Below are 143,769 nucleotides of genomic sequence, written 5' to 3' on the forward strand. Positions count from 1 at the left end.
CCGTTTATTCAGGTAGACCTGGAGGATAGACCCCTTACAGACCACAGCCCCGTTCTCAGGCAAGGCTAGGGCTGGGTTTGTTTTCCAGTTAGTTTATTCAGTATTGAGGCCATTTTAGCCACCTCGTCGGACTCTGAGTAGTTGGATGAGAACAGAAAAGAAGCCTAGAATAAGGGGTACACATGTGAGGGTCCCCAACAAACACGGGTTCTATCTGCAAAGGGCCAAGGCAGGCCTCTGGTCACCCCCCCCCCCCCCCAGCTGCCCTGGGTCCCCACCCACCCCTGTCCTCATAGCTGTTTACAGAATGTTCTACAGCTCATTCACTTCCTACAGCTCAGAGCGCCCCCGCGGGTGCAGCCCGTCCAGGGGGCAGCCCGTGGTCACACTGCCTCGCAGGACTGACCGCACGCATGAGTGACGCCCGGCTCTGTGCCAGGAGGGAGTGTTTACAGCCCAGGTAACAGAAACCCGGTTCAGATGGTCTGAACAATGAGAGGAGGGTTTTGGCTCCTGAAACTGGAAAGTCCAGAGGTGGGGTGAGTTTCGGACTTGGTTTGATCTGAGTGGCTCGGTGACGCCAGCAGGATCTGGTTTCCCATCTGCTGTGCCTTCCACGGTGTCCCTATCGCCCCGGGCAGAGGGGAGCCCTCTGCGGACAGCCTCTGGCTGTGGGGGGCATGTGGTGCGACCCCGTGCGTATCCGCCCACTGAGCCAGGTGGCAGGGCCGGGTGCCAGGAGGCCGCCAGCCCCTGTTCTGCTTCAGTGGGTGGATGTTTTAGTCGGCGCCGTGTTTTGCTCTTTCCAGCAGTTATAAAAACCCTATAGGCCCAGCCAGTGTTGCTCAGTGGTTGAGCGTCCATCTATGAATTTAGGAGGTCACTCGTTGGATTCCTGGTCAGGGCACATGCACGGGTTGCAGTCTCGATCCCTGGTTGGGGGTGTGCAGGAGGCAGCCGATTGGTGATTCTCTCATCATTTATGTTTCTATCTCTCTCTCCCTCTCTGTTCCTCTCTGAAATCAATAAAAATATGAAAAAAAACCACCACAAAACCCAATAGTATTTTACTATTGAAATTACTTTTTAGGAGGGTTTGTAAGAAAAACATATTATTATTTTGTTAATCCTCATCCGAGGATATTTTTCCCATTGATCTTTTTTTTTTTTCTTAGAGTGGAAGGGAGGGAGAGAGGGGAAGAGGGAGGGAGGGAGGGAGGAGGGAGGGAGGGAGAGAGAGAGAGAGAGAGAGAGAGAGAGAGAGATATCAGTGTGAGAGAGACATATCTATTGGTTGCTTCCTGCACACGCCTGACCGGTAAGTGCCCTTGACTGGGAATTGAATCTGCTACCCTTCTGTGTGCAGGCTGGCGCTCTAACCACTGAGAACACTGGCCAGGGCAGGAAAACATGTTTTTAAAGGCGTTCTCCTGGAAGGTGGGCTTATATTATAATGAATGGGTACTCAGGGCTGGGCCATAGTTGGTCTGTGGTGAGGTTGCCCTGAGCATCTTTGATATACAGGCTAATTCTGGGCCTAGGGCAGGGGTGGGCAAACTTTTTGACTCAAGGGCCACAATGGGTTCTTAAACTGGACTGGAGAGCCGGAACAAAAGCATGGATGGAGTGTTTGTGTGAACTAATACAAATTCAAAGTAAACATCATTACATAAAAGGGTACGGTCTTTTTTTTTTTTTTTAGTTTTATTCATTTCAAACAGGCCGGATCCGGCCTGCGGGCTGTAGTTTGCCCACGGATGGCCTAGGGGGGTGGTATGGAGGGGGTGAGGTCTCTTTAACCACCCCTCCCCTACCTCCCGTGACCTACAGCAGCACAGACTCCACAGGGAGGCTGAGCCAGACGGCCCGGAGCTCTCTGCCTTTGCCTTGGGAGATGGCTGGTCACGAGCACAGTGGTGTAGATGCATCCTCTGTGTAGTGAGGACACGACTCAAGTGCAGAGCAGCCCTGAGGTTGTAAAGGGAGTGAGCTGCAGAGCCTGAGCAGGCACAAGCCTGGCACCTACCTGCTAGCCAGGCTGTAGTTCTAGGGTGTGATGACCGTGTCCTCGAGAAGCCTCATGGCACTGATGCCCTAGTGCCCTGCGATGGGCCTTCGGAGGCCAGACAGCTCTTTGCCTGCCCCTGGCCGGTTGCTCCTGCTCTTGGGGAAGGTGGGCGCCGCCTGCCTGCGTGGCCACTTCCCCGGAGAGCCAGGTGCACGGCACACATCAGGGAGACCCAGGTGCGGGGAAGGGAGCGGGAGGGCCTGGCGCTGGGCGTGCCTCCCAGGGGAGATGGGTGAGGCCATGGAGGACCTTCCATTTGCTCCGGCTCCAGGTGCATCCTTTGGGTTAGGGCCTGTGCTGGGGGAGCTGGGGCCCTAACAGAGCCTCCAAACACTTTCGTGCTTCAGTTTCTTCCTGGTAAATGGAGAGCATTCTCTTGACTTCACAAGGGCTCCAGGAGTGTCAGTGAGTGTGAATGACAGAGTGCCGATCCTCGGTCACCTTACTCACCAGCCCTGTGGCCGGCGGCAAGGTATTTCACCTCTGAGCCGTTTTCATAAAACGGGGTAATGATACCCCACGTGGGGTTGTTTCGAGGATTAAATGAGATGAGGTGGGTAAGCGTTTACCACAGGACCAGGTTGTTCCGTGCACATCCCAGCGTTATTGCTGATGCCACTGTTGAAGAGACTTAATCGGTAGATACCGCTCCCCCCGCATTCCCCCTCCGGGGCTGGGCACCTGGGTTCCATGTGACACAGCTGGGCTCCCAGCCAGGCTGAAATAAACAACCCTTCCCTGTCCTTGCAGGAACAAGGCTTTGAGGCCTGCGGGAGCCTCCACAGGCATCTGGTCTTCAGGATCTGTTTGCTTTCCCACGTGGGAGGCGGAGAAGGGTTGCTTCTTGCCTGGAGTGGATCCTGCAGGAAACCAGCACAACAGGAAGTTGACCCTGGAGCCTTCAGAGGGAGCAGGGCCCTCACCTGCCCAGGGGCTCTGGGCATCTGGAGGCTGGACAAGGGAGCCAGCCAGCGGGGGAGCCACAGCCTGCCTTGGGAGGAGGAGGGGTGGTTGGTAGGAGAAAGGGGTTCGGTTAGAGTAGCTTTGAATGGGAAAGAGAAAAGGGCCTGGAAGCAGGCACTGCACATGCTCTGAAATGGCAGAACACGTGTGTGTGTGTGTGTGTGTGTGTGTGTGTGTGTGTGTGTGTCTCACACACCCATAGGCCCTGCAGTGCTTGCCCACACCTCCCTCCACCTTCCTGGGAAAAATCTTTATGCCTAGAACATGCTGGAAGTCCCCCAAGGTCAGGAAGTCACCCAAGTAAACAGTCTCCGTCCAGGCTCTGTTCTAAGGCAGCGTGAGCCCAGCATCTCCCCTTGGTGGCCCGTCCCGCCCAGCCCAGCCCTCTTCTCCCGGGCCTTGGCAGGAGCCCAGGGTTGCTGCCCTGTTTGTGGCTCCTTCGGGCACAAGCAACCTTTCACCTGCAGTGTTGGTGGGGGGAGTGTTGTGTTTCCTTTCAGTTTTATCTCTCTCTGTTTTTCTTTTGTTTTTTAAGATCCACACAGCTGTGGTCCAACATGGGAAGAAGTGGCGGCCCCTGACACTCCTGTTTCATGGGTGGGGCTGGGAGCAGCTGCTCTGCAGGGGCCACGGCAGTTCTTTTCTTCCCTGAGTCAGTAGTCCTTCCTGTGCTCTCTGTTAGAGGTAATTTTCCAAAAAAGAGGCAGCACTCGTATAAATATTACGTATGCACACGTCAAATAGTTCATTTAGCCCATTAACTAAATGAGGGAGCTGGCAGGATTAACCTTAGAGGAGGACTCACAGAGAGTCTATGTGGAGTAAAGGAAGGTTGAGACTGCCTTTTTGGGGGGTGGGGGAGAGGGGCAACTGAGTCTCATTGGGACGTACTATGTGTGTGTCCATAGACAAGAAGCATGAACTCTATAACTTAGAGCGGGGGTGGGGAACCTCTTTTCTGCCAGGGATCATTTGGATATTTCAAACATCATTTGTGGGCCATGCAAAATTATCAGCTTAAAAATTAGCCTGCTATATTTGGCCAAACATTTAATTAACTCACCCCTAATGCCTTGACAGGGCCAGGCCAAATGATTTTGGGTGCCGCATATGGCCCACCGGCCAGACATTCCCCGCTCCTGGCTTAGAGACTTGTAGATGAGGGCAGTGAAAGTATAGAGTCAGAATCAGATAAGTAGAAGGGTGTGCTCTAAACAGTGCAGTTTTCCACCAGACGCCACAATCTTTTTGCTTTTCCAAATTCCCCTCCACTCCTGCCACCTGGCAGAGCCCACTTTTCAAAAAAGGACCCAGGCATCGAATCCAGAGTTGCCAGTCTCTCACTGCAAAACAAAGTGGAGCCTGGGGGCTCAGGGACCTGCCAGGTGCCCTAGGTCGGGACCATTATGGGAGGCGTCCTGGGGGCACTGGCTGCCCTCTCAGTAATGAGTGGCTGGGCGACTCAGGCTGTCTGCTGCCCAGAGATCCCGGTGGCAGCAAAGCTGCTTTAGACTGTCCCTGTCCACTCCTGTAGACAGTCCCTGGATCCATCTTCCCTTCCCAACCCCCAATGTCACCCATACCCCAACCTGCTCTTTCCGTCTTCCCCGTCTCGGCCAAATCCAGGAGTGTGAGTATCACCTGGGCTCCGAGGATGAAGTCAACTCCATCATCAACAGCACTAAGTCACCGGTTCTAAAAGTTAAACCTTTTGCCTAACCAAGAGATTAATCCTGACATTCACTCCTGGCACAACTGTCGCGATTTTCCTTCTGAGCGATTCCCAGGACTCATATTGTTCGCAGCGTGTGCATTCGAATCTCTTTTCAAGCATAACTGCATTTTGAAGTGAGCTTACCTCCCTTCTGTGGCTCTCTAAGCGATTCCAGGGAGCTGCGGGGAGTGGGGACTTGGTGGCATTCCCATGTGAAAGAACCTGTATGGAGGTTCTAAGAAGCTGGGCTGTGGGGTGCCCAGCCTCTGGTTGGTGAACTCCCCCCTCCTTCCTCCCTGAAACACAATTCTTACACCTGGCAAAGGTATGCATTTACCTTTTGTGATTGTGGTCTTTTTTTTTTTTTCCTACCCCGCCCACTTCCTTCCTCCCCAAGGCTGCCCCAGCTACTGGCCTTGCAGCAGTATGGGCGAGTGCCCTCTGTGGCTCTCGTGTGCCAGGCTGAAACAGGGGCATCTAGGACCAGAGTTCTCTTCTTCGATCCCAGGTAGCTGCTACTAAAGTGTGATAGTCCTGTATCCTCATTAAAAGCTCCTTGGGCCCGGCACTGCTGGCTGGTGGGGTATGTGTGGGATTGAGGTGAGAGGAGAGAAGTAACCCTGTTTTCTCCATTTTACATGAGTACAGACTGCACTTGCCCCGGATCGGAACACAACTTGCCTTGCCAGGACAGCCGCCGAGTGGCAGGGCTGGATTTACAGCCCACGATTTCCATTCCAAGGAATATCATCCCTCCCTCTGATGACAGTAACTCACAGGACACTGTGAGCAAGAAAGTGGGCAGGTGCGGGGCACACACTGACATAGCAGCATGAAGGCAGCACAGTGCAAATGAAAACCAGGAACTGGCACCGTTTCCTCGTGAAATGGAGATAACAATCCCAGCCCTGCAGCTCAGGCAGCGGGGTGGTGGTTCTCAAAGTGTGGTCTCTAGACCAGCAGCCTGGGAACTTGTTAAACATGCAAATTCTGTGGCCCCACTCCAGGTCTATGGAGTCAGAAACTCTGGGATGCAGCCCGCACTCTATGTTTAATGCTCAAGCGTGAGGACCATTGCATAAGGACAGGGTCAGGATAGACTAACCACTGTAGCAATACCCCTAAACTTGGGTGGCTTTGAAAAATAAACGTTTTGTTTCTTGCTCATGTCACAGTTGCTGGTGGGTTGTGATGCTCTGCTCCACACAGTCTTTCAGGGACCCAGGCTCCTTCCATCGTGTGACTCCTTCCATCTTGTGGCTCCAAACTCCTATAGGTTTTTGGAATTGGCTCTCGTCAGCTGGTGGTTGGGTAAGAGAGTGAGGCCTGCATGGCCCGCACACCACTTGTGTTCACATTCATTGGCCAGGAATCCGAAGCCACACTGAACTGGCAAGTGTCTAGCTGTGTGCCTAGGAAGAAGAGGAGAGGTCAGGTATAGGAGGACACCAGTGGTCTATGTCCCAAATCCCACAGCTTAGGGAAGTGAAGACTGGAACTGGATTTCCTGACTTCTGGAATCTTCCTTTGTAGCAAAACTGAGGGCCCAGTCTGCAGTGGGCTGGTCTGCCAGCCCGCAGCCTCTGCTGAGCCTTCTCCTGGCTCCAGAGTGCCCTGGAGGCGGTGGGCACCTCATCTGCTGGGCGGAGGTATGAGCTCTCACTAGGCCAGAGCTATGGTCTGAGCAGTGGGGGGCAGATGGCACACTAATTCCTGTCAGTGCCCTCAGGTTTGACATGGGAAGTGTGGGCAAACTGTGTGACCCTAGGATGACTGTCCAGCCCAGAACAAGAGCCCGGGTGGAGGGGAGGGCAGAAACCTGTTAGGGCTCAACAAGACCTGGGTTTAAGTCCTGGATTCAGTAGCAGCTCTGTGACCTCGACAAGAAAATTGACCTTGGGATAGTTCAAATGCCTGCTTCATAATCTTGTTCTGAGAATTAAATGAGATACAGAAACCCAGCCCTTGGCACGGTGCCTGCTGCCACACAGCAGGTGTGTAGGGAATATTAGCTGTTCTTCCCTGGCTGCTCCCCTGAGGAGGGTGTGGGGGCGGGGACAGGGCTCCGCTGGGGTAGGGACCTGCTCTGGAGCCATGCTCACGCTGGGTCTCAGCTGCCTGCAGGGCAGGGCACCGCTGCGTGTTTGGTCCTATTGGTCGGGCGGGCGGCCTGGGGCCTGGCTGGGCCGGGCCTGTGGTTAGCTGTGACTCTCAGCTGAGGGACAGTTGGCAGGGCTGACAAGTTGTCTTTAGTCGGAGCCAGGGGAACTTGGGAGGGCTTCGTGGGTGGCTGCCCTGCCTGCCAGGGACGCTGCCCAGAGTGTAAGCCTGCTTGCCACCCAGGACCCCAGATTGCCTCCTGCCCTTTAGTTAATAAGAACCAGTCCTGGACTGAGGCAGTCAATCTGTTAGACTTTGCTGAGCCGCCCCATCCAGGGAATTCAGGTGGAGTAGAGTGTTTTTTAATTAGCAGGACTGGGGCTCCCGGAGAGGTTCATGGGGCAGAAGGTGTGGGCAAGGGCAAGCCATCTGTCTGTGTAGATGGCTGGGAGAGAGACGACCACCAGCTCAGGACTGCCTCCCCACCTCCAGCCCCCCCCCCCCCCCCCGTCCCCCGCTCCCCTCCCCCCACTCCCACCCCACTCCCTGGCAGGACCAGGGCTTCCTACCCCCGCTAGCTGTGTACAGGCACAAGGGACTCCGCATCCTCGGAGCAGGGCACTCCCCTTCTAGAAAATCCTTTCTTCACTGCGTCCCCGGCTTTCCCGAGTGAGGCTAAGAAAGGGGGGCTGGGACGGTGAGGAAGTGGGTCGGCTGCATTCAGAGATGGGGGCCTGGGAGGACTGCCTGGAGGGGCGTGGAGGTGGTCTGGCCTGGGTGCCTGAGCTTCTTAGTGTCCATCCTGTCCATCTCTGCTGCATCCTTGGCAAGACAGGGAGAGCCAGGCCACTGGGGTGGTCAGGACATGGGGGTCACAATGATCTTAACACAAGGTGAAGCAAAAAGGGGTTTACCTGCCGCGGTGGCAGGGAGGGCCAGTGATGTTCACACAGAGAAGCCAGGCCTGGGGCTAGAATGGACTTGACACCACCACTGGCGGCTCCCCGCCCCCCAACCCCCCATCCCGCCCCAACCTCCGCCCTCCCTCCTGCCCACAGACCCTGCCTCCTGCAGGAAAAAGAGTGCCAGCAGCCCCAAGTTAGCAGCCGAGGTAGAATATTAGCCTATTTCTCCCAGGGTTTCTCTGTCAAACACAGGCTCAAGTCCTGGCTGGGACTGAAGACTTTCCCCTTTAAACCAGGGGAGTCTAGGGGAGCCTGCTGGGCAGACAGAACTGGCTACCACAGCCCAGCACCCCCACCTAATATTTTGATTCACCAGGTTAGTGAGGAACCAGGTCCCAGATTAAGGAGCAGGAAAACAGAACTCACCTTGTCGCTGACTGTCACCCCCTGAATGCTGACGGGCCTGCACAGTACCCAGATGACAGGCAGACACACCGGGAAAGGAGTGGTGGAGACTCCCAGCGGCCAGGCCGGGCTGGCTGCACCCCTGGGCTCAGAAGCTACCACCGCAAATGCGCACGTCTGTGCTGTTGTCTTTTGTTTGCAGATGTCAGCGCGGGTGCCCTTGCTCTTTACAGGTGCTCCGATCCCACCGATTCCTTGGGGTGAAAGCCCTGGGCCCTCTCCATGGATTCTGCTAACTCCAGGGACTCATGCCCTTGCAGCCCACGTGCCTCCCACTCCTGCGCCCCTAGAGGTCTCTGTCCCTCAGAGGAGGGACAGGGAACTGGATAAAGTTCTTTTGTCCCCCTAAATAAGAAATCTACTCACAGCAAGTGTTTTGTGTGTTATGCCATGTTGGTGAAGATTTGGTGGGAATATAAATTAGTGCAGCCACATTGGAAAATAGTATGGAGATTCCTCAAAAAATTAAGAATGCGTGGCTCAGTGGTTGAGCATTGACTATGAACCAGGAGATCACAGTTTGATTCCCGGTCGGGGCATATGCCCAGGTTGCGGGCTCGATTCCCAGTGTGGGGTGTGCAGGAGGCAATCAATGATTCTCTCTCATCACTGATATTTCTATCTCCCTCTCCCTCTCCCATCCTCTCTGAAATCAATGAAAATAAATAAATTAAAAATAAATTAATTGTCCTAATACATTAAAAAATAATTAAGATTAGAACTACCACATGACCCCACAATTCCACTTCTGGGTACGTATCCAAAGGATATATGAAAACACTAATTTGAAAAGATATCTGCACCCCTGTGTTCACTGCAGCGTTATTGACAGTAGCCACGATACGGAAGCAGCCCAAGTGTCCGTTGCGGGATGAATAAATAAAGAAGGTGTGCGTTTATGGGGTGTCCCAGAAAAAGGTATTCATCCTTTCCAGTTGATGTTTCTTTCTTTTCAGACTTAACCCATTGGAATTAATAATCATTGAAAGTGTGTATATATTTTGGGGGGACACCCCATATACAATGGAATATTATACTCCAAGTCATACTTTTGGAATTTCACTCGTATGACTAATGTTGTACTAATGAACCTTATCCATGCCACAGAACCCCTAGAGGGCATAACCACTGAGGGAGGTCCTGGCAGGGTCACAGGTCACAGGTCACAGGTCACAGGTGAGGATCTGGTTCATTATCTCTGCTCTGCTAATGGAATGAGCATTCTACCCCCCCCCCCCCCCCGCCATCAACCGCCATTTTGATCAGATACTAAATAATTGCACATAGAGTATTTGGATCTGTGTCTGGGCTTTCTCACTTCCATCCTCCTGTTCTTGTGTCAGAACTGAAATGTTTGATTTTACACATTTGAATACTGACAGTAGAGTTCAACATCCCTCATTATTTTCTGGGCTGTTCTCATGTTAATTCTCTTGGCTAACTGGGGGATTATTTTATCACGTCTCTTCCCCACTTTACAGTTGATTTTCAGATTTGGCTTGAAATTGTATTAAATGTATAAATTAATTTAATATTTTATTACTTATGTGTTGATGCTTAACGAGTTGCCTGGAAGTTTAGCAATACATATATTGAGGGTTATAGGAACAGCCTTGCTGGGTGACTCTGGCTCAGTCCCTTGTGGTGTTTCAGTGAAACTGTTGGCCAGGACTGCAGCCTCACCTGCCCAGAGCCTCTGCCACCCTCACCCACCTGACTGTTGGCAGGAGCTTCAGTTCCCTGCCACGGGGGCCTCATGACATGGTTTCCCCAGAGAGAGTGATGGGAGGAGAGAGAACCCAAAGGAGACGCCCACGTGTCTTTATTGCCTAATCGCAAAGGGGACAGGTCATAGTCTATTGATCACACAGACCAACCCTGATGGGAGTGGGAGGGGCCCCAGAAGGCCATGATGCCAGGAGGCAGGGCTCTCGGAGCCTCTCGGAGGCCCCCTAACAGAGATGAACCGGACACTTCACAGCGTTAGGTCTTTCTGAAGGTTCCGTGTTCCTGTACCCACTGAAACCCGACGTGTGTTCTCAGGGAAGATTTCCACTTTTCTTTACACAGCTCCCCACTTTATTAAACTCATTCTCAGTATTTCATATCGATTTGGCTGCTACTTTGAACGGGGTCTTTCCCACGTTGTATCTTCTAAGAAATTGTGCTCACACAGGGACACTATTGATTTTTATGGCCATAATTTTTCAGTAGAGCTTAACTGGTGACAAGGTGAAAACCACTGGCCTTTCACTGAGCCTGGGATTGCGAAACTGAGAGCAGGTGAGATGCCAAATGTGCTCTAGGGAGCAGCTTCCCTGCGTGACTCAGTGCAGGGGAGGTGGGCAAAGTAAGGAGAGCCTCCCTGTAGCGGATCCCCGCGTGGTGGCTGTGTCCAGGGGTTTCCAAGCCGAGGTGATGGGGTTCTCTGGCCAACCCTTGACCCTGCCTTGGAGGGAGCCTGTGGTAGGGTGAGAGGACAGCCGTGGCCGGCAGCCTAGGGCTCGCCTAGAGCCCACGGATTCAGCCCATCTGCCCATGACTTCCAGGTCCCCGTCTCCAGCAACCTCTGTCCAGGATCCTGTTCTGGATGCCTCCCCGGTGTATGCTCAGCTCTAATGAACTCCGCCTTGAAAGTTCCTTCATCCATTCTCTCTTCTAATAGGCATTTATCTGGCACCTGCTGCAGACCAGGCAGCGTTCCAGGCAGAGGGCATTAGTGGGGCACCTGCCCTGCGGTGCTTGTCATCTCCTCAGGGAAGAGAGACAAAAACACAAATAAGTAAGATGATATTTTACAAAGTAAGGGGTGAGGGGAAAACTGAGCAGGAGGGTCAGGAGTATAGAGGAGCTAAAGGTTTGAGCAAAGACTTGAAGGGGGTGATTGAACCATGTGGGTTCCAGGCAGAGGGAACAGCCAGTGTAAGGCCCTGGGGAGGCAGGGTGCCTGGGGTCTGCAGAAAGCCAAGGACACCAGCGGATGGAGCCAGGGAGGGCGGGAGGGAGGGAGAGTGCTGGTGGTGGGAGGAGCTGCCTGAGGAGGTGAGCAGAGGGAGGCAGATCATGGGCCCATGAAAGGACTTGGCTTTGACTCAATAAAATGAGCCACTGGAAGGATTTTAACAGAGATCTGATCTGATTTTAGTTTTAAGAGGATTTTAGGTGGAAGCAGAGATGCCTGATAGGAGGCCTGGGGTGAGGACTCTCTCCCCAGTCGGCCCTCCATGATTCCCACTGGCAAGGCCAGCACGGACTTAGCGCCTCTCTCATAGGCTTGGGCCGCGGTCACAGGCTTGGGCCAACGTTTGCCACCATTCTCCTGCCTCCTGCTCTTCAGTCTCTGCTCCTATCACCAGAGCTGTCTGCGCAATGCCTCCAGGCCCTGCTTCAGCTTCCAGCCTCCGATGACATGAACTGGGACGGACAAGGTGGGGCCTGCACAACCGCCCCCGCCCCCCGCCTGCCCCCCTGAACTTTCAGAGGCCAGTATTTGGGAGTCACTTTTTTTTTTTTTTAATATATTTTATTGATTTTTTACAGAGAGAAAGGGAGAGAGATAGAGAGTTAGAAACATCGATGAGAGAGAAACATCGATCAGCTGCCTCCTGCACATCTCCCACTGGGGATATGCCCGCAACCCAGGTACATGCCCTTGACCGGAATCGAACCTGGGACCCTTCAGTCCGCAGGCCGACGCTCTATCCACTGAGCCAAACCGGTTTCGGCAGGGAGTCACATTTTTAAAGGACTTTTGAAATATGTTTTATTTCAGTCATATGAATGATGAAGCTTACTCATGGCATTAAACAATATGGACTTGTCTAAAGGTGGTCTCCCTCCCTCTTCCCAAAAGAAAGCAAAGAACCATGTGTGTTCTCCGTATTTTTTCCTTTGTCTACACAAAATAAACACAGACTTTAAAAAATGGATTACACTGTGCACAATATTATGCATGTCGCCTTTTCATTTTATCTGCCCTGGACATTTCTCCTCGCTACACCTTTGTGAAGTGGCGAAATGTCCCCCACCGAGGGGACATTTCAGGTTGGTTTCCAGTGTGCGCACCGCAGCCACAGAAGAAACCGCGTTAGCATGCAAAATCCAACGTACACATCGGCCAGCAAAAAATGAAAGCAACATAAACCCAGTTGAAAGGCGGCAGAAACCCATGTCTGAATACCCCAGGTGCCCGGCCCCATTTCAGTCGCCAGGTGTTCCCCCAAAGGAACCGCCGCAGGCTCCTTTCGTGCGCGGCCCCAGCCACTGCGGTCCGGGCCATACCAGCTGCTGTGTCCCCCTCGCTTGGCTGGCTAGGGGTTCCCCTCTCCTCAGGTCCTGGCACTGCGTCCCTGGGCGCTTGGCCAAGTCTCCCCACATAGGCTGTCCCGCTCCTCGAGGCCGCCAGGAGGCGCCCCCGCCTGGGGCCCAGCGGCCCGCAGCTCCGGGGAGGGCGGATCGGCTGGCGGCCGCCCAGCGGGAGGTGGCGCCACGCGGGCGGAGCAGCTCCCGGCCGCGCCCGCTGGAAATCAGACCCCGCCGCGCCCCGCTGCCCTCCATGCCCCGGCCTCCTGCCCCACTGACCTGGGATTGCCAGGCAGCACCCCGCCCCTGCGGCACGAAACGGGGTGCTTCCCGTCTGACCACTGCCCACCTTCTCCGAACGGGGACACCGCCGCAAGAGTGACACCGTCCCCCTCCGCGCTCACCGGGACCTCCGCCCGCAAGCGGCCTGCCGGTGCTCTCTGCGCCCTCTTCGTGCAGGAGCCTGGGGGACCCAGGAAAAGGGAGACGGCAGCCAGCGCTTTCTGCGCGTCCTCTCTCCCCTTCTATTCTCTGGACTCCGGCCCCACCCGCCACAGCTCGCGCGCTAGCCACTAGCGAGAAGCGTGTGTAGGAGGCAGGAGGAGGCTGGAGGAGGAGGTTCTGGGTGCGAGAACCTCAGGAGGCCAGCACTTGGAGGTGGGAGGACAGAGGAGAGGGCGCGGGCCAGGGCCCAGGGCCGTCGCTGTGTGGCAGGAGCCTCTGTGTGGGAGCTCCAAGGTCTGGGTCATACGGGGACAAGCCCGCTAGACCTCGGGAGGGCAGCCTGGCCTCCACGCTTCGTTGCGATGCGGTGGCTTGAAGCTCATCTGAACCCCCGTAATTCTTCTTCCTGTTCCCTGTGGTCCATCACTCTTGGGTGCCTGATCCACCTCCATCCTCACAGGGAGGAAAGGGACACGAGATCACCGATGCCACCAGGCCACAGTGCCGAGTCCTGTTCATTTTCTCCTCCTTGCGTTACATTTTTTTAAACCATCAAAAGTCATAGTTGCCAGTGGGTGTTAAATTTGAAATCTGGGTGGGGGCCCAGTGTGGCAGCTCATTGATTGGGTAGCCATAGGCAAGTCACTTACCCACCCTGCACCCCAGCTTCCTATGGGAGTACAAGGGCAGCTGTGAGCGGCTCTGAGCACCTGCTAGGCGGGTCCCGTCTCAGTGGCAGTGGCTCCTGCCCACCTGACAGCTGGCGACATCTGCTCTGTCCGTGTGCGCCAGATTCCGGGCTCCCGGACGCGCAGTTCCGTTCTTTGTGGTCACCTTCAGACACCTGCAACAAACAGCAAAAAGATCAGCGACAGCCACCAAACCTGCGGGTTCACCTGTCAGCCCATGCCCAGCTCAGAAGCTCACTGTCGGGAAAGGGAGAGGCAGTCTGCCTCCGTCTGTCCTTGAACTCCACGGAGAAGCCCCTTCTGTGGTCCCTCCCGATTCCATGTTGTTTTCTTTCTTGGCTCTAACACAGAGGAAGCTCTCCCCTCAGGCAGAGTTTAAATGCATTACCTCAGGATGCCAGATGTCCTGGAGAAGGTTGGAAATGTGGAGCCGTGGTGAGAAGGCTGGGGAGCCCAGAGGCTGCTGGCTGGCTGCTCTGGCCTGTTTGAAATTGGCTCAAAAGACGTGGAATTAGTAGGCAAAGTTGCCTCCGCCTCCTCCTCTTACCTGCGGAGGAGAGATCGGTTCCTGGCTGGCCGGGGCAGTGTCATCGATACAGCTGGTGTCATCGTTACCTTCCACTAACAGATCACTCGACACCCGTGGCCCCGGCAGGGCTGTGCCTGGTGCTGTCCCGGGAGCTGGAGCTTTGACCCTCCCATTGCCCTGAACCCCAGGCCAGCCGGCGAGGCGCTGCTGCGATGCGGCGCTTGGAGACCCAGCAGGACTAGATTGTTCCTGGTGCCTGCCTCCCCTTAGGGTCCCAGCCGCCTCTCGGCTTCCTGCTGCCTGGCTGGCCCGGCCCGTTGCTGTCCAGGCAGAGGAGATGAGTTTGCTGCTTGCTGGGAGCTGAGGCAGTGACATGCTGCTCGGAGAAGGGGCTCTTGGGGAGGCCCTGGAGTGAGGAGCCGGGTGGGGAGCAGCCTGGGGTGCCCGGCCGTCCGGGCTTTGCTGGTGTGGGCACCCGGGTGGCACCATGCTGCAGCAGATCCTGCACGACATGTACATCGACCCCGAGCTCCTGGCCGAGCTCAGCGACGTGCAGAAGCACATCCTCTTCTACAAGATGCGCGAGGAGCAGCTGCGGCGCTGGCGGGAGCGCGAGGCCTGGGAGGCCCTGGCCCAGGCGGAGGGCCTCAGGCCCCCGAAGGTCAAGCGAGGTATGTGCCAGGGAGTTACTGAGGGGCTCCTTATTGATGCCAGGCTAGGTTCTGCTTTAAGGCGGGCACTGGCGGGATGCCAGGTTGGAGCTTGAAACCCTTGTTCTGTGAGCGTCTGGTCCCAGGAGCACGGGCTTTGGTTTTTTGTCCAGGTCGGCAGGGCCCCAGGGCGGCAGAGGGGGCTGTCCAGGGACATGATGGTGCTGGGGAACGGGACGTGCTTTGTCTTGTGGCAGCTCAGGTCCTGGGAGGGCACCGTCGGGACCCCAGATGGTCTTCGACACCGTTGGTGACTGCCTGGCGAAGGTGCCGGTGCAACCAAGCTGTGCAGTTGCTCCCTTTCTCGTGTGGGAGGCACACTGGTTCTGGGCGAGGCCAGCTCTGGGCACTGGCACCCTCTGCCCTGCCCTCGTGTGAGAGGCCCCTCCATGGGCATCTGGAGGGGGTGCTGGGGAACGTCCTGCACAGAGTCCCAGCCCCAAATGGCAGCAGCAACTGCAAACGGCAGGCAGGACCCGGCCCACATTTCAGGTGTTTGCTGCTGTCATGTGCGGTCAAGCCCAGGGACGGTGCCCGTGTGAAGGAAGGCACCTTGAGGCGGGCGGCTGCTAGGCGGGGCGGGACTCAGGATCTGGGGGTGGCCCTCCGTGCATGCTGCCCACAGAGTGCACAGCACCATTCATTCCTCTTCCCTGTTCTCCCCACCAGCCTAAAATGGCCTCCATCTGTTCTCCGGAGTGAAGTGCAGACTTGATCTGTTTAAAGTTTTCAATCAGGACGAAGTCCTGTTTCTGTGCTGGGCATGCTGGCCCCGTGGGCCCTTGGCTCCTGCTCTCTACCCCGGGCTCACTGGACAGTCCCTGCTGGGTGCCACAGGCCACCCTCGCACCACCCGGGCAGCTCGCTCCAGCCTCTGGCTTTGCACGAGTAGTTCTTCCTATTGGAATGTCCCCCTGCCTTCATCCTCCTGACAAACTCTTTCAGGACCGGTCCCCTCCCTTGGAATCTTTTGGGGATGCTCCTGGCACAGGGAAGTACTTACTCCTCTGCAGCAGCTTGGCATGGGGACCCACCCTCCCTACACTTGCCCCACTGTCATCTGCTTGCTTGGCTCCCCCGGGGACTCAAAGAGTGGGAGGCCTTACTCCATTGTCTTCCATCCCGGGTCCAGCCCAGAGCTGGCACAGAGCGTTCTGCACAAGATGGAGCAGGACCCTGGGTGCAGAGCTGTGACTTGGCTGCGCATGGCTGGTGCCAAGGCTGGGCGGATGGCCGGGCTGCGCTGGCAGTTAGCTGCATCTCTAGCCCCACCCGGCCTGGCCCTGGGGCCTCACATCGGCTGTGCAGTGACTCCTTGGGGAAGAAGACAGATGCCTGAAAATTAACTGCAAAAATATTTTTATGGCGATTTGTCACACGCTGACATCTACATTCTCGTGTATAAATTATACATTAAACTCATTTGGGTTTCTGGTGCAGATGACTTTTTTCCGGGTAATTAATTTTCTGATTTATAAAGAATGGAAAAAGAGGAGAAAACACAGAGGAATGTGTGTGTTCCAGGTCAGGATCCCATTCAGATCTCAGCTCTTTGCTTCGGTCCTGCCTGTGGAGCTGTCGGGGCAGATAAGGGGGAGCTTTGGGGCCAGCTGTGCCCCAAAGGCCACCAGCTTCCTGCTGCCGGTCCAGGAGGCACAGTGCCTGCTTCCTGCTTCCTGCTTCCTGCCCTCGGGTCATGACGCAAGTTTCAGGAACCTCTCACCTCCTCAGTGAACTTCACGTTTACCGGATGCCTGCCCCCACGGAACACTCCCATAGCCCAGGGACCCCGTTTCAATGAAACCATGGCTCACAGAAGTCCATCATGTAGATACTAAGAAATGGAGTTGAGACACATATCCCCTGACTTTGACTGTGGGTGCAGTTACTGATGTTTTTCTCTTCATTCACTTTTGAATTACGACTCAAGTTCAACAGATCATCCGTGCACTCATTCATTTTTTTCATTCACTCTCTTATCCAACATAACTAAGTGCTGACTTTGGTCAACTGGACAGAGCTTTGCAGATCCCAGGAGACACAGCCAGGAGCAAGGCTTGGTGCAAAGCAGCCACATGGTGGCTCAGGGTGGGAGTGTGTGGGGACAGGCCCCGTGGGCTGGACCTTTTCCTCTGCCTTACCTTCGTAGGCACTCCCTCCACCACGTTTGTCTGAAGGTCGCATCTGCTGTGGCCTGTTGGGCTGTGTGCACAACTTAGTCCGGTAAACCTGGAAGGACGCTTCGCCTCCTCCTGTCCATTGGCCCCAGTGCGGCTTGTCCCCTAAGGCCTCCACCCTACCCTCTCTTTTCTGGGGACATTTCCCAGCTCCTAGCAGGCCTTACTGGCTGTTTCTAGGGCTCAGGTGCTGAGGGCCGGGTGGGGCCAGGCACACCTGTCGCTGTGGTGTCTGCTCTCCAGTGGAGCCAGGAGAGGGTAGGAGCAAACACTGGTGATGCAGACTGTGCCAGGTCACAGAACTGATCCTGGGGCGCACATTTGGGGCCGCACAGACATCGCTGGGGTGAAAGGTGACAGTTATGACGGGAAGCATCACTCCCCTGATGACACAGCCTGTCTCTTCTTTTCGCTTTATATTTGGTGAGGATCTTTGGGCGTCCTACACGCTGTGGAAGACACTCATCTCAGCGTAGGCGCTCTCGCACCTGCCGTCACTTTTGCTACTTTGCCACATTCCCGACACCATTTGATGTCCCACAGGAACCGGTGTGGTTAGGCTGAGTCAGGAAGGCAGCAACATTACGTTCCTGCTGGATTTTAGCCAAGCCCCAGCATGGTCACGACTTTGGCGACCTCTTCCCTCCTGTGCTCTTTCACCCGCACAGGAACCCACACCCCTGTCAGGGGCAGCAGCCTTCACAAGCTCCAGCCTCTCTGCTTGCTCAGCTGTCCCCGTGTCCTGGGGCTGAGCCGGTGTTGCCTGGGACACAGGACTCGGGACACGTGTGTTCGAACGGCTGTCGTGACCAAGAAAGCTCCTCCCGCTGCCCCCCCCCCCCTTCCCCAGCCTGTCAGTCCTTCCTTTGTGATTGGCAGTTTCTGTCGGTGTCAGATCGGTTGCTCTGTGACCACCTCCCTATCCGTCCCTACATCCTTTGCCTGGGACCAGACACCTTCCCCACCCTCTTTCCCACTTCCTCCTTTAGCGTGCTCACCACAGCCACACTGCGACTCAGGCCTGCACACAGGGAGCTGGTGGCTTATGTCCTCTGTGCTTCTTGCTCACACAGCCACCCCCGTGTTAGCATCTCCACGTGCCTCCATGCTGGCCCCTGGCCTGGCCCTTGCTCCAGCCTACGGAGCGGAGCGCTCTCGGTGCAGCTGGGTCCCAGCCCACTGCCTCTGTTCCCCACAGCTGGGGTCAAGAGGTGGCTTCCTCCCTCCTAGCGCCCCCTCTACCCTGCCGGCTCAGCCTGTGCGGCTCCCAGACGCAGCCCTGACCTGGGCCTGAGGGAGACACCTCCTCAGCATCCACTCTGTCGAAGCATTAAGCCGCTCCTGCTGCATACCTGCCCAGGCTTTGGTGCCTCATGTGGGCCTGGTCCGTGCCCTGACAAAGCCGTGGGACACAGTCCTAGCTGTGCAGCTGCTTTCATTCAGTAACCAGGGCAACCTTCCCTGGGGCCTGAGCCCTCAGCCTCAGTGTGTTCCCTTTCCCAGCGTGGAAGTCCTGACCGTACTTGGCTGCAGGCCTCCCTAACTCAGCGCTGTTCTCACACTGATGCTGTAGGACCCTTTCTCCCAGTGCCCTTTCAACATGCCAATTAGCTCACGCACGTTCCTTCCTCAGTGGCAAAGAAAATGCAAATGCCTTTCACTGGCTCTGCCCACTCTCCAGCCCATTTCCACCCACTGGGGTCCCTCTGCTCTTTCCCGAGCCCTCTGGAGGCCAGTTCCTTCCAGCATTCATTTCTCATTACATGGTGAGCTTTTCACTGACTACCTTCCCAACGAGCCCCATCCCAATCTCTTTTCACGGCACTCTGCCCAGTTTTCTTCACAGTGAGATGCGATTTTAAGCTGTTGGGTTCGTTGTCTCGAGAAATTGTGGAATGAATTCACGGATAAGGGAGGGGTAAGCAAAAGGGAGAGAAATTTATTAAAGCGAAAGTAACAAGACTCTTGCCATGTGAGAGGGTCCCTCCCAAAAAGGGTTGCCACAGAAGCTCACCAGTCTAGGGGTTACTATTTCCTGCACTTGTCTTCTATTGGCTCTTTCAAAAATTTCCTTCCTTATCACCAGCCAATCTCCTCTTGCCCTCGCCTTCCTGCTTTTAGCTCCTGCTCTTGGGTTGGGTGAAGGAGTGGGAAGGGCAGCCCTACAGTTGGCTGGTACATTCTGCCAATCTTGCTCACATCCTGACCATCCTCTTGATCTGCTATCTTCCTTCCCTGATGCCCTTACCCTAACCTGCCTGATCCTAACTCAACAGCAGAAACTTTTTAATAAAAGAATATCCTTTTTTTAAACAACAAAAAAATTATGCTACAATCCACACCACATATAATTCACCATTTTAACCATGAAAGGCTGTGCAATCTAGTGATATTTAGTATGTTCAAAACTTTGTGTAACCACCACCTCCATCTTGTTCCAGAACATTTCTGCATCCATGAATCAGTCACTCCCCATCCCCTCCTCCCCTCAGGCCCTGGCACCACTGACTCCTTTCTGTCTCTATAGATTCCTCCTTTTCCCCCTCCTCCCCTTCCCTTCCTTCTCCTCTCTCTCTCTCTCTTGCCTCTTCCCGCTTCTGAATCTGTTCACTCAGTTGAGGCCAGTCTCCTCCATGAACCTGAAAGTACCGTGAGACCATGGGTGTTGCTTGCATCGTTTCTACCCGGACTGTGACCACAGCCTAGGGCTTTGGTGGGTGTGTGGGCAGGCGGGTGAGGAGCTGCTAAGACCCTTGCAGCCTCATATGTCATTGGGGCTCAGCTGGAGGGACAGGCGTTACCGATTTCTTCTTGAGTGAAAGACTGGGTGCTGTGCTGTGTGACTCCTCCCTAGACCTTGAAAATCTTTAGTGAAAGAATAAAAATCACAATATGCACGTGTATGGGGATACATTGTAGAAGCCAAAACACAGCCTGTAATATACAAGTCATGGGCATTCTGTCACCTCTCCCCTCATACTTCTAACTCATTTCATTTTCATTTCTTGTTCTAGGATTTTGACTTGGATTTTAGTTCCATGAGTCCTGCTTTTCGTCTTTGCACCTGCTTAGTGTATATTGCCTAAATCCTTTCTTTCTCTCCGCCTTTTGTCCCTGTTTTGTTTTTAGGAGAATCTATTGGAAAATGTATGGCATATGCTATTTTACAACTTTTTAAAAGAAAGGCACTCCAATTTATTTTCTCCATAGTTATCAAGATTGAAACAAAATTTACTATGGATGAAAAGGATAAAGGTACTTTTCAGTTCTTCTCCATTATTTTGTTGGTATAATCAAGGATTTTTAAAAAATATTTTTATTGACTTCAGAGAGGAAGGAAGAGGGAGAAAGAGATAGAAACATCAATAATGAGAGAGAATCATTGATTGAATGCGCCCCCCACAGGGGATCGAGGCCGGAACCCGGGCATGGGCCCTGACCTGGAATTGAACCATGACCTCCTGGTTTATAGGTCAATGCTCAACCATTGAGCCACGCCAGCTGGGCTAATCAAGGATTTTCAATAGATTTTGTTTATTTATATCATCTTTCAAGATTTGTTAAAATCAGTAATTATTTGGACATTAACTCTACTTTGCATTGGTTTCATTGCTCCCTGCATTTTTTCCCTCTGAGGGGAAAGTGATGCTGCACCAGGGACTTGGCCAACCCACCAGCACCCCCTCCCTGTTAGGATTTTCAGCGCATCAAGTAGAAGCCATTCACAAGCAAGAGAAACCCAGGCTTGAAGCTGTCTTCCGCCCACCCCTTGTTGCCAGACGTGGTGTGGTCTCCGTTGATCTCGGCATACTGATTTTCTTCAAGCTCCTGCATGAAATTGTCTGTTGGTTCCAACAGTTTTCTAGTAAATGCACTTGGATCACCAAGTTGCCAATGAACACTGGGGTGTCAGGGGTGGGGGTGCCCAGATTTCTGGAGTTGTTGCTCAGACCCCTTTCCTGGGTACTGGGGGCAGTGCTTCTAGGACAGTACCTTGGGGGGCGGGGCTTGGAGAGACCACTGACAGAATCTCCCCAGTGCCTGGCAGGCGTGGGTGTCCCCAGGGAGGAGGGTGCAGCTGTTTTGGCTGTGGTGAGAGATCAACCTTTCTCGGAGCCCTTACTTGTCAGCTCTGAGCATTGTCTCTAGGAGAGAATGGAAAGCGTGGCCTCGTCCAGCGTCCAGTGGAAGGCTTTGGGAGGGGAGCCCCAGGGAGTTCCCCAAGAGGGGCCGAGTTCTGGATGCTAAGGAGGAAGGGGCAGGCAGCAGGCAGAGCGAGGTGGAACACCTTGCATGGGGCCTTCCTGGGTCCCTTCAGTGCCTTCTTTTAACTCTCCCCCTAGGGACCTGGGAGTTGGGTCCTTTATGTTTCATAAAATCTAAGACATCATAGCTAGAAAGACAACTATTTTTATATGCTGCAAAAAAAAAAAAAAAAAAAAGCTGTAGCCCTAGCTGGTTTGGCTCAGTGGATGGAGAGTTGGCCTTCGGACTAAAGGGTCCCGGGTTAGATTCTGGTCAAGAGCACATGCCTGGGTTGCAGGCTCGATCCCCAGTAGGGTGTGTGCAGGAGGCAGCCAATCAATGATTCTCTTCATGCTTCTATCTTCCTCTCCCTCTCCCTTCCTCTCCGCAGTCAATAAAAAAAGCTGTAAATTAAACCAGATCCGCCATTGTTTTGTCAAACGAACTCAAAGAGTCTGGAGGCATTGACTAGAATTAAGTGACACAAATTATTCATGGTTCTTAGAGTTTGCAAACTGGACACATATCCAGGAATAAAGCCAGGAATGATCCAAGGAACAAGGGAAAACATTCATTTGTAAAATGAGACTGAATCACATGAAAGAAACAGCTCTGCATTCTTGGCCCATTGCTGTGAGTTCACTAGTACCGATAATTACGCTGATGAATTTCAGGGGGTTGTCAAGTGGTCCCGCAGACTCCTCTGAGGAGGTCTCCCGCTGGGCTGGGCCGAGTCTAGCACCGGGCATTCCGTGCCAATGAGCAGCCATAGCCATGAGTAGCCGTGCTGTCTGATGCAGGGCTGGGAGCTACAGGGAAGTTCACAAGTTGAAATGTCAAGATAAATTTATTGTTTTTCCACAGGCTTTACGTTCTGTTAATAATGTAGGAGTAAGGCTGGGAAGAGAACCCATTACTTTTCCCTAACTTCACTCTTTCCTCATTTACAAGGCGTACCCTGATTTCAGAAATGTTAAAATGTGTCCTCACACCAGTGAAATAAGTTGTTATTCCTGTTTGCATTGAAAGAGAAATATGACTAGATTTTTAAAAATCTTCATGATAAAGATATGAAACTGAGTTTTAAAAAAGAAGAAAACAGGAGATAAAAGAAGAAAAAAATATTTGCAAAGTATGAACAGACAAAGGATTAGTGTCCGGGGAACTTGGAGATGCTCCAAATCAGTTAGCAAAAGGTAAACAACAGAAAAATGGGAAAAGAGATGAAGGAGGAGTTCACAGGAGTGAAATTTCAAATCACAATGACCACGTGGAAAGGAGTTCGACCTCACTAGTAAATGGCATCAATGCAAATTAAACAGCGAGATTGGCAAAAGTTTAAAAGGTTTCGCCCTAACCGGTTTGGCTCAGTGGATAGAGCGTCCGCCTGCGGACTCAAGGGTCCCAGGTTCGATTCCGGTCAAGGGCATGTACCTGGGTTGCGGGCACATCCCCAGTGGGAGATGTGCAGGAGGCAGCTGGTCGATGTTTCTCTCTCATCGATGTTTCTAACTCTCTATCCCTCTCCCTTCCTCTCTGTAAAAAATCAATAAAATATATTAAAAAAAAAAATAACACAAACCAAAAACGTATAAAAAAAAAAAGAAAAAAAGAAAAGGTTTAATAGTAGTAACGTTGATGAGGAACGTAAGAGCTTGGGCACAGGGATGGGGTAGACACAGGCCAGTGCCTGGGGCCATATGCCTGTTCAGTGGCCAGTGGCCTGCAGAGAACTTGAGTTTCAGTGTATACAGTGCCCTCTCCTTCTCCTGCCCCCCTCCCCCACTTTCTCCTGGCAGCTGGGCTGCCAAAAGCTCCGGGACTGAACAGAGTGAGTTTTGCTCAGCTCTGGATGGAGGGAAGCCACTCTTCTGCTTGGTGCAGGGCCCCAGGGGGGATGCTGGGCTGAGCAGGCCAGGGTTCATTTCTCTCCCCTGCCTCAGGGGCTGATGGCTGCCACCTCCCTGCTTCCCCTTCCTGCTGGGAGTGTGCAGGGCAGTTTCTGAGAAAGGCTACCTGCTGGTTATCTCCTGACTCCCTGTAACCTGACCCCAGGTTCCAGTCCAGCTGCTGCTCAGAGTAGCTGGGCTGAGAAGTAGCAGGTTACCGACCGCTGCCTGTCCCTAGGCTGTCCCTCCCAGTGGCCAGCATGACTGCTTTCCAGGTTTTTCTCGCGTAAAAATTAGCAAAGCTTCTTAGGATTTTCCCAATTGGAACCAGATTTTGTATTAGACCTGGGGTTCTAAAGTCTTTGGGTGCATTTTCACACTTATTACCCCCGTCCTTACAAAATTACACGTCTTTAGGTCTCGGGGTTTTTTTTATGTTTATCCTCTCATTGGCCACCCTGGTTGGGTTCTCACACCCAGACTCTGAAATGCTAAAGAATTAGGAGGTCTGGTCCCTGTCCCCAGTACATGTGCAGCCCTTTCATTTTATTGACTAAGTTGTGAGACGTTGTTCCAGAGGAGAAAACTGAGCTGGGAAGGATAGCAGTAAGCCTGGGTCCAGAGACTCTCACCGGACATTGATTCCGCGGTGTCTCAGGACTGAAGGGAGCTGGGCTGGAGGCAGGGCACTCGGGATTTCCCAGTGATCACTGCAGTGAGTGCCAGCGCACATGGGGCACATGGCCTGGTGGAAGATCTTGGGTTTGCCCCTTGTTCTACATGTAAGAGAGGCAAGGCTTCTGCAAGAGACATGGCCTTGAACTTGGGGAGCTATTTCAGGAGCCATTGTACAGTCACAAGGTTGGAGGGAGTGAGGGGAGGATGGTTAACGTCACTGACCGACCCCGTGTCTGTGTTGCTGACTCTCAGCGAGTGGTTCTGAGTACAACAGGAAATAGCCTGGCGTTCTTGACAATGACTCTTACGCCCACACCGTGCTGGCCGTCACATCCTTTGTGCAAGAGGCAGTTGTGCAGTGGTCAGAGCGCCTGAGTTCACATGTTGGCTCTGCCCGCTTCCTATTTTCCATTAGTTGATGTGAGGTTAGCAAGTTACTCAAGCCTCCCTGAGCCTGTTTCCTCTTATGTAGATTGGAGATGATGAGAGACCTTATCTCAGATTTGTGGGGAAGATGGAATGAGGTGGTCTCGGTTAAACCTGGTATGTTGAAGGAATCCGATAAACATAAGCACATTTATCACGTGCCTAGTTGAGTTCTTCCCCTCCCCACCCCCAGAAGGTTAAGGCTCACCACTTAAAACAAAAGGCACCTAGCTAAGAGAACACAGCAGCTGCTGGGCAGCCACTCCCTGCAGGATTCACTGGAAGGCACCATTACATTGGAAGTGGCTGGTCCCTTAGGAGATTCTATCTATCTATCTATCTATCTATCTATCTATCTATCTATCTATCTATCTATCTACCTACCTACCTACCTACCTACCTATCTATTATCTATTATCTATCTATCTATTTATCTATCTATCATCTATCTATCTATCTATCTATCTATCTATCTATCTATCTATCTATCTATTTTCTATCTATCTACCTATTATCTATCTATTATCTATCTATCATCATCATCATCATCTATTATCTATCATCTATCTATCTATCTATCTATTATCTATCTATCTATTATCTATCTACCTACCTACCTATTATCTATCTATTATCAATCTATCATCTCTCTATTTTAAGGAATTGGCTCACATAATTGTAGAGACTGGGAACCTCAGCTGCATTAATATGTTTTCACTTTCAGCAAGTGTTTTTGCGATGAGACAACACATTTTGTTAAATTTGTCTCTTTCATCTTTTAAAAAATATATTATTATTGATTCAGAGAGGAAGGGAGAGAGAGAAAGATAGAAACAACAATGATGAGAGAAAATCATCGATCAGTTGCCTTCTGCACGCCCCACACTGGGGATCAAGCCCGCAGCCTAGGTATGTGCCCTGGCCAAGAATTGAACCGTGACCTCCTGGTTCATAGGTTGATGCTCAGCCACCGAGCTATGCCAGCCGGGCTCAAATTGTTTTATAGGGCTTATTTCTCTCACAGGACCCCATAGAGAAAGATTGTTCTAGACATTAATAAGTTGATACATATAAAATGTGTTGAACCGTGATTAGCAGATAAGCCCTCTGTAATTGTAAGCTGTTATTATTGCTTTTATTAATTGTTACAATCACTTGACAGTTATGTGTATTCAAATAGCTTCTCTCATTTGCTGAATTTTAATTGTCTCCATGGTGTGTTTTTTTGTATAGAAATTTTAAACTTTAATCTGTATTCAAATTTATCAACAGTCTCTTGCAGTTTATTCTTTTTATGTCTTGCAAAAGAAATTCTTCCCTTCCACAAAGTTATAGTGATATGCTTTTATATTTTCTTCTAAAAGTTTCCAGTTTCCAAGCATCCCTTTCCACAAACTCACGAACCTACTCTTATCAAGATCACCATGACCTCCACGTTGCTGAATCAGTGGTCAGTTCTCAGTCTTACCCATCCACCGCCAGCAGCCTGTGACACAGCTGGTCTCTCCTAATTCCTGAATTCTGTCGCCCCCTGGCTTCTGGGGTAGCGTTTTCTGTTGGCTGTTCTGCCTCACAGGCTGCTTTGTCCTTGCTTCGATGTCCCAGCAAACACGTCTACCATTTGTCTTTAGACATGTTTCACAGGTTGTCTGTACTTCTTTGCCTCTTCACCTCTATGCCTCTCCCTTTCAACTAGAGCAGCGGTCGCTAACTGGTGGTCCGTGGACCACTGGTTGTCCGTGAGGTCCGAAAGGTTGGCAGCCGCTGAACTAGAGTACCTGTCTTAGGCTCTTTGTAAAAATAAGTGTGAGAAGATGGCATTTTCTTTTAAAAAAATGTTTCTTTATTGTTCAAAGTATTACACATCTCCGCGCGCCCCCCTCCTCCCCCCGACCCCTTCTTAATGTGCTCATGTTAGCCTGGCTCCTCCGCAGAGCAGAGACAAGGATGGGATTAAACACTCAGGGATTTTACTGAGGAAATGCTTGTGAGTGAGGAAGGGCTGGGAGCTGGAGGAGGTTGGTTGAGTGAAGGAGATGGAGAGTCAGATTGGGTGGAGGTGTTCTGGGCAGATGTGCAATCCAAGGAAGGTCTGTCAAGGCCTCATGGGAGTTGCCCACCAGAGGAGTCTGCTGCCTCCCAGGAATAAGCCTGCCGAGCTCAGTCAAAGGCTGGGTGCTGCCTCTGTGAGCCTGGCCTTGGGCAGATGTGAGAGCACAGGAACTGGAGTGCTGGCTGCATTGTGCCCCCTGGTTGGGTGTCTGGGTGCATTCTCATGGCTGCCACAGGCTCTGTGCCCAGCTCGCTTTATTCACCTGACAGGTTTTACGGGGCTGTCACGCAAGACCTTTAAAAGCCCATCTCTTGCAATTCGGGCCCTAGAAAGAGGTGGTTTTCCCCATCTTACAAAGTCCCAAATTTCTGTATTCTCTCTATTTCCTTTCATTTTCACTTGCAAAGCATTCAATTCTTTCTCAAACCAGTTTCTTTCTCTTAACACCTTCCCACTGGCAACCAACACACACTACCGATTTCCTATTCTCCAGTCTCTCCCTTCAGAGGCAGGAGGGTCTGCCTTTTACATTACAGTGCCCACCAACTTCACCCAATGTTTTGCTCCTGCATAATGTGGATCGCCAGCCATTTAGCCTGCTAAACATCACTGGACACCCAACTGCTTAGTTAGTGACCCGTAGTTTCTGTTTCTGTCTCAGGTGTACCCAGTTTTGGGATAGATTTCCATTTTAGTCGTGGTAATCAATAGGATCTGTTGCAATAGGAAAACTGAAAAATCTCAGTAGCTTAATGAGACATAGGTTTTGTTCTTGCTCATGTTACCGGTGGATGTGGGTCAGGGAGACCCAAGGCTTAGCTGCTTCACCTTGCAACTCCACCATCTCCAATTCCTTTTTTTCAGCCAGTGGACAGGAGTGCTGCTGGGAGAGAGAGGGGGGAGAGGACAGAGGAGAAGGCCACTGGCCCCTAACTGCCTTGGTCCACGGGTGGCACAGTCACTTCCTTCAGGGGGTGCTGCACTGTCGCTGATGTTCTCTCTGCTGAAGATGTCAGGGTGCTCAGCCTCAGACACAGTCTTAGACTTAGACACCCTCTTCAGCAGGCTGACTTGGCTGCTGTGTTGCTCCCCAGAGGGAGTGGGAGGGAGAGATGGCCATGGACCTGCACTCAGGCCCGTGTCTCTCTGGAATCCTCTTTGTTGATGACAGTACTGTAGAGTGGTTATGTACCATTGGCGAAACTAGGCCCTTTCTTACTACTTAGAACCCAGATCCGTTCTTCTTCCTTTCTTGCTCCTCCTTATGTTGTGAAGCAGCGAGTGACAAGCACATCCAGTGGCTGCTGGGGGAAGACGGCGAGGTCTGGGTCTGGATCATGGGAGAAGGCCCTGGCGACAAGCCCTATGAAGAGATCTCTGAGGAGCTGATTGCAGAGAAGGCACGGCTTCAGGCACAGAGGGAGGCCGAGGAGCTCTGGTGAGAGGTGCCAATGGGTGTCGTGTGAGGCCTGAACTCAGAGCCTTGGGGTGGGTCCCAGATAAGGACAAGTGGTTATGGGTCAGAGGAAGGAGGTGCCAGGCAGTTGGCTGGCTGTTAGGTGACCAAACCATCAAAGTCTTGCTTCAGACAGACCTTATGGATTCAAATCCTGGCCCCACCGATTAGAAGTGAGCTATTTGGGGCCTCAGTTTTCACACTGAGGTATGGGTATAACAACACTGCTTCTATTTGGATTCAGTGAGACAATGCGTACGACATGCTTTTGCTTTTCCTCTCACTGAGTGGTTCCTGGGACAGTAGGCAGTTTGGATTCACTTTTGTTATCTGCTTGTTTTTCTTTCATGGACATTTGAGTCCCCAGTGAGATTTGGAATCAGAATTCTTTTATAAACAACTTTTAACATCTTTTTGCCAAACTTGGATGCCAGCATCCTCTCCCCCCACCACCCAATTGTTAGTGACATTGTTTTTTGTTTTTAACCTTTTTATGCTTCAGTTTCCTCATCTTTATTTTATTTCATTTTTTTAAAATATGTTTTTTTAAAAATTTTTTAGAGAGAGAGGAAGGGAGAGGGATCGAGAGACAGAAACATTGATTGAGAGAGAAACATCATTAATCGGCTGCCTCCTGCACCTCCCCCATAGGGAATTGAACCAGCAACCCGGGCATGTGCCCTGACCATTGAATCGAACCTGGGTTGCTCAACTGCTGAGCTACACCGGTTGGGCATAGTGACAGAGTTTTAACTGTAAAACTGTTAACAACAACCCAGCACCTGCCACCTAAGTTAACCACAGTGAGCATGTAAGCAACAGGTGCTCCTTGACTTACAATGGGGTTTTGTCCTGATGTACCCATCGTGAATGGAAAATATCGTAAGTTGAAAATGCCTTTGCTGCACCGAATGTACTGAACATCACAGCTTAGCCTAGCCCACCTTAAACATACTCAGAACACTTACATTAGCCCACAGTTGGCAAAGTCACCTAACACAATGAATACACTAGTGTGGGTTGTTGACCCTTGTGATCTGAGAGCTGTGGCTCTCCAGAGAGTATCTTACAGCATATCAACAGCCCAGGAAAATAGCAAAATTCAAAATTCAAGGTACTGTTTCTACTGAATGTGTATTGCTTTGGCACCATTGTAAAAACAAAAAATCATCATCAAACCACCAGTAGTTGGGGACTGTCTGTACATGCTCTGTAAATGGCTTTATTAACACACAGATAAATTGATAAGTATAGATTCACAACATTATTTAAGACTAGAGGTCCAGTGCACAAAATTTGTGCACTTGGTGGTGGTGGGGTGTCCTTCAGCCGGGCCTGCGCCCCCAGCAGTCGGGGAATGTCTGACTGCTGTGAAGGCAGGAGAGGCTCCCACCACTGCCACTACGCTTGCCAGCCATGAACCCGGCTTCTGGATGAGTGGCTCTCCCGCTGTGGGAGCACACTGACCACCAGGGGGCAGCTCCTGCATTGAGCGTCTGCCTCCTGGTGGTTAGTGCACATCATAGTGACTGATCATTCTGCCATTCAGACGATTTGCATATTAGCCTTTTATTATATAGAAGATTACTATAGAGTGTTCTCACTACATGGGAAACCCAACTTACTGGTCCTGTTGATGGACATTTAGGTTGTTCACAATTTTTATGCTCAGAACTGTTACGGCCAAAGGTGATCCTGAGTGGGGGGTGTGAAAGGATTGAGAAAAGACAGACAAGAAAATGAAAGCTGGGTCTCGGTGGGACGCTGCTCCCTGATGAGGAGACAGCGCCAGCGCCCACAAGCCGTGTCTTTATTTTATAGCAGATGCCACGAGGCAAAGTAGGGGCTTGATCAAGTTGTTTACAGCATTCTCGTGAGTTTCAACCTCACTCAACTACATGCACCCGAACTCTATCACAAGGCATGTGGGGCCACGTGTTCAGACCACAGGTTCAAGCTTACATCCACAGCCATTGGCTATAATTGTTCTGGGAGGGCCCTGCCCTCCAGCTGGGACTTGCACATGGCAATGAGAGGACCCTGTCCTTTCATTAGTCTGAGGCTTGAACCTGGCCAAAACACTGCAGCCGCGCCCCACACAGAACACATAAAGTGGGCTAATTCAGGACCAGATTGTTTCAGCAACAATCTTCCCATGATGGTAGGCAGTATTGGGAAAAGGAGAATGGACTGTATTTGGATGTTAACTCCCATGTCCCGGGGCGTACAACTCCCAGCCAGGTTAGAATGCACTTTCTTTAATCAGAACAGAACACAGCTAACAGAGCATGATTAATATTTCTTATAACTATAGCTAGTCCCACTATTCTATTTCTGCCTCTAACATTGTTATGTAGATCTTCAGTTTCCCACACAAGCTTATACCTTCTGGTGTTCTCTTGGAAGGAGACAGAAGGAGGCAGAGATCACCAAGAAGTTCCGGGATGCTCTGGCCAATGAGAAAGCCCGGATCATGGCGGAGAAGTGGAAAGTGGAGATGGAGGACCGCAAGGCTGCCAAGGTCCTGGAGGAGCGCATTCACGAGGAATTCAAGGTGAGCCCGTGTGTGGGGCATCTGTGAGTGGCCACCTGCTTTAGCCCCCAGGCCACTGATCCTTGGTTTAGATCAGTCCTTGGCCGTTGGTCATTTCTGCTTTATGAGAACAGAAATCGGCCCTGTCTCTGAGAAGGAAGGAACTTGACATACCGGTTGGGCCAACTCACTTCTCATTGTACAGTGGAGAAAACTGAGGGTCAATAGGGAAGAGGTTTGCCAAGGCCATGTGTAGTTAAGGACAGAGCCAGGATCAGGACTCAGGCCTTCCGCCTCCCAAACCGAGATTCCTGAAATGAGGTCAGGAAAGAGGCAAGTTTGTGGTCCGGTCAACCTGGGATTCAGTTCTAACTCTACTGCTCACTGCTGTGTGACCTGGGGAAGCTTGCTAAACCCCTCTGAGCCTTCACTCCCTTGTTTGTAATACTAGGTAATAGCATCACCCAGCTGTGGTTTTTGGAGGATTCAAGGAAATGAAAGAAGTATATTTCTGGCCTGGATAGGAAGCTGTTGGTAGGGCTGCAGGCCCGCTCATTCTGGGAGAGCTTGGAGCCGATAGAGGAGCTTTAGTCCTCTATAAGAAGCTTAGGTAGTGTGAAGATATTTTTTTTTTTTCTACAGGAATTATACATTTTAGGGGGCAGTAAAAAAACTCAGAAAATACATATAAGCAAAAAGGAGAAAATCATAATCATTCTGAATCCCAACAATTATACTATTTTGTGAAGTGTAGATTAATGGCATTTGGCCATTAAAAACAAAACAAAACAAACAAATAAACAAACAAACAAACAAACAAAACCCTCCTCAGAATGATTCCATAGTGAGGACATTGCCCCCACAAGATCATTTATGTTGTAAATATTTTTCTTAGTGTTGTGTTGTTTTTTTTCTTAAATTTGACTATAGTCCTTTTAGATGTACAGAAGATTGAAATTTTTACTAGCTAACTATATCAATCTTTTTCTTTTTACTATTTGTTTTATGCTTAGAAAGACCTGTGCCACCACAAGCTTCTCAAATACTGATATACATTATTTTCTATCGCTTTCATGAATTTGTTTCTTTGCACTTAATTTTCCTTCACTTGGAGTGTGCTTTGATATAGGGCTCTAACTTCATTTTCTCCCAAGTGGTGAGCCATTGTCCCAGCCTTGTATAATAGGCAACCCACCCTCTCTCCTCTCATGGACTTGCTGCCTTGATTCTTACTTCTTGTACATCTCTTCCCGGATTGTTCTTCTTTGATTATTCCTGAGCCAGATTTACTTACTTAGTTGTTGTAGTTTTAAAATAAACCTTAACATTGTCATGGTGAGAAACTTTTATTATTCTTCATTTCCAAAATGACCTTGGCTAATCATACCCATTTTTCCTACTAGAAATATATTTGAGTGATTTTGTCATTGTTCTTCTCTCTCCAACAACAAAAGCCACTAGATGATTTCATTGGAATTGCATCAACCTTATAGCTGTATTTGTGGAGGATGGACATTTTCACAGTATTAAGTCATTGACTCTTCTTGTTTAGGGATGTGGTATGTTCTTCCTGTTCCTCAAAGCTTCTTTTTGTCTTTGATAAAGTTTTTTTGTTTGTTTAATATTAACACCTGCAGATGCATTGGCCAAATATTCACAGTATGCTTATGTACTTCATATTCACTTATGTCAGTGGTTCTCAACCTTCTGGCCCTTTAAATACAGCTCCTCATGTTGTGACCCAACCATAAAATTATTTTCGTTGCTACTTCATAACTGTAATGTTGCTACTGTTATGAATCGTAATGCAAATATCTGATATGCAGGATGGTCTTAGGCGACCCCTGTGAAAGGGTTGTTCGACCGCCAAAGGGGTCGCGACCCACAGGTTGAGAACCGCTGACTTATGTGCTTCTATTTTTTGGAGTTTGGTAAAATTTGTTGTATTATTTAAATACTCAGCAATTGTTTTTTAGTTAAACCTTAGGTTTGATATTTTTTTGTTGCTATCGTATATGAGATTGTTATCATTACCTTAAAGTCATTGTAATTGCTAGTTATATATTTATATTGTTATTGATCTGCTTATTTAATTTTCTATTGAATTATATTTTTTAGGAGATTCTCTTGAGTTTTTAAAGTGAAGTAATATTTACTCTTAAAACATTTTATGAAAAATATTTTCAAACTTGCAGAAAGGTTAAAAGAAAAATAAAACGAATACTCACATTATCTACTTAAATTCACCAATTATTAATTTTTGCCACATTTGCATCCCTTCTCTCTCTCTCTCTCTGTCTCTCTCTCTCTCTCTTTCTCTCTCTCTCTCTCCACACACACACACACACACACACACACACACACACACACATAGGTACAGGTGACCCTTGAGCAACATAGATTTGAACTGCGTGGGTCCACTTATATGTGCATTTTTTCCATAAATACTGTAAATGTATTTTCTCTTCCTTGGGATTTTTTAAAATAACATTTGCTCGTGTAGCTGACTTTATTATAAGGATATAGTATATAATGCATAAAAATCTGCGTTAATTGACTGTGTTAAGGCTTCCAGTCAGCCGTAGGCCATTAAGTAGCTACGTTTTTGCGAAGTCAGAAGTTATATGAGGATTTTCAAATGTGCAGACATTGACAGCCCAACCTCCACATTATTCAAGAGTATGTGTGCATACATATATAGGGTATCCCCAAAATGTATACACACACTTTGAATAATTACAAAGGCAGTGTTTATTAAAATACACTTCATTTTCAAAACCGAGTTACCAGCTGTTCAAGTGTGTATACATTTTTGGGGACACCCTGCATATGTATAAATATACATATATACACACACACGCATATATGCAGTTTTTTGTTGCTGTTGTTTTACTGAACAATTAAAAAGGAAGTTGCAGACATCAATACTTTCACTCAGGGGTGAGCAATCTATTTTCTATGAAGAACCAGGTGATAGCTCTAGCTGGTTTGGCTCAGTGGATAGAGCATCAGCCTGCAGACTGAAGGGTCCCGGGTTCGATTCTGGTCAAGGGCATGCACCTTGGTTTTGGGCACATCCCCAGCAGGGGGTGTGCAGGAGGCAGGTGATTGATGTTTCTCTCTCATTGATGTTTCTAACTCTCTATCCCTTTCCCTTCCTCTCTGTAAAAATCAATAAAATATATTTTAAAGAAAGAGCCAGGTGGTAAATTTTGGGCTTTGTGAGCTGTATTGTCTCTGTCACAATGACCAGACCAGGCCACTGAGGCACAAAAGCAGCCAGACACCATGTAAACAAAGGGGGTGGCTGGTCCAATAAGACTTCCTTTTAAACAATAGATTGAAACTTGGCCTGGGAGCCTTGGTTTGCTTACTCCTGGTCAAACCCTATGTCCTCCAGCAGGCATTGCCCAGGGAAGGACCTTCCCTGCACAGCCACGGAAATCATTATCACTCCTGTTGAACAACGATTCCATAATAGTATCTAAAACCCAACCCACAGTGAGCGATGTTTAGCTTATATTGCATATGATTACTTAAGTCTGCTGGGGGAGAAAGCCAGTACTTTTTATATATCTCTGACCTGTTCCAATCCCTGCCCCCCCTTCCCAGAGGAGGGCTGAGCCTCAGATGCTGGGGAGGCTCAAGGCTGCGGGGGCCAGTGTACAAGGAGATCACAGAGGGACCGAGTTTCCAGCAGAGATGTCTGTGATCGATGGTCTCCTTCAGAACCTCAGTGCTGAGGGAGATAAATTGTGGGCCGTTCTGCGTTGGGGTTCACGGAGGGTGTAGTAAACTCAGGCCCCCCTCAGGTTCACTGAGGGACCCAAATGTGGGTGTTTGGTGCTATTTCCAAAGAAGGTTATTATGGCCATTCTGTGTTCATTTGCCATTTATTTATTTATGTATTGATTTATTAAAATATTGGGGTGCCATTGGTCAACATGAATATCTAGGTTTCAGGTGTGGGTGTCTATGTTACAATCGTTTTTGTTTTAAAAGTTAATTTGCTAAGTGTGACTGCTCAGACTTTGGTACACATAGTACTTGGCAGGTCTGCATGTTGAGGGGCCTCAGAAATGCAGGCAGCATCTGCAAGGCAGGGGCTGGGGGGGCGGAGGTGGGGGGCTGACAGGGTTCCCGAGCTGGGATATTGCTGCCAGCGCTGTCTGTAGATGCGCTCCCCTTGTGTCACTGTGAGCTCTTCATCACAGGAAGAGGTTAAGCACCGGCTGACAGCGTCTGGAAAGGATTCTGCAGGGGGATTAAGTATGGCTGGCGGCCGGTTCCTTGCGGTGCTCCTTTGGGGTCCCTCCCCTCCGGTGCCCCGTGGCAGCGGGGACCCAGCATGCGCTTTGATCTGTGAACCTGGCCCTGTGGCTTTTGAGGTGATCAGGGATCTGCAACTTCGACTTCTGCCCCTTTGGCAAGGTCACTTTGGAAGCTGCCTGTGAGAAGCCCCTCTGCCTTCGATCACAGGCTGTAGGTAAGGAAGCCACAGCCAGCAGCGGGGAGAGAGGCAGAAAGAGGCACCGGACACGGGAGGGAGCCTCTTTGGCTCTGGACCCCCGCCCTGTGGCGCAGAGGGCCCCCAGCTAAGCTCTGCTCGAATTATTAACTACAGACTCACGAGCAAGGAACATGGGCGCTGCTCTAAAGCACTCAATTTTCTGGTGGTTTGTTAATCAGTAATACATACCCAAGACAGCTTTGCGAGAGGAATTTATGCATCAGCTTAGAGATGGGCTTAGATCCCTTTTATTGTGTCTTTCAACACTAAGACGCTAGCAGCGTGAGTGTAGCGTGCAGCAGTGCACTAACAATGTTTGTTTTACCTCATTTTCTTCTTTTCTGAGGATGTCAGTGCAGGTGTTTTGGGTGGAGGTAGTAATTGACTCCCTATTCTCAAAAGGCTTACAGGGCGCCCGGGAGAGAGGGGCCACTCTGTGAGCACGCCTAGCCCCAGCCACACCCTGGGGACTACAGTGGAGGGTAAAGGAGCACCTTAGGACCTGGGCACAGCAAAGACAGGGATGGAAGGAGATAAGTGGAGTGATGAATACTGTGCGGGAGAGAGAAAAGAGCCCATGATGCTGGAGGCAGACATAACCCTCAGAGGTTGGCTGTGGAGCCCTGGGACGCTGCATGAAGAGGTGGACTGTCTCTGTGGAAGCAGAGCTGCGAGGATCTCAGCACAAAGGAGCACACGGTCAGATCATGTTCTATGAGGCCAGCTGGTGGCGATGGTGTGATTCAAGTGATGGAAATTTGGGGGAAAGAACAGGCCAGCAGGAGATTTTTCAGTGGTCAAGGCGGGAAATGGCGGGTCTGTGACTACAGGGAGAGGTAGAAGGGAGGGACACAGAGCAACGGAGGTGATGAAATCAACAAGGCTCCGCATCACCTAGGTGTTGGGATGAGGGAAAGCAGAGAGCACAGTGTCTGAGCCCCAGGCTGCGGGACGGGTGCAGGCGCCACTCTCTGCCATGGAGCTGGAAAGAGAAGCAGATTTGGAGGAAAGAGAACGTGCTTGACTGGGTGTCCTGAGGTTTCACCGCCCAGAACAGGGAGCAGAGGGGGATGGAGGAGAAGAGAGACGCTGGATGAGAAGCTGGTGGTGGAGGGAGCAGCTGGGCAGCCTGTGCTGAGGAGGAAGGCAGGTTTTGTGAATTCTCCTGGTCCCAGGAGAGATACCAGGGCAGATTTCTTTTAGAAAGAGAGAGAGAGAGAGAGAGAGAGAGAGAGAGAGAGATCCCAGAATCTTATGTAGGGATAAAGATGGAACTCCAAAATAGAAGACACAGACAGCTGGAAACCTGTTTTTAAAAACCATTCTGTTGTAACTGGTGCCATTTAAATGCAATTTACATGCATAGGAAGGCATTCTTTTAGAAAAAGGGGGTCAGGAGGCCAGATAGAATTTGCATTTCATTTTCCTGCTTTCCTAACTCATGAGATTGCTTTTTGGGTGCTTCTTCCTCTGCCTAAGACCACAGAACATGGACAGCAAGGACCCCTCTTCCCACCTCCCCCACTTCCCCTGACGAACAGCAGACACAGTTGACACAGTTAGATTGTCCTTTAATTTTTCTCCATTTTCTCTCAAAGCCATTTCTCTCTCCTTTTTGCTCTCTCCTTTAATGGCGGGGTTCCTTTTGGCCGCTCACTGACCTCCTCTACAGCTCTAGAAAGTATCCCTGCCCCTTTCCCAATAGAATCACAAGTGGTTGGAAAACTTCCCACCTTTCGATTTTCTCTTGAAAACTGTAGCCTTTATCTGAGTGTCTCTTTGGACAAGGCTGCCATCAACCAGACGACGTGATGTGGTTTACCCTTTCCCTATCACGGATCATCACAAGCCCCATCTTATCTTCTCCTGTTCATTAATTCATTCATTCCTCCGGGGAGTGTTTATGGAGCACCTACTAGCTGCTGGGCCCTGTGCGGGGAACTGGTGCCGGAGGAATGAAGGACACAGGCCTGGCCCTGCCCTGTGGGGTGCATCACCGCACAAAACTTAGTGGTGTTATTGGGGCCAGACTAACAACAAAAACCGCTGTGCCTTCCAGAAAAAGCATCTGTCTCGGTGATATTTTCCACTGGCGAGGCAGGCCGCCTCCGTGGGCTCCTGCGGTGTCTGTTACCGATGGGTTATCAGGAGAAGGGGGTTGAGTAAGCTGGACAGTTCAGAGGGCCTCTCTTTGCCAGAAAAGGGCAATCGATTCCTAAGGCAGAAGGGGGAGTGTTTGCATACCTGCCTTGTGGCTGCCTTGGCCTTTGGCTGCGAAACATAAGAGGGACTTTTCTTGGGTGATCACAGTGGGCCAAGGATTCTGATTGCAGCCACAAAGGTGAGAGTTTTCAGCAATTCAACCTGCGAGGGTTGAGCACTCCAACAAGACCGTGGAGAGGAAGAGGCAGTGCTCCTTACGGGCAGCTGCACAATGTTTTCTTTCATCATCCTCTTCACTATGAAGAGCTGGCTTTTGTCGCAGGAGAGCCAGTCATTTCCCTTTGAGATGGCGGTTGCTGCAGGCTCTGGCACCGAGTTGTCCGGCTCGCAGCTGAAGAGGAATGAGGGAACAATGGCCCTGCCAATTCTTTATTTGTTTGTATACTTATTTCAGGTGATTTCCCCTTACTTTATTGATGTTTAATTGACAAACAAAAATTGTATATATTTGCCTGGCCTGCGAGGCTCAGTGGTTGAGCATCGACCAATGAACCAGGAGGTCATGGTTCAATTCCCGGTCAGAGCACAGGCCCGGGTTGGGGCTCAATCCCCAGTGTGAAGTGTGCAGGAGGCAACCGATCAGTGATTCTCTCTCATCGTTGTTTCTACTCTCTCTCCCTCTCCCTTCCTCTTTGAAAGCAATTTAAAAAATTCAAGGTGTAGCCCTCGCTGTTTTGGCTTAGTGGATATTGCATCGGCCTGTGGACTGAAGGGTCCCAAGTTCTATTCCGGTCAAGGGCACATGCCCGGGTTGTGGGCTCAATCCCCAGTAGGGGGCATGCAGGAGGCAGCCAATCCATGATTCTCTCGCATCATTGGTGTTTCTATCTCTCTCTCCCTCTCTCTCTGAAATCAATAGAAATAGAAATGTTTTTAAAAAATTTAAGATGTACATTATGTTTTAATATGTGGATACATTGTGAAATGACCACAGTCAAGCTAATTAACAAATCCATCACCTCACCTAGTTACCTTTTTTCTGTGTGTGTGGTGGGAACACTTATGATTTACTCCCTTAGCAAACTTCAAGTATACAGTACAGAATTAACTAGTTACCATGCTGTACATTAGATTTCCAGAATTTATTCTCTGACATAACCGAACCTTTGTACCCTTTTACCAAACATAACCTAAATGCTGACTGATGAATGGATACAGAAAATGTGGTGTATATATACACACACAATAGAATAGTAGTCTTAAAAAAGAAGGAACTTCTGCCATTTGCGACAACACAGATGAACTTGGAGGACGTAATGCTAAATGAAATAAGCCACACACAAAAGACAAATACTGCATGATCTCACTTGCATGTTGACTCTATTTAACTTGTAGAGGCAGGGAGAAGAACAGTGGTTGCCAGGGGTTAGGGGTGGGGCAACGTGTGCTGTCCTTTAACTTGCTGCTTTTACGTTAGCCGCAGCTGGTCGGAATGGGAACACTGCTTGTCATTTGCGGCGAGTGGTCAAATGCCACTTGTCCATTATATGCCAGTCATGACCTTTCTCTGGGGTACGGTCTCATTCTTATGGGCTGAATGGTGTCCCCCTAAAATACATGTCAGAACCTCAGAATGTAAGTGCATTGGAAGATGAGGTCTTTAAAGGATGGTAATTACATGAAGTCCTTAGAGTGGACCCCAATTCCTTATCGCCGGTGTTCTTATGACAGGAAATTTGGATAGAGACATGTGACTGACGAAGGTAAAATACAGCTTTGGGGTAAAACCATGTGTTCTGCATTGGAGTCAGACTCTGGTTTCCATTTTGCATTAGTCATTAACTCTCTGTTCTAGTATTTTCCATCTTAAAACCAACCAACTCATCCCAACTCACCCCATTTCAACATCTCCCCTGGATGCTCCTTCCTGTTTCTATCCTTTTACAGGAAGGTCAAAGGTTGTCTGTAGTCACTCCCGCTGCCCTGACTCTGTGGCCGCCTGTGCTCCCCCTCTGCTAGGACGCTCTCCCCACACTCCGCATGGCCCTGCGGCCTGTCCCTGCGTCCCTTGTGGCTTCTTCGTCCTTATCTTTTTCGATGTCTCAGCAGCCTGCAGCTCACTTTACTCCCTTTTACTCGGAATGATTTCTTCTCTTGGCTTCCCCTACAGACATCGCCCCTTCTGGATCTCTATCTCACGCCTTGGCCTCCTTCTCAAGCTGCTTTTCTGATTCCAACTCTTCCTCTCAAGTTTAAATGGAGAATGTCCCAAACCAGCTGGGGTGTTTCTCTTGATCTGCGCTCTTTCTCTCATTGGCTATAGTAAGTCCATCCACCGCAGAGGGCGCCTCAGTCAGTGTTTCCGCCTGAACTGCCCTTGAGCCCCAGGCTCAAGCAGCCCCTGCTGATGCTAGGCCTCTTGGACATCCATGTCATCGCAAACTCATCAAAAATAGAATTTTGCCTTTTCCCCCTCCAGCCACAGAGGATAATTACACACTCAAACCTGCCAAACCCACTGGCAGTTCTGGGCCATTGCACTTCGGTTCCCTCGGCCCAGAAGTTTCTTCTCCCTGACCTTCACTCTCAGCCTCCTCCTGATGGTCAGGCTCAGATCTCATCACCCTTTCTGAGAGGACGTCTGGTCATGCAGCCTACAGTGGCTGCCTGTTCTCTCACTCACCCTGTCTTAATTCTCTGCGCACTGCTCCCTCCAGGTGACTACATCCTCCCTCTGACCAGAATGAGGAGGGGAGCTGGAAGGGAAAGGTTTGGGGCTCAGCAGGTCAGACTGAGTGGAGAGAGCAGGGGAGGGGCAGCGTGGGAACAGGAGGATTAAGTCAAAGTCTGAGCTCCGAACAGTGGGACCTGCAGCCAGGGTTGCCCTTAGGGTTCACAGGGTCAGCAAATATTTTTTTTGTGGAGTCTTTTTCTTTAACAAATTAACAATTTGAGCCACACAAAGTCAGCCTCTTATATGATCCTGTGACAAAGATGCTGTGCTGGCCAGTAGGATTCATTTACTTGCTAGGCCACCATTCTGGAACCATGGCCTGAGCTCTGGGCCCCTAGATGACTCCACAAATATGAATTCTAGCTCCTTGGGGCATTTGGTTAACCCTTTGTATGGAGGAGAGGGTCAGAGAGCACTTTGTATGGAGGAGAGGGTCAGAGAGCCGGGACATGATCTGGGCGGGACATGATCTGGGCTTGGGACACCTTACCTGCTGCCCCTGCCCATCCTGGGAGGACTCTTTCTGGCCACTCCTGGTGAGACTTGGGGGGAAATTTGCATGAAAGGCACTTCAAAGCCTGGTGTTCCCATGAAGGGGTTCAGCCTGCTTGGGTCCGAGTGCTGTCCGGCTCACAGCCTGCCTCCACCACAGACTCCTGGAATGCTGGTTGTCAGACACCACCCAGCAGGACAGAGGGACGGGCACTGAATAACCTCAGAAAGGACCCCTAGATTCTTACGCTGGAGGGTTCCTCGGTGAGATGGCTGGTGCCTCACCCAGGATCCCAGAGTGAAGCTACCGCTGACGGAAGCGCTGCCCACACACTCCGAGTCTCCCATTCGGATCCTTGCTTTCTCTCTTGAATGGGGTCAGGGAACATCTGAGGAGACCCTTCCGCATGAATGACAGCAAATAAAACAAACTTTAAAAAAGACCCCAAAGGAAAATACAGAGGAAAAGACCTAAGTCAGAATATGGGGAAGGAAATACTCCAAAACCCGTAGAAATGGGCTATTGCACTCAGGAAACAAGTACGGGTACAACGAAGCAAAAAGGAACAACCAAAGAATCAGAAAGAGGCCTTGGGGATTACAAATGCAGTGGCTGAAATAAAACATTCAGTAGAAGGTTTGGAAGATAAAGTCAGTGAAATCAACCAGGGAACAGAACCAAAAAAGACAAGAGATGGAAAATAAGAGAGAAATGATAAGGCACTTAGAGGATCAACTCAAGAAGACCAGTTTTTGACGAATAGGAGATGTAGAAAGCAAAGAGAGAAATGAGAGAAGAAATTGTCCAAGAAACCCTAAGCCAAGATGTGTTAGACTGGGAGGACCTGAGACTGCAGGTGAAAGCACCTAAAATGCCCTCCCGAATCAATGAAAGACAATCCAAGCCAAGGCACCCCATTGAGGAAAGTTCAGGACATCCGCGATAAAAGGGAAAACCTCTCCTTACGCAGAAGAATGAGAATGCCAGTGGCAGTGCTGGGTGGAAGAAGACAAGAAGGTTCAGGCTTCCAAATTCTGCAGGAAGCAATTATTAATCAAATTCTCTGAGCTCAGCCAAGTTAGCAGTTATAGGTGAGGGGAGCATAGAGATGTTTTCAGACAAGACTCAGAAAGTGTCCCTTTGTAAATCCTTACTTGTGGAAGCTCTGTAAGCTCTGTTGCTGCCTAGTGAGGAAGTGGCCAAGAAAGAAAGCACAGAGCAAAAAGCAAGGGCTCCACCTCAGGGAGGCTGAGAGGTGGGTCCTGGTGGGGGGATGGACAGGAGACTTAGGCAGCAAGCGTTTGAGATGTGAGAAGAAGGTGAGATGGTGCCTGTGGCGGGGGTGTTCCTTGGAAAAAGATACCTGCTGTATCATCTGGTATAATAAAAAGCACTCGGTTAAACAGAGAAATATTTGAGAGCAGTTTGGGATTTCAGAGATCTACTTAGAAAGTTAGGAAATGTACTTCTTAGAATTGGTGGGAATATCACCCTATTTGGGTTTTCAGTGAGCCATGTTTACACTGCTTACTGCTTTAACCACAAATTGTGATGTATATTGTGTGGATGAGGGGAGGGAAAGTATGAGTGTGTCCCTGTTTGGGAAATATGAGTGCTACATACTCATGTACTAAAAAAGAAAGGCAGTAGTTAATGTCTAGAATCTATAAGTCAAGAATTGGCAGCATTATTCAGACAAACGTAAACACATGAAGGAACAGCGAAAACAACTGAAAACGGCGGCCTGAGGGCACGGACCAGGGTGGGGTCAGTTGGGATATGAAGTGGTTTGGAGAATTGCTGTGTTTTATAACAAGGTTTGGCTTATGATGCGTGTCTAACATACGTTATGTTACTTTGATGTAAACAAAGGTGGGGGAAAACACACACACGACCTTTTTGGAGCTTAAAAATGGGACAGAAATTGGAGATTTGGGGCCCCACACCTGCTCTCTCTTGGAGACACAGGGTGAAGACATGACCATGTCCTGCTCAGTGTCTCTAGGAAGACCAGATGGAAGTGTGGCCCAGGGCGGCCCAGCATCCTCTTATCTTTGCAGAAAGCTTGCGTTTACAAATTGTTCCACATATTTCAACCCATCTGACCTTACCACAGCTTGCTGAGGGTAACTATTGCCCTTTCTAGTTGCAGACGCTGAGACGGGAGTGGCCACGCTGGCCCACCCCACCCCACCCCACCCGGCTCAGCTGGCCCTGCTGCACAGTCACAGACGCCCTTCTCCTCCCCAGGAAGTGGCACTGTCACCTAACACTATTCTGTCCCCTGGACATTTTAGAGGAAAGAGGAAGAGGAGCGGAAGCGAGGGGAAGAGCAGATCCGCCGCCAGGAGGAGCAGAGGGCCAGGGAGCTGTACTGGACGCTGAAGCAGGCCCAACTGCAGAGCCAGGCCAGCGAGAAGGAGGAGCGCGAGTGGGAGGAGCAGTGTGAGTAGAGCTTGGTCCTCAGGGGCCAGACCCGCCTGCCTTCCCCACCCACCCCTCCCACTTGTTTATTTGCTCAGCCTCAGTCCAGTTACTCACTCAGCCAGAGGTCTTACCCAGGCCAACGCGGTGCCTGTCCTGCTAAGGAGAGAGGAAAAGGGCTGGCCCTCAAGGAGCTTGCATGCCCTAGGAGGATTTCTTGCTCTGAAACAGAAAACCCTGTACTTTCTGAATTACCCATAATTCCCTGGCTCTGTGCTCAGTCCTGGGGACCCAGAGATGAGGGATCAGGGTGTTATCTCGGAGGCAGACACGCAGGCTAAGGGCTCTGAGGGAGTGTCCTGTGCAGCACTGTAAAGTGAAGCTTGATGGTGGTGTAGGAATAGCTGAGGCAGAGGCCGGAGAGGACGCTGTAGAGGGGGTAGCCAGCATGTGTGACAGCATAAAGGCATGTGGTGTGCTGAGGCAGTGGGAACTGTCTGGGGCGGGTATGCAGCTTGGAGAGTGTTGGGTGCTGAGAAGGTAGATGGGACAGGGAGGTGGGGTCAGGATGGAGGTGGTGTTTGATGTGCACATGGGCTTGCTGCAGTCAGGGCTGGTGGGACCTGCAGACACGGAAATGACTGTCTTGCAGGGAGAAGTTTTTACTCCCGGTTCCTAGAAACAGAGGGATTGCCACCCAGGGCCACACAGGGAAGGCCAAGGGTTGGTCAGGAGGCAGAGGGAGTGAAGGGAAATGTGGGCAAGAGCCTGTGTGTGGATTCCGTGGGAAGGGAGAGGAAAGGCAAGCAGGCTTAGGCTTGGCTGGTTTAAATAGTTTCTGCAGGCTTTGGGATAAGGAGCTGTCTCCAGTGGCTGATACCTGGCCCTGGGGGTAATATTAGGGCAGATGGATCGTGACCCAGAGTGTAAGAACTAGCTACAGGAAGTGGTGGGGGTTGGTTTGCATGTGGAAGGCACACCTGTAAGCCAGTCCTTTATAATCCTTAGGAACTGGCTGTCTCTGGGAGGGGTGGTCCCAGATGTCAAACATAGAAATACAGAGAATAGAAGGCATGTTACACAGGTGCGCAGTGGGAATCTTCTAAAAGTGAGTGTTGTGACTGAGGCTGGGTGTGGGAATGAGAGGGGAGGTGGCTGCAGTGGTGCACTTCAGAGACCACTGAACCACGGCCTCAGAAGGGGGAACGAAGATGGGAGGTGACGTCTGCTCCTAGGCCTCTGGTCCTCAGCCTTTCTTAACCATACGTCAGATTCATCACACAGACTTTAAAAAAACATCCCTTTAAAGTGTACAATTCAGTGGGTCACAGTCTACTTACACAGTTGTGCAACCATCACTGTTATCTAATTCCAGAGCATTCTCATTGCCACAAAAAGATGCTCTGTACCCACTGGTTACTCCTCCTGCCACACCCAGGGAAACCACACATCTACCACGAATCTAATTTCTGTCCCTCTGGGTTTGTCTATTTTGGATAGCCTATATAATAAAAGCCTAATATGCTAAGTATCTGGTCGTCCAGTCATCCATTCAACCAATTAAAGCATAATATGCTAATGACATGCTAAGGCTGCTTAACTGCTCACTATCACGTGCACTAACCACCATGGGGTAGACAGTTGACCAGTCACTATAATGTGCACTGACCACTAGGGGGTAGATGTTCCGACTGGTATGTTAGCTTGCTGCTGAGGTCTGACCGATTGGGACTGAGAGAGATGGGCCGGACATGCCCTGGAGCCCTCCCGTGGTCCCTCCCCAACTGGCCAACCTCCCGCATCCCTCCCTGGTCCCAATCGTGCACCAGTGGGTGTCTGTGCCCTCTCAAAATCTGGGACCCCTTGGGGGATGTTGGAGAGCCAGTTTCTACCCGATCCTGCAGGCCAGGCTGAGGGACACCACTGGTGCACAAATTCATGCACCAGGCCTCTAGTTTCATATAAATAGAATCATATATTACGTGGTCTTTTGTGTCTGATTTCTTTCATTTAGCAAATGTTCAGGGTCCACCATGTTATATCGACTTGCAATTTTTTTTCTTGTATTGTCTCTATTTGGCTTTGATATGAGAATAATACTGGCCTCCTAAAATGAATTTGGAAGAGTTTGAGAAGCACATTTATATGTGCAGTAGAAATGATCAGTAAAGCAATATGGTCCTGACTTTTCTTTCTTGGGAGATTTTTGATTACCGATTCAACTTTCTTACTAGTAATTATCCTGTTCAGATCTTTTATTTCTTAACGATTCAGTCTTGATAGGTTGTATCTGTCTAGAAATTTATCCATTTCTTCTAGGTTTTCTAATTTGATGGTGAATATTCATAGTTGTTTCTTATGATCCTTAATATTTTTATGGTATCAGTTGTTTCCTCTTTCATTTCTGATTTTATTTATTTGTTGTCTCTTTTTTCCCCCTTAGTCTGACTGAAAGCTTTTCATTTTGATTCATCTTTTCAAAAAACCAGTTCTTAGTTTTATTGATCTTTTCTATTGTTTTTCGAGTGTATAGCTCATTTCTGCTCTGATTTTATTCTTTTCTTCCTTCCGATAACTTTGAACTCAGTTTGTTCTTCTTCTAGTTCTTTAAGGTGCCAAGTTAGGTTGATAGAGATCTTTTCTTCTTAGAATAACTTTTTCTGCATTCCATGTTTTGATATATTATGTTTCCATTTTCATTAATTTCAAGATTTTTTTATTTCCTTTTTGACTTCTTTGACCATTTCTTGTTCAGAAGTGTGTTGTTTAATTTCCACATATTTTTGAATTATTCAGTATTCTTCCTATTCCTGATTTTTAGGTTCACACTATTGTGGTCAGAAAATATATTTGATATGATTCCAATCTTTTTAAAAATTTTAAGACTTATTTTGGAACCTAACCTATGACCTATCCTGGAGAATGTTCCACGTGAGTTTGAGAAGAATGCATATTCTGCTACTGTTGAATGAAATATTTTGTGCATGTCTGTTGGTTCATTTGGTCTTAAGTGAAGTCATAGCCAATGTTTTCTTATTGATTTTTCTGATTGAACAATCTATTCATTATTAAAAGTGGGTATTGGCATCACCTATTATTATTGTGTTGCTGATTATTTCTCCCTTCGTAATCAGCAGTGCAATAATCCTGAGATAATATTTACTTTATATATTTAATTGGCATATATATTTATGATTGTTATATCTTCTTAATGAATTGACCCCCTTATCATCATATAATGATCTTCTTTCCTCTTGTTACCATTTTCTTAAAATATATTTTTATTGATTTTAGAGAGGAAGGGAGAGGGGAGAGAAAGATAGAAACATCAACAATAAGAGAGAATCATTGATTGGCTGCCTGTTGCATGCCCCCCCACGGGGGATCAAGCCTGCAACCCAGGCATGTGCCCTTGACCGGAATAGAACCAAAGAACCCTCAGTCCGCAAGCCAATGCTCCATCCACTGAGCCAAACCAGCCAGGGCCTCACCATTTTTGGCTTCATGTTTATTTTGTCTGATACAAGTTCAGCTACCCCTGCTTTCTTTTTATTTCCACTTGCATGGGATATCTTTTTCCATCAAGAAAGGTGAGCATTTGGAAAGGCCTGTGGAGGAAATGACATTTGGTTTGGGAAAAGTGGGGAGGCAAAGAAGGCAGGGAAGGGCATTATAGCAGAGGGAACAGCACCAAACAAAAACAAGGTCATTGTGTGTATAGGAAATGGCACATGTTTTAATGTGGCTGCAGCCTGAAGTGCAATGATGAAAATGAGGCTGGAAAGATAAGATGGTCAAGAGCTAAGAATAATTCATTCATTTAAATTCAGAATAGAAGGGAAAGAAGGGCAGAGGTTGTACTAAAAAATAATGGACAATTACAAGTGGAGTCACATGAGGCTACGATGGTGGGGGAAGGAGATCCGGACTGGCAGTCGGATCCTCGCTCTGCCCGTTACTAGCGTGACTGTGGGCAAGTTCTTGCTCAGTTTCTCAGTGTCTTCATTGGTAAATGGGGGTCATCATTTTGAGTTGAGCTTGTTGAGAGGGTGAAATGCGAGGGAAGAAACCAAGGTGCTTTCTAAGTTGTTTCTCTTGAAGTGTTTCCCTTTTTGTAGCTATCGACGAGATGGAAAGTTTATGGGCGGGGCTGCTGTTTCCTTGGGATGGGGAATGGAAATCATCTGGCCCGAGCGCTGCCTGATTGCTAATTAATGTGCTGCGTGGCAAGAGAAAGTGGAAAAACCTCCAAAAACCGGAGGGAAGACATGGTAATACAGGTCCCACGATTTTGATTCCTCATTTTATGCTTTCTTAAAGAACGGTGAGCTAACTCTGGAGCCTGCCATTCAAATTCAGCAAAGCCATTCTGCACTCAATTAATTTAATATGAGAGCTATAGTAGGCCATTAATCTACTGGGAGCAGCAGTTTTTGATAAAAAAACCTAAATTAAATTCTTCAAGTTAGAAAAAAAAGGGCATTGTTCCCTTTCGTATCACTTGAATACAGACTTAGTTATTCAGTTCAGACAGCAGAGCAGACTCTGGCTTCTGAGAAGCAGAAATTCATTTAATTATTTCTCAACTGTGAACTTATTGGAGTGGGGAGTTCAGTAACGTCTAGTTGCTCAGAGACTTAGAGATGAGCCAGGATGACTTGGTTAGTGATATTATTTACAAAAATCGGCACTGTATTATTGTGTGCTTTTTTTTTTTTTTTAAATATATTTTATTGATTTTTTACAGAGAGGAAGGGAGAGAGATAGAGAGTTAGAAACATCGATGAGAGAGAAACATCGATCAGCTGCCTCCTGCACATCTCCCACTGGGGATGTGCCCGCAACCCAGGTACATGCCCTTGACCGGAATCGAACCTGGGACCTTTCAGTCCGCAGGCCGACGCTCTATCCACTGAGCCAAACCGGTTTCGGCTATTGTGTGCTTTTAAAAAAATATATTTTTATTGATTTTAGGGAAGAAGGGAGAGGGAGAGAGAGATAGAAACATCAGTGATGAGAATCATTGATCAGCTGCCTCCTGTACCTTCCCCACTGGGGACTGAGCCTGCAACCTGGAATCAAACCATGACCTCCGGGTTCATAGGTCAATGCTCAACCACGGAACCACGCACTGTATTGTTAACCCCTTCCCTTCCTCCTTGAACTGTGTGGTTCTGGCTGTGGCTCCTCACCCACAGCTGCACTCCAGTCGCCTCACCCCCACTGGCATCGTCAGAGCTGAGTGAGGACACGTGCCCAGGCCCAGCACAGAGGCCAGTGATATGGGCTCCACTCTTTTCCCTCCGAGAAAGGAGTGTGCTGTGGAATCTGGGTTAAAAGTCAGTGATTCTAACATGCCATTTGCTGAGACAGGGGACTGTGGAGATGCCGTGTGGTCTGGAGATGGGTGGGGGCAGAGCAGAATTCAGGGCTGGAGGGAAAGCTGAAGGATTCCACAGGAGAAGGGCTTTTTCTACCCACTGACAGGATGGGCGATCGTGCCCTTCTCCTTCGACACAACCCATGCAAACTGCTCCTAAACTTGATGCCACAAAGTAGCCACTCAGTACACTGGGCTGGGTAAATGTGCACGCCCTGCCCGAATGTGTCATTAACAGCGTGGGACACCCTGCCTCTCGCAATGACGAGCCTGGTTGTGTCTCTGAGCTCTGTAACTGCTCACAGAGACGCTGGCGAGAGGAAACCCACTCCGTCGTCTCCTCCGTGTTGGGGAACCGAGCAGGAGCTGTGGGCAGATGAGGACATGAGTCCGGGACCGCCGGGCAGATGAGGACAGCCCTTGGATGAAGGGTGCCGAGACCCAGCGGCGTGCACACTTGTCCTAGGCTAGACAGTTAGGAGCCACGCCAGGCACAATGCTCCCCTCCCCAGCCCCCGCCTTCCTCCGCCCTCCTCCGCCCTCCTCCCCAGCCAGAGGCGGCTGAAATTCCCAGGTCTGATATGGGTGAGGGTGACCCCAAACACTGTGAGATTTGGGTTTTCTTACTGAGCAGGAGGGTCCAACTGGCAATCCTGGAGAGCCAGGTCCCAGTTCTGAGGACGTGCCCTCAGGCCAGACAGGCGTGGGTGCATCTCTGACAGGAGGGCAGAGCTGGAAGGGACCTCTCCTTCTCGCCTGCGGGACAGGCCTGTGGGAGCCCTCGGGCCGGGTGAGGGCTGTGGGAGGAGGCAGATGGCTTGGTGTGAGCCCTCACAGACACAGCGGGTCCTCGGGGCAGGAGGACAACCCAATCCTTGCTGGCTCAGGGCAGACGCTGCCGTGGCTGCTCCCAGGGTGTCTTCTACTGCTAGTTTGCTGTTGTCGCTGGGTTAGATGAAAAGCACTCCATGCATTCTGGCTTCTCACAGCAGATTCATGGGATACAGGCCAAATCCTTCCCTGATCCTGAGCAGGAACTAAAAGCAACCTTTTAAGGTTTTGAGTGTAATTTAAGGGAAGCTAGTTACAAATGGTCACAGGACAGATTCCACCTGATGGACGGGCAAGGGTGCCCCCTCCTGGACGGGCCAAGACTGTTCATGGCTTTGTTGTGGACTTCGCAATGCCAGGGCTAATGAAAATAAAAATTTTAGTTAACTTACCATGGTGCTTACTGATTCAAAGTGGCTTATGTTATTAGCTCTCCTTACCCTCATAACAACTTATGAAATAGTGACTGTTATCATCTCCATTTTCCTTATGAGGAAATGGAGGCCCAGGGTGATTAAGTGACTCGTTCAGTGTCACGCAGCTGGTAAATGGTGATGGGATCTGCACCCGGGCAGCTGGCCCCACACCTTGGGAGACTTGGGCTCAGGTGCCTGATTTAATAAGAGGTTGCTTTTCCGAAGCCTTTCGTAGTGTTTCTGTGAGTTTCATTTAGTCTTTATAACAACTCAATGAGGCAGACATCCATGTCATTCTCATTTGACAGAGGGGCAACCTGAGGCCCGGAGACACTCTTAGGGAAGCTGTGGAATGTTGGTGAGGATGAGGAGGAAAGGAAACCCTTGTGCACTGCTGGGGGGAATGCGAATTGGTTCAACCACTATAGCAAACAGTATGGAGGTTCTTCAAAAAAAAGTTAAAACTACTATATGGTCCAGCAATGTTCTGGGTATATAACCAAAGGAAACGAAAACAGGATATTTAAAAGATATCTGCACCCACATGCTCATTGAACATTATTCACAATAGCCAAGATAGGAAAACAACCCCAGTATCCAACAGTGGATGAATAGAGAGAGAAGATGTGGAACACACACACACACACACACACACACACACACACACACACACACACAATGTAATATTATTCATCCATGAGAAAGAAGGAAATCTTGCCATTTGTAACAATATGGTTGGACCTTGAGTAAGATAAATCAGACAGAGGAAGACAAATACTGTATGTTCTCATGGATATGAGGAGTATAAAAAAACCTAACTCATAGCAACAGAGAGTAGAATAGTGGTTCCCAGAGGCTGGAGGTGATGGTGGTGGAACTGGGGAGACGTTGGTCAGAAGATGCAAACTTGCAGTTAAAAGATGGGTAAGTTTTTGCCTGGCCGGTGTGGCTTAGCGGTTGAGCATCCAGCTACAAACCAAGAAGCCATAGTTCCAGGAGGTCACGGTTCGATTCCGGTCAGGGGCACATGCCTGGGTTGCCAGCTTGATCCCTAGTGGGGGCCGTGCAGGAGGCAGCCAATCAGTGATTCTCATCATTGACGTTTCTATTTTTCTCTCCCTCTCCCTTCTTCTCTGAAATCTATAAAAATATTTTTTAAAAAAGATGGCTACGTTTTGGAGATCCAGTGCACAGCATAGAATTATAGTGAACAATACTGTATTCTATACTGGAAAGTTGCTAAGAGGCTGGATCTGAAATGTTCTCATCACAAAAATGAAATGATAATCATGGGATGTGATGGAGGTGTTAGCTAATGCTACGGTGGCAATCATTAAATTATGTAAATGTATCTAACCAACACATGTACACCTTAAACTGACACAATGTTATATGTCAATCATATCTCAAAAAGGGGGGAATGTATAGAGAGAGAGAGAGAGAGAGAGAGAGAGAGAGAGAGAGAGAGAGAGAGAGAGAAGAAGAAGAAGGAGGAGGAGGAGGAGGAGGAGGAGGAGGAGGAGGAGGAGGAGGAGGAGGAGAAGGAGGAGGAGAAGGAGAAGGAGAAGGAGAAGGAGAAGGAGAAGGAGAAGGAGAAGGAGAAGGAGAAGGAGAAGGAGAAGGAGAAGGAGAAGGAGAAGGAGAAGGAGAAGGAGAAGGAGAAGGAGAAGAGGAGGAAAGCTGTCTGACTCTATGAACCCTTTGCCGTACTCTGGGCTGGTGGCAGGGTTGGCTTTGCCAAAGCCAAGGCAGAGTCCTGCTTCCTGCTGCAGCATCTCAGTGCCCTCAGGGCTGCTGCTGGCATCTCTGAGCTGCCCCGGCTGCCCATGCAGAACAGAGGAGACTTTGCAGAAGCGGGGCGTGGGAGCTTGGTGGGACCAGAGCACGGAGTATGGGAGGAGCTCAAAGACCTGGTGGGCTGGGGAAGAAAGTGGGTGCGTGGGACACCTCTGAAGGACCACGGGGTTTGCCCTGTATCCTGTACAGTGGGAGCCACTGAAGGCTTTAGAGGAAGAAGCGGTGGGATTAGCGCTGGGCGGGGGGAGGCTGGGTGTAGTCTCTGTGTGACCAATGACTCAGGGCCTGCCCTAGCTGAGTTCCTAGTCTGCGTAGACTTCCCTCTGCACCCTGTCTGTCTGTCTGTCTGTCTGAGTGCTGCTATCTCTCGGGGGCTGTAAACTCTCCGAGGTTACGGGCCCTTGGAGGACACACGTGTCTGTGTTCAGTTTGCAGCGTGGTGACTGCAGAGCCCATGACGGCCCTGGGCCCTGTCTGAGCCTCTCAGCACACGAATGGCAGACGTGACAGTGTCTCAGGATCAGGCACTTACAGGCACGCCCACTGGGCTCCGAAGCCTAGGTTTCCTCTCAGGGATGGCTTCACCCTCTTCTCTCTGGGAAACTCCCACCGACCTACCCCTGGGTGCCGGGACGTGTCTGCCATGAGCTAGTGCAGAGGAGGCATGCAGCCAGGGCTGGCACGGAGAACCCCGCAGTCAGAGTGGGTGATCACAGTGGTGTTTGCAGGTGCCGGCCGCTTTGCCAGGTGCCCTTGAAGCTGGGTGGGTGGGCGGCGGGAGTGAAGCTGCTCTGAGCAGGGCACTGCAGGAGGAGGTGCATATGGAGATGTAAATTTCCACCCCGAGGCTTCCTGCTCATTCTGGAACAGGGCCCAGGAACAGCCTGAGGCCTCTGAACTGAACTGTCATGAATGTCCTTACCCCCAGGGACAGGCTAGTTCAGGGCTGCTGGTTAGGGCTGGTGGCCTGCCATTCCCGGCTCTGGCTCTGGGCTTCCATGCAGCTGCGTGGGGAATCCCGTGGGTCCTGGCTGCTCAGTGTGTGGCCTGGGCTGCGGCTCTAGGACAACTGCTCTGTCTCCCTTTCCAGTGCGTCGGTCCAAGGCCGCTGACGAGGAGAGAAGGCGCCGAGCCCAGCGCGCCCGGGACGAGTACCGGCGGCTTTCGCTCCGTGCCATCCAGAAGGGCACCGTCGCTGGCCTCAGCTTCATGTTCCAAGAGCTTGGCCAGAGCCATGAGCAGGAGGCCAGACTCTACCACCACTTTCCGGGCCCGGAGCCGCTGCTGCCCCTCGCAGTGCCTGTCAGGTGGGTCTGGTGGGGATGGGGTCTTGGCAAGGGGGGTGCTGGCAGGGACAGGGCCTTGGATGGGGGCATGGGGCACTGGGGGTCCAGTCCTGGTTCTGCCTCCAACTTGCTGTGAAATTTGGGGTCATTTCCCCCCTGTGGGCCTCAGTGTCCCAGTCTGTGGAATGGGGCAGGAGGGGAAAAGGGGTGGGGGTTGGAGATTTCTAGTAACTCTGGAGTTCTGGGAGTCTTAACTTTTTTGGGGACTCGTAATCCTTTGAGAATCTAAAGGAAGCTGTGTACCCCTTCACTCCAAAATGTGCATGTATAAATAGTCCCAACAGTTTGCATGTAATTTCAAGCTCTTAAGGGTCCACAGATCTCAGGTTAAGAACAGGTGCTGTAAGACCTCAGATGGAGTAAAATGTTGCCCAGTGGCCTGGAACTCGGCTGGCTGCTTCTGTAACCACAGGCAGTGCTGGTGCATCCTGGGTTCTGGTAGCAGCTTTGCAGGTGAGCGTGGTGGGATGCAGGAGGCTCACACATGCTGGCGTCAGGGGAGGGACTTGGCGAAGGCACTTAGGGGACTGCCCATGATTGTCAGGACCGAGGGGGGGGGGGCAGAAGTGGCTGCCTGGAGCATTCTACCTTCTGCCCGTGCCCATCAGTCCCAGATTTGTGCCCCCATCACTACAGAGCCATTACCTCACCCAGTGAGGGCACCGAAGCTGGGCGTAAGTGCCTGCGGCTCCCTGAACCATAGCTCACCTGCAGAGTCCACTCCCCCAGGTGATGGGCTGCTGTCTGAACCACAGCTCACCTGCAGGGAGTCCACTCCCCCAGGTGATGGACAGCTCCCTGAGCCACAGCTCACCTGCAGGGAGTCCATCCCCCAGGTGATGGACAGCTCCCTGAATCACAGCTCACCTTCAGAGTCCACTCCCCCAGGTGATGGATGGCTGTCTGAACCACAGCTCACCTGCAGGGAGTCCTTCCCCCAGGTGATGGACGGCTGTCTGAACCACAGCTCACCTGCAGAGTCCACTCCCCCAGGTGATGGATGGCTGTCTGAGTTTTGCTTTAACTGGGATTTAGGATTGCTCATTCCCCGTGTCTCCCTCTCCCTGCAGGCTAGGGAGAGCTGACCATGTCTGAATTTCTTCCTTCCTATCCTTCTCTCCTTTTCCCTTCCTTGTCACTTATGTGATTCACAAACCAGGAAGTTAAAAAAGACATGGAGAAAAGACCGACTCCATCCTGTCCTCTTCTATTCAGTGCCCTCTCTGAATAGAAGGGAACTGCTGTTCTCAGTGTGTCTGCCATTTCCTTTTGCAGCTTCCAACATGAGAAGTCATATTCTCTCTCTCTCTCTCTTTCTCTCTCTCTCTCTCTCTTTGCATAAAACTTTGCATGTTCTACACAGGGTTCTGCATTATGGGTTTTTTCCCCCATTTATATTTTGGGGATCTTTTCATGTTAGTTCCTAACTATTTATTTTTATTTAGTTTTCTTTTTATAGTATAGTACAGTATTCCATTGCAAGGATGTGCTATAATTTACTTGTAAAATATCTACTAATGAAATTGGAGTTGTTTGAAATCTTTGGTTGTTCCCAACTGTGCCCTAATGCGTAACCTTGTAGACATTGATTTTATACACATACCACCATTATCTACAAGAGCGGCTCTCAGAGTGGGAGCATGGGTTAGGGCCTGTGCGCACTCACAGAGGTGAGCGTTACCGAGCCTGCTCCTCACAGGGGGTGCCAGTGAACCGTCACCCTGCAGCCTCGCCACAGTGCGGTGAAGCTCCTGCTCTGTGTGGGAAATGATGCTCACTGAAAGCTGGGAATTGATTTCTCTTCATGATGAGGTCAAGTATTTTGTCTCTGTTTAAGGACCACTGGTGTTTCCATATCTGACTCATCTTTCCTCCACCTGGGTTTTCTTGTGTTGGTATTTTTTCCTCATCCCCCATTTCTAAGAACTCTTTAAGTGTTAGGGAAGAGGATCCTTTTGTTTGTGATAAACACTTTTTTCCTCTTTGCCATTTGTCCTTTGCCTTTTGCTATGAAGTTTTCTGTCATGCGGGCATTGTTGATTTTTCTGATGAAGTTTTCTGTCATGCAGGAATTCTTGACTTTTACCAGGTCAGGCTGTCTTTCAAGTTTCCTGGCTTTGGAGACATAGCTACAAAAGCCTTCTTGGCATTTTCCCAGGAAAAGGATAATGTGTCATTTTAAAGGAAACGGATGATTTGTCCTGCAGGCCCACGTGATGGAGCTGCATGGGCCGTGGTGCAGCCGGCTCCAGGCTGGCTGCCATTGCTCTCAGTAGGGGAGCATCGGCTGCCATCAAGGGGGGCCAGGGGCCATGCAGATGGGGCGGCAGACCCAGTGCCCCGAGAGGCCCTGCATCAGCCTCCTGCCGTGGCTGCCCCAGGGGCCCAGTGCCCTGACTGCACTGTGCTCAGCGCTGATGCTTGGGCACACCCGGGTCTGGCTGTGCCGAGGGCAGACACGCTGTTGCTGGTGCAGGAGTCAGGCTTCTGGCCAGGTGACTTCCCACAGCACCATCCCAGCATCCCTGACCTGGCGAGTCTGCTCAGAACAGAGGGACAGGAGGGAACTCATCTTTCTTGCTGTTATTTATAGCCTCCTTTTGCCTTCTAAGGAACATGAGTCCTAGGAACCAGACACGTTTTTCCCTGGAGCAGTTATTTATTGCGGAACACGAGTGTGAAGGAAGAGGCTGGGGCAGGGCTGCCGTGTGCTTGTAATAAAGAGGCAGGGCCTCTGGGTTACTGGGGGGGGGACCCCAAAGTGTGGGTCAGCAGGAGAGAGCTGGTAGTGGGGGTGCAGAATTGCCCAGGGAGGCAGCGGGGGAAGGAGGGTGTTTTGGGAACAAACTCCACGGCTGGTGGCGGTAAGCCGTGCGATGGAACCTCACCAGCTGGCTTCCTTGTGACCCTTTCCTCACGTCACACTGTTCGCTGCTGTGTATGTGTGTAAGTGGATTCATTTGAGGGCAAGTGAACATATGACCTCATCCTGGGGTTTGCAAGGAAGTGCTGAACGCAGCATCTAAGTGTTAGCGCAGAGCAAATGCAGGACACATGAGGAGACAGCTTGTTTTATAAGAAACGATGACGACAGTGGTGAAGTCTAAATGCCAGCACTATCGGTGGGTGGCAGTGACAGAGTAAGAATTTCCCAGGTTGCTCAAGCCGGGCCAGAGGCTGCTCATCAGATGCTGTGCTCTCACGTAGATATCATCACACAGACCAGTGCACGTGGCCTTGCTACCTAGTCATTCAGCAGGTAGCTGGCGTGTGCCTGTTACGTGCCCTGTGTCGTCCAACTCTAACTGTGCTTCCAGTCGGTGTAGCTCCAATGTAACAGGGCTGTTTCGGCGGCCCAGCCTCCATATGCATTCAAGAACCACAGTTCAGACACAAACACATTAAAATTTTGGCTTGATTGTGAGAAAATATAAAAAATATGTAACTCGTGACTCATAAATTTTTCAAGTGCCTCTCTTCATCTCACGCTCACTATCTTCAGTCCCTCCCCAGACCCCCTTCAAATCTATCAGGTCAGCCAGCACAGTGCTCTGTCCCCCGTCCTCTGTCCCCCCAACTTTCCTCTGTCCTATCCTTTTTGTTTCTTGGTGGTGAATCTCAGCCACAGCCAGAGCCACAGCCAATTGGGGTTCTCGGTTTCTCTCTGTTCACTGTCCTGATTCTGCCACATGGAAGCAGGGAGCAGCTGGCGAAGGCAGGTGTCCCCTGAGAAGGCTGGGGAGGGGCCACGCTGAGGGACAGATGGGAATTCTCTTTAGTGGGGTGTGGGTGGGGGACAGAGGACACTCACATGTTTATCATTTTGCTCCTGTTACATTAGGGTCCTTCTTCTTGGACACTCACGCTCACACCTGGCCATCCTTGAGGGAAAATGTGCCTTTTCTTCCCCCAGACACCCTCGCCCGTCCTCTTTCCCACTCCCACCTGTGTGGCTCTTTTCAAAGCAAGTGATCACAGTGTTCTTTGGGGAACAAGAATCACAGCTGGTACATTAGAATCTGCAAAGTGTCTTCAAGTACCTGGCTCATTGCATCCTCTCCGCAGGTGTGAGTGTGGGCACCGTGCTTATTCATCCGCACAGTGGCCTCCCTCCCTCCGTCCCCTCCCTCCTGACTCTCCCACACTCCCTCTCTCTTCTCTGCAGGACTTGGGAGCGCCCTCTGCGTCCTGTCTCCAGAGAAATCATAGTCCGCTGGTTCAAGGAGGAGCAGCTGCCTCGCCAAGCTGGCTTCGAGAGGAACACCAAAGCTATCGCCCCCTGGTTCCATGGTAGGACAGCGCTGAGCCCCCCGCAGACACCTCCCACAGGCCCACCTCTCTCTGGGACTGGGAAGGAGGTCGGGAAGGGCTGTTGCAATCAGGGGAGTAAAGGACTCGCAACTGCTCGTTTCACTCTCCCACAAAGATGGGCCCGTCTCCCAGGGGCAAGGGTCAGCTCTCCTGGCCCCCTTGGGTGAGAGAGTGGACTGAGGTCCCCTTTCTGTCATTTACCTGCACATGGAGTGCGCTCAGCTCAAGGCACATGTTCTGATTTCCCCGGGGCATTTGCTGAAATACAGTGACCTTTCTCCAGGCCTTAGGGCTCCAAGGCCGATCTCTGAGCAGGAGCCCGGAGGCCGAGGCACCTGGGCACTGAATGTGCAGCCCTCTTTCTGCTGGGAAGGATCAACACAACTCTTGCCCACTGCTCTCACCTCACAGCCTCCTTGGCCACCCAGGCTCCTCAGAGGCACCCTCTCTACACTCACAAGACAGTGAGCTCTCAGGGGACCACGAGCTCCCAGTGGGCTGGGTTCGAGTCTTGTTGTCTGAGCCTGCATCCCTAGACCTGGCTGAGGCCTGGTGCACAGCAGGCTCCGAGCGAATGCTTGCTGAGTAAATGACAGAATGGCCGCACGAGGAGGTCGGAGTTATCCAAACATAGAACCTGAGAGCTGGGAGGCTCCTGGAAGTGTTTTGTTGCTTCATACAGATAAGAAGACAGGCCCGGAGAGGGGAAGACGTTTTTCTAAGGTCACAAAGAAACTTGTAAAGTCAAGTTCATGGCTCATGACCCAGTCCAGTGAGCTGAACAGGATTCGAACAGGGAAACAGGATTGTGATGCTAGCGGAGGCCTGCTACAGGGAAATAGGAAGGGCCGCTGGCCATCATCCCCTCTGCATCAGTCAGTGATTGCTGTGTAACAAATTACCTCCAAACTCAGTGGCTTAAAATAAATAAGCGTTCATTATTTATGAGTTTCTGAGTCAACTAGGCAGCTCTTCCGGGATGGGCCAGCCTCAGATGAGCTGAGCTGAGCTTGCTCATGTGTCACCAGACAGCTGTCAGGTCAACCGGGGCTGGCTTATCCAGGGTAGGCTCCGCTGACACAGCTCTTCTCTGCTCCGTGTGGTCTCTCACTGTCCAGGAGCCTGGCCAGACTGTCAGGTTCTCTGGATAAGTTGCATCTTGGCCTTGCTCCCTGAGTCTCCTTCCCTCATCAGTGTTGAGCCCAGGTTTGCCTGAGGACTCTGCTGGTCAGGATTGATCTCTCTTGCCATAATTAGCACCCGTCTGACCTTTATCTGCCTCTATTTCCCTTCTGCCGGCCTCCTGGAAGCTTGACTGGCCTCCACATTGCCCTGTATTTCCCCTGCATTTGTCTTGATTCCTGGCCAGCTTCCACGTGTCCTCAATCCCATCCAGATGGAGAGATGAACCCATTGTCACGGTAGGCACTGGAGACTCTGGGGTTTTGAGATTCTGGGAGGCCCACACAGGCAAGTTCGGGATGTGGCTCTAGCTCAGCGATGGCGGACCTATAACACGCGTGTCAGAGGTGACACGTGAACTCATTTTTTTGGTTGATTTTTCTTTGTTAAATGGCATTTAAATATATAAAATAAATATCAATAATATAAGTCTTTGTTTTACTATGGTTGCAAATATCAAAAAATTTCTATATGTGACACGGCACCAGAGTTAAGTTAGGGTTTTTCAAAATGCTGACACGCCGAGCTCAAAAGGTTTGCCATTACTGCTCTAGCTCCAGGAAAGGCAGCTGGAGTGATTAGAAGGAACCATGCAGGGGCGAGCAAGGCCATGTGCGCCTTCATTCCCACCTCCAGGAGCCCGAAGAGTTTGTGAACTATGAAGAGCAGACAGTAGACCCACTCTGCAGATGGGATGACTGAGATGTAGGACTGTTAAGGGATTGCCCAAGGACATGAAGGTCACAGAGCAGAGTGTCCTCACTGGTCTGTCTCTTTCATTCTGGCCCCTGTACAAGTCACTCTCTGCACAGCATCCTGAGACTCTTTTAACCAGAAACCAGGTCCTGGCACTCCCTGCTCATTACCACCCCCCCCACCCCCCGCTTCCCTCCACACCTGCAATGAACTTCCAACTGGATGCTGGGGCCCACGAGGTCCTGATGACTGGTCTGCTGCTGGCCTCATGCCATAATTCGTTCCTTGCTTTTGAAGCTCTGGCTTTTTCCTGTTCCTCAAACAAGCCATTTTCTTTCCCACCTCAAATCCTTTGCACTTGCTGTTTCCCTACCTTTTTGCATGCCTAACACATTCCCGTTTTTCATCTGAAATATCCCCTCTTCAGAGAGGCCTTTCCTGAACCCCTTACACAAAGCAGCCTTCACCAATTTCTCTCAATTCATTGTATTTATTTAATATTATTCACCCACTGGTATTTATCTCCTTATTTGCTTGATGTCAGTTCTCCTACTAATTGTAAGCCTGTGAAACTCAGGCCATTGTCCATCTTCCCTAAAGCCTGCCATAGGAAGTGTCCATGAGGATGGGTGAAGGCAGAAATGAAGGGCCAGAGTTGGGATGAGACTCCTGTCTTTCAGATTCCAAAGAACAGCCCTTGCTTCTCTGCACTGGACCCTGGTGGGTGTGTGAGTCCCCTCAGGGCCTGGTGAGTGAGGTTGAGCCAAGAGCAATCAGAAAACCCAGAGCCACATGTAAGAGGTTAGGCTAGCCTTCCTAGGTGCCATGTGCTCACTGGGGCCGGAGCCCTACCCATGCGTTAGCATCTCTGTATTCAACCCTCACCTCTGCTTTTCTTTTTAAAATTTATTTATTTATTTATTTATTTATTTATTTATTTATTTATTTATAAAATTAAATTTATTGGGGCCTAATAAGTGGCGATGGAAGATTTCACCTCTGCTTTTCATCTGCCCCTAAACAAGGGCAAGACAAACTCACTATCTTTCTCTGTTTCACTATTGTTGAGCTCTCCAACTCAATTCATGGTGTCCCCATGTGTCAGTCAGGTTCTGCATGGTTCTGCCACAGTAACAAAGAATCCCAAAGTCTCAGCGGCTTCCACCAACCCACAGGTTTCTTACCCATGTCACACACCCATTCGCTTGTGGAGTTTGATATGGGCCTCAGACTGAAGGAACTGCCTCTGTTGGAAATGCTAATGGTCCGTTGGAAACTCAAATGGTCTATTGGAAACTCGAATGGTCTATTGGAAACTCGAATGGTCTATTGGAAAGTCTAGTGGTCTCGTGGCAAAGGGAAAAGAGAGGCAAACCTCATGGCGGCTCCCAAGGCTTCTGCCTGGAACTGACATGTGCCATTGCTCCCAGGTTCCTTTGGCCAGAGCCAGCCTGGCACCTGTGGTGTGGGAGTAGAGTCTATTACATCCACCACCCGCTTTTAGACCCCTTCTTACTCCCTGGCCTCCACACATCCCAGGAGATGGAGTGGCTCTTTATGCTCAGAAAGAAGACGGTCCACTTTCCTAAGTGACTTAGCCACACTTCCCTGGAGCTGGTCCCGGATTCACTGCCTCTCACCTCTGTCCCATGACGTGTCCCTGTAGCCCTCAGAGCTCCTGCTTGAACCACGCATTCTTATACTCTTGAAAGCACAGCACTAGCATCTTAGGCACCAGTGTAGCGCAACTAAAAGTTCTGTGGGGTGGGGGCTGGCAGGACACAGGTTGCTCTGAGGCTTGAGGCAGACAATGGAGAAGGGAAGACAGAGGTGCTCACATTTATCTTTAGCTTTTTCTTTTTATCCTCACCTGCGGACATGCTTTTATTGATTTTTAGAGAGAGAAACATCAATGTGAGAGAGAAACATTGATTGCTGCCTCCCATATGCAACCTGACTGGGGATCAAACCCACAACCTTCCAGTGTATGGAATGATGCTCTAACCAACTGAGCCACCGGCCAGGGCTGTAGCTTTATTTCCTATCCTGATTTAAAAAAAAAAATACAGCTCCAAAAAAGCCCCAACAAGTTTTATATTGTCCCAGACCAAACAGACCATGATTTCAGCTTCGCAATTTATGTAAGTGATTTCATGTTCTTTTGGCAGCTCCACCATAAAGCGTTCAGGCAAGTTGCTAATATGTGGACTGGAGCTATTTAGTTTTCATTGCTCTGTGACAGGACGAAAGAGAAAGGCTCACATATGGAGGGTGGCCAACTCTCTCTGCTTGGCAAGGACTAAGTCATACTCTACGATGATATTCCTTCCTCAGTTTAGTGTCAACATGTTCTATATTTTATGGCTTGATGACACTAGTAAGCAGTAGTTATTTTTATATGTTACCTTTGCTCAGAAGCAAAAAGGTAGCAGCTTCATGTTGGATTCCCAGCTCTTTAAAGTAACTTCATTCAGACTGAAAATTCCAGAGTCTGGAACCACTGGTTCGGTCCGACTTCTTTCCCAGTGTGGGAATTCCCTGATAGCATTCCATTAGGACTCCTGTACTGATCCTTACGGAGAGGAAGCCACCAGCGGCTGTTGGGGAGTCTCTGCTGGAGGTTGGCTGGGGCTCTGCTCCCGCCTGGTGGTGGCTCTGCTCCACGCATCTCCCGGGACCAGGCGCTGCCAGGCGTGCTCTCCTCAGGGGCCAGGGGGCAAGTGGCTGCGGGCTAGACTCACGCAGTCTAGTCTTCGAAGCAGCACATGGTCTCTTTCACCCATGCCATTGTCACAGTATGTCACAGAGTTGAGGAGTGGGAAAATATATCCTGCTCCTTTAGTGTGAGGAACTGTAAAACCCTATGGCAAAGAGTGTGAAGCCAGAGAGGGGAGGAGAATTTGAACCAATAATGCACTCTGTCACAGTCCTAATATCAATGCTTCCCGCCCCCCGCGTCCCCCTCCCTCCATCCCGGGTAAACCATGCCTGTTTAATTTAGCTGGGTTTCAGATGCAGGGGACTTATATTTCCTTCCCGGCCCTCTCACCCAGTGGATGTGCTGTGGTGCAATGCAAAGAGCAGTGTGGACAAGGAGCTGCCGCTACGGGCCCACTCTAGAATCGAGCAGCTCTGTGACCTTGGTTGTGTCCTCTAAACTCTCATCTGTGAAACTGAGATGATAGCATGGACTTCACAGGGTCCTTATGAAGATCAAGTCCACAGACGTGGTTTGCCCCCTTCATGAGCCATGTCAGTGTGAGAGCTGACCTCTCCTGGCATCTGAGGTCAACCGCCAGGAGTGGGGTCACTCCTCTGGGGAGCAGAGCTTAGGGAAATGGGCGGGGATCTAGCTTCCCGCTGCAACCTCAGGATTCTTGGTAGTTTCCTCTGTTACGGTCCAGGGGTTATAAGAGAGACTTCTGGTAATCTAAAAGTGCTCCGGAGAAAAGGGAGTGCATGTAAGCTCAGCTTTGGGGAAAAAAAAATATCTATTTTTGGACTTCAACATGTATCTAAAATTAATAATTTTGCACAGTGGCTCAGTTGGAAACCATCTCTCTTTGAGCTTTGCTTCTAGAAAACAGTCACCATGTGGTCCATGGTTTACTGTCTCGGCAGCAACCCCCTGGCTGTCTGGAGGCTTGCCCTCAGGGCTTGGCAGGGGATGGAGCCACACAGTGGATGGTGGTCGGCCTTGGAAAACTCTTCCTGCAGGACCCTGCTTGGGTGCTGGGAGTCGGGGCCTGGGCGCTCTCTGCCCTGGCATCTGCGTTGCAGTGTGGTTCCCAGACCACGCTCTGCTGTCGTTGTTCTGGGACCCTGGGCCTGCCCACGGCCCTGCCGAGCCTTCCAAGTTTGCTCAGGGGTCAGGAGCACCGCAAAGGTCGGCCAGGGCGTGGGAGTCTGTGGGCTGAGGACTGAGGGCTTGGCCTTGTTTCTCTGTTGCTGGTAGTGTCTGGTCCAGGAGCTGAGGCGTGGGCAGCGGTGACCCCTCTGCACGGCCCTCCGGGAGTCCTGCAGGTAAGGGGCCGGCGCACCGGGCGGTCCTGCAGGGAGGCGGCCCCCAGAGAGGTGGGAAGGTTGTGCCCTGGGAGACAGTGCTGAGTGGAATGGAGTCTAGGCTCGACCCCTAACCACATGCACTGGGAGGCCACTTCTCTGAGCTGCATGAGCAGGACGGGGTTGGACTGGCTGGCCTGTGCTGTCCATTGGCGATCCTCCCCCCCCACGCTGCCCGGCAGTCTTGCGTGTTGGCCTGGTCTTTGTGATGATTCTCAGGAGCTAGGGGGTCTGGGCTGAGGGGCAGAGAGGGAGCCAGCTCAGGCCCCTGTCCTTGGCTCCCAAGGTCAGTGGGAGAATAGGAAACTCCGGTGATTAGAGGTGGCAGCTAGAATGAGGACCTGGCAGCATGGATCCAGGCACCAGGTCCATGGTAAGCAAGGGAAAGCTGAAGAAACCAGAGGCAGAGAAAGTAATAACACCGACTCTGTAGTGGTGTTATGGGGCTTGGATGCATTAATGTTATAAAGTGTTTAGAGCAGCCGTGGGCAAACTACGGCCCGCGGGCTGGATCCGGTCCGTTTGAAATGAATAAACCTAAAAAAAAAAAAAGACCGTACCCTTTTATGTAATGACGTTTACTTTGAATTTATATTAGTTCACACAAACACTCCATCCACGCTTTTGTTCCGGCCCTCCGGTCCAGTTTAAGAACCCATTGTGGCCCTCGAGTCAAAAAGTTTGCCCACCCCTGGTTTAGAGCATGCGTGGCATGCAATACACGCTCCCGTTGGTTACACGGAACAATGAACGCGGTAGCCTTTGGAGAGGCACACCGGGATCGGAAGCCAGTGGATTGTGGCTTCATACACTGCTGTCACTTGGAAGGAAAGAAAAGGTCGACATCAAATGACTCTATACCCGTGGTTCTCAACCTGTGGGTCGCGACCCCTTTGGTGGTCGAACGATCCTTTCACAGGGGTTGCCTAAGACCATCCTGCATATCAGATATTTACATTACAATTCATAACAGCAGCAACATTACACTTATGAAGTAGCAACGAAAATAATTTTATGGTTGGGTCACAACATGAGGAACTGTATTTAAAGGGCCAGAAGGTTGAGAACCACTGCTCTACACGAAGGAGGATGATACTTATTTACTCTAAAAATAAGCCCAAGTCTGAGTTTTCTTTCATTGCGAGAGGGGTACTCATTTTGAAATGTTCCTTCAAGGCCGTGGGAGGTAACTCACGGGCCATTTGGAAGGATTGTTAGCGTGTCTCGATCCATCGTGTCAAGTCAGATTGATAATTTTCCTCTCGCGCAGAAAGTGGAATGGAAATTTCCCACCAGCTCTGATCCCAAATGCAACATTTCTAAACGGGACAAAAGGAGGTCAGTTGACCTACTTTCCCTCTTAAGTTCTTGCTTAAAGCTGTTCCAGCTAAGAAATAAAGGAATCTTTTTTCTTCTTAAGAAAAAAAAAAAAAATGGTGCACTGGCTATAAAGTCTCAAAAAAGGGTTAGAGAGAGAGTGAAATTGTTTTCTGCTTTAAGAAAGCATCAGTGGTCACAAGAGTTTAACTCTTTCCTTTCATCTGGCTATAGTTCTGCGTTCTCTTTTTTTTTTCTTTTTTTTTTTTTTTATTGTTTAAAGTATTACAAATAGTAGTACATCTGTCTCCTTTTCTTCCCCCCCAATTGACCTTCCCCCAGACTCCCCTACCCCCCCGGCACAGGCACATGCCCTCACCCTAGTTCTGCGTTCTTGTTTCCAGACCCTCTGTCTCTGAGCTGCCTGGCCCTTTTAGTCTGGCTGTTCTGATGAGCTCTCTTTGGTTTCTGACCCACTGGGTGGGTAACTAAAATGTGGGGAAGGAACAGGGGTTGGGGGACCCAGATGACTTGGATTTCATGGAACTGATTTTTTATCTTCTGTCTGGATTTTAAGAAGCAAGAGTAACAATAAACAAAGCTGTGATTTCTGTGGGTGGATTTGCCTTAATCATCTTCCGATCGCCTCATCCTATTTCTGGTGACTACAAAAGTCTCCTCCTACCTCCCGGACTCCGGGCAGTTCCTATCCTAGGTGCGACCTTCACCTCCAGGAAGCTGCCTGGGCTTTCTGTGCGCCAGGCCCTGGAGTCTAATTCCCTCCGCCCCCCAGTGTTAGCTCACCCCGGCCCTGGCACCCAGGGCTCCAGCCCACCCAGGCCCTTGGCCTCACATTCTCCGGAGGAGGCCTGGGGCTGAGCAGGAAGGCTTGCGGTGGGGGACACAGCCACTGTCGTCAACCACTAGGCCCTCCATCCTGTAAGGGGCCTCCGGGCCAGGACACGGAGCGCCTGGTGGAAGCCGCCAGGTGCTGCCTTTGGCTCAGTCTGGCCTGTTAGCCCTCGGCTGCCCTGAGGTGGAACACGCTCCCTCTGGGAGTTGTGAGTACCCACTGCTGGGGCGTGTAACCTGAGGCTGGCAGCCCCTCAGCCAGGCCCACGAAGCTGTGGGTGGTCCAGTGTGATGGGTGTAGAGCAGATTTCAGGAATCTTCCTCCCCCCCTACCCCTACCTCCTTCCCACCAGGTGAGATTCTCTCTCTATGCATCCAAGAAGCACACACAGTGGCCTTGACATTCGCTAGAGCACCAAGTCCAGCCCTGCAGTGGTTGAGGAGGCTTTCTGAGGGTGAGGACTCATGCATATTTATATTAATTGTTCAAAGTTTCTCAGGCTCAAAGCACCCTCTGTTTAGTCGCTGAGTTCTTTATAGATTCACATGCCAGAGCCACCTGCTTGCAGGGTCCATGACAAATAATGCTGCTGCTTTTGGGCCTTGAGCCACGCTCCTCTCGCCAGCCCCAGGGGTGCACGGCAGGAGGAGGCCCTACCCAGGGGTCCTGCAGGGATCAGCATGGCTCACATGTGTAACCGATGCATGTTTTCTCCTGCAGTCATCACGGATACCCTGTCTCCGCTGCAGACGGTGGGTGCTACCAACATTTGTGCAGCCACATTGCAAGCTCATTTAAGTGCACAAAGAAATGCAGTTCTACCATTTTCTACAATTTCTCTGATCCCATGATGTTATCAGCTCCCCGCTCTCCCCTGCATGTAGCTGGGGAGAAAATTAACTTCAGCCTCTTCCATGGCTGAGTCTGTTTAGTTAACTCAGTCCCTCCGGGGAAATCTAGGTCGTTAATGTTTCCTCCCTGTCTCCCTGCTTCTCTGCCAGAGGCATCTGACTGTGGGAAGGTGGCAAGGGGCAGGGCTGCTGCAGGGATGCAGACTCATCCTGCATGAGGGTGTGTGGCTGAGGGGATGAGAGAGGCTGAGACCCAGCTCCCTGCTCTGCTCCCAGCCCTGCACCTTGTCTGGGGCTGCGTCCATCTGCAGGTGCACAGAGGTCACCTGACCTTGTTCCACTCCTTAGGTGTCCCTGGTCGGAATCCATGGCTGTGATGGATTGGCTGCACCTGTGGGGTCACGCTGGCTTTTATCTTTTCACTGATCATTTATTGGACATTACTTTGCGCTGACCTTGTGTCAAGTGAACGTGAAGCTTCCAATATTGCATTTATTCCTCAGGCTACTCTCTGGGAGAGGTGATACCGTGCACGGACACTCTTCTGTGTGCTTCACACACGTTAACGTATTTAATCCTCACCATGTCTCTGCACTTGCTCCTAGCATTAGCCCATTTCACAGTTGAGGGACTGAGGCACAGAGAAGTGAGTGAAACAGGGACTTGCAGTATGTGGGGTTTTTGAGTTACCTGGGTAGGAGTATAAGGAGACAGGCTCCCTGTGTAAGGCATTTAATAATTTATTGGCTGATTATTAAAAGTTTCTGTTGTGTGCTAGGTACTATGCTAAGTACAGGGTATGTGATGGAGAACAAAATTGATAACTTCCCTGCCCTTGCATAACTTACATTCACTTGCAATTAACAGAAAATCAAACAATATAATAAGTCATAGGACTGAAAAATCCAAAGGTCGGTCCAGCTTTAGGCCTTGCTTGATCCAGGCAAAGGACCCGGCCTCACTCCAGCTCTTGGCTCTGTCACTCCCATGTTGTTTCCATTCTCCAGCAACACATCAGCTGTGGCACTATGCCTGCGTTCTCCTAGCTCAAATCCAGCAGAAGAGAGAGCACACTTTTCTTTCAGGATTCCCAATATCAGCCCCAACATTCTGGCTTGTTGGTCTGGTTTGGGCTCATGTCCATTCCTGAACCAATCACCGTGGCCAGAGGAATTAGCTCTCTAATTGGCTAGGCTTGAGTCACATGACCATTGATGTTGGGCAGAGTCCATCCATGGCAAGTGCGTAGACTGAGTGAGAAGGTGTCGTTTTTCAGAAGGTCACCGTCCCTTATCCAGCGAAGGACAGATGGTCCTGAATGGGCAAGACCAGTCGATGTCCACCATGGAGAGGGAAAGAACCTGTCCTGTCCCCTAGTGCCATGGTCGGCAAACCGCAGCTCGCGAGCCACATGCGGCTCTTTGGCCCCTTCAGTGTGGCTCTTCCACAAAATACCACGTGTGGGCGCGCACATACAATGCGATTGAAACTTTGTGGCCCATGCGCAGAAGTCGGTATTTTGTGGAAGAGCCGGTATTTTGTGGAAGAGCCACACTCAAGGGGCCAAAGAGCCACATGTGGTTTGCCGAGCCGCAGTTTGCTGACCACTGCCCTAGTGAAACTGACAGCACGGTCAGCACGAGTCAAGCTCACACTTCCAGGTGAGGGTAGGCTACACAGGATCCCGTGCAGGCAGCTTCAGAAGTCGTTTTGCCGGTAGTTGCAACCCTCAGTGATTTGAACCTGGCATGTGAGCTCAGAGCAGGCGGTTGTGGGCATGGGTATTGCCTCTTGTGCATAAATATATCTGGAACCACGACGCTTGTCCAGGGCAGCCCTGCCTCAGCAGTGAGCCGTGGTTAAGTTTCGTTTGGAGTTACAAAAATGAAGGCATTCCAGCTCATCCATCACTATCTCTGTGGCTTTCGGATGCTTTGATAAGCTCTTGAGAGTGAAGAGCTTAATGATTCCAGCCTCCTTAATGATCTCGTCTGCAAAGCATGGCAATAGGGAAGAAAAGGCACGGGAACGAATGAGAAATGGCTGAGCAGTAGCGGAGGAGTTGTCAGCCAGTGGGGCGTAGCCGCAGTGAGAGCTGTGAGAAACATGCACATCGGATAAATTGAGACCCATCAAAAGTAAAAGGTCGTGCCTGGGCTGCCTGCGTTTCCTTCCTTTCTGGGAGAAGCCCTGACAGAAATCAGAGGAGCTCACTTGGTTACTGAGGTTCAGCTCTGAGCTAATGATTTCAGGGACCGGCATGGAGGCGGCGGAGGGGCTGGGAACCAAATCCCAGGCCTGCTCTAGTTTTTGCTAACACGTGGATTTATGGGTTCATTATAGGACAGCATCCTTTAAATGTCTCTTCCCTTCCCTCCCCTCCCCTCCCCTCCCCTCTCCTCCCCTCCCCTCCCCTTCCCTTCCCTTCCCACTGCTCTTTTTTTTTCATTTTAATATATTTTTTTATTGATTAAGATATTACATATGTGTCCTTGTCCCCACGTTACCCTCTACCCCCACCCCCCCCCACCCCCGCTCATGCCCTCACCCCCCCGTTGTCCATGTCCATTGATTAGGCCTATATGCTTGCATATAAGTCCTTTGGTTGATCTTTCCCCCTTACCCCCACCCTCCCCTACCTTCCCTCCAAGTCCCGACAGTCCAATCAATGCCTCTCCGTCTCTGGATCAGTCCTTGTTCATCAGCTTATGTTGTTCATTATATTCCACAAATGAGTGAGATCCTGTGGTATTTATCTGCTCTCCAGTTCCATCCATGCTGTGGCAAATGGTAAGAGTTCCTTTTTCTTCTTCCTCTTCTTAAAGAATACCTTTCAGCATTTCATATAATGCTGGTTTGGTGGTGATGAACTCCTTTAGCTTTTTCTTATCCGTGAAGCTCTTTATCTGACCTTCTATTCTGAATGATAGCTTTGCTGGATAAAGTAATCTTGGTTGCAGGTTCTTGCTATTCATCACTTTGAATATTTCTTGCCAGTCTCTTCTGGCCTGCATGGTTTCTGTTGAGAAATCAGCTGACAGTCGTATGGGTACTCCCTTGTAGGTAACTGACTGTCTTTCTCTTGCTGCTTTTAAGATTCTCTCTTTATCTTTTGCTCTTGGCATTTTAATTATGATGTGTCTTGGTGTGGTCCTCCTTGGATTCCTTTTGTTTGGGGTTCTCTGCGCTTCCTGGACTTGTAAGTCCATTTCTTTCACCAGGTAGGGGAAGTTTTCTGTCATTATTTCTTCAAAAAGGTTTTCAATATCTTGGCCTCTCTCTTCTTCTGGTACCCCTATAATTCTGATGTTGGTACGCTTGAAGTTGTCCCAGAGGTTCCTTACACTATCTTCATATTTTTGGAATCTCTTTTCTTTTTCGGTTGGGTATTTTTTGTTTCTTTGTATTTCAAATCTTTGACTTGATTCTTGGGATCCTCTTTTCTGCTGCTGGATCTCTGTAAATTATTCTTTATTTCAGTCAGTGTATGCTTAATTTCTAGTTGGTCCTTTTTCATGTCCTCCATGGTCTCCCTATACTTATTGAGGGATTCATTAAATTTATCGGCGGTTTCCATAAAATTCTTGAAAAACCTTATAACCGTGGCCTTAAACTCTATATCCAATCGTTTGCTTTCCTCCATTTCTGCCATTTGTGACCTGTTTCTTTGTCTCCGCATTTTGGCAGCTTCCCTGTGTTGATAGAGTGGCCCTGTGCGCCAGGTGTCCTGTAGGGCCCAGTAGCTCAGCCTCCCCAGTTACCTGGGGTGGACACTCTTGGTGCACTCTTGGTGCCTTGGTTGTTGTAGAATCACTGGGAGGAATTGACCTCCAGGCCAATTGGCTGTGAGAATCAGCTGTGTCTAAAGTGGGAGAACTTCTGTGCTGAAGACACCCTTCTGGGGCAAGACTTGCTTCAGTGGGGCTTTGGTGTTCACTGAGTCTGCTCCCTGAGTGCGTCCCTTATGGATCTGAGGAGTTGCAGTCTGGATGGACCCCCTCTGACCACTGGGTACAGTGGCTCCTGGATCTAAGGAGATGCTAATTCAGCCTCTGCCTGAGGCCACACAGCAGGAGCCACGAAGAGGCTCAGCTGTGAAGCAATGCAAGCCGCTGCGGGGCCTTGGGCCTTCTCTTGGAAGTTCCAGGTCTGCCTGGATCGGCTGCAGTTAGGTACATTCACATGCAAAAGCCTCTGCCGCAGCCTGGGTGGGGCGGGGTCTCAGGGAGTCAGAGGGCGGAGAAAGCAGCCATGGCCGATTCTCCGCCTGGAGTCGCACGTCTCAGTGTTCCGGTAACGGCTGCAAGCACCTCTGAGGGAAAGCCGCCCTCAAGTTCGCTCGCTGCCGGACAGACCAGCCTCTCCCCGTATGAGTCCTGGGTCCCCAGAGACTTCCCGGAACCGGAGTTCAGAGCAGTCAGGAGCTTGTGACTCAAAAAGTCAGCCGCGTCCTCAGGTGCTACCCCCTTTCCTCGCGCGCGCGTGCGCGCGAGCCGCCGTACCTCTGCACTTCACCTCCGCAGCGCCTCTGGCTCTCAGCGTGCTTTTCTTTCCTTCTAGTTGTAGAATTTACACTCAGCCAGCCTTCCTGTTGTTCTGGATGATGTTTGCTCAGTCCTTTGCGGTAATTTTCAATTGTTGTGTGAGGCGATAATTTCCCGGTGTTTACCTATGCCGCCATCTTAGTTGCTCCCCAACCCCCACTGCTCTTGATTAGCACCGATGAAGTAACTATTTAGATAGCAAGTGTGAAGTTGCTGGCAGTGTTTGAGAGCATCTGTGTGGGCTGCAGGGGGTGAGTAGGGAGGGGTCAGGTAGAGCACCGTGGACATGTGTGTGTGTGTGTGTGTGTGTGTGTGTGTGTGTGAGACAGCAGTAGCAGAGGGGTCAGGAGCTGCTGGCTGCAAACAGCCTGCCTGCGTATTCATGTGTGACACTGGGAGAGTGAGCGCAAACCTGGACTGGCTATGCTGGCGCTCATCTTCCCTTCTGTGTTCCTCGCCTTCTCATCCTCACCACGTGCAACCACCGGGAAGGGCTGCTGCCCTCGGGCCTCTGTCCCCTGACCTTGGCCTTGCCTTTCTCTACAGAGGCCCGACAGGGGGCGCAGCAGTTAGACGGACTGCCTCTGATGCCCAGTGCCCGGAGGAGCCTGGGGACCTGCGGGCTGTCGCAGGTGCACCCTGCCCCCTTTAGCCCTCATCAGGAGCCCTGATCTGTATGCTGGCTTTCTGCTTCAGTTTCCAGATTGCAGCTGTTGGCTTCTGCCTCAGCCCCTCGACCTGCGTGGCTTAGGCCGAGGCTGGGTTGGTTTTGTCTAGCTTGGCAGTAGCAGCCACCATGGTCGAGGCTGCCATTGCTTTCCTGGCGTTATTTCACTCGATTTGGCCAGCTTTGTGTAACACTAATGTGAATCCATTTTATTGTCCACGGAAGAAATCCCAAACCTAAAGGAAGGTTTAAAGAGTGTATGTGAGCCAACGGCTGAGGAAGCACAATCTCAAAGGATGGAGAAAATGCTCCCAGAATAGCAGCGTTGCAGTTCTTTTTATACAGTTAGAATCAAAGGAGAAAATAAGGAGACGTGAAATCCATTGGTGGTGGCTTAAGAAGGCAGGAAAAAGCAGAGCAGGGAAAGCTCCACGTTCGGATAAAAGGGGAAATGGAGGGCGAGTGCTTTTACGCTGGTGGGTGCGGGACAGTTAACACTGAACAATTACAAGGAGTGGGAGTAGAGAAGGTGTGCGGGCAACGAGATAACACTGAGTTTCCCCGTAGTTGTTCTGAGGCTGACAAGGAAAATTACCGACATTTGACACGCTCTTAGCCAAAAGGCTGAGCAGGGATCTGACATTTTAAAGGTGTGTTAGCAGTGCACAAGAACAATGGACAGGGCTTGCTCAAGGCAAAGATTAACGTTTCACTAAGGAAGCTGGGGCCTGGGAGGTGACTTCCCTCCCCGACCGGCCTAGGTAGGAGTTAATGGCCTGTGTGGTTACCTCCTGTGGTTGAGCTTATTTCTCTTTGTTCACATACCATTGAAGAGAGATTTCCTTGCTCAAGGTCAGGCCAATGGGGGGAGGGGGTGTGGAGAGGTGGGCAGAGACCTGATTGGAAACTCGGATTTGCCTGGTTTAGCGCTGCTTTCCGCGGATGGTTTACTGAATCCTGTGGGCCCTGTCAGCCTATGCACACCGCAAGATTTCTGTTTGCAGAGGTGCGACTGCTCCCCACCCTCAGGCCACTTGGGGTTTGGCCCCCAATGAAAACACTGCTTCTTGAACCAAGGTTGGTGCCTGCAACCTGACCTTGCCCCCTGGGAACAGCAGTCCCCCGAGAGGCCTCGCAGGCATCACGGCTGAGTCCTCATGGTTCTTGCTGTGAGCACAGGAAGCCCTGTGCCAGGAGCTGGCTGTGCGCATCCACGCCTTGTGCACACTGTCTTCCAGGGCCCCTGCATGGGAAGCTGTGGACAGGGGGGGGCATGGACACGCACTGTAGCGGGAACACATGTAGGGAGAGCAGTGCAGGGCCACAGGAACACAGGCCTGGCGCACAGGACTGACCCTGGAAAGGAGGCTGTGCCTCTCCCTAGTGCTTCCTAGCATGAGACCTCGGGCAGGCACTCAGCCCCTGCAGCTGAAGTGCCCGCTCCGTGAAATGGGGAGGATAGAAGTGCCTTCAGGAAAGAGTTATTCTGAAGATCAGATGAACCAGTGTGTACGAAACTCTTCGCACGGTGGTCGGCATAGTGTCAGCGTCCCATAAATGCTAGACCTGGGTTATAATCTTCACTAATGATTTCTTCAACAATATCGAGGGTCTAGTAGCTTCCAGACACAAGGCTCTAGTAGGAACAAAGCAAACAACATCTTTGCACTCATAGATCTTAACAAAATGATGATAATGTTTATATAAACTGTTGTGGAATTCACCTTTTTTGCATAAATTATATCATACACTACTATTTTCCTACAACTTTTATTCTACAGTTATCAGTTAGAGATCTTTGAGGTCTACCTCCATGTCAATGGTTCTCAAGGGGATTGAACTGCAACTGGGCATGTGCCCTGACTGGGAATTGAACGTGACCTCCTGGTTCATAGGTTGACGCTCAACCACTGAGCCACACCGACTGAGCTCTGTGGCTAATTTTTGTGTGAAATTAGTTTTCCTGAGCTGTTCAAATGAAACCAGGGCCAGGAGAGTGTTTTGTAGTCCACAGAGCCTCCTCCTCTTGTTGGCAAGTCTTCATAAACCTGGGCAGCTTGCTTCCGGGACAGCCAGGCTCCGCTCCCCACCCCCACCTGGGTCTGAACCTTCTCCTTCTTTCTTTTCTTTGTCCTTATCTTCCTGAATTTCGACCCCATTCCTGTGGAGTGTCCCACTGTGGCTTCGTGTATTCACCCAGGACAGGAAGGGCACAGCCCTCCCTCGTTCCAGCTGTGTTTTCTCACGCTGGTCTCCTGCTCTCCAGTGAGTTCCTGTTCGCTGCTCTTCGGTCCCTCCATCACCCTTGTTGCTTCTTCTTCCTCCTCCTGCCTAAGCACTCGCTGTCTTGAAAGTCTTGTGCTGATGGCTTGTTCCCACCATCCTTGGCATTTGGGGCTCGTGGAGATCTCTTTGCACCTAGTTTTGATGTAAGCATATCTGTGGTCTTTTGGTTTTGCTCTTTAGCTGTCTCCCTGTTTTTATTTGGGATTTGAAGAGATTGAAAACCAATGCTGCCACCACCACCAATTCCAGAATCCAGCCCTCATACCCTGCACTTACATACGTGTGCATGCAAGGTGAGGAGCGTTAAATATCACTTGTGTTTCTTTTTTTTCTTTAATAAAGGTGGATCTTCACTCCATTTTATTTATTTATGAATTTTTTTTAATCCTCATCCAAGGACATTTTTCACATTGATTTTTAGAGAGAGTGAAAGGGAGAGGGAGAGTCAGAGAGAAACACTGCTGTAGATTGGATGCCTCTTGCATGCCCCCAACCTGGGCAGGGAGCCTGCAACCGAGGTATGTGCCCTAAACAGGAATTGAACCCAGGACCCTTGAGTCCTCAGGCCGATGCTCTATCTCCTGAGCCAAACCAGCTGGGGCTCACTTGTGTTTCTTGGCCTCACCGAGCACTTGCTATGAGGTCCATGCTCCGGGCACCTCTGGTGTTCTAGTTCTAATTGTTGCACAGTATTCCATAGGCCGCTGCCACCTAATTTTGCCCAGTCCACTCCCTGAGTCACAGATGCCCAGATTGCCTCCAACTCATTACCACCACAACTTACTCTAAGTATCAGGTAAGGTCGTTGCACTGGATCCCTATGGGCCTACATAAGAACTTCTTTATAAGCTATCGCAGGATTAATGTTGTTGGGCCAGAGGATATGCATGCACTTCATTTGACTAGTGGTGCCAATGGCTCTCCAGAAGGCTGAGCCAGGCTCTGGTCCCAGCAGCCACACAGGAGGGATGCTCTCCCTCCATGTTTCAAACCCCTCACTAGAACGTGGTAGGAATCCTGGGTCCCCTCGGTGCTCACAGGAAGCTGGAGGCTGACAGTCACCGTCTTCAGACGGTTCTCTCTCCGTACACACCACTTCTGCCGGGCTGTGGCTTCGTTACGCAGACACAGCACCTGCTAGTTCTCCACAAAAACTGGGGCACAGGACTCCTCTACCGTCTCAGTCTCTCTGGGTGCAGAAGGTAGTGAGGGCACTCCTTCCAGTCCTTCTCGCCCTCTGCCCCAGCTCAGCCCAGAAGAGCGCTTTCTCTCCTGGCAGGGACTTCTCACAGGATCTACCTTCCATCCCTCTGAAGTAGGTCTACAAAACCCCGCCTTCAAACCTCCACTCCTCTGAAAATACAGGGAGTTTCTAGAATGCAAAAATCACATTTTAGTTCTTTGTCTATACTAGCTCTCAGCAAATCTCAAATCCGGCTACATCTTAGAAGCGCATGAGAAGATGTTAAACATTGCTGGTTCTTGGCGTGCCCACGAAGAATTAAACCGGACTCTCTCGGGGTGGGCTGGTGCTGGGACCAGGCTCCAGAGACTCAGCCAACTTGGACAGTTAAAGCTCATTAGTGACCATTTATTTCCAGGTGATAACCTCTCCGTCCGCCAAAGGACATTGACCGATTTGGAATGACTGTCATAGCAGGGATATGTGGGGAGCTGCAGAGCAACAATATTAATATTTTTTAAACATTAAATATTGACTATATACAGTGTTTGCACCTCCACATGTGAAGGGAATAAAGAAAGTGTAGGAAGTGGGAAATCAGCTATCCTTGGACGCCTCTGTGCTCCTCACATCGTAGCCCTCTTCCTTCCACCAGATATGATCCTTATCCTGATTTTTTTGTCCATCATTTCATTGCTTTATTTACTGTTACTATGTTAATCTCCCAAAACCGTAGTGTTGAGCTTTGTGGGCTTTTCAATTTAATACATGGAATCACAGTGTATTTATTTTTCAGTTACTTATTTTCAGTCATTAGCTTGTTTCATGCATCATTGAGGACAATTTTCTCATTGTAGTTTTTCGTCTCTGTTGTTTGGAAGTTATATCACACTCAAACCTGTCTTTTCATGGTTTACATAGATAATTTAACATGCGTACTTAACATATTCTAAATTTAATATATATCTTTATCCTCTTCCTAACCCAACCGAACTTTTTAAACTCCAATCCTTTTTCTTGTGATAAGATGGTTCTAGTTTTTTAAACTCTCAAATTATCCATTACAATAATTTTGTAAGTTAATATGTATATTTTTAAAAGTTGACCTACAGTATCTATGCTTATCATTCCTTCTAGCATCTCAGTTTTTCTATCCAGGATCATATTTCTTCTACCTGAAGTACATCCTGGAATTCTCTTAGTCGTCAACTCTCAATTTTTTTTTCTGAATATGTCTTTATTTTGCCCTTCTCCTTGAAAGATAGTTTAATTAAGCAGTTATTTTTTTTTCTTGGCACACTGAAAATATTATCCTATTCTCCTCTAGCTTCAATTGTTTCAACTAAGAAGTCAACCTTTAGTCTAATTGTTTCTTCTTTATAAGTAATCTGCTTTTTCTCTCTGGTTGGCAAAATGAGACATTGAGCAGCTTTGTGCAGTTTCACGGTGATGTGTCTTCAATTAATTCTCCACCATGCACTCTTTAAATATTGCCTCTTCTCCATCCTCCTCTCCTCTGTGGGATTCAGATTATACATGTGTCAGACCTTTCATTCTATCCTCCATGTCTCTTAATCTCCTGAGACTTAGATTAAACTTCTCTTATGTTACATTTGTATAAATGGCCCATGGATGTGTCATTCTTAGTCTTCACTGTGACTCTTCAACTCATGGTATCCCTTCTCACCTTTCACCTCATCACCACTCCTTACTGCTCACAGGGTCTACCTGGTCTTCCAGGCCCCCTTCCCACCCGCCTTTGTTGCCTCTGCAAAGCCTGTCCTGACTTCTGTTGGCCTTGTTAATCTTCTCCTTCTTGTGTTTTTCATAGCGCTTACTGTCCCCTGCATGCGATAACATGGTGTAGAGCAGAGAGCACTGGGCTTGGAGTTCCAGGAACTGAGTTCAAATTCTGGCTCCACCCTTCATAGCTCTGTTATCTTGGCTAAGTCACTTCTCTTGTTGAGTCTCACTGTTCTCAGTTATGAACTGATGACGGTAGAGTCATCAGGACGACTAATGGGACGAGGGCCACAGAGTGCCCAGGTGGTGCCCAGTGCTGGCTCTGGCATAAAGCGTCTCCCGTGACCCTTACTCTGTCCTTTTGCCACTCTGTCTCTAAGTGGAAGCCATTTCTGGCAGCCCAGTGGCCCGGGAGCTGGATTTCAAGGCCACAGCTGCGGGAATGTAGCTGTGAAGTAATCCTCAGAGGAGGAAGCCCTCCCTCACTGGATTGAGATCCTGGCTCATATACCTCCAATTCATGCCCATTGAATCCATTTTCCACCCTTGGACATTCTCATATTCTTCCACCCGGGAAGCATCAGTCTCTCCCCATTGCCCTCAGCATGATGCCTGTACTTCTGTTAAGGGTAAGGAGAGTGCTTTGGGGCCTGACCCCTGCCTATCTCCATGCATCTTGCCGTTGCCCAGCTGCTACTTCAGTGCTCCATCCAGCCGCACGGAGCCCTGTGCTAATTCCTTTTGCAAGCTGCCCTCCTTGCCATGCCTGTCTGTTTTAACCTTTCTGTTCTCAGTCTGTCTGTCACTTCCATCCCTGGGCTCCAGAGCTGACTGGGGCACCTTCCCTAGATATAAGCACTGCGGCTAAGGCCTTACCCCATGTGGCGTTGATCACCATGGTTACAGCAAGTCCCCCCCCCCCCCTTTTAAAAATTTACACCAACCTTTCTTTCTGTCTGGAGCCAGAGGTTTTGGGAGGCAGGGACTGGTTCTCATCTGGTGCTGATGTCCAGGTGCCCAGCCTGGGGCCTGGCTCCTAGATTGTGCCTAATAAATACTTATTAAAGGGAGGGAAGAGAAATTGAACCATGATCTTCTAGTTCATGGGGCAGTGCTCAACCCCTGAGCCACACTGGCCGGGCTGCGCTGTGATTTTAGTCCATGCGCTTGTTCTCTGCTCCAAACCAGTCCCCCTGCATCCCCAGCACTTGGGGTATAACGTCACGGTTTTGGTGTCCATTTGGGTCTCCGGAAAGCAGAAGTGCATGAGATTTATTGGAGGAAATGCCTGGGAAGATAAAGAGGACACAGGCAGGAGAGGGTGGCAGAGTCTTCAGATGGGGTGCAGGTCTGACTCCTAGGAAGGGAGCGATGGAAGGAGGACCGTTGGGAGGGAGAGCTTGGTACTGGAGAAAATCCCAGTCAGGCTGGTGGGAAGCCTGGAGCAAAGATTGCTCACTAGCGGAGACCCCATTGGGTAGGAATGGCAGCTCTGTACCCGTGTCTCAGTCACGGAACCCCTGTGCTCTGAGTCGGGGGCCTCGGTCTGGTATCCCCTGCGCTGGAAGCAGCTGGGGGCAGCATGCCTCAGTGGGCCCTGAAGATGCGGCAGCAGGAGGCTGCCAGCTGCCCACGCTGCTCCCGGCAGCAGGGTCTGTCTTGGAGGGAGGCCTGGGCCGCATGCTCCCACGGCCACAGGCTCTGTCCTTGAGCTGTCCACAGCCTGTTTACTAATATGCTGTAGAGTTTGGGCAGGATGTTCTGAGAGCCCCAACATGGGTTATCCCTGCAGCCTCCTGGGATAGAGCCATTTCCTGGGGGGTGAACAGGCTGTACCCTGAATCAAGGGACCCTGCCGAGGGGCGGGGGTGGGGGTGGATGGGGGAGGGAGACTAGTTGGGAGGAGGGACTGAAATACAGAAATGTGAACTTTGCCATTTTGGCCCAGAAGGCAGCCCTTTCTAATTCAACCAACCAGAGGGACTTATTTTTCTAACTTGCTGTTACACTGGGTGAAGCCACATGTGGAAGGGTGCAGAATCGGAGAACGTTTGTTCTTTGAGCTGAAGGGGAGCTTAATTATGTGCCTCTATTAAGAAATTGTTTGCCTACTGTCCACAGGTAGACAGAGGAAGTCTTTTTACTTCTTAAGAGGAAATACTGTTTCCAGGTGCTCATTATAATGGGGGAGGGGGGCCCACGCTAAGGGTGGGGGGAAATCATGAGTCCTTCAGTCTCATCATCAAAGGCTCTCCACAGGGCAGTGCTGCTGACTTGCATTTGTAATCAATGGATGCTACAATTCTGGGTCATTACTAATTCTCTGTAATGGATCCAAATGAGTGTGGCTTAATTTAGAGGAAAGTGTGCTAAGCCCAGGCCTGTGGGAACTCTGCCCCAGGCTGACAGCTGGCTGCTCTGGACCAAGATGGCCCCTCAGTGGCCTGAGGCAAGAGCTGGACAGCCCCGGCGGCCTCTCCCTGCCTTTGACACAGGCTGAGGGGCAGGAAGAACCTGCTGACTTTTCTTTTCTTTTTTAAACCAGGAATCATTAGCCGAGAGGATGCAGAAGATCTCCTCGAGAACATGACCGAGGGAGCGTTTCTGGTCCGGGTCAGTGAGAAAATCTGGGGCTACACCCTCTCCTACCGCCGGCAGACAGGGTTCAAGCACTTCCTGGTGGATGCCTCCGGGGACTTCTACAGCTTCCTGGGAGTGGACCCCAATCGCCACGCCACGCTCACCGATCTCATTGATTTCCACAAGGTAGTGCTCTTAGCGGAGCTGATCAGGGGATAAAGCTGGTAGAAACTTGAGCTGCAGGGAGAGACAGGCTGTAGGCCTTCTATGAGCTGGGGATGGAGAGTGAGCAGATGGGGCCACAGGAATATGGAACCTGGAGTAGACGAGACCAGAAGTTGTCCAGACCAGACAATGCAGGTCTTCTCTCTGGCTTACCCTCTGACCCATGTAGGCGCCTCAGGAGGGTCTCCAGCCCTCCTCTCACCTTGAGTACCTGAGTGCTCCCTACTGTCAACACACAGGGCCTGGTTGGCCAGCCTTCTGTCCAAGACCAGTTCTCATCCCCGACTCATCTCCAGGATGTCCCTCTTTTGGACATTGTAGAAAGGCCTCTTGCAGTTTTGTAGAGTTAGCAGAAGCCTAAGAAGCAACCCCATGGTTAGAAAAGCTTTCCTTGTAGAGTTACCATATCTCTTGTTCCAACTACAGCTTTACCAGGGAGTACGTGTGTGACCTTGGGCAGCTTCCTTAGTCTCTCTGAGCTTTAGTTTCCTGCCCGGGCCAGTGGGTGTGATAATACTCAGCTCAGATCCTCTGAGCATTGAATGAGGGATGCACTTGTACGTACCAGGACTCTAACTAAGTGATAGGGAGTCTCGTTCCCCAGAGCTCTTTCTGCTGAGGACCTCACATTGAGAAAGATGTTGCCTTCTAAATAGGATATGTAGAAAGAAGCAATTTCTGTGTTATTGTGGCTACTGGCATCAATAGTAACTGAAAGGAAGACAAAGGTGGGACTCAGTGACTTGGAAGGGCAGGACCCAGGGATTCTGAGACAGAGCTGTGGTACCTTAGGGGTCCACCCTCTACCTGAGCTTTACAGGTGTAGAAAGTCCTGAAGAACTACTTGACTGCCTCACTGGGCTTTTCTATAATAGGGACTCTTGGATTTGTGTTGCTTTTTCTTTATGGATGTCCCCAAGCTCTAGGGACAACTCTTAACCTGATCTTATCTGTAAAGCACACAGAAAATCACTCCTTCCCCAAAACCTAGACACGTGGAGGAGAGTACTGCCTGGGAAACCAGTCTAACCCAGATCAAGGCAGAGTTCTACTTGTGTTGGGAAGAGCCTTCTAATAACTGTAGGATAGGGAGAGGGAGGGGATGTGAGAATGTTGGCACCTTGTCTGTGTCAAGCACTTTGCCTGTTGCTCTAAGTACATGTTCTCATTTAATCTTCACCATAGCTCTGTGTGGGAGGCATATCAGTCTCATTTCACAGATATGGAAAGGGAGCTTGAGAAGCTTGTCTAAGTTTTCATGGCTGATACAGCTAGGTCTAGGAGTTAAGCCTCAGGCCGTGTATCTCTCAAGCTTGTGCTCTTCCCACTACACCACATTGCTTGCTTTTCCTGTCCAAGATAAGCTGCTTTGAGCAGCGATGAGCTCTGTGTCCTGGGAAGTAATCAAGCAGAGGGTAATGCTCATCTCTCAGAGATGCTGTAGACAGGTTCCTGAATAGGAAGGCTAACCCAGGTGTCTTTGAAGGTCTTTATTCTCTCCCAAATCTAAGGTTTGAGACCGACAAATTTAGTTTCTAACACTGAAGAGAGAGCTCATCTAGGCCCATGTGGAGATCTGGTGGCCAGTTTTACAAGTTAAAATTTTAATTAGACAATTAATTTATGATTACATTCTAAGAAATATCAAATATAATACCAAGTGTAAATGTTGTTCATTTCAAATCCGAGTTTCCATCCTCCACCATGTACCTATCCAAGTATTTCCTGGGCATTAATACAGAAATCCTATCTAATAAAAGACAAGTAGGCTAATTAACTGTACCTCCGACACGCTTCCCACTGGCTAATCAGGGGAATATGCAAATTAACTGCCAACCAAGATGGCGGCTGGCAGCCAGGCAGCTGAAGCGAACAGGAGGCTTGCTTGCTCCAGTGATGGAAGAAGCCAAGATTCCCCGCCTGCGCGGCTGGGCTCTGAGCTGCACTCTAAGCAACAATGTTGTAATTATAGAAGCTAAACAAACCCCAGATACCTGCTTTCAGCCAGCAGAGGCCTCAGAGCTGGAGCTGCAACAGTGTTGCAATTATAGAAGCTAAACAAACTCCAGATACCTGCTTTCAGCAGCGGAGGCCTCAGAGCTGGAGCCGGCTCTCAGCTCCAGTGACAGCTATAGAAGGTAAATAAATCCCAGAATTTAAAAATAAGAAAAAAAAGGAGAGGTTGGGAGCTTCAGTCACCTGCCAGCCTGAAAATGGCCCACAGTCCCTCACCCAGACTGGCCAGGCACCCCAGTGGGGACCCCCACCCTGAAGGGGGTGTGACCAGCTGCAAACAGCCATCAGCCCTCACCCAGGCTGGCCAAGCAGGACCCCCACCCTGATCCGGGACACCCTTCAAGGCAAACCAGCCAGCCCCCACCCGTGCACCAGGCCTCTATCCTATATAGTAAAAAGATAATATGCAAACTGACCCTAACAGCAGAAAGACTGGGAATGACTGGTCACTATGACACACACTGACCACCAGAGGGCAGCTGCTCAATGCAGGAGCTGCCCTCTGGTGGTCAGGGCGCTCTCACATGGGGAGCTCTGATCAGTCACAAGCCAGGATGATGGCTGCCAGTACAGTGGTGGTGGTGGGAGCCTCTCCTGCCTCCTCAGCAGCGCTAAGGATGTCCGACTGCAGCTTAGGCCTGCTCCCCGCTGGCAAGTGGACATCCCCCGAGGGCTGCTGGGCTGCCAGAGGGATGTCTGATTGCCATCTTAGGCCCAATCCCCTGGGGAGCAGGCCTAAGCCAGCAAGTGGTCATTCCCCGAGGGGTCCCAGACTGCGAGAATGCACAAATTTTTGTGCACTGGGCCTCTAGTGTACGTATAAAAGGACATACACAGTTTTTTTTTTTATTTTTTATAAACTGGACTAGAGGCCCAGTGCATGAAATTCATGGACTGGGGTGGGGGGGAGGTTTGTCCCTCAGCCCAGCCTGCACCCTCTCCAATCTAGGATCCCTTGGGGGATGTCCGACTGCCAGTTTAGGCCAGATCCTTGCCCTCCCTTCCTGGGCTGGTCACCCCTAACTACCCTCCCCTGCCAGCCTGGTCACCCCCAACTGCCCTTCCCTGCTGGCCTGGTTTCCCCTAACTGCCCCCCGCCCCCCTGCTGGCCTGATCACCCACAACTGCCCTCACCTGCCAGCCATCTTGTGGCTGTGGGCACCTCCATCTTTGAGGGCATGACAGTCAATTAGTATATTCCCTCCTTATTGGCTGTAGGCACTGCTATCTTTGAGGACAGGGCAGTCAATTAGCATATTCTATCCTTATTGGCTGTGGGTGCTGCCATCTTTGTGATGGTGTGAGGGTCAATTAGCATATTCCCTCTTTATTAGATAGGATCATTCTTGTCTAATAGCTCAGCAATTCAATTTTAAACATGCTTAATATATTATAGAATATATTTTGTAAAACCATGGACCCTGGATTCAGGCTGCCAAGTTTTAAATCCCAACTCTATGACTGTATATGACTTTGGGCAACTACTCACACTCTTGTGCCTTAGTCTCCCTCTGAGTAAGATGAAAACGTCTCATGAGATGTGAAAGATATGGCATATGTGCTTACTGATCCCGTGCCCAGTGCTCAGTGCACTCACCTCTTAGGGTCACTGCGAGGTTCCAGTGAGACATCACTGTGAAGTACTGGATCGATGTACCTGCCATTTGTGAGTTATCAGGACACTGGCTGTCATTGAGCACTGCGGTATCTCCATGCCAATCCACATGCACATCCTTGTAAAACCCATGGCATTCCATGGCATGGATGTATATTACAATTCAGTTTTCCCTCCTCCCCCCGCTTTTTTCAGATCATGAACATTTTCATTTTTTAAACAAAATTAAATTTTTTATTGTTGAAAGGATTACTCCCTCCTTCTTTGGATGAGCACTGGTGGAGCTTCCAGGTTTTGATGGTCATACACAGCGCCGCAGAGACTGGCTTGTATATATCAGTTTGGGCACATGTGTGGTGATTTCTCTAGGATGGACCCTCGCATTGGAATTGCTGGGAAGAAGACTATGCACATTTTAATTTGAAAATATCTGCCAGATTGCCTTCCAAAAATGTAGTGCCAACTCATGCTCCTGCCAAAACTACACGAGGCTGTGTCCTCACACGGCTGCCAGCACTGGGACTGTCAGTCATTTACATCTTCCCCATCAGATGGGCAGACACCGGATCTCACTGCTGTTTAACTTGCATTTCTCTGATTACCTCTGATGCTGAGGCTCTTTTCATATGTTTATTGGCTCTTGGATTTCTACTGTGAATTGTCTGTTCAGATCCTTTGTCCATTTTTCTTCTTAGGTGTCTCTTTCTTATTGATGTCCTGGTTCTACCAGCGACTAAATTGCTCTGTAGTTATGTTCGTTCTGCTCTTCAGTTCTTCTGTTGAGATTTTCCTTGTGATTTAAATGTGGATCCTTGTCATGTCCAGGCATTCTCTAATTGGTTCTTTTTGAATAAGAGCCCATTCTTGTTTCATGGATGCTTTATCTTCTGAGTCCACTGAGGAGATTAATACACATCTCTTAAAGGTTCTTTCTGTTTGTTTTATACACTTGATCTTTCCCTGAATCGTAATTAGGAGCCCATCCTTCTCATCCCAAGCATTTTGATCTTTATACTCTTAAAGTTCTGTTGTTAAGGTCGCCATTTTTCTTTCATCTTTATGATTTTCCTTAAATAGTTACAAATTTTGAGCGAGGAGGTGATTTTTTGACTTTGAGTTTCTTATTTATCCGTCAGTGGATACAGTTCCTGTTTCCCAAATTCATTCTCTTTATGCTGTCAGGGTTGGAGTTGATAGTGAGCAGTTCATCTTTTGGAGATGGGAGTGTTTGAAATTTGTGGGTCTCTTTGCCCCCTTAAGGAACTGTGTACCTCTCCTTACTCTCTACCCTGCCTGAGACAAAGACCTCTGTGGTCTGGGGGTCCCCAACCTGTCCACTGATACTTGCCCCACAGTAACGCCTCTGAAAACCTCATCCTGTATATCTTTTGGTTTTCAAGTACTCCTCAACATTTTTGATTTGTTGATTGCCTTTCTTATTTTCCTTTACTTTTATGCATTTATTTATTTGTTAAAAGCAGATATTTTTTTCCCCTCTGTGATTTCTAGAAATTTGAATGAGGAGGAGGCAGGTACATATTCTTAGTTTTTCTATCTTGAATTAGTTTCTCTCTGGTGGATGCTTATTTCTCTTTGTTGATTATAAGTGAGTATTTCTATTTTTTTTTTAAGGAAGAAATCATCACTGTTTCAGGAGGAGAGCTGCTGCAGGAGCCCTGTGGCCAGAGGGACAGCCCGCCAGACTACCATCTGCTGTTTGAATGACATTTCCCCCTTAGCCACTGGACTCCTTTAGGCATTCTTTTTTTTTTTGAACCCATAAACTTCTCAGCTCAAATCCCTATGGCCTTCTGGAAGATTCACCACCATCCAGAGGATTAAGTAGATTAGAATGTCTCAAGAGATATGGAAGATATGGCCTATTGTGCTGCCGGCCCCTGTCCCATTGCCCAGGGCAGAAATGGCTACTAGTTGATGCAGATCTTTCATGATGAGTTTGGATAGGTTGTCAGAAGATGAAGCCTATTTGTTGTGGCTGCTCTAAGCTCAGCTCCCAGAGCCCATGGATCATGTTTTTATAATCCAAAATAATGCCAGTGCCGAACTCTGAATTCAACATATGGTGTCCATTCAATAAATGTTTGTTGAACGAATGTACTTTTTCTGAAAGTTTTCAGCACTAATCCCTGATTTCTAGTAAGTGATTTTCTACTTGTCACTGTTTATAAAGTCATGGAGATGATAGAGGAAGTACCGTAAAGGATTTATGTGGGAAACATAGATGCTGCATCTTTAATGATGTTCATCATCATCTCAGTGACATTATCAGTGGAATTGCTAAGGTTTCTGAGCCCCAGCTTCTAGAGCAGGTGACTGATACTCCCCCGCCTTCCCTACTCACCTCTTCTTCTTGCCTCCCCTCCTCTGTCTGAAACCACATCTTGGCCCTTGTTTTCAAATATGAAGGTAATGGTGTTATATGTTCTTATAGCTGTGCCCCAAATCTGGGGTGAAGTATAATTTAAGAATCGTCTGTAGACATCTGAAAAATCCTTTGCTCTCTAGGATTTGTCCCTTTCCTGCAGGTTACTCAAATGATTACCTTGCCTTCATAGTCCTTTTATTTTTTATTTATTTATTTTTTTTGTTTTGTTTTGTTTTTTGATTTGCTTTATTTTGGAATAAGCTGCTCTTTTTTTTTTCCTTTTTTTTTAAAAATATATTTTTATTGATTAAGATATTACATATGTGTCCTTGTCCCCACGTTACCCTCTACTCCCCCACCCCCCACTCATGCCCTCACCCCCCCCCTCCCCCCCCCGTTGTCCGTGTCCATTGGTTAGGCCTATATGCCTGCATGTAAGTCCTTTGGTTGATCTTTCCCCCTTACCCCCACCCTCCCCTACCCTCCCTCCAAAGCCCGACAGTCCAATCAATGCCTCTCCGTCTCTGGATCAGTCCTTGTTCATCAGTTTATGTTGTTCATTATATTCCACAAATGAGTGAGATCATGTGGTATTTATCCGCTCTCCAGTTCCATCCATGCTGTGGCAAATGGTAAGAGTTCCTTTTTCTTCTTTCTCTTCTTAAAGAATACCTTTCAGCATTTCATATAATGCTGGTTTGGTGGTGATGAACTCCTTTAGCTTTTTCTTATCCGTGAAGCTCTTTCTCTGACCTTCTATTCTGAATGATAGCTTTGCTGGATAAAGTAATCTTGGTTGTAGGTTCTTGCTATTCATCACTTTGAATATTTCTTGCCACTCTCTTCTGGCCTGCATGGTTTCTGTTGAGAAATCAGCTGACAGTCGTATGGGTACTCCCTTGTAGGTAACTGACTGTCTTTCTCTTGCTGCTTTTAAGATTCTCTCTTTGTCTTTTGCTCTTGGCATTTTAATTATGATGTGTCTTGGTGTGGTCCTCTTTGGATTCCTTTTGTTTGGGGTTCTCTGCGCTTCCTGGACTTGGAAGTCTATTTCTTTCACCAGGTGGGGGAAGTTTTCTGTCATTATTTCTTCAAATAGGTTTTCAATATCTTGCCCTCTCTCTTCTTCTGGTACCCCTATAATTCTGATGTTGGTACGCTTGAAGTTGTCCCAGAGGCTCCTTACACTATCTTCATATTTTTGGAATCTCTTTTCTTTTTTCTTTTTCGGTTGGGTATTTTTTGTTTCTTTGTATTTCAAATCTTTGACTTGATTCTTGGGATCCTCTTGTCTGCTGTTGGATCTCCGTAGATTATTCTTTATTTCAGTCAGTGTATGCTTAATTTCTAGTTGGTCCTTTTTCATGTCCTCCAGGGTCTCACTATACTTATTGAGGGACTCATTAAATTTATCGGCGGTTTCCATAAAATTCTTGAAAAACCTTATAAATGTGGCCTTGAACTCTGTATCCAGTCGTTTGCTTTCCTCCATTTCTGCCATTTGTGACCTGTTTCTTTGTCTCCGCATTTTGGCTGCTTCCCTGTGTTGATAGAGTGGCTTTGTGTGCTAGGTGTCCTGTAGGGCCCAGTGGCTCAGCCTCCCCAGTTACCTGAGGTGGACACTCTTGGTACACCCCCTCGTGGGCTTTGTGCACAGTCTTTTTTTTTTATTTATTATTATTAGTTAAGGTATTACAAATGTGTCCTCATCCCCCCCATTAACCCCCAACCTCCCCCCCCCACACACTCATGCTCCCATCCCCCTGTTGTCCATGTCCATTGGTATGGCTTATATACATGTATACAAGTCCTTCGGTTGATCTCTTCCCCTTACCCCCGCCCTCCCCTACTTTCCTTCTGGGGATTGATAGCCTGATTGCTGTTTCTCAGTCTTTGAGTCTGTCCCTTTTCATCAGTCTATGTTGTTCTCTATAATCCACAAATGAGTGAGATCATGTGGTATTTATCTTTCTCTGACTGGCTTATTTCACTTAGCATAATGCTCTCCAGTTCCATCCATGCTGTTGCAAAAGGCAAGAGTTCCTTTTTTTTTTACCGCAGCATAGTATTCCATTGTGTATATGTACCACAGTTTTCTAATCCACTCATCTGCTGATGGGCACTTAGGCTGTTTCCAAATCTTAGCTATGGTGAATTGTGCTGCTATGAACATAGGGGTGCATATATCCTTTCTGATTGGCGTTTCTGGTTTCTTGGGATATATTCCTAGTAGTGGGATCACTGGGTCAAATGGGAGTTCCATTTTTAGTCTTCTGAGGTAGCTCCATACTGTTCTCCACAGTGGCTGCACCAGTCTGCATTCCCACCAGCAGTGCAGAAGGGTTCCTTTTTCTCCACATCCTCTCCAACACTTGTTGTTTGTTGATTTGTTGATGATAGCCATTCTGACAGGTGTGAGATGATAACGCATTGTCGTTTTGATTTGCATCTCTCGTATAATTAGTGACTTTGAGCAGGTTTTCATATGTCTTTCGGCCTTCTGTATGTCCTCTTTCGAAAAGTGTCTATCTAGGTCCGTTGCCCATTTTTTTATTGGATTGTTTATCTTCCTTTTGTTAAGTTTCATGAGATCCCTGTAAATGTTGGAAATTAAACCCTTATCGGTGGTATCATTGGCAAATATGTTCTCCCATGTAGTGGGTCTTCTTGTTGTTTTGTTGATGGTTTCCTTTGCTGTGCAAAAGCTTTTTATTTTGATGTAGTCCCATTTGTTTATTTTCTCTTTAGTTTCCATTGCCCTAGGAGCATTATCAGAGAAGAAATTTCTTCGGCATATGTTTGCGATTTCGCTGCCTGTGGATTCCTCTAGTATTTTTATGGTTTCCCGTCTTACATTTAAGTCTTTTATCCATTTTGAGTTTATTTTTGTGTATGGTGTGAGTTGGTGATCTAGTTTCATCCTTTTGCATGTATCTGTCCAATTTTCCCAACACCATTTATTGAAAAGACTGTCTTGACTCCATTGTATGTTCTTGCCTCCTTTGTCAAATATTAATTGGGCATAGTGGTTTGGGTTGATTTCTGGGGTCTCTATTCTATTCCATTGATCTATATGTCTGTTCTTGTGCCAGTACCAAGCTGTTTTAAGAACAGTGGCTTTGTAATACAGTTTGATATCTGGTATTGAGATCCCACCTACTTTGTTCTTTCTGAGGATTGTTGCAGCTATTCGGGGTCTTTTTTTATTCCAGATGAATTTTTGGAACGTTCGTTCTAGATCTGTGAAATATGCTGTTGGTAATTTAATGGGGATTGCATTGAATCTATAAATTGCTTTGGGTAGTATGGACATTTTGATGATGTTGATTCTACCAATCCATGAACACGGTATATTCTTCCATCTGTTTATGTCTTCCTCTATCTCTTTTTTCAGTGTCCTGTAGTTTTCAGCATATAAGTCTTTTACCTCCTTAGTTAAGTTTATTCCTAGGTATTTTAATTTTTTTGGTGCAATGGTAAATGGGATTGCTTCTGTAGTTTCACTTTCTGTAAGTTCACTATTGGTGTAAAGAAATGCCATGGATTTCTTAGCATTAATTTTGTATCCTGCTACATTGCCGAATTCATTTATTAAGTCTAATAATTTTTTGATGGAGTCTTTAGGGTTCTGTATGTACAGTATCATGTCATCTGCAAATAAGGACAGTTTTACTTCTTCTTTTCCAATCTGGATGCCTTTTATTTCTTCTTCGTGTCTGATCGCAATGGCTAGTACTTCCAGTACTATGTTGAACAGGAGTGGTGAGAGGGGGCATCCCTGTCTTGTTCCTGTTTTTAGGGGGAATGGTTTTAGTTTTTGCCCATTGATTATGATGTTGGCTGTGGGTTTGTCATATATGGCTTTTATTATGTTGAGGTATGATCCCTCAATTCCTATCTTGCTGAGAGTTTTTATCAAGAAAGGGTGTTGGATTTTGTCAAATGCTTTTTCTGCATCAATTGATATGACTATGTGGTTTTTCTCTCTCAATTTGTTTATGTGATGTATCACATTTATTGATTTGCGGATATTGTACCATCCTTGCATCCCTGGGATAAATCCTACTTGGTCATGGTGTATGATCTTTTTGATGTACTGCTGGATCCGATTTGCTAGGATTTTGTTGAGGATTTTGCCATCTATGTTCATGAGGGATATTGGCCTGTAATTCTCTTTCATTGTATTGTCTTTATCTGGTTTTGGGATTAGGGTGATGTTGGCTTCATAGAATGAGCTGGGAAGTGCTCCTTCCTCTTGGATCTTTTGACATAGTCTGAGGAGGATAGGTTTTAGGTCTTCCTTGAATGTTTGGTAAAACTCCCCTGTGAAGCCATCTGGCCCCGGGCTTTTGTTTGCTGGAAGCTTTTTGATTACTGCTTCGATTTCCTCCATAGTTATTGGCCTATTGAGATTTTTAGATTCTTCCTGGTTAAGTTTTGGAAGGTTGTATTTATCTAGGAATATGTCCATTTCCTCCAGGTTGTCTAGTGTGTTGGAGTAGAGTTGTTCATAGTATTTTCTAACAATCCTTTGTATTTCTATGGGGTCTGTTGTTATTTCTCCTCTTTCATTTCTGATTTTGTTTATTTGGGTCCTCTCTCTTTGTTTCTTGGTGAGCCTGGCTAGAGGTGTATCAATCTTGTTTATCCTTTCAAAGAACCAGCTCTTGGTTTTGTTGATCTTTTGTATTGTTTTTTTGGTCTCTATGTCGTTTATCTCCGCTCTGATCTTTGTTATTTCCTTCCTTCTGCTTACAGTGGGCTTTTTTTGTTGCTCTCTTTCTAATTCTTCGAGTTGTAGAGTTAGGTCATTTATTCTCATTGTTTCTTGTTTCTTGCAGTAGGCTTGTAGAGCTATGAACTTCCCTCTCAAGACTGCTTTTGCTGTGTCCCATAGGTTTTGGATTGTTGTGTTTTCATTGTCATTTGTTGCCATGATCTTTTTTATTTCTTCTTTGATCTCACTGGTGACCCAGTCGTTGTTTAATAGCATGCTATTTAGTCTCCATGTGTTTGATTTTTTTGGATTGTTTTTGTTGTAGTTGATTTCCAGTTTTATGCCTTTGTGATCTGAGAAGATACTTGATATGATTTCAATTTTCTTGAATTTGAAGAGACTTTGTCTGTGACCCAATATATGGTCTATCTTTGAAGATGACAAATGTGCACCCGAGGAGAATGTATATTCTGTGACTTTGGGGTGAAATGTTCTGAAGATGTCAATTAATTCCATCTGATCTAGTGAGTCATTTAGGATTGATGTTTCTTTGCTGAGTTTCTGTTTAGAGGATTTGTCCAGTGGAGATAATGGGGTGTTAAGATCCCCTACTATGATTGTATTGCTGTCAATCTCTCCCTTGATCTTCTCCAGAAGATTTCTTACGTATTTGGGTGCTCCTATATTGGGTGCATATATATTTACCAGAGTTATTTCTTCTTGTTGGACTGCTCCCTTTAGTATTATGAAGTGGCCTTCTTGATCTCTTTTTATGTCCTTCACTTTGAGATCTAATTTGTCAGATATAAGTATTGCTACCCCGGCTTTTTTTTCACTTCCATTGGCCTGAAAAACCTTTTTCCATCCCTTCACCATCAGTCTGTGTGCGTCTTTTTTTTGTGAGGTGGGTTTCCTGTAGACAGCAGATATATGGGTCATGTTTTCTTATCCACTCATTTACCCTATGCCTTTTGACTGGGGAATTTAATCCATTTACATTTAAAGTTATTATTGATAGAAACTTGTTAGTCGCCATTTTTGTTCTTTACCGCTGCGTTCCTTCTCTGTTTCCTGTTCTTTCTATTTACAGCAGACCCTGTAGCATTTCTTGCATTGCTGGTTTGGTTGTAATAAACTCCCGTAGACCGTTTTTGTCTGCGAAGCTCCTGATTTGACCCTCAATTTTGATTGATAGCCTCGCTGGGTATAGTATTCTTGGATTCAGACCCTTCCTTTGCATGACTTTGTATATTTCATTCCATTCCCTTCTTGCCTGATGTGTTTCTGTTGAGAAATCGGTCGCTAGTCTGATGGGGGATCCTTTGTAGGTAACTTTCTGTCTCTCTCTGGCTGCTTTTAAGATTCTTGCTTTGTCGTTGGTGTTTGCCAATTTAATTATTATGTGCCTTGGTGTCGGTCTTTTCGGGTTCATTTTGTTTGGGACTCTGTGAGCTTCTTGGATTTGTGTGAGTTTTTTCCTCCCTATATCAGGGAAATTTTCTGTTACTATTTTTTCAAACAGGTTTTCTATTCCTTGCTCAGTTTCCTCTCCTTCTGGCACCCCTATTATTCGGATGTTGTTTCGTTTAGCATTGTCCCAGAGTTCTCTTAGGCTCTCCTCCTGCTTTTTAATTTTTTTTTCTAGAAGCTGTTCTGTTTGGGTATTTTTTTCTACCTTGTCTTCTAGCTCGCTGATGCGGTCCTCTGCTTCTTCTAGTCTACTGTTGATGCTTTCTATTGAGTTCTTTATGGCAGTGATGTCGTTTTTCATTTCTTCTTGGTTTCTCTTCATTTCCTCTTGGTTCTTCTTCATTTCCTCTTGGTTCCTACACATATTGTTGAATTGGTCTTCCATTTTTTTCATCCACCTTATGACCATTACTCTGAATTCTTTCTCTGACAGGTTGCTTGCCTCCATTGCCTCCATTTCGTTTACTTCCTTTTCTGATGATGCCTGTTTTTCTCTCATATTTGGGTTGGTTCTTTGTTTCACCATGATTTCTCTTCTCAAGGTGTTTGGTTATGTAGTTCTCTCTCTGCTGCGCTGATTCAAAGGCACAAAATACAACACAACAAGGCACAACGTACAAGGCAACAAACTAAATGCATTCACGATATTAATAACCCCAAATAAAGGTGACCCCCCGAGCGAAGAGAATTAGGGGATATAGAAGAAAAAAGAGAAAAAGATTAAAGAGAAAAATAAAAAACAAAAAGGAGTGCCGAAATGAGATTGGGAAAAGGGAGAGAAGAAAAAAAACAAAAATACAAAAAAAAAAAAAGTTAGAGAATGAAATAGAGGTGGGGAAGAGGCTATTTGTATGGGGAGAGCGAGGGATTGGAAATTAGATATATAAGTAGAGTGAAATTTAGACAGTGGTTAGAAAGAAGGAATAGGTAAAATCCAAAGCAGGAATAGGGTAAGAGAAACAGGACAACAAAAGGGGAAAAGTGAGGAAGAGAGTTTTGGCTTAAGGGTAAATGTGAGCTAGAGAGAAATGATGCTAAAGGAACGATGAAAATAGTGTGTATAACACTAATCCCAAAATAAAATAAAGAAAAATTAAAAAAATAATAAAAAATAAAATGACACTTGAAAAAATGGTAAAAGGATAGCAATAATACTGGTTAAAGCAATGTAGTAATTAAAAAGGTAAAATCAAGTGATGAAAAAAATAAAAAAAATAAAATAAAATAAAATAAAATAGGTTCTTAATGAAATGGTGAAAAAAGAATTTAAAAAAAAAATATATATATATATATATATAAATATTCGGAAGTGAAGGTGCTTCAGATCTTCCACTCTTCTTTTTGGCACGCCTCAGTCCTGCCAGGCATTCAGGGGAGTGTTGAACTTCCCTGCGATACACTGTCCCTCCGTGCGGTAAACCACAGACCTGATTTTAAGGCAGCTTGTATTTGTTTACCAGACTGCCTTTATTTGTGATCGTAGAAGAGACAGTTCGTGGCTCTGCCTCTGGGTGGCAGTGTGTCTGGATTGACCTCCGAGGCTATAAGTCCTCTCTATCAGTAGGGTTTTTTTTTTTTTTTTTTTTTTTCCCTCTATGGTATTGGGAACTGATTCAGGAAAGACCACTGCCCAGAGCTGGTTCCTTGCCACTGCCCGCTGTTTCCCAGGCTCCCCAAAAAGAACTTTCCCCTACAGGCTCTGTGAATGACCCCAACTGGGGAATCCCATGCACTGGGTTTAATAATCAAATGCACGGATCTAAGGGGAACTGTAACAAGAGCCTGATAGTTGTGCGAATTCGCAAGCCTCCACCTTCCAGGTCTGCGCACAGTCTCCGCGCGCAGTCTCCGCGCGCTCACTCGCCCCTGGCACCAAGCAGCCAGCAGATTGGCAAAGTCCAAGGCTGCTCCCTTACATCCAGTCCAGCTATGGGCTCATTTTTCGCGTTCCCTTCTGCCAGCAGCCCTGTGGGGCCCCTTCCCCACTCGCGGGTCACGCTGGTCCCAACGGCTGCAGACTCTGTGGGGCGCAGATTCCGCCCTGTGCGCGCGCGAGCTCGGTCCTCCCTCCAACCCGAACTTCAAACCGCACCTTTAGGGGATGTCCAACCTTTCCGTGAGAAGAAGCAGTGCTCGTCTGAGTTCAGGCAGTGACGCTGCTTGAGATCCCTTGTTCCCAGGTTAGTAGCTGGTCTCTGGATGCCGGCAACAACCACCCAAGATGGCGCAGTCTCCACTGCTTAGCTGGCGCACCACGAGAGGCTTCAGCCGCAGTCTCCAACCGTCCTTTTTTTCCTGGGGGTTCTCGGTCTTTCCTAGCTGCAGACAGTCTCTCAGCTGAAAATCCTCTGCCTATTCGGGCTGCATGTTACCCGTTTCAGCTGCTCACCCTTATCTGCTCCAGGACAAGGCACAGGACACGTCCGTTTATACCGCCGCCATTTTTCCTCCTTGTGCACAGTCTTGTTGTAGCTATGCCTTGGTTGTTGTAGGATCACTGGGAGGAATTGACCTCCAGGGCAATTGGCAGTGAGAATCAGCTGTGTCTGCAGTGGGAGAACTTCTGTGCTGGAGACACCCTTCTGGGGCAAGACTTGCTTCAGTGGGGCTTTGGTGCTCACTGAGACTGCACCCTGAGTGTGTCCCTTATGGATCTGAGGAGTTGTGATCTGGATGGTCCCCCTCTGACCACTGGGTACAGTGGCTCTTGGATCTAAGGAGGTGCTAATTTAGCCTCTGCCTGAGGTTACACAGCAGGAACTATGAAGAGAACTGCAGATTCCCCTTCCTTTTTTTTTGGAGTTTGGAAGTGCCCTGATGATGCTCAGCTGTGAAGCAATGCAAGCCGCTGTGGGGCCTTGGGCCTTCTCTTGGAAGCTCTGGGTCTATCTGGCCTGGCTGCGGTTAGGTAATTACAGGTTGCAAATGGCCGGGGCATTCATATGCAAAAGCCTCTGCCGAAGCCTGGGCGGGGCGGGGTCTCAAGGAATCAAAGGGCGGAGAAAGCAGCTATGGCGGAGCCTCAGCCCCGCCCTAAGGAGTCGCGAGTCCCAGTGTCCCGGCAATGGCTGCAAGCACCTCTGAGGGAAAGCCGCTCTCAAGCTCGCCCGCTGCCAGACAGTCCAGTTTCTCCCCGTATGAGTCCTGGGTCCCCAGAGACTTCCCGGAACCGGATTTCAGAGCCGTTGGGAGCTTGTGTCTCCCTCCGGATTCAAAAAGACAGCCGCGTCCTCAGGTGCCAGACCCTTTCCGCGCTCGAGCCCCCGTACCTCTGCACTCCACCTCCGCAGCTCCTCCCGCTCGCAGTGTGCTTTTCTTTCCTTCTAGTTGTAGAATTTACACTCAGCCAGCCCTCCTGTAGTTCTGGATGATGTCCACCTTGTGTTTTTGATGCATTTATCGATTGTTGTGGGAAGCAGCAATTTCCTGGTGTTTATCTATGCCGCCATCTTAGTTTCTCCAGTCCTTTTATTTTTGATTCTATTGTCCACTTATTTTAAATACTAGAGGCCCGGTGCATGAAAATTCATGCACTGGAGAAGGGGTCCCTCAGCCTGGCCTGCCCCCTTTCACAGTCCAGGAGCCCTCAGGGGCGGGAGGCGACCTAGCGATCAGGGGAAGGCGATGCCCCCATCACACCTCTGCTGCTGCCACTGCTGGCAGTGCAAGCCTCGGCCGGCCCTGGTTACCTGAGCCTCAGTGGCCCTGGGAGGCTGGACAGCTGCCATCCAAGGCTTGCCTGTGCCTTGAGCCAGCCCTGGGGGCCTGAGGGGCTGAGGGGACTGGGGGACTCCAGAGGCAGGTGAGTGGCAGGGGTGGGCCTGGCCTTGCCACACGCCTGCTGCCCTGGTGAGGCTGAGAAGACTGGGTGCCACCATCTTGTGGCTGTGGGTGCCGCCATATTTGAGGCAGTCAATTAGCATATTTCCTCTTCATTAGATAGGATGTTCTTCCCATTAAGAAGAAGACTCTCCCAATAACATCGTTGTCAACTGCTCTGAGGGATGGGGTCTGTGTGTGCACATTCACGTTTCACACTTGAGGACATATATGCAGACATGGCATTGTGTTTGGTGAGAGTAAGATGAATGCACTCTGTGGATGTCAATGACCTTGTTTACCTTACTTGACAGGTGTCAAACATCCCTCATGCTCTACTTCACCTCTTGCCTCATCTGTTCCTCACATCCTTGACCCCTTGCTTCACCCCAGGCTCCACCGCAGTAGCCAATGTTGCAGGGGCTCTGCTCTCCCCATTGTGTCTGTCAGCTGCATGTGAGCATACGCCAGCAGCACCTTGCCCTGGGCCTCTTGTCTGCTGTTGCTGCAGATGCAGGAGACACCATGCAACCAAGAAGGGCTGGGAAGTGAGCTCTCCATGCGGTGAACCTTTATCAATGGGAGACAGTGGCTGATAAGTCAATTTTCTCTCTTTCTCCTCCTGGAGGGACTTTTCAAACAGTCCTGCACGATCAGCAACTCGTCCTGGAGAAGCCAAGGGGTGGTCCGATCAGCGCTCCGCCCTCCTGTCTGTCCTTCCTCCTTCGCTGCCTCACTCCCCTTTCTCTTCCTCCTGCTCCCCTGGGATTGCACTCCTGCGCCAAGTAGAAGCAGGTAAGCACTTACCATAGGCTCTGCCCCCCTGTTGGGGGAGCCGGGGAAGGGCCCATCACCCAAATGTGTTTAATAGCACCACTTGCACTGTGCCTCCACTGCTTCCCTCCTATCCGCCTGTCTCACAGGCCCCTGAATGGATAGAGTGCAGGGATGGAGGGCTTGCTTCCTAAACTCGAAAGTGCTTTAAAACCATAGCTGATATTATTAAAATTACCTCCTTTCTATGGGACTCAAAGGAGCCGAATTTTAGCTTTGGTTACATTCCCTACCCACCGCCTGACTGTTCAAGTCACACGAATGCTCGGTAAAATGGAGAAGGGGAAGTTCTGTGTGGCCATCGCTAAGGTTTTTGGCAGATCAGTTCCATGATGAGCGTCTTGGAATCTCTGTCCAAGTGAGAGGTATTGCTAATTGCAACACTACTACAGCGGCAGTTATTTCGTGCTCAGCTGTGAGGTGGCCAGGGGATAGGATGTGCTGAGTTTCCAGGTGTTAGAAGGGAGTTTTAATTCCAAGAAAGAGCAGCAGCTTGGACAGCAGACCAAGCTGGGTTGCGAACCCGTGGCTCTGTCACCCTAATTAACCTGTGAGAGACAGTAGCCAAGCTGTCCGTGCCTAACACCTTGGCTTCATTTTACTTGGGCTCTGCACTTACTACCTTCTCATATATTTTAGGTTTTACCTGTCCCTAAAATAAATTTCTTGTACGTTGTCCTGCAAATAGAATTACATTCTGGAAAACTGCAATTTCATCTTGAGAATTTTAGTATGATAATAAATGTCAGGAGTCTCAAATAAAGGAATTGCCTTTTTCCCCCCCTGAGCCCTACAGATATAATAAAAAACAGCCACTACAAGCTCAGGCAGGGAACACTTACCGTCTGTAGCCAGAAAGAGAAGTGGTAAAGAACACTAAGTCAGTGGAAGATACATTTCAAGGGACAAACGAGGAGCTTTGGGTACAGACTCAGGGAGGTCCCTGTGTAGCGGAGTGGGGAGCTGTGCCCTGGGGAGTGGGGTGTCTCAGGAGCACGGGCTGAAAGGGGCCACTGAGAATGAGCCATTGGAAGGGAGAGTGGACACGAAGACCTGGTGCCTGGGGACTGTGTCCCCTTTTGTACCAGTGAGCCCTCCGTTACCCTCAGCGCTAAATTTGGGGACAGAAAGACCTTTGTTTTGTGACCTCAATTTTCTGGGCCACAGTTTCTTCTGTGAAATGGGGTGAACAGTGCCTGTCCCAGAGGGTGGCTGTGAAAGTATCATAGTGTGAACTTTTGAATAATAACGACAGATACTATTTCAGCTCGTGTGTGTCTGTGTGTGTGTGTGCGTGTGTGCGTGTTTGTGTGTGTCTGTGTGTGTGTGTGTGCGTGTGTGCGTGTTTGTGTGTGTGTGTGTGTAAGTCTCACAACCACTCTGAGGGAGACAGTGCTGTCATCTCCATCTTGCACACGGGGAAACTGAGGCACAGAGAAGCTCAGAACTTTCCCCGGGGCTGCTTTTCTGGGAAGTTGTATTTTATCAGTCTGTGTAGACCATAAGCCAGTCCTCAAACTGAGATGTGCAGATCAAACGTGAGATGATGTTCTTAAGATGCAGGTTCTCCTGCCGACGAGGGTGGGGCTTGAGCTCTGTGTGTCTAACAAGCCCTGGGCGCTGCTGCTGGACTGTCCCCATGGCCTGGACCACAGGGCTTGCAGACGACATTGTGGGCCACCCTCGGCCACTGCCTGCGTTTCCCAGAGCAAGCGTGGTTCTCACATTTGCAAATGACTGGAAGAAATTAAAAAGAATAACAACATTTTATGACCTGTGAAAATAAAATTATATTACATTCAAGTTCCACTGTTCACCAATAAATAAAGTTTTATTGGAATACAGCCATGCTCATCTGTTTACGTCGGGTCTTTGGCTATGACCTGCAAAGTCTAAAATATTTATGATGTGGCTTTTTACAGAAAGGGTTTGCTGACTCCAGCTTCAAATGATGGCGCATAAATTAGGAATTGTCCTGCTTTTTTTCTCTGCTTTTTAAAAGTCTAGTTGTAGGAAAGATTCCAACACCATCATTTCCACTTCAGAGACACCCAAGTAAACGCGTTCCGTGTTCCAGCAGTGCTCTCATTTTAAATTTAAATCTCACCTCATTTCTACTGACCAAAAAGAAGGCGTGTTTCTTAGTGAAAGGATTTTAACCAAGTGCAAGCGGGTCCTGTCGCAGCTGTAGATACTTTGTATGGGGTTAGACTCCTTTGCTACCTGGAATCTATCATACTTTCCGACACTTACCTGTATGTACCTGTTGTCCTTCAGTCTGTGAGGGCCTGGAGGTCAGACAGTGCATGTCTACCTTGGGTTTCATGGTGGCCGGCACAGTGAATGTTGAATGCCATTTGTTATAGATCCAGGACAAGTGGATTGTGCAGATTTCAAAGCTCTGCTTTAACCTTCAGAGGAGCCCTGCTGGGAAAAGCCTCGGCGGAACCCACTCCTTTCAGTTGTCAAGGGGAATAAACAAACAACCGAACAAATAGACAAACAATGAGGCCAAACAAGTCAAAGACAACTCTGCCAACAGCCAGCCTGAGATGGGGCGCTGAGACTTGAAGCAGCAGTCACATCTTGACAAAGGTCCCCTGACTAGCGAGGCAGACGCAGGGGTCCCCTTATCCGCAGTTTCGCTTTCCGCGGTCTCAGTTATCCGCGGCCACGTGTCGTAAAGCTGAAAGTCTAACATGGACAATTTCAGAAGAAAACAATTCATACGTTCTAAATTGCGAGCTGTTTGGAGTAGCGTGATAAGATCTCGCCTGTCGGGATGTGGCTCATGCCTGGGCCCAGCGTTCCTCGCTGCACATGCCCCTGCTTACAGTGACGTGTAGCCGTCTGGCTGTCAGATCCACTGCCGTGTGGTGTTGCAGAGCCTGTGTTCAAATAACCCCTACTTTACTTATAACACACATTCCCATAACCTTTTATAGTGGTATATTGCTATAATTATTCTATTTTATTATTACTTATTGTTCATCTCTTGCTGTACCTAATTTACAAATTAAACTCTGTCATAGGTATGTATGCATAGGGAAAAACATAGTATATATAAAGTTCGGTACTATCTGTGGTTTCAGGCATGCACTGGGGGTCTGGAGACGTATCCCTTGAGGATAACGGGGTTACTGTAAATGCCATAGCCTGCAAGAGAAACCGCCCCCCCTCAGATCCTTCAACCAGCTATGCAGACCCAGCCATTCTAATAGGACATCAGATGAACTGATTTAATAGTAACTTTATGAAATTTGTTTATTGTGGAAAAATAGACATAAAATCTACCATTTTAACATTTTTAAGTGTTTAGTTCAGTGGCATTAAGCACATTCATATTGTGCAACTGTCACCGCCATCTGTCCCCACAACTCCTCCTCTTGCTACACTGAATCCCGGGAACGAAACGATCGCTCCCCATTCTTTCTCCCCCAGCTCCTGGCAGCCAGCATTCTGTGTGTCTGTACTGATTGGATGGCTCTAGGTACCTCATATAAGTGGAGTCATACAGTATTTGTCTAGCTTATTTCTCTTAGCATAATGTCTTCAAGATTCATTCATGCTGTAGCATGTATCAGAATTTTTTTATTTTTTAGGCTGAATAATATTCCACTGTATGTGTTACCATGGTAACTAGTTAGCTAATATTAATAATAGAAAGAGGAGCAAAGGGAAGGCCAGACATCATGAGCATGGTCATCTGGGCAGCTGCCCCAGGAAGCTGCAGCTCTACTCTCCCCAGGGAGCCGCATGTCCACTCCCTGCACTGGGGGAGGGGTCCAGCAAAGGGGAGATGGGCGCATGCGCAGTGAAGTCAGGGTGCCCTGGGGAAGGTGCTTGCCTGTCAGTCTAACCTGGGCACAAAGAGCATCGTCTAGAAGGGCAGAGCCACTGCAAGCGTGCAAATCCTGAAGGCTTCATTGGTTACGCGCCTAGTTAACATCCTCCAGACAAGGGAATCCTCTCTCTCTCTTTCTGTCTCTTTCTCTCGTTCCTCTTGCTTTGCTCCTGCTTCCTTGCACTTGCCTGTGCTCCCTCCATAGCCAGGGGGTGCTAGAATGAGGAAACCCCACACGCAATGGACTGCAGCTGGGAGCACAGCGAGGCCAGCCAGACGCCGGCCTGGACCGTGCTTCACTGTGGAATGGAGGCTCAGGCATAGCTTTCATCTGAGCTCTGATGGAGATGAAATGGGGCTTTTTCCCTGGCGGGGTGGGGGAGATGGGACCTTGGAAACTCAGGGTCTTATTCCACAGAAATAAAACTTTCTATGACACCTCACCCTCCGTGGGGCCGCTGGCAATTCCTTTTCCAGTAGCACCCTGAGGAGCCCACTTCCACCTGCAGCCAGGGGGACACGGAGGACACCCCACTGACAGAGAACAGATGTATACAGCACATTTCATCTATCTGTTCTTCTGTCCATGGGCATTTGGGCTATTGTGACTACTGCTGCTGTGCACATGGGTGTGTGTCTGTAGGACTCGTGTGTATGACTCATGTGTGTCTTATGACTTACGTGTCTGTATAACTTGCGTGTGTCTGTAGGATCCACGTGTGTGTGAAAGACTCGTGTATCTGTAGGACTCATGCGTGTCTCTAGGACTCCTGTATCTGTAAGTCTCCCTGGTGCTCCAGCAGCTCCCGACATCACAGATTCTGACCGGTCTCTGCCAAGGCCGTTCTGTGGTCAACTCCAGCTCCCCAGTCTCAATAAGCCGCCTTCCCTGGCTCCCGCCCTCTGAGACACCTCACAGTTCCTCTGGCACGTGCTCACCCATGCTGCAACAAGCAAATGAGCCCGACTTTGCTCACGTGTGTTCCGGGTGGGGGCGTCAGCTGGTGGGCTTAAAGCGTCAGGCCTATTGTAACTGCTGAATGAGAGCTGACTGTCTTCTCTCCATTGGCCACGCTAAGAGCAGCTCGCGAGTCCCTGAAGTGGGCAGTATTTTTGCCCATTTGTATCCTCATCTCAGAGGATGAGCTCCTGGGTCTGCTGGGCTGTGTGCATCCCCAGGAGACTGTAAAGCGGAGGGTGATGAGGCTGCAGAGCCAGAGACACACTCCAAAAGGGCTTTGCTCAGTCCCTTCTGAAGGGAAATTTTTTTTTACCCTGGAGGCACCCACCACGTCAGAGGTCCAGCAGTCAAAGGGACCCCCCGGGAAGGCAGCTGCAGGAGAGGAGGCCCAGGAGTGTCTGGGCTCTGTGGAACGAGGCGGCCAGCAGAGCTGTGCAAGGGGGACCCTTAACCATTCCATGGGCTTCTGCCCTCTGCGGACAGCCCTCCCGCTCTCCCCGCAGGCAGGAGGACGCAGCAGCGTATGGAGAGAAGAGTCCTTCTTTGGGGCTCATCGATGCAAATCTGAATCTAATTGGCAGGAGAAGAATAGAAGAGGTTTCTGGGAAGAGGAAACAACGGCAGGAGAAAAGGTGTGGAGGCACGAAGGTGCGTACGTGTCTGTGTGTGTATGTTTGAGGACAAAACGCCTTAACCATGATCCACAGGGGCCCTGCAGACCCAAACCCGTGTGTGTGTGTGTGTGTGTGTGTGTGTGTTACACGCTTGTTAGCACGCTATACCCTCCATTATCATACAAACTAAACATGTGCACAGACAAATTCATCACAAGGCACACATTCTGCCCAGGGCCTCGGCCCAGCCAGCGCCTCGGACCCTTCTGGAAGCCTATGGGGCACCAGCAATTTGTGTTGCTAACGTGGGTGTTGACCAAAATTTCAGCCTAGAGCTTCCATAGCGTAGTTTGTTTCCGATACATCTTCTCCTGACTGTGTCTTATGCGGGCGCATCTCCGGTTAATCTTCATGGTTTTTTGGTGAGTTTTCCAGTTGGCTTGTTCTAATTGCCTATAATGATTGCCTTTCATTTTGCCATTCTTTCCCCCGGGTGTGGCATGTGTGTGTTTCCAGCCTCCTATTTCCACTGGTAGTTGGCTGTCGAACAGAACTCCACAAGGTTCTTTGGGATAATTGAGTCTTTCCTCTCACTTCCAGTTTCTAAGGATTTATGAAAAGTAAGAAGCACTTGTGGCTTATTCGCAAACAAAACAAACAGAACCACCAAAATATTATACCAAAACACCAAAATGAATATTCTAATAAATAGCTAAATCCATTAAAGCATCCATGAGCTGGAAGCCCAGAGTCTGATGCTGGCACACGGCTTTAGGAACAAACCAGACACCGCCCCAGTCTGCCTAACAAAGGATGGTTTTCCACTCACAGCTTAGCAATTTGTTCAAGAGGCATGGAATCCCTGAACAAATGGGCCATCGGGAAGCTAATTAATGACACCGGGAGAAACATTCTTAACCTTAAAAAGCAGGCGCCAGCTCAGCTGAGACAGAAACGCAAAGTCATTTTAGCAACAGCTTAACTTTTATTACTTGGTACATGCGGAAGGAGGAATACTTTGTGTTGTAAGCGTTTACCTGACACATCTATAAACAATGGAGCCCAGGCTGATGGGCGTAGCTCACAGTGCCGTTAAAGAGAAACCGTCAGTATTCGCAATAGAGATTTATGTTCGCAATTAAGCAATTCAATTATTGGTTTAAGGGAGGTGCCACTTCTCCCAGCAATTTTCAAAGCCCCTGAACACAATTTTTAACCAATTGTACTCAAAGGTACAATGGTGGCTCAAACGGAGAAAAAGCTAGAGACACATTTCAAAGGCTCTTACCAGCCTCTCTCTCCTCTTGTCTCTGTTTCTTACTTCCAGTGGAATAATTCTCCTGTCCCATTGATTATGTAACCTGTCTTTTCCACAGACCCCTGAGAACGGCAGGAAAAAAATGTTGGTGTCTGTATTAGCTGGGGCCCTGATAGAAAGGAATGGGGCCCTCCACAAAGGGCCATTTGATGAGGCTCCATTTACAAAGGTGGGGTGTGGGACCACATGGAAATGCAGTGACCTGTGGCCAGGCAGCATCTCAGCTGGGACCCCCGAAATCACAACGACAGGGAGGGAGCAGTTGCGGTGTGAGGAGGGAGACACGCAGGCCTTTGGCCATTTTGTGGGGGTCAGGACAGTGTCCAGGGACACAGAAAGGCAGCCAGGGCAATAAATAAATACATACCCCGCGTTCACCCACCTCTCAGTCTAATCTCTGCTGGGCAGCCCAGTGGCTGAGCCAGCATCAAGCCAGAGGGTCTGCAACTTTTGTGTCAGCTGCACAGGTCCGCCTCCCAAGGCGGAGGGCCCAGAGTACCCCTGGGATAATGGAGTCTGTCCTCTCACTTCCAGTTTCTAAGGATTTATGAAAAGTAAGAAGCACTTGTGGCTTATTCTCAAACAAAACAAACAGGACAACCAAAATATTATTCCAAAACACCAAAGTGAGTATTCTAATACATAGCTAAATCCATAAAAGCATCCATGAGCTGGCAGCCCAGAGTCTGACGCTGGCACACGGCTTTAGGAACAAAGAGGTGGTGGTGGTGGTGGTTTGGGGGTGGGTGGGTGTGCGCGAAGCCAGTCCGACAGTGTCCCAGCTTTTCCTGCCGGCCCGAGTCCTCTCACTGTTCAGAGGTAGTGTCTCTGCCTGCTCTCCTGTCCCGTCCACACTGTCACAGTCCCAGGTCCCCTGGTGAAGTCTGTGAATGGGCCCCTCTATCTTGCTGTGGAGGCAGAAGCCTTTTCATTACTGAGCCCCAGCTATTAAGCTTGGCTGTGGGGTTTTGGTGCCCCACCACGAGGTGCCCCTCACCTGGCCATCGGTACTTGGGCCCGGGGGTGGCAGGCTGCCACCTCCCCTGCACCCCGACACCCCTTTCATATGCCAGTTTTGAACAATTTCCAGGATTCCTCTTGGCTTCATTTTCAGCAATGAACCCATTCTTGGTACCTTTCTGTCCTGGCTGTGACTGTTTGAACAGTCTAATTACAGATTTATTTCACTTCTACTTTCCTCACTTTTCCCCATGGAGTAGCTTCTCTGCTCTTTTGGGTCTTCAGAGACAAGGTAACAATGGGAAACTTGTGAGATTAGAAAGGGACACAACCGAGTCAGTACATTCAGCGTTCCCAGAGCGTCTCACCTGGGCTGCAGCTGAGGATTCCCCACAAGCCCCTGGGAGGCTGGCGGCCAGGGCTCTGCTGCTGGGAGGACACGGAGACCTTGGGGCCCACACCCCGCTCCCCGCCACCCTGGGCAGTACCCACCAGGCAGCTCCATGTCAGCGTTCTATGGTTTGGGAAGAACGAGGGGATGGCTTTAAAAATGGCTGTTGTTGCCCTGGCTGGTGTGGGTCATCAGTACCGAAGAATCATAGGTTTGATTCCAGGTCAAGGGCATGTGTCTGGGTTGCAGGTTAGATCCCCAGCCACGGTCAGGGCATGTGTGGGAGGTAACTGATCCATGTGTTTCTCTCTCATCGATGTTTCACTCTCTCTCACCCTCCCTCCCTCCCTTCCTCCCGCCCACTCTCTCTAAAATAGCCATGGAAAAAAATGTCCTTGGGTGAGGATAAACAGAAAGGCTGTTGCATTTCCTCACCAGTAGTTAACCTGAGCATGGGATGAAACTACTAGTGTGACCTCTGGCAACATAGAAGGAACAAGTACAATTTAAATATAGTTCAGTTTTGAGGCTGAGTCTGATATGGCTGCATTTGAAACTGCAAGAACAGAAGAACAGGAAACCAACGAGGCAAAAGGGACAATCCTCTACCGTCTGCTTATGTCAGTCCAGCCAGTAAGTTGTCTGCACGCAGGATTACAGGCAGCGGAAGGGGAAGACCTGAAGGAGTTTCAGTGGTGCTCACGTGAGAATCAGCCGGGACCTTAAAACAAGCAGACGAACAAACAGATGAGTAATAATGCTTCTACTCTAGCGCGGCTGCCACCATGGGTCTGGGCTGGGTTCCCTGCATCAGTATATTTCAAGGACATGGGGACTCTATATGTTTCTGAGGTGAAGGGTCCCTCTGAGGCCCTGGCTGGTATAGCTCAGTTGGTTGGAGAACCTTCCCATACACAGTAAGGGTTGCAGGTTCGATTCCCATCAGGGCGCATACCTGGGTTGCTGATTGGATTTCCAGTCGGGGCACATACGGGAGGCAACCCATGTCTCTCTCTCTATCTCCCCCACCCTTTTCTCAAACCCCCCCCCAAAACCAACAACAAACAAAAAACCCCACAACAACAGTAAAAAACATATCCTTGGGTAAGGATTCAAAAAGGAAAAAGAGTCCCCTCTGTGGGCACAGGACAGTGTGAGCACGCTATCTGTGTGGATGATGACATGTATAATTCCCTCACTTAGGTTGCTGTGCAAGAAACGCAACTTTCTCTGCACTCGAACCTAATTTATATCAAGTTCCCATTCTGCTGAATAAAACTTGGTTTACTGCAAATGAAATTCAGTTATTCCACACTCTCTTTTTCTTTCTGGGGTGGGTTTATGGAACCAGGGGATTTGTGGCTTATCCTGGCATGTGATGGGCTGGCGAGGGGCCTACCTTTCAGGAGATGTCCCATCCCGATCAGCATGCACTGCTATCCATCGACCTGTCTGATCTCTGGGGTCTGTCCTGCTTTCCTGCCAGGCCTGGCAGAAGTCCCTACCTCCTTCCCAGCCATCAGTGGAGAGTCTGCACCTGTTGATGGTCTTGTCCTGGCTCCAAGCCCCTGCAGGTCCACTCTCTCAAAACTGCACAAGAAGAGTTCTGCAGCTTGCCGAGCTCCTCTCCAGATGTGTGGGGACTCTGCTTGGGTCTGTCCTTCTGGGCACCTCCACGTAGCCCGTCTTATGTATATAAATACACCAGCCTGGAGACCCCGGAAGAAACCGATGCTGTAGCTCAAGTGCAAAGACTGCAGAATGCCCTCGTGACCAGGGGAGGTCAGTCTTTTGTTCCATCCAGCCCTTCACTTATTAGACGAGGCCCACCCACACTATGGAGGACATCCTGCTTTATTCAAAGTCCACGGTTTTAAATGTTATCTCACCCAAAAACACCCCCACAGAAAGACTCATAGTTACGGTTGACCATATATATGAGCGCTGTGACCCAGTGAAGTGGACACATAAGATTAACTAGCACGGTGGTCCTTAACTCCAGACCAATGGTGGTATTAAGCATGGACCTGCTGATGGCACGGCCCTGGCAAGGAGGGCCTTGCTCAGTGGTCCCTGCTCTTGGTGGTTGGCCATGTCCTGGGGGTCCCATCTGTGCCTCAGAGCGGAAGGACCCAGAGCAAGCCTGTGCTGAGTCGCTGCCCTGCTTCTTCACCTGCATGGGGCCAGGGAGGCTGCCAGGCTCTGTTGCCCCTCTGGGCAGGCCAGGCTGGAGGCACAGGGTTAAAATCAGTCCCTCCACAGAGTCAGCCTGGATGAACTCTTCTGGGGCTCTCCTGTGAGAACACACCTGTCAGGGTCTGGCGATTCTGCCCAGCCCTGCCTTCCTCTTGCTGTACATGAAGGGAAGCGAACTGTGTCTTGAATCACCGAGTCCTTTGGAGATAGATATACATATGGCTAATATGCAAAGTGTCCCCTCAGGAGTTCGACCAGAAGACTGGGAGTTTGATCGCTTGCATGTTTGGGAAGGTTGAGGAGCTGGGGGCATGTGAAAAGGCTCCAGGCAGGTTGGGGGTTTGGGGAGCTCCCGTTCTTTGGCGTTATCGGGGATGGAGTCAGGGATGAGCTGGAGAGAACCAATGCGGAATGGTCGTCTGGGCTCTGCTATGGAGATGGGGCTTACCTTGCTTCATTCGCTCTTTGCTTCAAAATGTAACCCATTTCTCTCATCATTGATGTTTCTATCTCTCCCTTCCTCTCTGAAATCAATAAAAAATATATTTTAAAAAATGTAACCCAGATAGGTGGATGACTCTTTAACACTTAGTGACCTAGATTCTTTGATATCCTATATAATAAAGAGGTAATATGCAAATTGACCATCACTCCCTCACACAAGATAGCTGCCCCCATGTGGTCACAAGATAGCCGGCAGGGGAGGGCAGTTGGGGGCAATCGGGCTGGCAGAGGACTAGTTAGGTGTTGATCAGGCTGGCAGGGGAATGGGTAGGGGTGATCAGGCTGGCAGGCAGAAGCAGTTAGGGGCAATCAGGCAGGCAGGCAGGCGAGCAGTTGGGAGCCAGCAGTCCTGGATTGTGAGAGGGATGTCCGACTGCCCATTTAGGCCTGATCCCTGTGGGATCTGAGGGGTCCCAGATTGGAGAGGGTGCAGGCCAGGCTGAGGGACACCCCCTCACCCCCCAGTGCATGAATTTCATGCACTGGGCCTGCAGTATATATATAAATTAAGTGTATTTTACTTACAAACAAGCATGTCTGTAACAACCACTGCCTTTAGCTTCCTGGATCCTTGGGTCCTGGAACTGCCTGTGGAGAAAGGGCTCTGATTTACCTCACACAGGAGGTGCCTGAGCAAGGTGGACGATCATTTTCAAAGCACGTCACATTCTCGGTCTCATTTGGATGCATTATTTTCATCACCTCATTTTGCATAGGGGGCCGCTGAGGCTCAGAGAACTTCCAAGGCTTGTGGCGGCAGCCCAGCGATGCAGGGGTGCCAGCGGGTAATGCAGGGATTCTGGCTCCACAGCGGCGAGTCTCCCTGCGCTCATGGAAGATTTCACTTGCGGGTCACGTTCCGGTGTCTGCCTGGAGCACGAGTGAAATACGGCTCGCCTCCAGTGTGGCCGTGAGGCATCAATCTTATCTCTCGGTGTCTGTCCAGCGTGGGCGTGAGAGAAGAGGTACATTCATCAGGGACGCCTGGGACCACTGTCTCTCACTGACCCAAAGCCTCAGGGCCCGCAGTTGTAGGGGCCTAGCCTTGGCAGCGAGGGGCTCATAAAGGCGGCAGCCGTCCATACACTTGAGATGCTATGATTTAAATGCTTGCGTGGATCAAGCCGTTTACTAGTGCTCATGAGCAATGGGCTGCTGAGGACACTCCTAATGGGAAGAATTCCCCCGAGGGCAATGCTCACCATGTCCTGAAGGTCCACTAATGCCGGGCACCATCCTAGGTATTTACACACGGCACCTCACAATCCACTCAAAACGCAGTGAGGCAGGTGTGGACATGCCCATTTTACAGACTTGGAAGTCAAGGTTCAAGATGGCTAAGCCCTGCTGAGAGCACACAGCTGGCACGTGGAGAAGTTGGGATTCAGACCATTCTGTCTGCCTCCAAAGGCCACGCACCTTCATCCAGAATGTGATCCTCGAACCAGCGGCATCACTTCACCGGAGACGTGTGAGTATTGCAGGATCCCAGGATTCACCCTAACCCAGCCAATCAGAATTTGCATTTGAACAAGATCCGGGGAGATATCTACTCACATGCAATTTCAAGGCACTGCTCTGGGTTATGCTACCCAGGCTCCATTCTTTCTGGGTCTTGTGGCTGGAATGCCTATGGTCACAGTCAATTGAACATGAAGAAAACAAGTCTCATGGAACATTTCCCTTTCTCTCTATGTGGAGAATTGTTCCACGTTAGCTCCCTGTCTTATGCACAGGGTTTAAACTTACTCTGGAGACCAGGCCAGAATCTGTAAAGGGGAGGGCGGCCAGGACTGTGATATCCAGTTTGACCAGCAGGGGGTATTGCAACATTTGCCACAGCAGCCTTTTTAGCAGCAGGAAAGATAGGTGGGAAGTTGAGAGCCTGGGGGACTTGGAGGGCGCCCTTGGGGTAAATCACGCTTTGGTGAAAAAGCCTTGTTCTCTGCTTGCTTGGCCTGGGGGACCCACCTTTGTAGCAGCTGGTGCAGAGGTGGAGGGGGATTTTGTCCTTATGTGTATTATTTCAGAGTAAGCGATGGGATTAACCTCCTGGAAAAGCAAGCGGCACCTCTCCAGCAGAGAGGTGCAGGCAGGAGCCTGTGGACAGGGCACAAGGGGCCTGGAGGCGAATTCTGCCTCTGCCACAAGCTCACAGGGTGGGTTTGGGACTTGGTTCCTTTTCTTGGCCTTAGTTCCCTCAGCTACCTGAGGAATTGGGGTTGTGATCACCTTGAAGTTCTTTTCCAGCGGTAGCATTCTATGAAGTCATAATTGAAATGCCTCAGGAGAACACTCTATTTAAAAGGTTTTTTTTGTTGTTCAGTCAAACTGTGCAAAGCTAATTATCACTCCTAATTCATCTATTTTATAACTTGCACTGTTTTCTGCCTAAGTTTTTTTAGGTACAAAATTGAAATTAAAATATGAAAAGAAATCACAACAAAACACAAGTGTAAGTTGCCAAATACAACAAACATCCTCCGATCCAGAAAGATGGCCTCAGATGTTTACCAAATACCTGCCTAATACACCTCTGAGTACTTTCATCTTCCTACTTTTTTGGCTTCATACTCTTGTAGAAGATTTTTATTGATTTCAGAGAAGAAGGGAAAGGGAGAGAGAGATAGAAACATCAATGATGAGAGAGAATCATTGATTGGCTGCTTTCTGCACGCCCCACACTAGGGATTGAGCCCACAACCCGGGCATGTGCCCTGATTGGGAATAGAACCGTTACCTCCTGGTTCATAGGTCGACACTCAAACACTGAGCCACACCAGCTGGGCTGGCTTCATACTCTTTGATTATCTCTCCATATAACTGTCATTTTATAATGTTTTTCATACAAAGAATTAAAAAGATAAGTTATTGTTTGCTCTAACAGGGTTAATAAAAATTTTATTCTTTTTTTTTCAATCCTCACCTGAGATATATTTTTATTAATTTTAGAGAGAGAGAAAAAGAGAGGGAGGGAGGGAGAAAGAGAGAGAGAGAGAAACATCAATGTAAGAGAGAAACATGGATCAGTTCCCTCCCATACACATCCAGATGGCACCCGTGTATGTGCCCTGACCTGTAACCGAACCTGAGAACCTTAGGTGCATGGGACAACACTCCAACCAACTGAGCCATACTGGCCAGGGCCGTGATTTATTCTAGATTTTGGGAATATATAAACAATACTAGAGGCCCGGTGCATGAAATTCGTGTGTGTGGGGGGGAGGGGTCCCCTCAGCCCAGCTTGTACCCTCTCCAATCCAGGACCCCTTGGGGAATGTCCAACTGCTGGTTTAGGCCCGATCCTGAGATTGGGCCTAAACCAGCAGTCAGACATCCCTCTCACAATCTGGGACCGCTGGCTCCTACCTGCTCATCTGCCTGCCTGCCTGATCACCCCTACTGGCCCCCCACTGGCCTGGTCACCCCAAACTACCCCCACTGCTGGCCTGGTTGCCCCCAACTGCCCCCTCCTCCTCTGCCGGCTTGGCCTGGTCACCCCTCATTGCCCCCCCCTGCTAGCCTGGTCACCCACACAGCCTGCTATAGGATTGTGCTTTTCAAACAGGAAATCTAAAAAAACAACAACAACATATTCCATTCAATTCCCATCAACAGAGAAAATATGTGGTGCATTTATAACTTTAGTATATTCTTGAGAGGAGAGAACTTCCATTTTGACTAAATGTCAATGAGAAGTCTGGCTTCCACCATCCATCATATACACCTGGTGATTTGAAGACTTTTTACCAATTGGCTTCTGGCTTAGTATATTTTACACCTGTTTCTCCTTCATTGTCAACTTACCTCTGGAGGGAGGTGCACCTAGGACATGTCCCTAGGAAGGTAGAACCGGTGGGCCTGTCCCTTCATGAGAAGTTGTCCGATGAGTCAGAATGTGGAGTATTCCTGGAAGCCACTCCACTCTCTTCTTTCTCCAAAGCTCTGGAGAAATCGGCTCCATTGTTGCTGTTGAAGGATTTTCACCTTAGGGGGCAAGGCAGGCCTTGGCTGTGGCTGAGCAAGGCTTTGATCCTCCCCAGGAAAGGTTTCAGTGGAAGATGGGATGACTGGAAAACATATTTCCTTGTTTTAATTTTTCTTCACCCTTCAAACCCCAGTGTCATGTCCCTCCAATCTGATGTGTCCTTTCTTCCCATTAACTATTTTTCTCACCGCATCCCCAAAGTCTGGAACAATTAGTAGGCTTGGGATGGAAATAGTTGCATCCTACTTTCCCCTGTCACTTCAAACTACAAATGGAAGGATTAATATAAAATGAAGCTAATGTTCTGGTTATTCTATTCACCTCGAGAATACTTCTCAGGTAGGTCTTTCTGCCTCCCAACAGTGCTGGCGATCTCTGCCTAATTTTTTAAAAATTTAAACTTCATATGAGGATGGAGTGAGCCAAATTCACAATGAGAGACACTCCACAGGACAAATGACCTGGCTTCTTTAAGACAGAAATGCCATGAAAAAGAAATAGGGGTGGGAAGTAACTTTTAGATGAAAAGAAACCCAAGAGACAGATCAACCCACTGCAATGTGTGGACATTGTTTGGACTTAGATTTGAATAAATCACCTATAAAAAGGACATTTGTGACACCTGTAGGGACATTGGACTGTGTTCTGAAAATGTGTTGATATTAAGGAACTTTTGTTAATTTGACTCAGTGTGATATGGTGAAAGTTTGGGTTATGGTCATTCCTGTACTCTCTACTACTCAGGTTCCCCAACTATAGGGACATACCGGGGAACAATGACAAAGAGGCAGGATAGTAAGAAGCTAGGAAAATTCCTCGGCAACTGGAGTGGGGAAACAGACAGCTGGCTAAACAAAGCTGAGCAATTTGCAGCCCGATGATGAATTGCAAGGTCTTATCTTAACCAAGGACACTCAGGAGCAATTGATTTGCACATTTCAGACCGTGCCAGGGCAGACCTGCCTCAGTCCCTGGCCCTCTTTGGCAACATTATTTGAATGTAAAACTGACCAGAGAATGACCCCTCTCTACGCGCATTTTGATGAATCAGTTTATTAAAGGACACACCTGGAAAACTGATGAACAGTTTCATCTTCCTCAGGCATATATTTTTGCCTTTTTTTTCTCCCCTCCTAAGCTCTAAAGCAGTGGTTCTCAACCTGTGGGTCGCGACCCCTTTGGGGGTCAAACGACCCTTTCACAGGGGTTGCCTAAATACATCCTGCATATCAGATATTTACATTATGATTCATAACAGTAGCAAAATTACAGTTATGAAGTAGCAACGAAAATAATTTTATGGTTGGGGGTCACCACAACATGAGGGACTGTATTAAAGGGTCGCTGCATTAGGAAGGTTGAGAACCACTGCTCTAAAGGTTCCCAGGAGACTTGCAACCAGGGGAACAGTGGGCAAAGGCGCTTTGTCCCGCGGTAATCCCCTGAGCCTGTCTCCAAGGGCCCTCCTTTTGTTTCCTGAGTCTATACAGTCCAGCTGGCTCACTTCTCCTGCCTCTGACTTTCTCAAGGGCCAAGGTGGTCTCGCCTCGGCTCCCTCCTGTGCTGTGATCTTGACTTTGCTTCTTCAGGCCTTCCTTTGTTTCACTGTCCTCAGCTTTAATGAACATATTCCAGTTAGTAGTGGAGTAAATCCTTCCTCAGAAGTGTCTCATCAGTGCAGAGGCTGTAGATAAGTCTGCCGTCTAGACATGGAGTTACCCGTCCATACGATTATCCCCAGGCAACTCCTGGGCGATGGGGTCTGGTGAGTCAGAGTCTGATCACCTCTGATGTCAACATGGGCCCCCTCCCTCCCTTCCTCCCCTTCCTCCTGTCCCTGTTTTGCTTCTTGTCACTATTGTTGGTGTGGAGTTGAGTCCTATGTCTGAGCAGGGTAAATTCAACCTCAGGGCATCTAGCCACCACCATGATTGTTGGTAAGTCTGCTCTCAGAATATAGGGTAGACACATCCAGAGGACTGTCCCCAGGTGGCTCTGGGGTGACAGGGCACTACACAAGCTAGGAACCAATCACACCTAGTGACCAAATGGACCCACCCTATTTTGCTTCTGCCTTCTACAAGCACTTTCTTTTAGTGTATCTCTTTCTTTTTGGGGGGATCAGATATTATTAACTTTGTTCAATGCTTAGCCTCCTGTTTTAAAAAAAACCTCTTTGAGTTGTTACATATATAATTTTTTGAATTGGAGCTGAGATTTTCTTTGTTTTTAACCCCTCATTCACAGCCTTTGAATTTTCAGTAACCACCAGATGGGCTGAGACCTGCCCCTGTGCCTACTACAGCCCATCCTCCACACCACCGCCTGGCTCCTCCCGCCTTGAACCACCAGAAGCAAGAATTTTCAGTAACCACCAGAGACTCACATTGATGACAGTGACTGGCACCCCGCCTTGGTCTGGTGCCCCCCGCTCATCTGCTCCACTATCCTGCTGAGGCCAATGCCTGCCATGTTCTGCACAAGCCCCCTGGTGGTCAGTGCATGTCATAGCGACCAGTTGGTTGGCTGTTCTGGTTGTTCCATTGTTTGATCTGTTTGCATATTATCCTTTTATTATATACGATTGGCTTTATGAAACCAAGGCCAGTTATCCTGAAACCTAGGTAGGTGCCTTGACCAGAACCCATGATCTTTGGGTGTATGGGATGACACTCCTACCAATTGAGCCACACTGGCTAGGGCTGGACACTCTTAATATATGAGTATTATTATTTTCTTAGCAACATTTTTGTTTGCATGAATCCAATAAGGATCCATTCTCTTTATAACAGCACAATTGGAAACTGGTTTTATTAACCAAGACTTTGACCGGAATGTCATGTTTGAGAGAGATATGCATAGACTCTGGATGTCACCAGGAAGCTTTAAGGAATTAAGATTGACTTTGGAAGTTAATAAAAGCCTCTTGGAGAAATGGCCTGGTACCTTGCTTATTTACATGGTTCATGGCAGTCTTTCCAGGTAAGGAATGAAGGCTACTTTCCTGAGAGATGGCAAAGAAAGAACCTCAAGACATTTTTGGAGACCTCAAGGACATGAGGCATTGACCCAAATCTATGGGTATTACAGACAAAGTCTGATGGCAAATATGTGGTTTGGCTTCCTCCCTGAGGGCAGACTAAAGTGCAATCTGGAGATTCCAGCAAAGCAGGTGTAAGAAAGCCTATATGGTCAGCTCCTATTCTTGTGTTTATGCAAATAATCAGGCCAAATTGAGCCTGGTCTCAATGCAGTAAACACATTGGTCTTAATTTGGATCTTTGACAAACATGAGGGTGATTTTAGGGGGAGAAATTGTGTTTCAATGGGATCTATAACATGCAGTTGTGGATACTAGACTCTAGTTCAGTTAATTGTCTTCAAAGTTTTATTTTTCCCCTACAAACTGAACTGGATCCTAAAATTTTCCAGTTTTCTTAAATAGTTAGCTACAACTCTCCCATCTAATATTTATTTTTCTCCCACCTTTTGACTTAGAATTGTTGAGAACTGAAATCCCCTCCTATCCCCCCCCCCCGCCCCCCCGCAGCTTGCAATTGCAAATAACAGCCAAAGGACTTGATATAAACTTGAGAAATCACCACAACAGCTCAGACGTAAACAATATTAGTATCCGATGCTGTGTGAACCATGCAGAATTTACCTGAGCACCGGATGGCATCCTCAGAGACATTCAAACTGCAGGCAAGGAGGCTCTCAGATTGCCACGGCCTGCTTTTATTCCGGCAAAAGAAATGCTGAGTCTTACATCTAGAAATCTTCTTGACTGACAGCCTTACGGCCTTGGCAACTGGTTTATAATTTGCTCTGATCGTTAACCTTTGTTCTCGCTTCTGTGTTCATAGCATACACTTTATTAAATGCCTGATGGCTTGTTTACACAAGATAGGTCTCACATTGGGCGCCTCTCTGCACCACCGCCTCCTGAAATGAGACTCCACATTGTAACCTTCCTGGCCTCTTTTCAGGACTAAGTAATTGAGTCAATGAACTATGGAGCAATCTTCCAACTTTGCCTCTGGAATGTAACATTTTATTATTTAACAGGTGGGACTGAAGGCGCCCAAGTCCTGCCACCTTGAAGCTGCTTTTTTGGGATATTGATTTGAAGCTGTTTATTAGGAAACAAAAGACTCAAAAGGAACTTTTGACCCTCCCTGCTTCCCTGCCCAAGAAATTCAGACAAAAAAACAACAAAACCCGCTTCAGGAAGGAGATCTTAGGGCCCCAGTGGCTTTCTAGCGATAGCAATGGCCATAGTCAAGGGGGTGGAGACAGGGTTAGTGGGAAGGGATGAACCATGTTCATCTTCCTATTTGCCCCGTCACCTGCTCTCCATCCAGTTATACCTTTCTTATCCTCTTATACCTATCGCCACATCGGGTATGTAAGAGTTATACCTACTCTGTTGCTTCCTCCGAGAAAGCCCCCCTCCCCACTTTGGCCTTACCTCCTCTACAATCTATGCCTGCCTCCTCCAGGAAGCGGTCCCCACTGTAGCACTCACTGCCAGCCCTTCTCTGAAAGCCAGTGTGCACCCTGCATGCACAGACATCAGTGCAGATGGGCCAGCTCCTGGTCATCTGCTCATCTCCCCAGGTGGACAAGGGGCTCTGTGAGGAAGGGTCAGGGCTGGGTGTGTTGTGTGCTGCACCCCTCTGTCCCAGGTGGTCAGACAAGTTTGCTGATGGAAAAGAACACCAGGCAGAGATAATTTATCTTGGAAAATGTATTTACATAGAGACGGGGTAGCCCCAGCCGGGCCTGTACCAACTGGAGGTGAGTTTGGAGGCAGTGAGAGTACCAGGTGGGAAGGTGCAGGCCCCTGGGGGTAATGAATGATGTAGCTTTGTTTCATCACCTCCCATCCCTGATCATGGCACTTCAGAGATGCTCTCCTGAGGGATGAGGCAGGAGTCCTGGCAGAGAAGGTGTTGATCTGCTCCATCGTGCTGCTTCTCAACCCTGGGCACACATTAGAATCACAAGGAGGGGAGGGGTGTGGTGGTGGGGGCGGGGGGGGGGGAGAGGGAGAGTGGGGGGCGGGGCTTAAAAGGAAAATCTCATGCATGGCCCTTCCCACCCCTTGCAGATTAATTAAAACAAAAATCTCTGGGGGTGGGGACCCAGGCATCTTAGTTTTAAAAATCCATCCCGATGATTCCAACTGCAGCTGAGGGTGAGAAGCGCCAGGCTGTGGAAATCTCTGCCCCACTGCAGAGCTGGGCTTTAATGGAGTCATTTACAAAGCTGCCAGCTGTTCCTTGTCGGCTGTGCCAACAAAGAGAACAAGCCTGTGGCATTTTATTTCTATAAAATACAGTCAATAGTCCCGACTGTAAACAAGGGAAGGTTCCCAAAGCCTATGCTTCAGAGAAAATTGGGGTCTGGGCTCAGCTGCCAAGAGGGGGAATTCAGAGGCGTGGGATGGAGGCCACCTTGAAGAAGAAAAAGGGGCGGGCCATCATTTCAGAAGCTTCAAAATCCCTGATTTTGGGAAGGAGGCTGGTGCATAGGGTGGGCAGGGCAGGGTCAAGAGGGCAGGAGGAAGTGCATCTACCCTTGAGGTTCAGAGTCAAAGGGAGGACTCTGACAGTCTAAGGAGGACTTGGCTGCCTGGAGTCCAATGTCCCACCTTGAGGCTAGGGCTCTCCGGGGCCCTGATTGGACTCTGTACCCTGCCAGCCCTGGGCGTGGCAGAGTGGGGCTGGCGGAGGGGAGAAGTACTAGGCAGCTTGAGGACTCCCCTCTGTGCCCCTGAGCAGGGGCTCCTTCCCTCTTAGCACGTGTTACCTGTAGGACACCGAGTGGGTAACAGTTACACATTACTTACATCATATTTGTGTAAAAAAGTGACATATTTTCTAATTTTTCCAAAAAATGCAAAATCCGGCTCTGAGATTCAGCTTATGAAGAAGCCAGTCCAGTCAATCCTGGGCTCTGCGTTAGGGCTCCAAGGCTGACCTGATCCACGGTGGCTGCCTGCTCCCTTTCCTTTGCTTCATCTGCTAGCAGTGTGGCTGCTTCCCTGGGAAGGCTGCTGGGATCATGTCTGACTCCCAGTGAGGGCAGAAGCACAGACCCTGCCCTCCCGCAGCTGATCGGAGGGCTGGACAGCACTCCCTCCAGGCCCAATGCTCAAAGCTGCAAACTCCTCATCGTAGACCAGCCATTCCCATTGGGGAACTTGAAAAACTACGATGACTGGCTTTCACCTCAAGATTTTCTGATTTAATTGGTCTGAATGGAGTCTGAGCGTAGTGACTTTTAATAGTTCCAGGTGATTCTAACCTGCAGTCAAGCCTGAGAGCTACTGCCAGCCCGATTCCTCCTCTCTGGGCCTCAAGAAGGTTCACCACCAGCTGCCTGCAGAGGGGGAGTGGTCAGCATCAACACAGGATGCCAAGTTTCCCAGCTGCCCAAGTCCAGTGCCGTTAAAAGCCTTGTGCAGGCTGAAGGCAGTGCCACAGGGTGGTTCTCCGGGGCCAGTGTGGGGCCACTTGCCCAGATGCTTGAAATACAAGCTTATGCATGCACTCGCCCATTGGGTAGAGGAAGCCCACGCCTTCAGTACTGAAAGCCCTGGGTTTCTCTGGGAAAAGACAGTTATTTCTAAGCCAGGTTATACTATAACCCGCTACACTAGTTTACTTGTCTGTATCACCTAGAACCAGTTCCACGGGACCGGGGACCACATCTGTGAGTTTACTGCCACCTCCCTGCTCTCCAGGACAGAGCCTGGTGCTCAGCCAGTTGTCACGGCAAGAACAGATAATGCCTAAAGCAGCCGTGGGCAAACTACGGCCCGCGGGCCGGATCCTGCCCGTTTGAAATGAATAAAACTATTGGAAAAAAAGACCGTACCCTTTTATGTAACGATGTTTACTTTGAATTTATATTAGTTCACACAAACACTCCATCCATGCTTTTGTTCCGGCCCTCCGGTCCAGTTTAAGAACCCATTGTGGCCCTCGAGTCAAAAAGTTTGCCCACCCCTGGAAAGGATGGGTGGGTGGATGGGTGGATACATGATGAGTGCATGGATGGATGGATGGATGGATTGATGGTTGGATACATGATGCATGTATGTGTGTATGGGTGGGTGGGTGGATATTTGGTGAGTACATGGATGGATGGATGGGTGAGTGGGTGGATACATGATGAGTGTATGTATATATGGGTGGGTGGGTGGATACATGATGAGTACATGGATGGATGGGTGGGTGGGTGGATACATGATGGATATATGTATATATGGGTGGGTGGGTGGATACATGATGGATATATGTATATATGGGTGGGTGGGTACTTGATGAATACATGGATGGATGGATGGATGGGTGGGTGGGTGGATACATGATGAGTTTATGTATATATGGGTGGGTGGGTGGATACATGATGAGTACATGGATGGATGGATGGGTGGGTGGATACATGATGAGTATATGTATACATCGGTGGGTGGGTGGATACATGATGAGTATATATATATGTGGGTGGGTGGATACATGATGAGAATATGTATATATATGGGTGGGTGGGTGGATACATGATGAGTATATATATATATATATATATATATATATATGTTGGTGGGTGGGTGGGTGGATACTGATGAGTACATGGATGGATGGATGGGTGGGTGGATACATGATGAGAATATGTATATATGGGTGGGTGGGTGGATACATGATGAGTATATGTATATATATGGGTGGGTGGGTAGGTGGATACATGATGAGAATATGTATATATGGGTGGGTGAGTGGATGCCGATGAGTACATGGATGGATGGATGGGTGGGTGGATACATGATGAGTATATGTATATATATGGGTGGGTGGATACATGATGAGAATATGTATATATGGGTGGGTGGGTGGGTGGGTGGATACATGATGAGTACATGGATGGATGGATGGGTGGGTGGATACATGATGAGAATATGTATATATGGGTGGGTGGGTGGATACATGATGAGTACATGGATGGATGGATGGGTGGGTGGATACATGATGAGTATATGTATATATATGGGTGGGTGGGTAGGTGGATACATGATGAGAATATGTATATATGGGTGGGTGGGTGGATACCGATGAGTACATGGATGGATGGATGGGTGGGTGGATACATGATGAGTATATGTATATATATATATGGTGGGTGGGTGGGTGGATACATGATGAGAATATGTATATATGGGTGGGTGGGTGGATACCGATGAGTACATGGATGGATGGATGGGTGGGTGGATACATGATGAGTATATGTATATATATGGGTGGGTGGGTAGGTGGATACATGATGAGAATATGTATATATGGGTGGGTGGGTGGATACCGATGAGTACATGGATGGATGGATGGGTGGGTGGATACATGATGAGTATATGTATATATATGGGTGGGTGGATACATGATGAGTATATATATATGGGTTGGTGGGTGGGTGGGTGGATACATGATGAGTACATGGATGGATGGATGGGTGGGTGGATACATGATGAGTATATGTATATATGGGTGGGTGGGTGGATACATGATGAGAATATGTATATATGGGTGGGTGGGTGGATACCGATGAGTACATGGATGGATGGATGGGTGGGTGGATACATGATGAGTATATGTATATATATGGGTGGGTGGGTAGGTGGATACATGATGAGAATATGTATATATGGGTGGGTGGGTGGATACCGATGAGTACATGGATGGATGGATGGGTGGGTGGATACATGATGAGTATATGTATATATATATATGGTGGGTGGGTGGGTGGATACATGATGAGAATATGTATATATGGGTGGGTGGGTGGATACCGATGAGTACATGGATGGATGGATGGGTGGGTGGATACATGATGAGTATATGTATATATATGGGTGGGTGGGTAGGTGGATACATGATGAGAATATGTATATATGGGTGGGTGGGTGGATACCGATGAGTACATGGATGGATGGATGGGTGGGTGGATACATGATGAGTATATGTATATATATGGGTGGGTGGATACATGATGAGTATATATATATGGGTTGGTGGGTGGGTGGGTGGATACATGATGAGTACATGGATGGATGGATGGGTGGGTGGATACATGATGAGTATATGTATATATATGGGTGGGTGGGTAGGTGGATACATGATGAGCATATGTATATATGGGTGGGTGGGTGGATACCGATGAGTACATGGATGGATGGATGGGTGGGTGGATACATGATGAGTATATGTATATATATGGGTGGGTGGGTGGATACATGATGAGCATATGTATACATGGGTGGGTGGGTGGATACATGATGAGCACATGTATATATATGGGTGGGTGGGTGGATACATGATGAGTATATGTATATATATGGGTGGGTGGGTGGATACATGATGAGAATATGTATATATATGTGAGGGTGGGTGGGTGGATACATGATGAGTATATGTATATATATGGGTGGGTGGGTGGATACATGATGAGTATATGTATATATATGGGTGGGTGGATACATGATGAGTATATGTATATATATGGGTGGGTGGGTGGATACATGATGAGAATATGTATACATGGGTGGGTGGGTGGATACATGATGAGCACATGTATATATATGGGTGGGTGGGTGGATACATGATGAGTATATGTATATATATGGGTGGGTGGGTGGATACATGATGAGAATATGTATATATATGTGAGGGTGGGTGGGTGGATACATGATGAGCATATGTATACATGGGTGGGTGGGTGGATACATGATGAGCACATGTATATATGGGTGGGTGGGTGGATACATGATGAGTATATGTATATATATGGGTGGGTGGGTGGATACATGATGAGAATATGTATATATATGTGAGGGTGGGTGGGTGGATACATGATGAGTATATGTATATATATGGGTGGGTGGGTGGATACATGATGAGTATATGTATATATATGGGTGGGTGGGTGGATACATGATGAGAATATGTATATATATGTGAGGGTGGGTGGATACATGATGAGCACATGTATATATATGGGTGGGTGGGTGGATACATGATGAGTATATGTATATATATGGGTGGGTGGGTGGATACATGATGAGAATATGTATATATATGTGAGGGTGGGTGGGTGGATACATGATGAGCACATGTATATATATGGGTGGGTGGGTGGATACATGATGAGTATATGTATATATATGGGTGGGTGGGTGGATACATGATGAGAATATGTATATATATGTGAGGGTGGGTGGGTGGATACATGATGAGCACATGTATATATGGGTGGGTGGGTGGATACCGATGAGTACATGGATGGATGGATGGGTGGGTGGCTACATGATGAGCATGTGTATACATGGGTGGGTGGGTGGATACCGATGAGTACATGGATGGACGAACCAGAATCACTGCCTCCTGAGAGGCTCTGGACAACCAGCTTCTCACTGGGGTTACGGTTCTTTTCAAAAGGCAGAATTGGCGAGGGACATCTGAAAGCAGGGCAACCTATAAATTCAATTTTTTAAAAGGCCAGAACCTCAGAGTCCTGTGAAGATTTATTTTAGCTATTCACGTAGCTGCAGTTTAAGATTTTATAAGAGCAGCCACTGCCGGCCTCTTTGTCTTGTGACATGCAGACCCCAGGACTGAGGAACAGAAAGAAAGGGCATCCCTAAGAAAGCCATCAACCTCAAAGATGACCTTTCAGATACAGTGGTTTATAAGAGAAGAAAATACTAGTAAATGCTGCGAGAAAAGACTAAGATTTCTTCCTTTCATTCTTTCCCAGCTACCGTTATTCCCGGAGGAAGTGCCTTTGGGCTCCTTTTACCCCAGCACTGTGGAGGCCTCTCTGCAGCCTCAGCAGAAGGGCGTCCCCCAGGCAGAGCTGCCTAAGCACTGGTGGGGGGAGATGGGAGAACATGAGGTGGCTGTTGTCAACCCCTGTCCCGGCCTGCTTCATTCCAGCTGTTTCCAACCAGCCGCAGACCTGCAGGCCTTCGCCCCCCTTCCTAGGGAGTGGGGAGGAAGCCGTTCATGTCCCTGCAGCAAGTCCACCTTCGGCCGGACTCAGAGCGCTAGGCCCTGCCTGAAAGTCTGGGTGTTCAAGGGAGCTGCGCTCTACTGGGCGAGGCAGCAGGACAGGAGGGCAGGTGGGCGTTTTTGCTCCTCAGAGATCTCATTGGAGGACCGTGTTTCGCTGTTCAGATCAAGCATGTGTAGAAGAGCATTAATTTATAAACTCATTCATTTACTCAAAATTGCTAGCTGTCAGAGCCCGACACTATGGATTCCTAATAGAACGTAGACACTGAAGGTAAGAGCAGAAATAACAAGACTGATGCAGATGCTGATGCGACGGAATTGAAACGGGGTGCAATGGGTAGTGACTGGTGAGTGCAGGCTGCTTTGGATTGGGTGGCCAGGAAAGCCGTCTTTGAGGAGGTGACATCTGAGCTGAGGTCTGAGGGACAGGAAGGAGCCAGTCATGCAGAGGTCCAGGCCAACGGAGCAGCTGTGCCCAGCCTGCGGCGGGAATGAACCTTGTGTGCTTGAAGGACAGAAACAAGCAATTGAGCTTTAGTCCTAGACTGATAGGAAGTATGCAGGGGTGGCTAACTCTTCCCCAAGCTCTTTTCTCCACCTGGTGCCCAGGTCTTGTGTATTTTCTATATAAGACCCTGACATTTGGTGTGCTGATCTGATTATGTTTCAGCCAATGGAATGTGAGCGCAAGTCATAGAGGCCACTTGCAGTCCTGGCCTGTAAAGCCCTGTGCCTGTCTTCCATGTCCCTTTCCTTCTGCTGGTTTGATGGGAATGAGCAAGGTGGTTTTGGGAGCCATGTTTTGAAAATTTGAAAAATATTGTCAGTTTATTTTTTGGAAGCACAGATGGATTCCCGTTTTGGATACCAGTTAGACACCAACAAGACTATGCCCACTGCCAATTTAGAAGGCATATAGACTACCCTCACTTCTGACACCAACTACAAGATCCGGGACTTTTTAACCCCTTCATGGTTGATAATTCACTGGAAGGACTCACAGAAAGCACTGAAAGCTGTTATACTCATGCTTATGGTTTCCTATAAGGAGAGGCACAGATTAACATCAGCCAACCACATTATAGTAGAATCCAGACGCACCACCATGGAGCTTCCACTGTCCTGTCCCTGCAGAGCCAGACAAGACAGCATCACTCTCCCTCTGCGCTGTGTGACAATGTGCCCACAGTACTGCAACCAGGGCAGCTCATCCAAGCCTCAGCACTGGGACTTTTTATTGGGGCCCCATCACGTAGGCATGATTGATGGCTCCTTGGATGATCTTAATTTCCAGTCTCTCTGGTTGCACTGATACCACGTTACTTAATTCTCCCAGCATAAATCACATTGCTAGGCTATTTGGTGTGATCCAAAGCTCTCAGACAAATAAAGACACTTCCATTAGGCATGGCGTTCCAAGGGCTTAGAGATAACCTCCCAGAAGCCAAGTGCAAAGAATGGACTTCTTTATAGGCAAGACACCATTTTTCACTGCACAGCATCTAATGCAAATGCGAAACAAACAGTTTGATAGGAGTTGGGAGCTCAAGAGAAACAGCAGAGCTAGAGCTAAAATGGTTGGGGGGTGGGTATTAGATATAGGGATGTTATTAAAAGCCAGTGGTACATAGAGGAGGTCTGAGAACCCAGGACAAAGCTGGGACACCCCACCATTTGGAAGAGCCCCACAAACCCAACTTAACAAAGGACACTGAGTGGTATCAGCCAATGGGGTGGGAGGAAACTAGATACGTTCAGAGAGCTTCTGAGGTACATGGTTAAAGGTATCAGTCTTAAACAAAAGAGCATTTGAAGGAAGAACACTTACTAGTATTTAATGGAATTCTCAGTATTTGATGGAATTCTTAATATGTATTAAGGCATGCTTTCATTGTACGTAACACCCTAGGAGCTATCTTCTATACATTCTCCATTTTGTAAAATCACTAACATTTAGTAAGTGCTTAATGTGAGTTAAGAGTGGTGTTCACTTGTGCACAAGAGTCTATGAGGACTCTTCTCTATCAAATTCTCCACCTTGTAGAAGAGGCATTCGGTCCTCAGAGGGTAACATCACTGGACAAACTGGAGTCCCTCCAAGTCCATCTGACTTCAGAGCCCTTGCGGTTAAGAACTAGGCAACACAGTTTCAGTCTGGGCAGCAGGGACCGAGGAAGGAATAAGGGGTCCTTGACTGGATTTAAGAGGTGCTTTCTGCAGGGCCCCGTTTGGAAGCAGATGCAGAACTGCTCTGGTAGCAGCAGAGGGCAGACGGAGAGCCTCAGTGGGTTAGACACAGGAAGGCCTTCCGGGACCTCGGGCTCTGAGGCAGGCCCAGCTGTTGAGGCTGGTGAGCCATGGTCCGGGAGGGTGAACCCAGGCCCTCCTTCCAGGTCACCCTGCTGCTCCTCATATGTGAGAGGCTACCCCTGGGTCCAAGCTAGGATTCCTTCTATGCCAGTGGTTCTCAACCTTCCTAATGCCGTGACCCTTTAATATAGTTCCTCATGTTGTGGTGACCCCCAATTTCATGGTTACAAATTGAAGATAATTAAAGCATAGTGATTGATCACAAAAACAATATGTAATTATATATGTGTTTTCCGATAGTCTTAGGTGACCCCTGTGAAAGGGTCTTTCGACCCCCAAAGGGGTCGCGACGCACAGATTGAGAACCGCTGTTCTATGCTTTGTGGGCCACAGTCCCCGCTCCTCTAAACTTTTTCTTCCTGTGTCTTCAGTGTTCTTAAATGGAAGGCCGCTAAACAATAAGCTGCAGTTAGGCGCATGCCTCGTGGTCATTGCTATCGGGAGCTCTACTGAACACGAATGATGCTCCGGGTTCTGTGTCAGGTGCGTCTCAACAACCCAACGAGGTTGGTATTATTCTTCCCATTTAAAGGCGGGAAACCTCAGGAAGGTGGCAGAGCCAGGACCAAACTCCAGCTGGCCTGGCCCCAAAGCTCGTCCACGTCACTGCTGTGTAGAACTCTGACCAGGCCCTGCGTCGCATCCCTGAGGCTGTCCAGGCCAATGTCTGAGCTCGCACTGTCAGCCTCATTGGTTAGATATGGGATTGCTGCGTTTCCTCCCTGAGCCATTAGAGACAAACCACTAGTCTTCCCTGTGTTTTGGTGAGGGATCTACAGCAGAAGCATGAGCTGTTTCTGAGAAACAACAGCTGAGGAATAATATGGAAGGTCAGCTGTGGGAGTGGAGGACAGACCCCCAGCCACATCCTGAGCCCGCAGTGTTTGCGCTGACCCTGCCGCTCAGCCTGGCCTCAGGCTGGGAGGTGGGTGCTGGGGTGGGTGCGGAAGTGCTCGGCCCAAATACCTTTGTGTTTGGCTGGTGAACCTGACGACCGAGGCTGTTCAGTTAGACAAGTGGAGATGAGGTTCCACAATCTCCTTTGAGCCTCTGGCCAGCCCTGGAGACCCAGAGAGGCTGAGCCAAACGCCCAAAGTCACCTCTTCAGTTAATGTAGAACAGGGACGCCCCGTGCTTTCTGCTCTAATGTGCTGCCTTCACAAGGGACTGAATCTGCCAAACAGCCTTGCCCAAGGGCCCAGCCAGAGGAGTGCCACCTCCTTCCCGAGGCGGAGAGGTGAGTGTGAGAAGAGCAAAAAATGAAGACAGTAGCTATTGTGTTTCTCCAGGAGAAACATTCTACACAGTTTGATTATCCCCACATCCAAACCAGGCAGGGCAGCTGGGCTACTAGCTAATTCTGATTCTTGCCCATGCGTGGAGGCCTGTGGGATATCGGATGCTTAGGAGGCCTTATTGTCACATTAATGCAGGTGCTTGGAGTGATTATGCTGTGAAATTTACCTGGCAGCTCAGCAGTGAAATTGCGGCTAATTAATTTTGCCTGACTTGATGGGATCCTCCTTATTCTTAGTCCTCTCTCTGCTCTTTGAAGATGAGGGAGGGAATATGGATGGAAATGTAAGCTCTAACTTGCAAAAATCACTTCTGTGTGTGGCTACCTGGCGTTTCTCCTGCAGGCCACATGGGGTTTCCAAGCACAGACATTCTCTTCTCCCAGGGTCTGTGTGGAAAGAAGGCTGAGGTTCTTAGGGGTTTCATTTGCTTCCAGCAGGACTGCAGAGGAATTGAAAATAAGGAATCTAGCAGAGGAAGGAGAAAGGGATCAAAGAGTCCCGCTGTGCAGATTTGATGGAGAAATTTAGAGAACGTTTTAGAGCTGGAGAAGTTCTTAGAAGTCAGCCATTCCATCCCAGCCCTGACTCATGAAACCGTGGTTCTCTTTGAGTTAGATTGGACTGAGCCTTGACATGAAAGGGGTAAGCTTGGGTAAGAGCCCCTGGGGCTATTGTCCAGTGCTTGGTAACATTTGAAGATAATTTGTGGCTGAAGGGATGGGCAGCTGATCCAGGCAGGCTGTTTAGGTCCATCTGAACCATGACTACTATCTAGTTGCTTTGGCAATAGTGGGGCTCCTGCACCTCCCTAGGTCTCAAGCTTAGAAAGAACAGCAGGAGTCCCTCTAGCTGAGACTGCATGTCCCCAAGGCATAGTCCTTTTGAGGAACTTTGTAGAAAGTTTTGCTAATCAAAACCAGGGTTCTTCCAAGCCCAAGACACTTCTCAGAATTCTCTTTTCTTCCTTGTCTGGGCCCTGTCTATGTTAGTGTCCCCACCAGCCATTCTGACCCACAGCCTAGGTAAGAGGGAGAAACAGGCTTTCCATCTTTCCAAAGATGGGTGCCACCATTTTTGAGGGTGGGGCAGTCAATTAGCATATTTCCTTCTTATTGGCTGTGGGTGCTGCCATCTTTGCAACGGCGTGAGGGTCAATTAGCATATTCCCTCTTTATTTGCTAGGATGGCACCTTTGTCATGTTGAATGAACCAATATGTATATATTATTGTTAACTGAAGTCCATAGTCAAATCAGACTACTGATTTTTACCTAATGTCCCCTTTATGCTTCAAGATCCCATCAGGGAAACCATCTTATATTTAGTGGTCATGTCTCTTTGGCTCCCCTTGGCTGAGCAATTTCTCAACCCTACCGAAGGGTTTTAAATAGGGGTGTTATCTGGTTCTATTTGAGTTTTGAGAACTCTGGGACTAGAGTGATGGAGGGTGGTTGCCCCTCAGAGATGGGTCTCAGGGACTAAAGGATGACAGGTGGGCTTCCTGGCGTCTGGGCTCAGACCCTTGGTCTGTGGGGCAGGGGTCTGAGAGGTGAGCTATGCTGCTGGATCAGGGCCATGCTCTGCCCCTGCCAGAAGCACTGTCAAAGATCTCTTCCTTTTATCTGGGTGTTTAGACTTATTAAGGTGGCTCAGTTTTTTATTTATGTCTGTGCACTTACATTGGTCAGCAGGTATTGCCCATTTCATTCTATTGTTTATTTATTTTACTTTTTCCTCTTTTGTCTTAATCAGTCTTGTCAAAGTTCTGTTTTTAATTTCTTCAAAGATCGTGCTTTTGGTTTTATAAAATGTCTGTTATTTTGATAATCTATTTTATTTATTTTTGCCTTAATTTATCTACTATTTCCAGCTTTCTTATTTCTTTTCTTTGCTCTGCTATATTTTTTTGCAACTGCTTGAATTGAATGTTTTCAATTTCTATTTTTCTTGATGAATTTATGAATATCTGAAAAGTTCTGCTTTAGCTATTCCCACAGATTTTGAAATCGAGTGTCTTGTTACTGAGTTTTAAGTATTTATTAATTTCAGTTATAATTTTTTTACCCTAAAAGGTATTTAGTAACATGTGTAATTTTGCTTTCTGATATGTGGGATTTTGAACTTAACGTTTTGTTGGTAATTTCTATTGCCATTGTATTATGAGTAGAGAACATATCTCTGTGATAGTGAGTCCTTAGAACTTATCAACACTTCCATGACCTAGTTCACAGTCATTTCTTGGTATATGCTAATTGTTTAATTAAAAAGAATGCAAAAAAAGAATGCATACTCTATATTTATTGGGTGTGAAGCCCTCTGTATTCAGTAATTGCATAATTCAGATATTCTATATATTTTTTTCCAGTTTTTATTGTTTTAGTTACCAGTTTCTGAGGGGGTATTAAATTCTCACCTGTAATTGTTGATTTATGTATTTCTTCCCACAGTTCTATGAGTTACTGCTTTATAAATATTCATAATTATACTTCCTTACTCTATTATTCCTTTTGATCAATATGTAACATTACTCTTTGTGCTTTGAATGCCACAAAGATATTAAGATTGCGGTTCCAGCTTTCTTTGGCTTCATATTCGGTGTATATTTCCCCATTAATTTTTTTTTTAGTTTTTCTCTATATTTTGGTTTGAAACATGTCTAAGACAAGATATTGGTGGATATTATTTTCTTTAATCAATGTTGGAGTCTCATTTCAAATTGGTACATTTAACCCACTTGGAGTTTTTTATTATTAGATTAGAACTTACATTTGGCATCTTATGCCATATTTTCTATTTGTTGTGTGTTTTCCCTTATTCCTGTTTTTCATTGGGTAGGTTGAGTTTTTTGCCACTGACATAAAAGCCATACACTCTATTTTGCCCTTATTGTGACTTCCTTCTCTGGTCTAACTGAACTGGCTGTCATTGCCAGTGTTAAGTAAGAGGAGTGAGAATGAGCATCCTTGTATCCAACTGTAGAAAGAATGCCTTCAAGCGATTCCCCATTAAATGTGATGTATGCTGCAAAGAACGATATTCTCTATATTGTCAAAGTTAAGGATAAAACTCATTTCCCCTCTCTTCACTTGACCCCAGTTCAGGAGGAATTTAAGTCATTCATTTCATACATTCTTACTTGCCAGGCTTGTTAATACAGTCATGTATCACTTAACCATGGGGATATGCTCTGGGAAATGTGTTGTTAGGCGATATTGCCATTGTGAGAGCATCGCAGAGTGTATTTACACAAACCTAGATGGTATAGCCCACTACACACCCAGGCTGTATGGGATAGCCTGTTGCTCCTAAGCTCCAAGCCTGTTACTGGCCTGAATCCCATAGGCAATTGTAACAGAATGGTAAGCATTTGTGTATCTAAACATAGAAAAGGTACAGAACAAATATGGCATAAAAGATAAAAAATGGTGCACCCGTGTGGGGCACTTGCCATAAAAGGAGCTGGCAGGACTGGGCGTTGCTCTGGGTGAGTCAGGGAATGAGTGGTGGGTGAATGTGAAGGCTGAGGAAATAACCATCTACTACTGCAGACTTTATAAACACTGTACACATAGGCCACAAAAATTCATAAAAATATTCTTATTTCTTCAATGATAAGTTAACCTTAGCTTTCTGTAACTCTTTAACTTTATAAACTTAAAAATTTTAGATTTTCCACTTTTTTCAATAGAACTCAGCCTAAAACAAACAGTTATACATTTTATACAGCTGTGCAAAAATATTTCCTTTCTTTATATCCTTATTTGATATTTCTTTTTTCTATTAGTTACTTTTTTTTTTTTTTTACTTTTAAATTAAAAACCAAGACACAGACACACACGTTTGCCTAGGCCTACACAGGGTCAGTATCATCGCTGTCACTGCCCTCTGCTTCCACATCTCGTCCCACTCGTGTCCTCGGGGTGAGAACACGCACGGAGCTCTCTCCTCCTATGGTGACAATGCCTTTTCCTGGAACACCTCCTGAAGGACCTGCCAGGCTCTTCTTGGGAGGCTGTCACTCTTTTCAGAAATGTGTCCATGGTGTTTGCTTGATTTGTTTCTTTTTTTCATCATAGATTTACTCATAAGTAGGTAATGTACCATGAACATTATTTCCGTGTTAATGAAAATCTTTAGGGTCCCTATTTTCAGACTTTTCAAGGAGCTTCTTGAAAAGCTTCTGCTAAATCCTTCACTATGAATTTTCTTGGAGGTCCTTCTTCTTTTTCTTCCTCTTTAGCCATGCGTTCCAGTTCCAGCAACTCCTTATTAGTTGATTCCTCAGGAACCACCTCTGGGTGCTTCTCAGTGTCATCCTCACCCACGCCCAGGTTAAAGTGTTCGCCATCTCAATCACAGCCTTGTTGATTTCTGCAACTGCTCATCCTTGGCAAATCCTTTGAAGTCATGGACGAAACTCTTAGGTGTTGTCTTCCAGGTGCCATTCATACACTCCTTGGTGACAATACTCCAAGCCCAAGCAAGGCTCTTGATGCCATCATAGATGGTGCAATCCTTCCAGACTTGTACCGGTGTTTTCTGAGTGTCTTCCATAGTTGCAGCGATAGCCTGGCCCAGGTCATTCTTAGATAGTAGGCTTTAAAAGCAGCTATAACTCCTCAACCCACTCATGGGTAAAAAAGATGGTGTTTTTTCTTTAAAAAACCCCCAATGTAGTAGTATATATATATTTAATCCTCACTCGAGGATATGTTTTATTTATTTTAGAGAGAGGAAGAGAGAGAGAGAGGGAGAGAGAGAGAGAGAGAGAGAGAGAGAGAGAGAGAGAGATCTATGTGAAAGAGAAACATTGATCAGCTGCCTCCTGTAAGCGCCCCAACCAGGAATCAAACCTGCAGCTTAGATATGTGCCCGGACTTGGAATCGAACCCATACATCTCTTTGGTGGATGGGACAACACTCCAACCAAATGAGCCCTGTGGCCAGGGCAAAGAGGTGGTGTTTGGAGAGAGAAACATCACTTTGATATTGAGATAAAGATTACCAAGAAACAGAAGAAGTCCAGGAACTCCATAAAGAACAAGCAAAATTTTGAAAAGTATGTTATTCATTTCACTGGCATAGCAATTCAGGGGGCATCTTGGAGGAAGAGCTGGTCATCCATGACTTCTTAGTGCCCCTGTAGCACACTGGCAGTGTGTGCTACTGATCGGCTTAAAGGTCTGCGGTTCTCACTGAGCCACATCACCAACGGTTTCCATGTGTTGTCTGCAACACTGCCCCCAAGCAAGACTGTTATCTTATCCTTAAAAGCCTTGAATCTTGGTACTGACTTGGCCTCCTTATGAATGAAAGCCCTTTCAGGCACTCATTTCCAGAATAGAGAGGTTTCATCCATATTGAATATTTGCTCTGGCAAGTGATTCTCTTCCACAATTATCATCTAGTTTCCAAAAATTCTTTGGCTTTCTTCACATCAGCACTTGCAGACTCACCACTCACTTTTGCATCATGTAATGGATAACAATTCTTGAACCATTTAAAACATCCAGAGCTAGCAGTAAATTCAACATTCTAGTTGGGTCCAGACTTTTCTTTCAACGTCGCAAATAAACTCTTTGCTTGGGTCGTGATCATCATGGTGCTGAGAAGGATAAGCTTCAATCCAGGCCAGTAGAAGTTTCTCCATGTCTGATAGCCCTTATCAAATTGTTGTTAGTCTGTTGCCTTCAATAAAGTAGATCCTTTAACAGCTTCTGTCCCTTTGTTCTTGTTCTTCAAGATGGTAGTGTGGAGTGGGACATGCCTGAATACCATCCATGATTTTTCAACTTTCACCTTGAACTTTGTTTCCAGGTCAATCACTTGAAGTGGCCTCTCTCTGGCAACATTAGCAGTGGATGTGGGACACTTAGGGGCCACAATGAACTCAACAATATGAGATTAAGTCAAGCAGAAGAAAAATGATGTAATCAAGAGACCCAGTTCATGCTAGGGTAACAGGGTATACTGTTTAATAGCAAACAGTGTGTGTTTTTTAAATAAATAGAAAGAGTACACTCTAAAATAACAATTAAAACTGTAGTAGTGTAAATGCATAAGCCATTGTCGTTATTAAGTGTTTTGAACTGTACATAATGGTATGTGCTATACTTTTATATGACTGGCAGCTCAGCAGATTTATTTACACCAGCATCTCCACAAGCACTTGAGTAATGCCTTGTGGGATGATGCTACGACATCACTGGGTGATAGGGATTTTTGAGCTTCATTATAATCTATGGGACCACCATTGTATATGCCAGTGGTTCTCAACCTTCCTAATGCCACGACCCTTTAACACAGTTCCTCACGTTGTGGTGAACCCCAACCATAAATTTATTTTCATTGCTACTTTATAACTGTAATTTCACTACTGTTATGAATCGTAATGTAAATATCTGATATGAAGGATGTATTTAGGCGACCCCTGTGAAAGGGTCGTTTGACCCCCAAAGGGGTCGCGACCCACAGGTTGAGAACCGCTGGTATATGCAGTCTATCACTGACCCACATGTCATCATGTGGTGCGTGACTATAGAGCTTGGAACTTTTCTGAATGAGCATATGTTAATATGTAAATGTATACATTTTCTTTTGCAGAAACAAGTGTTATATTAATACTAGAAGCCTGGTACACAAATTCGTGCACATTGAAAGGAAATTAATTAGAAGAAATATTTTAATATCGTTATTTGCCCTTTCTCTATAATAGAAGTGCCAACCTAATTCACAATCCACAATGACAGCTGGGAACACACGTGTGCGATTGGCTCCAGCGAGAGCTTTATATAGAGAGATAAACTTGCTTAATTAGACTTGCTTTCTGATATAGCTAAACTTTTTCCAGCCCAGTGAAACACCCCAATTTCTCTTTCAGGTAGTTGTCAGCAACACAGCAGTAAATATGAACATGAAGCAGGTCACCAGGGAGAACAAAGGGTAAAATATTTAACTGCAGCAGTGTTTGACTATATTCTGCACAGTGAGAAAACCTGAAGTCATTTTCAAGGTCCACCATTTCTTACTTCTTTTCAGTTGGGTCAAGTTTCTAAACTTTCAAAATCTTCATTTTCTGGCTAATGAAAAGAAAATAGGATTCTACCTAGTCTCCTATATACCTACACTAGGACTTATGTGAGGATCAAATGAGATGAGGCATGGGAAAACGCTTCACAGACATTTGGTTAAAGTGTAAAATGTTTGCAGCTGGCTATAAAGCAAGTCGTGTTCCTGGGCTGAAGAAACTCTAAGAAGGCTAGTCACTAGGGAGAGGAAGCCTGGTGTTGCTATGTGACGTCATTACCTAGTGCCCACAGCCACTGTTTCAGGGCTGGGCTGGGCTGTGGGCTGCATTTTGTGTCATGGGGTCTCAGCAGCGTCTGTTGCAATTTGGTGGGGTGTCGCTCCTGGGTAGTAACAGGGCCTGTGTCCCACTTGGGGGAAGCGGAGTGTTGCTTTGTTGGCACCAGGTCCATGGTGCTGTTTCTTTGTAAATGGCCAGTGCATGTCATGGCAGTTCCTGTGTTGAGCATCTGCCCCCTGGTGGTCAGTATGCACTTAGCATATTAGTCATATATATATACACACACTAGAGGCCCAGGCCACAAAATTTGTGCATGGGTAGGGGCACTAGCAGTTGCTGGCTGCCGGCTGCCAGCAGGGCAGGCCTTCATTCCACGCCGTGGTCAGCGCATATCATAGCAAACTGTCAAACTCCTGGTCGGTCAAACTCCTGAGGGGACACTTTGCATATTAGGCTTTTATGTATATATATAGACTAGAGGTTCGGTGCACAAAAATTTGTGCACTGGGGGGGGGGGTGGTCCTCAGCCCGGCCTGTGCCCTCTCGCAGCCTGGGACCCCTCAGGGGATGTCCCCACTTCCCGGGGGATCGGGCCTAAGCTGGCAGTCAGACATCCCTCTGGCAGCCCGGGAGCCCTCGGGAGATGTTCACTTGCCAGAGGGGAGCAGGCCTAAGCTGCAGTCGGACATTCTTAGCGCTGCTGAGGAGGCGGGAGAAGCTCCCGTCACCACCGCTGTGCTGGCAGCCGTCAGCCTGGCTTGTGGCTGAGCAGAGCTCCCCCTGTGAGAGTGCACTGACCACCAGGGGGCAGCTTCTGCATTGAGCGTCTGCCCCCTGCTGGTCAGTGTGTGTCATAGTGACCAGTCATTCTCAGTTGTTCTGCTGGTAGGGTCAATTTGCATATTACCCTTTTATTATATAGGATTATATAGGATAGAGGCCTGGTGTATGTGTGGGGGCCAGCTGGTTTGCCCTGAAGGGTGTCCCGGATCACTGTGGGGGTCCCGCTGGGGTGCCTGGTCAGCCTGGGTGAGGGGCTGAGGGCCATTTTCAGGCTGGCCATGCCCCCCGGTGACCCAAGCTCCCGTCCTCTCCTTTTATTCTTTTTCTTTTTTCAGTGCCTCCTTGAGCAGAAGCCAGGGCAGGCTGGAAGCAGGTATCTGGGATTTATTTATCTTCTATAATTGAAACTTTGTAGCCTTGAGTGGAGCCCAGGGCCAGCCAGGGCAGGCGGGAAGCTTGGCTTCCTCCATCACTAGGGGCAACCCAAGCCTCCTGCTTGCTCCAGCTCCGTGGCCGCTGCCATCTTAGTTGGTTTAATTTGCATACTCACTCCTGATTGGCTGGTGGGTGTGGCTTGTGGGTGTAGCAGAGAGGCAGAGTGATGGTTAATTTGCATGCTTCTCTTTTATTAGTATAGATAGATAACAATCATGAAGTAATAGTTATACTTAATATTAAGTATTGTGGAAGTGTCAGTGAGTTGTTTACCCTAATATCCATTTTTATTTAGTAGAATCTTTGATTTTTACCAGAATACATGGCTGCATTCAATAAAGATTATATTTCCCATCATCCTTCACATTTAGGGGAGGCCATGTGATTAGATCCCAGGCAATAAGATGAAGTGGCATTGCTGTGTAATAGCTTCTGAAATGCTTTGCTCCTCTTTCTCTCCTTCATTTCTTGCTTCTTGGGATATGGATGTGATGGCTGGAGCTTCATGTTGGAACTCCTTAGGATTGGTGGCAACTGATAATTCTGTGGACACCCCCCCAGCCCTGCCTGCTCACTGTTGGACTTTGAAACAAGGGAAACATAAACACCTGCCTGCTTTAACCCAATGTTGTTTTGTGTCCCTGTTAATTGAAGCTGAACTTAATCCTAAGTGCCAGAGTTAAAATTTTGGGATGTTTATTTCATTGCCCATCATTTTATGTTATGACTTTTATGTCATTTTGATTTAACATTTGGTCTGGGAAGCTGGTCTTTGGATTAGTTAAATTTAAGTTTGAATTCTAGTTTTGTCATTTATTAGCATAAAACTAGGACTATTTCTTATTTTTAACCTCATTTCTTGATTTGCAAATGGTTAATAACATGCATCTTGCATGACTATTGTGAGGTTAAATCTTTGTAACATGCTTAACAGACTGCTTATCACATAATAGCCACCTGATGCATTTTTTGTCATTCTCCTCTTTACTCCCCATGTTGAGGAGTCATATCCTGCTCCATAGAATAATATTCCAACATATTTCCCATAAAAATGGTTATATTTTGTTACTGAGTGACTTATCCTATGATTTCTACCCCACTTAATAACTTCTCGATCTTTCCCTGTTAGTCTCAGGGTATCTGTGCCATTTGTCAATATCTAGGGTGGGAGTGAGTTATTGTACCTTAACTTAAAGTATGCCATGATCTATTACCTTTAAATATGATTTTCAAGGAAGGTAGAAAAATACGTACTCAAACTCTTTTAGCAAAGTGACGAAGTTCAAGTTTTCTGCAGCAAGTTAGTTTGGTAGAATTTTCTTCGGTTCCTTCAGTGGGACAGGCCCTCTGGATCAGTGAGAGGTCGGACACGTGTGCTGAGTGTAAACACCCACAGAGGAAGGACTGATTGGTGACAAGGGGAGGCTGCGAGTGTAAAGTAAGTGCTTATGCACCAGACTGTCCCTGAAGAGGAGTTTGAAGAGGAGAGGGCTTTTCTTGGGAGATGGTTGGAAACGTGCTGGGTAGACCTGGGAAGGACATTCTATGGAGAGAAGGGCCTGCTGAGGAGTACAGGTGTGAAACAGCCGGGCCTGCCTGCGCACTGGGACGTGGCTCTGAACTGGCCCAGTACAGGCAGGAACATACATTTTGTGCAGTTCTGAGGCAGGATGGATTGAAAGCTATAGGGAGACACCAGCAAATACAGTGTTTTCAGAGGCTTGAGTGGGTATTTCCTAAGACCTCTGAGGCATCAGAGTGGAGGGAGGATTGAATTATTCAAGGGGCACCGCCCCTCCTCTTCCGCTCCCTCCCTCCCTTCCTCCCTCCCCCTCCTCCCCTGCTGCAGATAAGGCAGGAAGCTACTGCAGTCAGCCTCGTGAGAGGCAATAAGGTCTGGAGTCAGATAATGTCACCTGCGGGTAGAGAGAAGGGAGTGTGTTTGAGACATATCACGGGGACAGAACTGACAGCGCTTGGCTACTGATTGGATAAGGAAGTTCAGGGCCGACGAGTGAATGATGAGGCCATTAGCCAGGACAGAGCACCCGCAGGAGGAGATAGTGGGGAAGACGCGGAGCTGACTTGGGACACGCTGAGATGGTGCTGTCTCTTCAGAAACCCTTTCCTCCCACCCTGCTCCTCGTTTTACAGGGTGCTTCTTGAAACCAACGGACGCGTACCTGCCTCTGCTGTTGGCGTAATAGCAGCTCAGTTTCAAACGTGGTGACTGGGGAAAGGATTTCCCACGCTAGGAGGAAGCTCAGCGTAGAGCGGTGTCTGAGAAATGGCACAGGAGGTTAGGAAGGCAGACTCAATGCACGAAAGTTCTTTGGGCTCAAATCCTCAGGACATTCCTTGCAGGAAAGGCACGTGACTCTCCGTGGACAACACCTGGGGAATCTCTGACATATGGCAAGCATGTGGGAACAGATGGGAGGCGGAAACCAAGGCCCAAACTCATGTAGGACAGTCTGTGACATGGTGGGAGCCCCACAGCCTGTGTTCAACCCCTGGAGGAGGCTGACTCGGGTCGGATTTCCCTGTAAGAGCAGCCAGAGGGGCTGGGTCCTCAATGCCTGCCCACTGCCCCAGTTGGCCCCCAGGACAAGGATGGGGGTATGTGCTCCTGGTTCTCCTCCCACAGGAATTCACCACATTAGTGGGAAAGTAAGACTGCAGGAAGGATGAGCCCAGGAAGTCTGTATCGTTGCCTGTCTGCAAAATGAGCTGAATTCTTGATTTTTAGTGGATATAACTCGAGTGTGTTTTTTAATAAAATATATTGGGGTGACATAGGTTAATAAAGTTATATATGTTTCAGGTGTACACTTCTATACATCTTCTGTATATGGCATTGTGTGTTTACTAGCCAAAATTAAAATCTTCTGCTATCATATATTTGATCCCCGGGACCCTTTATGACCTCTTCCTACAATCTGTGTTTTAGTAAAGGTTCTATAGATATGATTTCACAGCGGCCCCTTCAATTTCCAGCTACTCTCCTAGAATTCTGGTGATTTTAGGTGCTTTTATGGTGTGGTGGGGGCATTCAGCCCTGCACCAGGATGTCCTTGTTTGGACATCTTGTTGACCTTTAAATTCTGTGGTTTTTCAGCTGAGAGTTGGTGTGATGTTCCACAGATCAACTGCACATACTGCTCTATTCAGCTGGTTGGAAATTAGGGCATTAAAGCACCCTTTGCTGCTCATCATTGAATTGATTAGGGAAGTCATTTATTTGTGAGGATTTCTTTAGCTGTAGCATGAGGGCTGGTTTTCTTTTCTTTTTCTTTTTTTGAAAACAGCCAAAAAAAACACATTTTTTATTGAGGTTTAATCCAACAAGTGTACTTCATGATTGCAATATTTAGCTGAAAACCTTGGTTTAAAGATATACAAACTGTATTATGAGGGCTGGTTTTCTAATGAGGCAGTCACAGGATAGGGGGTTTTCTACATGTCGGGATATGTGGTGAGGTACAGGGGCATGGGCTTTGCTTCTTGGTGACCTGGATTGGAATCCTGCCCCATCAGTTATTGGCTGGGTGACTGTGACAAGCTAGTTGGTCTCTCTGGGTCTCAGTCAATTCACTATAAAATGGGGGTGATGACACCTGCTCTATGGGGCCCCTGGGAGGATTACATGAGGTAAAGCATGTCAGACACCTGGAACATAGTAGATGCTTATTCAAGGTGACTTTCCCTCCCTCCACAGCAACTAGGAGCTGAGAGCTTGGATCCAAATGCTGCATCCACTCTCCCAGCTCTGAGAAGCTCTGATTCTCTGAGCATCACTTGCCTCCTCTGTGAAGGGGGATTCATGTAACTATATCTCTAATTAATTCTCTCAGATGCTCTGAGGCCCCAACTAATATTGTTGAAAGACCTTTAAGAGCCACAAAGCCCTGAGTTATTGTGATTTGAGAGGCTGTGCAGGAGGGTCAAGAAGGAGAGCGGAGGGCATGTTTGTCTATATCGGTCTGTGTGGGCAGGGTGTTCATTCAATGCTCAACAGACGTTTGCTAGTGTGGGCTCAGCTGTGTCCACATTAGGTGTGGCACTGTCTGCAGGGCTGTCTGAAGTGGGAGCTGACCTGGAGTTAAATCAGAGGAAGAGACAAGGACTCCTCAGGGGAGACAGCATCCTGGTGCATATGCCGGGCTTCCGGCCACGGGCCACTGTGGCAGGAGTGAGCAGGGATTCCCGGCAGGTCTGTCCTCCACTCAGGCCCTTTTGACAGATGTGTGAGCCCTAACGTAAATGAACCTCAATGGGCCATATCTTTGTGATCTTCTGCAAACTAGCAGCAGCCCTGGTAGTGAGCAGACCCAAAGAATGAAATCTGCAAGAACATGGATGGACCTAGAGGGCATTGTGCTAGTGAAATAAATCAGACAGAGGAAGACAAATACCATATGATTTTACTTATATGTGGATTCTAAAAAACAAAATAAATGAACAAGCAGACCAGAAATAGACTCATTGATACAGATAATATTTTGACGGTTACCAAATGGGAGGGGACTTGGGGGGATGGGTGAAAAGGCGATGGGATTAAGAGTTGGTTGTTACAGAATAGGTCATGGGGATATAAAGTGCAGCCTAGGGGATACAGCCAGTAATCTATATACATAAAAGCCTAAGCGACTGTTATGACTGGAGGACCAGGTGACTGGCCAGTAGCTATGATGCGCACTGACCACCAGGGGGCAGGCGCTCAATGCAGGAGCTGCCCCCAGTGGTCAGCATACTCCCACAGCCAACCTCCCGGGACTGGCCAACCTCTTGCAGTCCCTCGCCGCAGCTGGCCAGGCTGAGGGACCCCACCCATGCACAAATCTGTGCACTGGGCCTCTAGTATTGTAATAACTATGTATGGTGTCAGATGAGTACTAGGTTTATTGGGTGCTCACTTTGTAAGTCATATAAAGTCTAATCCCTGGGTTGTACAGCTGAAACTAATATAATGTAATTTTCAATCATAATTGAAAAATTAAAAATTATTTAAAAAATCAAAGAAGAAAGAGAAGCATGACTATTGTGTTAGACCCTGCTCTAAAACCTTACATAACTCCCAATTGCCCCCTTGTCACAAGACACCCTCTGTTCTTATCTATATGAATAAAAGGGTAATATGCTAATTAGACCAGATAGACTGGACGTCTTCCTGATGTCCTTCCGGATGTCCTTCCAGACAAAGCCACAGTGGCGGGGGCAGAGGCAGAGGCGGTTAGGATCAATCAGGCCAGCAGGGGAGAGCAATTAGGGGTGATCAGGCAGGCAGGCAGGTGAGCAGTTAGGAGCCAACAATCCCAGATTGCAAGAGGGATGTCCGACTGCCAGTTTAGGCCCAATCCACAGGGACCCCTGCAGCATCGGGCCTAAACTAGCAGTTGGACATCCCCCAAGGGGTCTCAGATTGGAGAGGGTACAGGCTGGGCTGAGGGACCTCCCCTGCTCCTTGCACAAATTTTGTGCACTGGGCCTCTAGTATGAAATAAACACCTCTGTATTTTTACCTAAAAGTACGAGCTTCTATGTCATGCAACCAAGAAATCATGACTAACACAGGACAAATAGCCAGAAGTCATCCTATTGTCACAGGTGCGCAGGCTGGCGATCAGACTTGTACTTCCTCTGACCTTGTCTCTGAGCAGGAGGTCCAGCTCCATCACCCTCTCCTCCTCCTTTCCTCCCTTTCTTGTCTCACCCTGAGCTTCAAGGCAGGGCACATGAAGTTCACCAGATTACAGAATAGCTTCAACTGAATTCAAACTCATTTCTGTTGTCTGAATTCCTCCCAGAGCATATCAGCCAGTCCTCTGGTGTCTCCCCTCTCTACTTGGACACCTGAAATGATGGGGAGCTCACCATTAAATGCGACAAGTTAATATTTTAAAGAGTCCCAGCGGTTAAAATGTCATTCTTTTATCTTTCTTCATTGAATCCAGATTTGCACTCGAAGGTGACCCAGAACAATTCTGTTCTCTTTTTGACATTGCTTTTTAGCTATTTGAAGTCAGCTACAATAAGTGTTTAGTTTTTTCTCCTGTAAACGGAACTTCTGGGTTTTTAAATACAATTCCTCACATGACTATTTTGAGTTAGCTTGACTACTTGGTTGCTTTTCTTGGGGAAGACTCTAGTTTGTCAAGGGTCTGGTTAGTATTGATCTATTCCTCTGGTATTAAAAGTTAACCTAGATGTAAATGTGTGTGTGTGTGTGTGTGCGTGTGTGCGTGTGTGTGTATATAATACATACACACATATGACACATTAGCTACATTTTTTGAGTGGTTCCTTTGTAGCAGGTGCATCACAGTGCTGACTCACAGCCTGTTCTAGTCAACCAAACCCCTGACACTCTTCACAAGTGCTGCTCACCACGCAGGTCTACCCGCTAACACTCCCGTTTCTGAGGCGTCCCAGGTCTTTAGAAGAACAGCAGGTTGTAGAATTTCCTTTTGCAGGAGAACAGTCTGGAACCAGCGTAGCACCAGGTTAGAAGTCTGTCCTTGGTCTGGTCCCAGCTCTGCCACGGCGCACACTGTCCATGGACTCCACTTTCCGCTCACTGGGCCTTAGCGCCTTCTCTTCCATAACGCAGGAGGCTGGGACCATCCTATTGGTGCCTGGCCAGCCTCTGGGGCTTGGCAAGGGTCTATAGAAAGGGAAGGGGTACTTAAATGATATAAGTTTTGCATAATTTGGTATATTTTAATGAAATTGTACTATTTTCAATATGACATATTTTGAATGTGTAATTCACTACGATTGATTTCATATAAATACATGTACAAACGAGAGCCAATTTTTAATTTTTTTACTATATTCTGGTAATCAATGTAGCTGCTCCGCTGTGGAGGGCTGGCCACAGCACGCACGCGGCGGCGGCTTGATCCGTCTGCCCCAGCCCGACCCCCCCCAGTCGGAGCCTCCGCTCTCTGCCCGGGAAGCTGCGGTCAGCAGATGGAGAGCACTCTCAGCTCTAGAGGAAATTCCCTCAGAGCCCGGAGCAGTCTGAGAAACAAATGCTTCTGTTGTAAACATCTCACACAGCCATGACTTCCCTCCCTTAGAGCGCTCGGAGGGGCGCCCCTGCCCTCTGGGACCCCCGCAGGGGCCCCTGTGCTTTATGAATGGTTTCCTTTGCAAGGGGATTGGTGAGTCTAGGGAGGGTGGAGAGAAGCAGGAGTCCAGGCAGCATCTTCCCGGGCCTCAGGCACGGCTTGCCCAGTGTGGATGTTTGGTTCTGGGCCCAGAAGCATGGTGGGAAACGAGATGGGTAGGTCCCAGCAGGCCCGGCCCTGCTGTAAATTCAAGTTCACGCCCAGGCTGAGCCATGCCCCCTGTCTGAACTCAATGTGGACAAACGGCCAGTGTCACTGAGCAGCAGTGGTCTGCATTGTACCAAGACGGTATACCAGTCTGCAAGGGCTGCCATAGTAGCATGCCACAGCCTGCGTGGCTTACCCACCAGAAATGGAATGTCACACAGTCTGAGGGCAAAACGTCCCAGATCACGGTGTTGGCAGTTTGGTGCGTTCTGAGGCCTCTTTCCCTGGCTGTGCAAGGCCACCTGCTAGCTGCGTCCTCACGGGGTCGTTCCTCTGTGTGCGCATTCCTGGTGTTTCTGTGGCCAAATTCTCTCTTCTGTTTTTATCCCCTTTTTGTTTACTATGATGATAATCATACATAATGATTTCATCCCTTTTCAAAGCACACTTACATTAACTTTGCTAAGTATATACAGTCATGTCACCAGCACCCTAATCGATGTAAAGAACAGCCCCCTTGTGCTGCTTTGCTCTTAATCCCATTCCTCTGCCCTCCTCCCCGCCAGACAGTGACTGATCTGCTTCCTGTCACTAGTGTTGCCTTTTCTAGAATTTCATACAAACGGAATCACTTAGTATATAATCTTTTCTATTTGACTTAAAAAAATGTATTATTATTATTTTTTTAAATTTCAGAGAGGAAGGGACAGGGAGAGAGAGATAGAAACATCATGATGAGGGAGAATCATTGATCAGCTGCCTCCTGCACGCCCCAAACTGGGGATCTATCCTGCAACCCAGGTATGTGCTCTTACCAGGAATTGAACCATGACCTCCTGGTTTCTAGGCTGATGCTCAACCACTGAACCATGCTGGCTGGGCTCTGTTTGACTTTTTTTAAAAAAAATATATTTTATTGATTTTTTACAGAGAGGAAGGGAGAGGGACAGAGAGTTAGAAACGTCGATGAGAGAGAAACATTGATCAGCTGCCTCCTGCACACTCCCCACTGGGGATGTGCCTGTAACCAAGGTACATGCCCTCGACCAGAATCGAACCTGGGATCCTTGAGTCCGCAGGCCGACGCTCTATCCACTGAGCCAAACCAGTTAGGGCAAGACTTTTTAAATTTAGCATAATATTTTTGAGATTCTTTGATGTTGTTGTATGTATTAATTTTTTGTTCCTTTTATTTTTTTAAAAATATATTTTATTGACTTTTTACAGAGAGGAAGGGAGAGGGATAGAGAGTAAGAAACATTGATGAGAGAGAAACATCGATCAGCTGCCTCCTGCACACCCCCCACCGGGAATGTGCCCGCAACGGAGGTACATGCCCTTGACTGGAATCGAACCTGGGACTCTTCAGTCCGCAGGCCGACACTCCATCCACTGAGCCAAACCAGTCGGGCTTTTTTGTTCCTTTTATTGGTTTGTGTATTTGTGTGTATATAAATATCTATTAGAGGCCCGGTGCACAAAATTTGTGCACTTGGGGGAACCCCTCAAACCAGCCTGTGCCCTCTTGCAGTCCAGGAGCCCTTGGGGGGATGTCCAACTGATGGCTTAGGCCTGCTCGCCTTAGCAGTCAGACATCCTTAGCACTGCCGTGTGAGCCTGGCTTCTTGCTGAGCGGCACACCCCCTGTGAGAGCACACTGACCACCAGGGGGAAGCTCCTGCATTGAGCATCTGCCCCCTGGTGGTCAGTGCATATCATAGTGACTGGTGATTCTGCCATTTGGTCAATTTGAGTATTAGCCTTTTATTATATAGGATATATGTATCTATGATGTGCTGTTTCCAGTTTTTGGCTATTATGAATAATGCTATTATAAATATTTACACACATGTTTATATGGAGACATGTTTTATTTCTTCAGGTTGAATTCCTAGGAATGGGATTGCCTGACAGTATGGTAAGTTACATTTAACAGCACAAGGTATTGCCATATTGTTTGCAGAACAGCTGTAACATTTGCATTCCCACTGCCATGCAGGAAAGAGCCCAGTTGCTCCACATCCTCACCAATTCACTGACTCTCGGTATTGACAATCTTCTCAACTTTGTCATTAAAAAACTTCCTTTCAATTACAGTTTACATTCAATATTATATTGTATTAGTTTCAGGCATACAACATAGTGGTTAGACAATCATATACTTTTCACAGTGTTTCCCCGATACAATCTTTTAAGCTTCAGTCATTCTTGACTGTGTGAAGGTATTTCATTGTGGTTTTAATAAGCATTTCTCTGGAGACTAGTGACATGGACACCTTTTCATGTGCTTATTGGCCACTTAATATCTTCTTTTGGGAAACGTTCCCACCTTTTGTCCGTTTTTATTAGTTCTTTTGGTCTCTTCATTGAGTTGTGGTTCTTTACACATTCTGAATGCAAGCTCTTTGTCTTGAAAACTTTTGTTTACAGCCTGTGTCTTAACCTAGTGTTTTCAATCTCTTCTTATAAGGGCACCTGTCACATTTTGAGATATCTCCAAATACAGTGGCATTTTGAGATTGTGGGGGTCAGGACTTCAACATATGAATACTTTTGGGGGAGGACACAATTCAACCCACAACAGATTGGAAAAACAGGTTTGTAGGGAATAAGGGGCAAAAGAAGAAAGTGAAACAGAGTAGAGTTTGGTGTTTCA

General features: G+C 48.4%; 1 protein-coding gene across 1 annotated transcript; it reads left to right on the top strand.

Annotated features, from left to right (window-relative positions):
* Positions 1–12,746: 12,746 nt before the first annotated feature.
* Positions 12,747–84,676, top strand: SH2D4B (SH2 domain containing 4B). Its single transcript, XM_036337273.1, has 8 exons — positions 12,747–14,850; positions 27,636–27,795; positions 30,220–30,367; positions 42,544–42,691; positions 52,185–52,401; positions 56,606–56,730; positions 78,681–78,901; positions 84,204–84,676. The coding sequence occupies exons 1-8, from the start codon at positions 14,667–14,669 to the stop codon at positions 84,294–84,296; spliced, it is 1,296 nt and encodes a 431-aa protein (XP_036193166.1). The 5' UTR covers positions 12,747–14,666; the 3' UTR covers positions 84,297–84,676.
* Positions 84,677–143,769: the final 59,093 nt, after the last annotated feature.

Source organism: Myotis myotis, unplaced genomic scaffold, assembly GCF_014108235.1.
Source record: "Myotis myotis isolate mMyoMyo1 unplaced genomic scaffold, mMyoMyo1.p scaffold_m19_p_15, whole genome shotgun sequence".
NCBI classification, from domain to species: Eukaryota; Metazoa; Chordata; class Mammalia; order Chiroptera; family Vespertilionidae; genus Myotis; species Myotis myotis.

What these genes read in the sequence shown, in the direction of transcription:
- SH2D4B (XM_036337273.1), top strand. Translation starts at nt 14,667, where the DNA reads ATGCTGCAGCAGATCCTGCACGACATGTACATCGACCCCGAGCTCCTG. An exon ending in AGGGAGGCCGAGGAGCTCTG is followed by an intron (nt 27,796 to 30,219) that starts GTGAGAGGTGCC and finishes TTCTCTTGGAAG; the next exon opens with GAGACAGAAGGAGGCAGAGA. An exon ending in ATCTCATTGATTTCCACAAG is followed by an intron (nt 78,902 to 84,203) that starts GTAGTGCTCTTA and finishes TTTTTTTTTAAG; the next exon opens with GAAGAAATCATCACTGTTTC.